This window comes from Phacochoerus africanus, chromosome 11 (assembly GCF_016906955.1).
Source record: "Phacochoerus africanus isolate WHEZ1 chromosome 11, ROS_Pafr_v1, whole genome shotgun sequence".
Classification (NCBI taxonomy): Eukaryota; Metazoa; Chordata; class Mammalia; order Artiodactyla; family Suidae; genus Phacochoerus; species Phacochoerus africanus.
In genome coordinates, this window is record NC_062554.1 from 8,893,018 (window position 1) to 9,033,559 (window position 140,542).

At 53.7% G+C, this 140,542-nt stretch overlaps 3 protein-coding genes, 1 long non-coding RNA gene and 2 other non-coding genes across 11 annotated transcripts; 5 read left to right on the forward strand and 1 right to left on the reverse strand.

The window, feature by feature from the left end:
• Positions 1-14,631: 14,631 nt before the first annotated feature.
• On the forward strand, positions 14,632-18,160 carry TPBGL (trophoblast glycoprotein like). Its single transcript, XM_047752553.1, has one exon. It carries the CDS (start codon positions 15,443-15,445, stop codon positions 16,610-16,612), a length of 1,170 nt encoding a protein of 389 aa, XP_047608509.1. The 5' UTR covers positions 14,632-15,442; the 3' UTR covers positions 16,613-18,160.
• A 14,311-nt stretch (positions 18,161-32,471) lies between these two features.
• Positions 32,472-105,762, reverse strand: ARRB1 (arrestin beta 1). 6 transcript variants are annotated; one of them, XM_047754309.1, is made up of 16 exons: positions 105,608-105,762; positions 55,259-55,289; positions 53,412-53,472; positions 50,294-50,338; positions 49,378-49,574; positions 47,788-47,847; positions 46,980-47,047; positions 44,461-44,596; positions 43,528-43,612; positions 43,016-43,088; positions 41,859-41,996; positions 40,683-40,766; positions 39,465-39,488; positions 36,448-36,518; positions 35,270-35,321; positions 32,472-33,887 (listed from the first exon to the last, which is right to left on the reverse strand). In XM_047754309.1, exons 1-16 carry the CDS (start codon positions 105,625-105,627, stop codon positions 33,776-33,778), a joined length of 1,257 nt encoding a protein of 418 aa, XP_047610265.1. In that variant the 5' UTR covers positions 105,628-105,762; the 3' UTR covers positions 32,472-33,775. The 6 variants fall into 6 exon arrangements, with proteins under 6 accessions (XP_047610265.1, XP_047610261.1, XP_047610266.1 ...); XM_047754305.1 differs by lacking the exon at positions 105,608-105,762 and adding an exon at positions 79,143-79,255; XM_047754310.1 differs by lacking the exon at positions 105,608-105,762 and adding an exon at positions 69,078-69,244.
• Positions 105,763-124,687: 18,925 nt separating this feature from the next.
• On the forward strand, positions 124,688-128,269 carry LOC125111142 (uncharacterized). The gene is made up of 3 exons (XR_007130836.1): positions 124,688-124,835; positions 126,855-127,033; positions 127,654-128,269. It is a non-coding gene; the product is annotated as an uncharacterized LOC125111142 (long non-coding RNA).
• Positions 128,270-133,409: 5,140 nt separating this feature from the next.
• On the forward strand, positions 133,410-138,911 carry RPS3 (ribosomal protein S3). The gene is made up of 7 exons (XM_047752975.1): positions 133,410-133,609; positions 134,762-134,892; positions 135,640-135,733; positions 136,162-136,256; positions 137,583-137,770; positions 138,226-138,422; positions 138,839-138,911. The coding sequence occupies exons 1-6, from the start codon at positions 133,580-133,582 to the stop codon at positions 138,417-138,419; spliced, it is 732 nt and encodes a 243-aa protein (XP_047608931.1). The 5' UTR covers positions 133,410-133,579; the 3' UTR covers positions 138,420-138,422; positions 138,839-138,911.
• On the forward strand, positions 134,456-134,605 carry LOC125112250 (small nucleolar RNA SNORD15). Its single transcript, XR_007131051.1, has one exon. It is a non-coding gene; the product is annotated as a small nucleolar RNA SNORD15 (small nucleolar RNA).
• Positions 137,971-138,115, forward strand: LOC125112248 (small nucleolar RNA SNORD15). Its single transcript, XR_007131050.1, has one exon. It is a non-coding gene; the product is annotated as a small nucleolar RNA SNORD15 (small nucleolar RNA).
• Positions 138,912-140,542: the final 1,631 nt, after the last annotated feature.

The following is a 140,542-nucleotide window of genomic DNA, read 5'->3' on the forward strand; positions in this document are numbered from 1 at the left end:
TAGCGGCCAGGCCAAAGCTACCTCAGCAACTTCTGCGAACCTCTAACAAGGCATCTACGCTTGGGCGGCAGCTCCAGAGCTGAGAGGCTTGAGGGGGAGGGCAGCATCTGCTGAGGTCAGCACAGCCTCCAGAAACCTCTCCAGTGGAGGAGGAGGCCACAGAGAGGTTTGGACTCAGGGATGAGAGGAAATAATACTTCCTCCTCCCTAGGGAATGTGACTCAGGTCCTGGAAATTCGAATCCAGGGCTCAGAGGATCCCGAGAGGACACCTGCTGGATAGAGGAATCCTCTCTACTCCCCAGTGGGCTCTAGAACCTTATGCATGTGCCTTCCAGGGTGGGAAACTCATGCCCACTCCACTGAGAGGTGGTTCATGCCTCTGTTATCAAACTGCCACCCATGCCTCCTCTGTGCCAGGCCCCTGGCTGAGCCCTGGGGATGCAGAGATGGATGTGGTCTCTGCCCTCGAGGAGCTCGCCACCTAAGAAGGGAGGCAGACATTGACCACGCACTGTGATGGGGCAGCCATGGGAGCCCAGGTGGCGGCCCGGGGCCAGCCTCGGAGCAGGACGGGGCCCTGCATCCCCAGGGAAGGCAGGGGATCCCAAGGGCCTTGAATAAGCAGGAGGCTTCAACTACCACCTGAATGCCAACAACTCCCAGCTTTGCAGCTCCAGCCCTGACACGGCTCCTAAACTCCAGACGTCAGTGTCCAGCTGCCCATTCAGCGGCTTCACTTGGTCTTCCGGGCATCTCTCTCGTTAGGACCAAGGCCGAGTTCACCCTATCTGCCCACCCTACCCTCCATCTTCCCTCTCTCAGTGAATGATCTCATCATCCACAAGCCAGGCACTCCAGAGCCATCCCACCCCTGCCCCCAGACCCAGTCTGTCACCAGGCCCCGAGGGACAAACCCACCACGTCTCCCCGCGTCCACATCGCCACGCAGTCCAGGCAGTGGCACCATCCACCTGTGCTCTTCCAAGCATCCCCTCAGTTGTCTTCTCACACGTGGCCCCTCTTCAATCCTGCAGTGACTGTGATCTCTCCAAAAAGCTCATGAAATTGTCACCTCTTCTATTTAAAAGCCTTCAGTGGCTTCTCCTTGCCTTTGGGATAAAAGTGAACATCTTGAACAGGCCGGCAAGGCCCACATGGTGTGGCCTTTGAAGACCTTGACAACTGCATCTCAGCAGCCCCCTCCTCCGTCCCCTGACCTCCCACCTCTGCCCACCTAGGCTACCCCCACCGCGTAGACCTCCGTAGCTTCTTCACAGCGTCACCCCCACGGGCACAAGGACGTGGTCTGTCCTTTCCTCTTCCAAATGATGCTTAGGACATCTGCGCTTTGCCTGTCCACTGCCCCTGAACACCCGCTTCTGGTCCTCCTCACTGTATGGAAGAGCTTTAGGACACACTGGCGGTGACAAAAGAACCCTCATGGTTGGAGCCCAAGGTCCCAGAACCTCCCAGAGTTCCCAGAGGCACGGCCCTCACGCTGGTTTCCAGAACACCCACTCCTCTTGCTCTCTTCCATTTCTGGGTTGCGGGCTGGGAGTGGAGGGTTGGCAAAATTCCCCATCCCTTTAGCCCCAACCCTTCCCGGGGCTCGTAGTGAGCCCAGAGCAGAGGGGGTGACATCAAATGCCCAGGCCAGTGTCCTCTACCTGGGCCGGCAACCCATGTGCTCCCTGACCTCCCAGATCAACCATCCTCGAATGCCCTGAGGCGGGAGGCCCCTGTTCCTAGACCCCCATAGCGCCCAGGACGCCCACAACTGTCAGTTCACCTGTGGTGGTGTTGGTTTCTCTGCCTCGACCAGATGCTCAGCTTGCCCAGGGGCTAGGTGTTCGCATCTCTGCGCCTGATGCCTGGCTCCGGGGTGGTCTCAGAACTGAGGCTCAGGAAAGCCCCCGCATTCGACGTGGGGGCTAACATCACATAAATGGGTGTTTTTGTCTTCTCGCATAATCCGCTGTTAAGCTCCACTGCATCCCAAACAATTCGTGAGCAGTTGGACTGAGGAGTCCGACCAGCTTTGGTCTGGATCTCAGCTCTGTTTCTAGCCATGACCTAGAGCCACGGCTTAGCTCCGCCCGCAGGGCCTCAGCTGCTTCCTCTATACAATGAGAGCAACGTCCTCCCTCAAGGGGCTTCATAACTAAGTGAACGATCTTATTCAAAGGGTGTGCAGATAGTGTGTGCTCCATAAATCCTTCCCCTCTCCCTCCCCCTCTTCCCCGGTAGGTACGGACTTGACATTTACCTGGGTGAACTTGAACCTGTAGGTCAAGTCGATTCAGATCATTTTGAAACCCAACCTGTCCACCTGACACAGTCACTCTCGCGCCCACAGATTAGACACACATCTTACTTGGCCTCATCCAAGTCCTTCAGAAACACATCAGACCCGCTGGTCAGATGGAGGCTGGAACCCGAGCAGTGCTACTCAGCCCTGCAGGCTGCCCTTGATCCACTCGTCAATTCTCCTGCACCCACTAGCCAGGCAGCTAGGGGTTCCCCTCAAGGATCACTATCTGATCCCGCCCCTCATCTTGCCAGAAAAATACCTTGGGAGAGGTTCTAAATGCCTTTTTGAAATCAAGATTTTCAGCACTCTGACCGACTGCAGATCTAGTACTCAGGTTCTCCCCAAGGAGGAGATGGGAGATTAGCCCAATTTCCTTTAGGTAAACCCATGCTGGGTCCTGCTGACTGCTGCATTTTCTTCTTCCTCATTTTTTAATGCTATAAAGCACTCTTTATCTGCTATCTTTGTTAATGTCGTTAAATCGAAAGAATGTTCAGTCCTCAGTGAAAAGTCTCACTTAGAAATGACCAAATTTACCCAGGCTACTTAGCTACAACTACTGGCTATTGACTGAAAACAGCTCGAAACATTTAGAGAATCTCCCTCTAACCCAGGAAATTTGCTTTTTGAATGAACGTTTTACTGTAGGAAGGTAAATCTCCATCCTGCTCTTCTGACTCATTATAAATGTGGAAGGGTGAAATTCAAACACTTGCTTACACTATTGAGTCAAACATTCACTTGTTAAAAATATAACAACACTGAAAAACAACAACAACAACAACAAAAATATATGTATATAACAACACTGTGCCTTAATAAAAGCTTAGCTGTATATTTTAAGACCTAGAAAATAAGCTTGGCAAACTATGATTTTCAACTTTTGTAAGATTATTGAGAACACAAAAGCCAGGACAAGAGGGAGCATAATGAAATCCAGCAGGAATAATTTGTAATTAGAAAACCCCATGCAATTCTTCAGCCAAGGATAATGGTGATCCATCTTAAAAACACACGTGTCCCATGCTGGGCACTGATGAGGCTAATCAGACACACTCCAGTGACATTTTTCACAATACCGAGGGGCCCCTAATTGCTGGTGGGTGCAGACAGGCAAGCCTCTTGCTGCTCCTCTCAGGAGATCGTGATTAAGGGCAGGCCTGGAGCCAAGGAGCCTGGGGTGGACTCCCAGCCCTCCTCCTACTCACTCTGTGACCTTAGGCAAGTTCCTCGCCCAAGGCACAGTTTCCTCATCTTTAAAATCAGGGTTGAGAATCACTAGCTTTTAGGGTGGTAGTTGTGAAGACTGAACCAGCTGCTATGCGACGTCAGCCTGACCCCAAATCTCTCTCTCCTACACCCCAGGAGCTACTGGGGTGCTCACAGGCAGCCAAAGGAGGGGCCCCATCCCCTTCATCATCCTGCCTCCTGTCTCCTGTGTTAGGGACACTCAGCCTGTGCCAGAAGCAGCAGCCTGTGTGGAGGGCTGCCTTGCCCACAGTGGTCCTGCCCTAAGGCCCGATGTTCCTCTCCTCCCCAGCCCCCCCGGGCCCCCACCCCCTGCCGCTCTGGACCACAGCCTGGCCCCGGCCCAGCTGGCCGGCTGGTGATCTGCCCAGGCAGGGGTGGCACGGCTCCAGCAAAAGCTAAGGGTTCCTCATTTTGTTTTCCGCTTCAGCTGAACTGTCTGGGGTGGGGCAGTGGTAGGAGGAGCAGCAAAGTGGGGAGAAGACATGCACTTGTCCCCTGCCTGTCTCCCTCATGGCTGGGCACAGGCTGTGTTCAGTCCAGCACGGTCCTCAGCCCCAGGAAAGCCCCCCACCCCACTCTGGGGGTCCCCTGCATGGGGGCCCCCAGCACCGGAGTGATCTGGCTGTCTCCAGAGGCAGTGCCGCCCCCATCCCTCCATCGGTCCCCCTCTTTTTTATGTCCTTCCCTGGTTCAGCCTGTTCTGCCTGTTGAGCTCACCGCTCTTCTCGGCACGTGCCATGTGCCTGCCCCTCCCCAGACTGGGTCCTGGGGGCACAGGGATGACGCGGGCGAGGGCTCTGCCCTCTGAGCGCTCACTTTATAGCACCAAGAGCACAGGCTGCAGAGCCCACAGCCTGAGCTGGACTCTCCACTCGGCCCCTTTTAAGCTGTGTGATCTTGGGTCAACTACTTAACCTGAGGGTCCACTTCTTTATTTAAAAATTGGGGCCAAAGTACCTCCATTTCAGAGCCACCGTGAGAACTAAACACAACCATGTGTAAAGCTCTCAACTCAGCGCACTGGGTACGAGGGATGCTCAGTCAAGTCAGCCTGGCTTCCGCCCTCCCTCCGGCTCCCTTCCTCCTGTGGCCCTCCCTCCCCCTTCCTGAGATCCAGAGCCTCTTCCAGAGGGCCTGTGGGTAGAAGTGGAGCCCCTCCCCAGCTGGGGGCCCTAGGAGTCCGGGGGGGGGGGGGTTGGGTGGGCCCGGATGCCCGAGGCCCAGCTCCCACGAACCAGCCCCACTCTGCCTGCCAGGTGCTTCCTTTCAGAAGTCGACTCAGTCCTCTGACCTCCTTTTCTCTTCCCAGTGGCTAATTAGGGCCGATTGTGGGCTCCTTTTTAGCCTTTCCTTTTCTGAGCTTGCAACTGGCTTCTTATTTCCTTCCCCAGGGCAGGGCCGGGGACCCACGGGCAGGGCCGAAATGAAGCCCCGGCACAGCGAGGAGGCACCGCGCTAAGGAGGGAGGACTGTCTATGGCGGGTGTGTCCTGGGGCTGCCAGGCGCGGAGGGAGGGCCACGCAGCAGGGAACTGCTCAGGTTCCTCCACTGTCTGTCCCAGGTTCCTGCCCGACGTCCAGGAATGCGTGGGGCAGCTAATAACCCATGTTCTGGCCAGCTTCGAGGTCCTCCTGCCCACCCGCAGCCTTTGAGAAAGCGATGTGGTCATAGAGCTAGCTCCCCAGGGGAAGGAGACCTTATGAGGGCTGGGGAAAGCTACTCACTCCAACCACACCTGAGGCTGAATGTTTTCTCTACCACTTGGGGACACAGTTGGGGAAAGTGAGGGAACTAGAATGGAACCCAATGGGAAAAACTGGCACTAAGGCATCCCTGGAAATGGCCAACAGGAGGCTGGAAAGGACCAGAAGCTCTGGGATGGCAGGAAACCTCCAGGTCTTGAGGTCTAGGCTGGGTGGCACAAGATGGTCTGTCTGCAAAGAGGGGGGCTCTCTAGGGAGCCTTGGTGAGCTGGAGCCCCAGAGCTCCCGTGGTGGGAAATGATGCAGTTATGAGTCCCAGGGCCAAGGCTTAGCAGCAGAGGACCCTAAAATCTTCAATCGCTGGAAAGAACTGAAACCGCAGTTTAAAAAAAAAAAAAAAAAAAAAAGCGCTCCAGCCAGGCAGAGAGGAGGAGGGCGGCAGCTGCTGGGCCGGGCAGGGCTGCCATTTACCGACAAGCACAGATCGATGGAAAGGGTAGGCAGGTCAGGGGCAGGGCGGTGGGAAAGGGGGCAGTGGAATCATCTGGAAGGCTCCCTAGAAGAGGAGTGTCACTACGAAGGTCAGGAAATCTGGTGTCCAAGGGATGAGGTGGGCTCACCACCCATCTTGAGCACCAGGGCCTGCACTGTGGTTACCGCCGCATCCTGGGGGGTGCGGTGCTGGGGGAGGGATGCTGGATCCACTTGGGCCAAGGTGTCCTCCCTGCTCCAGCTCCAGCGGCCAGGAGGCTGCCACATGTTCCCATCACGCCTTCTCACCTGGAGCCGGAGCCTGATGGCTCCTCTGCTAATGGCCTCCAGGTGTGTCCTTGGGCCCCCGGGGGGAGACGTCCTGGAGGACACACCCCCTCCTACTCCAGTCCCACCCCTCCGGTCACCTTCAGCCGCAGAACCTGGGCTGGCCCGGGGCAGGCCTCAGTGCATCGGTACAATCTCACCCCAGGCAAGACAGGTTTCAAAGGTCGAAAGGCCTCCTTTTCTGAGTGGCTACTGAGCTCTGAGCCCCCTCTTCATTGTCATTTTGGCTTCAGTGCATGGGACCCTGGGGTAACAGGAAAGGTCGTCCTATGGAATCAGATGGCCTAGTGCCTCCTCGTGAGTCTGTGGCTACGGGTCTCCATGACTACGGGCCTGTTTCTGCACATCTGCAGCTCTCTCTACCATTCATCTCTGTGTCTGAGACTATATGTCTATGTGATTCTCTGTATATTTCACAGCAAAGATTTCCTTGACTGAAACAACAAATTGCGTCAGCATTTGTTGTCTAATAAATGAAAGTCCAATATCACCCTTCCTGTTTCCCCTCCCTAAGGCCTTACATTTTCGTTCCAGAGTTATTTCCAGCCTAAACAGGGTGTGGGGGAAATCTGATTCATGCTCGGCTGGGGGTGACTTGGACTCAGGAAGGTGAGAGTCTCATGGCTGATGAACCGCAAAGCAGCGGAGGGGAGGGCCAGAAATCACTCCCCTGGGGCTTGGAGCAGGCCCCAAGAGCCAGACACCTTGGCATCACTAGGTCTATCTCCCCATTTTTCTCCTGGTCTGGGAGGATGCTTGAGTGAGTCTGTGCTCCTGGATCAGAGCGTATGTGGACCAGCAGCTTTATCGTGACCACCCTCACCATTGCGTCCTTCTTCATCACCGCCACCACTCTCATCACCGCTGTCACCACCACTGCCACTCCCCCTACCACCATGACCACTGCTGTCACCATCAACACAACTAGGATGCCACAGTCGCTGTCACCAACACCACTGTTCCAGTACTAATGTCAGAGCTTTCCAGTTACTTTGCAATAACTATTTCTCCTTCCTCCGCAGTAATAAAGACCACAACTTTCTGCTAGGAAAATCGACCCCTCGTTAAAAGACTGTAGTTCCCAGGCCCTTTGAACCTAGTTAGATGTGGCCATGCGGGTGAGAGTGCTGCCTGAAATGATGGGAAGTGCCCATAAAGGGAGGGGGTACCCTTATTTATCCTTTCCCTCCATCTGCTACCTGATGTGAGTGTTGGCGCCCTAGCAGCCATTTTGTACCATAAGGGACTACACCCTAGGGAAGGCAGAGTGGGAGACTGGAAGGAGGGTTAGTTTCTCATAACTATAGAGAAGCTGTTCAGACTCTGGGCTGACTTGGAACCATTCTCTCTTCTATGAAAGAAAAACATGAACTACTTCCATATCATTTAAGAGACTGCTGTTTGGGGCATTCTGATGCACACGGCTAAACCTAAGCCTAATTAGTATATATCATCTCATATTAGTTTGCATTAAATAGTTTGGGCCAATGATCTGTATATGATGGATGGGGCGGGGGGAGAGGGAGATAGGGCAGGAGGGGAGGGATGAAGAGAGAGAGAGAGAGAGGGAGGGAGGAAGGAAGAGAGAGGGGGCTGGGGAGAGACTGATTGAATTCCAGGATTCCTACCCTTGGGAAGTAGCCATTCGGAGGCAAACAGTAGCAAGGATAGGCGTTCAGAACCATGGACAGTTCATGGACTGCCGTAATGAGGGGACAGGGCTGGAAAAGAGGAAAGTTTCCTGATGGTGGTGATGGTTGGTTTCCCTCCAGCTATGTTCACTGACCCCCACTCTGTACCAGGCACTGTGCCAGGAACTGGAATAAATACCAGGACAAATGTCCACCAAATCCACATTTAGCTCCCAAGACCAGAGCAAGTAGATCAATATGGGAAGTTTCCCTAAAGAAGGATGGAACTGAGAGACTGGTTGAGAGGTGGAACAAGAAGATGGCATGACAAGAAGGGCAGACACTAAAGAATCAGGGTCCCTGGGGCAGAAGACTCCAGGTTGGAAGAGAGCAAGGGGGTCCACTGGTCCATGAATTAGAGTGCAGCACAGGTGAGAGTTAAAGAAGTGAGGTCCCAGGGCCCTTTCACTCCTCTGGTACTACACCAAAGACGCCAGTTTCTGGTCCCAGAAATCTATGATACTGTCATTGTAGCAGTATGTGGAATCGGTGACTAAGATCTACCGTTCTAATTCTAAGGCTCTGAGTCAGTCATCCACTGCTGTGTAACAAACCAGCCCCCAAAAGTTAATGACCCAAAAGAGCATCCCCTTTATTTGTTCACAATTCTGCAAGTCAGCAGTTTGGGCTTGGGCCAGCTGGGTAGGTCTCCTGGTCTTATCTGGGGTCACTCAGGCAGCTGGAAGATCATCTGGGAGTTGTTGGTTTAGCAGGCTTCAGCAGGGTGGCTCATTTCTGGTCTCTTCCTCTAAGAGGCTTGCTTAGGTTTCTACACATGGAGATCTCAGGGGAGCAAGAAGAGAGGAGACCCCAGGCACAAGCAATCTGTAATCCTCCGTTTGCATCACATTTGCTGATGTCTCAAGAGCTGAAGGAGTTCACACGGCCAAACCGAAGTCGGTGTGGGAAGGGACAGGATAAAAGCATGGCCACAGTAGGCAGGTTTCATTGGGGAACATCAATATAACAACCTACCGCAGCTTCTGTTTTACCACCATTCATACAACCAACACCATAAGAATCCTATGTTCTGATTCGAACGGATCATGGTTCTATGGCTCTCCAAGCCTTGCGGTTCTTAGAATTCAATGCTTTGAGTCTAAGATTCTATAGTGTTAGAAGTAGAAGGCTTGGTACAGCAGAGGAGGATCATAAGGACCCAAGAGGATGCCAGGGCAGTCAAACAAAATAAGATCACTCCCAGACTAAGCAGGAGGCCACCTGACTCTTCCAGTACCATCCTTCAGCCCCCAACTTCCTCCCAGAGCAGGCGGTGGCATGAGCTGGGAATTAGAAATCCTAGATATTAGGCCCTGTTCCATCACTCATCTGAGGTGGCTCTAAGCACATCTCTTAACCTCCCGGGTTCTCATATAACCAACAGAGATATCAATCCCTGTCTTCCAAATGACACGGAACAGCGGTGAAGCGAGGAGAACTGGCCGCTAACTTCAGGTCAGGAGCCTGACCTGACACAGCTTAGGAAGAGGGTTTTGCTCTTACCTCCTTAAACTGCCTTGAAACCCAAGAGACCCTGAGCTGTAAGGAAGCCAAGATTTACATACATTATTGCCCTGGGTCTGTCCTGACCTCTACGTGCAAGAGAAAGGAAACAGGGATGGGGGTGGGCAGGGCTCGAAAGAATCCAGCTCTGTTCCTCCCCCCGTTCCCCCACGCACACCTGTCTCCGACTTATGCTGAAATCCTGGGGCCAGATGCTGCCTGGCTTTGCGCCTCAGTCTGCCCTACCCTTTAGCTTCCCCAAGAAGGCAAAAAGTAGCTCCATGAGAGGAGACCTGGACCAGGGCAGTAACTCGGGAAATGGAACAGCTAGAGGGACAAGTGGAAACCCACAGGCTGATGAGGTCAAGTGTAGATGGGGAGGGGGGATCCTCCCCTAGCCTGCTTCACAGGGTGGACGGAGCCAGAGATTTCTCAATCAGTATTGCATTTAGTAAGTGTTCCCTGGGGCCCTCTGCACGCTGAGCTCTGAGCTGGGGGCCGACAACTGGGCCCGAGTTCCAACTGCCGACCCTCAGGGGGCTCAGGGGACCTCTCCCCCTCTGATCACTACATGAAGTTCAAAGGAGAGAGAAGAAGCCAGGAAGGCTCCCTGGAGGGGGAAAGAGCTCAAGCTGAGCCCTGAGGGGCAGAAGGCTGGAACGGAGAAATAACATCCAGGGGAGGGCAGAGAGCACCCACGCGGAGCAAGTAGAAACCCACAGGGTGAAGCACCTTGTGAGGAAAGAGAAGCCCAGAGAGGAACAGGGACCTGCTCGAAAGCACACAGCCAGCCGGAGACCAAGACCAAAAGACAGATGGGGTAAATGCCCTTTTCTAAACTCGTTTCCAATTCTAAACTGGGGTACCACCTAGAAACTATACAGCACAGTGCGAAGGTGGTAAGGAACTGGTTCCCCCCCACCCCCCATGGCCTGGGGGTCTGGAGGGGGGGAAGATTTGGGCAGGAGCCCTTATGACTTTCAGACTTTCAGAGGATTCATCCAACTCGTTTATTCTAGCCTTTCCCCAGAGGCCCAGGCCACAGAATGTAGGAGGAGGGTATTAAATATCGGAGAGTTATTTAAAAGCCACTGGCCCGCCCCTCAGAAGCAGAGTGTGGCCTTTGCTGACTCAATGGAGAAAATGAATCTTGGGCCTATGGATTTTCCCATTTCGCGGTGGTGGGGGCAGGGGGGAGGGAAAAATGGGAACAGCAGAGGCTGCCGTGGAGTGTGCCCCTCCCCGCCAGCGCAGAAGCTCCAGGAGAGAACCTGGGGCCTCCCCCGCCACCTAATGACTGAGCTTCATCATGTCAGGCCTGCCAGACAGCTCCTCCACTTGCCTCAGAGGAAGGGGGAGTGGAGGGAAGGGGAGGCCAGCATGAGGGCTGCCGGGATGAAGGGAGCCTGGACTGCAGGCTGCTCGAGCATCAGACTCAGGAGGACCCCCAGACCATCCTCCCACTGCCCTATAGCGGAGGGTGGGGCCAAGTTCAAGGTCACATATTGGTGGGGGCCCCCGACTCGGGCAAGTCACAGTATTACCTTCTCCTCCACAACCCCCAATTCTTAAAAGGCCAAGGGATGCAAGACTCAAAAGCCCTCCTAGCTCATCCTGTGCACATACGCACCTTTGCAGACAGAGAAGCCGAGAGTGGGAAAGGCAGACTTGCCCACAGGCTCCAGTGGCACTGGAGACTCTGTCCTGTTAGAAATGGAGCTGGAGGCAGATGGGGCAGCGCTACCTGCCGGGTGACCTCAGGGAAGTCAAAAACCTCATCAGGTTCTGTACCAAAGCCTAGAGGAGCTTCCAGAGAGCAGGGTCTCTGCCGGGAGAAAGGGGATCCAGGGTAGGAGCTTAGGGGAGGGACAGCTCCTTGGAAAGCTGAGGGGGGTCCTGAGACCTAGTGGGATAACAGATTCAAGAACTGGGGTCCAGTGGGGCTGACATGGGGCCTGTCACTCCGGCCCAGGGCAGCAGATCACTCTACCTGGGCGGGGCTGGGGTGACTCGTTTGCTGAGTCCTAAGGAAACCCTGAGGGCCTGAGCTCTTGGCCCACAGGCTCCCCTGGGATCTGACCCAGTCACACTCCCTAGAGAGAGGATCTAGGATGGGGAGGGCTGCGGCAAGGGAGACGAACAAACAGGAAACCTGAGCTGCTGGCAGGCTCAGGCCCCGGTCAGCTGTGCAACCTTGGGGAAAGCACTTAACCTTTCTGGGCAGCTGTCTCCTGAGGTCAAGTGTAGATGGGGGTGGGGGGGGGGGTCCTCACCTAGCCTGCTTCACAGGGTGGACGGAGCCAGAGATTTCTCAATCAGTATTGCATTTAGTAAGTGTTCCCTGGGGCCCTCTGCACGCTGAGCTCTGAGCTGGGGGCCGACAACTGGGCCCGAGTTCCAACTGCCGACCCTCAGGGGGCTCAGAGGACCTCTCCCCCTCTGATCACTACATGAAGTTCAAAGGAGAGAGAAGAAGCCAGGAAGGCTCCCTGGAGGGAGAAAGAGCTCAAGCAGAAGGGGCAGAAGGCCGGAGTGGAGAAATAACATCGAGGGGAGGGCAGAGAGTGCCCACGTGGGGCAAAGAGTGAGCAAAATCCACTGGATGCATCAGAGAATAGACACACAGCCTCAGAAGCTACTGGACAGAGACTTTTTTTTTTTAGCTGGAGTTGCACTGTTTATTGATCAGCTTGGGGTGGAAAAGCCTCTTTCTGATATGAACACTATCTTTCCAACTGCTTACCTGTTCTCTAATGTTCTGTAGTTTGGACATACATTTACTGAACACCTACTGCATGCCGAACACAGACAACCCCAGAAAGGGAGAGGGCTGTTCCCTCAGAGAACAGACACCCCCAAATGACTCACAAACTTGGGTCCATGGGGTCCTGGACAGAGGAGAGGAATACCTGCACAAACAGGAGATGGGGGGAAGGCAGGGTGGAGGCACAGGCAGAGACAGCACCTGCAGACTTGTCCCTGTTAGCAGCTACCATGAATTTGTGGTATCGGGGGATGAAGGAAGATGGAACAGAGCAAAACGACATGGGAGCTAATGAGTCCCCAAAAGGGCGGTGCTTCATGCAGAGTTACATGGGTGCCAGGCCCCAGGCCCTAATGACACAGTGTTTCTTGTTTCAAAATATTTTCCTTTCATAATATCCCAATAGCTCTGAAACGACCAGGAATTCAGAAGCCCACGTTCTTTGCAGAAGTAGAAGCTGACAGTCCAGGGGTGAAGAGAGGCCCAAGGTCACAGCAGACGCACCCTGGCATCTGTTCTTAGCTTCGGATTCCGGGGGTCAGGGTGAGATTTCCCTGTGGTGCTGGCCCCGCTCAGACACAGCTACCACCTTGGACAAAGCCCTGGGAAAGGACCCTGGGGCCAGATTTCCAGGCAAAGCCCTGAGAACCACAGGCTTTGGGGCAAGTCCCTGACCCTCTGGGCTCTCCTTTCCATTTATAAAATAGTCATTGCCTTGTTCTCTGGCTCCTGATGGTGCTAGGTTCTCGCTAGACCTCCCTTCCCCAAAGGAGGTGTCTAGCACCTGCACCCCACCCCCCACCCCCACCCCCCACCAAGCAAAGCTGCCTGCTCCTCTGCAGGCCTTTTCCAGGAGAGCCATCAGCCAATCAGAAACCAGCCACCATGGGGCCTGTGGAGGGAGGTGTGGCCTTGGCAGTTGGTCTGTGATTTCTTAGTGGCTGGAGGCAGAAGGGGCTCCATGCAGCAGGACAAGGAGGCAAATAACTTTTCATTCATCTGCAAACATGTACTGCCCAGTCTCATGCTAGTCCTTGTACTGAAAACACAATAGTGCAGAAGAGCCAGTGCCTCCCACTGAGGAAGATGTCCGAGCTGGGGCTTAGAGCTGCCGTGGGCCATGGCTGGGGCTGGGGCAAGAGCTGAGAGCTCAGCCTCAACAGCATCTGTTTGAGTCCTTGTGCCCACATGAGAAAGGACACCACGCCCTGTTAACTCCACAGACCAGGGGCATGGTGGCCGGGAGAAGTGGGCTCAGAGTAAGTTGGGCAACCTCTGGATGCACATGCTTCCATGCATCGGCCCATAAGCGTGTCCCTCTGAGAACACACCCAAACACCTGCATGGATTCAGAAGTATGAATGTTCAAATATTTATGTGCTTATGGGTCTACAGACACATATCAGGATGCTCTCAAATCTATGTCCATATGTGCCCGTGTGTGAATGAGCCTGCATGGACTTGTCAGAGGCACACCTGAGCCTGCCTGGAGCTGTGCACAAGCTTGTGCAAGCCTTCCTATGCATGTGTATGCACACCCAAGTGAGCATGAGGCTGTGTGTGCTCACATGTGGACACACCTAGATCTCTTTATGTGTTAAGCTCCTACTGTACATGTGCAACCTCGCATGTACATCCATCGGACACGCCGATATGCATGTGCAAGTTACTATTCTCATCTGCCAATACCTGGGAGTGATGACGGGGACAGAGAGGGGAGGGGAAGAGGAGGGCTACCCTCCACCCCCAGCATCAAAAGCCCTGCTCCTTAACACTGGCCCTTGCCTGAGACCCAGGCCACCACAGGGTCTACCTCTTCTCCTTAAGTGGTATCGATCTGTCGGTGGATCAGTTAAATATAACCTCAGGGAAGGAGTCAACTCAACAACCAACCCTAATTCAGAAGAAAGAGACTGACTGATTCTTCGGGGGCGGGGAGGTGGGGGGCGGCGCAGAGCCTTTATCCCAACTAATTCTGCTGATACCAGAAGGGCCTTCAGATCAAGTGTCAACCTCTCTAGCCTGAATAATTCATGCCAAGGCCAAGAGTGTTCCCTTCTCAGGAGCCTGTCTCTTTAAATCAGGTCCTGAGCTTCCCAGTTCTGGGGAAAAAAAAAAAAAAAAAATCCAGAACAAAACAAACCTAAAAACAGCTCAGCCCCAGCCCCCTCTGAGACCCCTACTCCATGCTGCAAAACTGCTTCTGTTTGGACAACCTCTGGAGCCCAGAACTCTCCGAGGCATTCACCATGTATAGGTGGGGTACCCTGGAGGGGAGGAGGGGCAGGCATCCAACCCTCAGGTCCTGAGACCCAGAACCATCTAGCAGGGGTCCCCAGGTCTTGGGGCAGGGAGGGGATGGCAAAGAGCTGAATCACCACACCCACTGAGTCCCAGGGCCTAGGCGAGGGCTCGGGGGAGGAGTCCAGCCTGGTGGAGGAAATCAGATGCCAGAACTCGGGCAGAGAAGCCAGTGAGTTGGGGGGAGGAGAGTTGGGGGGAGGAGGGGTGGGGAGAAGGCAGGGGATGCTGCTGACTTCCTCGGGGTGGATGGGGTGGGGCTGGAGAAGAAGGTGGTCTCGTGGGACTTGCAGGGGTGTCGACCCAGCCAGGCCTGATGTAACTGGGGTCGCAGAGGAGGGGGCTGAGGCTGGGGATTTTCCTCCCTCCTAGCGCAGCCTTCTGGTTGATCACAGGGATTAGGAAGAGGCGGAAAAATGAGGTTCTTGCCCAGCCCACCCCTCATCCCTGCCTGCGCTGGTCGGAGGAACTCGAACGTCTTCCCCCCAGTTTCTCTCTCGGTGATGCTGACCCACCTGCCAGCCCTCCCCGCCCGGGCGGGCCCCGCCCCACACGTGCCGGAGAGGGAGGAACCAGCTTAAACGCGGCGGGTAGGGGGAGATGAAGCGGAGGCAAGTCAGAACCTCGGAGCCAAACTTCTCAGCAGCCCAGAAGCCGAGGAGGTAGAGGAGAGAGAGACAGAGAGCGGCAGCCAAAAGCCCTGGTTCTCGGGAGCCTCCCACTCCGCCTCTCTGCAAGGAGGGCGCGGAGACACCACTGGGGGCGGAGGAGGAGGCCAGGAGGCGGGGAGGGGGGAGGCAAACCCTGCCCACTCGGCTCGGAGCCCGGCACCGCCGCGGAAGTCGGAGGCCGGTGCGCAGGGCGAGGAGGGCACCGGGGGCGGGGGGCTCGGCTCCCCGCCTGACCCCTCCCGCTCCAGCCAGGAAAGTGAAGCCTCCTCGGACTGCAAAGCCAGCGGACGGACGGACCGCGAGCGCCAGGAGCTCCGGGTCAAGGACTTGCCCCACCTGCCCCCCTCCCTTGCCCCTCCCCTCCCAGGCGCTCCGAACTCACTGGTGAGCGCGGCGGCCCGGGCGCTGGATGCGGGGGCAGTCGCGATGGCCCCGCGCGCGGGACGGCCGGAACACAGGGGCCCGCTGCTGCCGGGACTGCTGCTCGTGGCGGCGGCGCTGAGCCGGCCCGCCGCGCCCTGTCCCTTCCAGTGCTACTGCTTCGGCAGCCCCAGGCTGCTGTTGCGCTGCGCGTCGGGCGCCGAGCTCCGGCAGCCGCCGCGGGACGTGCCGCCCGACGCGCGCAACCTCACCATCGTGGGCGCCAACCTGACGGTGCTGCGCGCGGCCGCCTTCGCCGGCGGGGACGCGGACGGCGAGGAGGCGGAGGCGGGCGGCGTGCGCCTGCCGCTCCTGACCGCGCTGCGCCTCACGCACAACAACATCGAGGTGGTGGAGGACGGCGCCTTCGACGGGCTTCCCAGCCTGGCGGCGCTCGACCTGAGCCACAACCCGCTGCGCGTCCTCGGCGGCGGCGCCTTCCGCGGGCTGCCCGCGCTGCGCTCGCTGCTGCTCAACCACGCGCTGGCGCGGGGCGGCCCCGCGCTGCTGGCCGCGCTGGACGTCGCGCTCGCCCCGCTGGACGAGCTGCGCCTCCTGGGCCTGGCGGGCAACGCGCTGAGCCACCTGCCGCCCGCCGCGCTGCGCCGGCCGCGCCTGGAGCAGCTGGACGCGCGCCTCAACGCGCTGGCGGGCCTGGGCCCCGACGAGCTGCGCGCGCTGGAGCGCGAGGGCGACCTCCCGGCGCCGCGCCTGCTGCTCGCCGACAACCCCCTGCGCTGCGGCTGTGCCGCGCGCCCCCTGCTGGCCTGGCTGCGGAACGCCACGGAGCGCGTCCCCGACGCGCGGCGCCTACGCTGTACCGCCCCACGGGCGCTGCACGACCGGCCTTTCCTGGACCTGGACGAGGCGCGGCTGCGCTGCGCCGACGGCGACCTCGACGGTCGCGGGGAAGAAGTGGAACTCGCTGGCCCGGAGCTGGAAGCCTCCTACGTCTTCTTCGGGCTGGTTCTGGCGCTCATCGGCCTCATCTTCCTAATGGTGCTCTACCTAAACCGCCGCGGCATCCAGCGCTGGATGCGCAACTTGCGCGAGGCCTGCCGGGACCAGATGGAAGGCTACCACTACCGCTACGAGCAGGACGCCGACCCGCGCCGCGCGCCCGCCCCGGCCGCCCCCGCCGGCTCTCGCGCCACTTCCCCCGGCTCCGGCCTCTGAACTCTGCCCGCTGGGGCTTGGGGTCCGCGCCTGCCAGCTGATGATCCTACTGAGGCTGCCTGGCTCGAAGCCGTGGGTCGGAGACGCCCGCGAGCTTGGGGCTGTGAGACTTGATCCCGACCGACCCGAGACCTTGGGATTATGCCATCTCCCCTACCCGGAGGCCCCAAGCGGTACCCCTTCTCCGCCAGCTTCCGAGAATTGTCTCCATCAAAGACCCAGAGACATCCCTCTTCTGATTCCATAAGTCCCACCTGCCCATCCCAGGCTCTGGCATCCCTCTTGAACCACCCAAAGCGCGCCCCCCCGACCCCGCGCGAGACTCTGTCCGTCAGTCTAGAGGCCCTGAGACTGCTTCCGCCACCCAGACCTCTCAACAGGAAACATCCCTCTAGACTGCTCTGCACCTGGAGCCCTCAGCTCCGTTCCAGTGCTCAGGGGCCCTCGTATCCTATTCCAGTATCAGGCAGAGCCCCCCCCCCCCAAGGTTTTTGTGAATTTTGAGCCTTTTTTCCCCTCTCATTCTGGAGCTCTTAATCCTCCATCCTAGAGACCTACATCCGGGGGTTCTGAGGATCGAGCACCCTTCCCCAGTCTGTGGATGTGTTTCATACCACCCACCACCCGGCTCTGGTTCAGGCCCCTCACTTCTTTGGCCCCCTCCTTCCTTGGCCCAGCTCCTGTCTGTCTTTCCCGTCCCAGGGACAGGCAAACCCCGTTATCACCTTAGTGCGGAGGCAGTCCTCAGCCTTTCCACTTTTGGCTCTGAGCCCCCAATACTCAGTGCTTGTCCCCCGTCTCAAACTCTCGGCTCTTCACCTCAATCCGAGTTTCATCCGCCTGCCCAAGTCTTGGGCTCTCCCTCCCCCTCACAGCCATCATTTGCACTCAGTACCGCACCTGCTACTCACGAGGTCAGCAAGGAATCCATCCTTGGGCTATATGCACCTGTGCTTTCCTCTGAGGGTGAGCTCTCCAGCCCTGCAAAACAGGCGCCGGTGCCAAGCATCCCCAGCCGTCCAGCAGATCCCCGTGGGAGATCCTGGAGGGGAGAGTCTTGGGGGTGCAAAGTAGATGGGCTGGCCTCAGACCCGGTGTCACCTGACCATTGGGTCACAGAGTGGGGTGGGGGAGGGGTCTCTGAAGGGCCAGGAGCTGCTGCCCTCATGTTCTCCCCCCCACCCCCCATTGACTCCTCCCCTGGGAATTTTTGCTGCCGGCTTCCCACCCCTGTCTCCCCTCCCCCTACACCTTCTGGATGAGGAAGGGGGTTCTCTCCTCCTGTCTCAGGCACAAGCCCTCCTGTCCAGGGTCAGAGCTCAGCGCCCTGCCTTCTGCATGATCCCAAAGCACAACTGGTGAGAGGGGAGGGGGCTGCCTCTCCCTGACTCCCACCCCCAGGTCAGGCGGAATGGCTGGTCTGAGCTGCTTCTGCGCACAGGAGGTTCCCCTCCCCCACCATATTGGCTTGAGGCCTGTCTTCCCGCCCCCACCCAAGAAATCTGAGTCTCCCTTGAGCAGTTTTCTATAAAGTCTGCAATAATCTCAGATGCTCTGTTCTTTAAATGGCGCCGTGTCACTCCTGCTGACTTTGGTCGTTGAAGGGGGTGGGAGGACCCTTGGGAGAGCATTTGGGACCTTCCTGAGGTGAAGTGGTGACCCTCGGTGTCTTCTCCCAGACAAGGGGAGAGGAAACAGGCTCTGACTGCATGTCGTAAGCTTGAGGCTAGACATGTGGAGGGACTTCCCGATGGGATGCATTGCTCTCCAAACCAGTTTGATCTTTATCATGAGATAGGGTTCTCCACAGCCAGGGTGGGATCCTACACTTCCTCTTACCTTTTTTTTTTTTTTTTGTCTTTTTGCCATTTCTTGGGCCACTACCGCGGCATAGGGAGGTTCCCAGGCTAGGGGTCTAATCGGAGCTGTAGCCGCCGGCCTACACCACAGCCACAGCAACACGGGATCCGAGCCGCGTCTGCGACCTACCTACACAACAGCTCATGGCAACACTGGATCCTTAACCCGCTGAGCGAGGCCAGGGATCGAACCTGCAACCTCATGGTTCCCAGTCGGATTCCTTAACCACTGAGCCACGACGGGAACTCCCTCCTCTTACCTTTGATTCAGCATCCATCACTCTGGTGGGGTTGGGAGTCGTGGGGGAGATGGTGTTGGACTGACAATCACGAGCATCAGATGAGGCTGTCAGGGAGCAAATCCAGCATCAGCGAATCAGAGGCAGTTAACTCAGACAGGAAAGAGGAGTGGTCATTATTTGCTGCTTTGACATCGTCCCCTGTGTTGAATCAGCTGATACTCCTTTATGTGGCAGAAGTCTAGCGTTCTCACATTTTAGAATCTTAGGGCTGTGTCATTCTAGAATTCATGTCTTCTAGACATTGAAAGGGACCTCAGAGGTAACGGGGGACGCCTTGAAAGCCATGTCAGCAAGGAGCACCCTCTCTTGATGAGGCACTCACCTGCCTCCCTCCTGGGCGCGTACCTTTCGGCGCCAGAGGAATCCGCCTGGGATTTCTCAATAGTCCCAGCTTTGCCTTGGAGGTGGGGAGCACACCTCAGCCCAGGACAGCTCTTCACAGAGTGGTTGGCAGTGCACGAGTCCCCTCATCCCCTCCCAGCAAACTCCCTCCTCCCAGTCATTTCTCAGGAGAAGGGGTTAAATTCTCTTGACTCATTCCCAACCATCAGTGACTTTCAAAGCGTGCTCGACCAATCCCGCAGGACGCAATAGTGATGGTCTCGCTTACTCAGGTTAGAGAACTGTGTCTCTAACAGGTCAGCCCCGCACCCCCTTGCCCCCCCACCTTTCCAAAGACATACCCCTTGGTAATGTAGACTAAAATGGCACGCAGGGAGTCCTGGCACAGAGAAATGCTACTAGCTGTGGGTTCATTGTCAGCAAAAATTTTTGAGGGTTTTAGATGACAGCTGTCGCTAAGCTAGATATCAAATCAAGAGTTGTCAAAAATCAACTCATCGAGTACTGAGTGTTTGCCAATCGACATTTAACCTTAGTGCCATTCCCTGATTGCCATTAAATGTTGTCTCTGAGCCGCTACCCTTCCTGCAGCCTGTCAGTGGCCTTTGGCTTTATGGGACTATCAGCAGGTCCCCAGGGCCCCCAGCCTTGCCTCCTCTCCCAATCCAGCGATTCGCTTAGTCTCTACTGAATATAACCTTTCCAGTCCTAGAAAAGCTAATGACCCAGGGGAGGAATTATATTCAATCAAGTTCTAGAGAAAAGAAATCCAAGGAAATCATGAGAGCTCAGAGTAAGGGCCTGACCCAGCCTAGGGAAACTTCTGAAAGTCACATATGAACAGGGTTTTGAAGGATGAGTAGGCGTTTGAAAAACAGAGACCGATCAGGAGTCTCATCAACTTGTACAAAGGCCTGGAGGCAAGAAGATCTTGTGAGTCTGAGAATTCAAGAAGACCATTAATGGCTAGGGGCAGAGATGTGGCTGGGTAAGATGGTTCTGCATTCCCCTCATTTTCCACTGGGAGGCGCTAGAGGGACTTCCACCCTTGGCAAAGTCAGGACGTGGAGAGCTGTGATAGGTGGGCTAGGAGAGCTGCGTAGCTCTCTCACGTGTTCCTTCCTTCTGCCCAGTCTATGCTGGGCACTGGAGACAGAAGAGGTCCACCGGAGGCCAGATGGGCAGGGGGGTGAGGGAAGGGGCCACAGAGAGGCCTTGCCGAAAAAGGCGAGAGGGAGGGGTCTGGCCGGCCTTCCCGACACCCTCTCTCAGCAGAGCCAAGAACCCACCAAATGGCTGGCCTTTGTCTCTAATAGGATGCTGCGAATGCTGGGGCAAGTTTGATGTGGGCAGGGAACTGCAGGTGCCAGGGGCGGGGTGGCAGGGGGTGGGGGGACTCTCCATCCAGGACGTGCCATTAAAGAGCAGGTAGGGGGAAGAGAAGAGGTGTGTGACTGTCACAAATGTGATAGACATGAGGCAGCTCTGCGCCGGGACAGAAACACATCAGGCTTCCGGGGGTTCTGTGACCCTGTCAAAGCTGATCTTTCCTCTCAAAAACAAAAGGAAGCCACCGTCACCATCTCCTGGAGAAGCCTTTTGGTTCTGCGACCCCTTTCCTATCCAGGCCCCTCTGGTCTGGGGGGCGGGGAACCAGCTGGAGTTCAGAGGCCCGGGTTTCCATCTGAGCTCGGCATGACTTGCCGTGTCATTTGGTCCCCAGTCAGTCAGGCACATTGGTGAGGCCCTACTGGGTGCCGGCTGCTGGGAATTCAGTGGTGAACACAGCAGAACCAGCCCCTGCTTTCCTGGCCCAGACTGCCCCTGACTGTGGACTCCCCCGCCCCTCCCTGGCTCCAGGTCCCTTCTGTCCAGGCTGGGGCTGGACTTTTGACCTCCAGAGGCACTGCCTGCTCTCTCCGAAGTCCATCTCCTCCTTTCATTAAGTCTCTTCCTGGCAGACTCACAGCCCTAATTTATGGGCACGGCCTTTCCCAGACTGGGAGAAGTGACGGGGACAGTTAATATTCCTGCGGAGATGTGCCCGGCCGCCTTCGGAGTCCCCCCCGCCTGTGCCCTCACCCCTCCCTCACCACCCCCACCCCCTGCCCACAGAACTGCCTCAGGTCAATTTTCCCAGGGGTGGCCAGTCCCACGCAGACCATCTCAACTAACCCTTCAGGGTACTGGTGGGGAAGTCGAGGCCCATAGAGGGCAGGAGCCCAGCCAGGTCACACAGGGTGTCAGGAGCAGAGCAGATGCAGAGCTCGGGGTACCCCCAGCCATCCTCTCCTGCTCTGGGTCTGAGTACCTGGCAGGGCTGCCCCACCCCTTCACTGTGGATCTGAACCCCTGTGGCCATTGCCTCCTGCGGCCAGGCCTGCAGTGGCCTGGAGGTAGGAAAACAGCCGACAAAGAACAGGCGAGGAACTCTCTTCAGCCTCCATCAGCAGCTTCCAGCAAACTCGGAAATCTGCTGCAACCCCTTGCAGGGCAGAGACCCTGATGGGGGCTCCTTCTCAAGGGAAGAGACATCTCAGCCCCTCCGCAGAAGGAGAAAAGGCTCCGAGGTTCCCCGGAATGAGACTCACTCTTCCTCTTCTCCCAACCGTACCTGCTGAGATGGACCACATCCAGCTCCTGTGCTCAGGAAAGATGGACTCACCATGGTAACGGAGGCAGGTGGGTCTCGAGCTAAGGTAACCGTCCAAACTAGGCAAGTTTGGAGAGCGAGAGGGACTTCCGTGAATAATTACACTGGAACAAAAATACGCTAGGGTTATACCAGGCTGCTGGACTCCACTGACTTTTGACAAGACCTGGCAGGGAAAAGAAAAAGTGCTAGACTGCTAGACTAGCTAGTCTGCCAGCGCTCGGTAACTAACACGTTCCCTGTCCTTGGCCCTGTCTTCCAGGCAGGCTAAACAGCTTCTTGAATGCTCTTCTCCAGCCACACCAGTCACAGAGCCCAGCTATTCCAGGCCCCCCACTTTTGCTCACGAAGCACCTTGGCCCAGGGTGCCTTAGCCCCAACAGACAGCAGCCAGACAGCTCAAGAAGCCCCCCTCGATTTCCCGACCTCACCCTCTTCCTCCTGTCACTAGACACCCCCAGACCTTCATTAGTACTGATTGGTTTGCTGGCCCAGATTGGTTGTCTGGGCGAAGACCAGACGCTTCCCCAGGGCCGGGCTCAGCTCCCTTCTGCATATCCCTGACCCTGGCACACAGAGAAGATTCACAGGCACTGCCCCTGCCCCACAGAAATCCAAAGCGCAGAGGAAGAGGTGTCACGCAGGGCTCGTGGCCTCCTTTCCTGCAAGTCGGATGCCCGCTCTGTTTATCTCCCACTACTTTTCACCTCCTTGAACTCAGGCTGCGGTTATAGAAGATGCCTGCGTGGCCAGCTCCTTGTCATTATTCAATAAAGTGAGGAAACAGAAAGAAAACGCAGCTTTAGAATATGTAATCACATAAAACATAATTTGGCTTTAGCGCTTGGCTTTGACTTGTCGATATAATGATAATTTCTGGCCCTCCGTTTGGGATACCTGTCCAGTGCCCCGGGTAAGCTGCTTCGCCCTGGCTCAACCTGCTGGGGCTTTGGCTCCTCCACCCAGGGAGCTGCAGTGACATCTGTTGGCCAGCTTGTGGCAGAGCGGAAGCAGTTTAAACAGATTTTTAAAATTATTATTACTCAATGAATTTATTACATTTATAGTTGTACAGTGATTATCACAATCTAATTTTATATTATTTCCATCCCACACCCCTAACGCATCCCCCCACCCTCCAAACTGTCTCCTTTGGAAAGCATGAGGTTTTCAAAGCCTGTGAGTCAGTATCTTGAACAGATTTTTTTTTTCTGTACATGTGGTGTCTGCTCGTGAACGGGAGAATGTTCCTTCTTTCATTTAGTCAAATCCCCTCAGCAAGTATTTTCCAAAGTGCCTACTATGTGCTGAGCATAATGCTAGGAAGAAACTGGGGGCAGTTCTAGGCACTTTGCATACATTAACCCATTTTAGCCTGATGACAATTCGATGAAGTAGGTATTGTTATTCCTACTTTGCAAGTGAAGAAACTAGGGCACATATGATGAATAATTTGCTCAAGGTCACACTGTTTAGAAGGAGTCAAGTTGGGTTTAGAACGCAGAGCCACGTGGTTGAACCATAAACAAGAAAACAATCCAGCGAGATAGTTCTTATAGGGAAATAAACAGAGCGGTGTAAGAGTGATGGGAAGGCAGGCTCCTTGGAGAAAGTGGCTTCCTGAAGAATGCGAGGGAAGGAGCCCTGCAAAGAGCCTAGGAAAGACCGAGCCGGGCAGGAGAAAGAGCGAGTGCAAAGCTACTGAGACTGAATGTTCAGATGTCAAATGGGAGGTCGGTTCTGACCATTCTACCCCCAAGTGCCTCTCTGGTCTGTCCTTCTCCAGCTTCCCCACCTGGTCCCAGCCTCTCCATCTTTCAGCTGGATCCCTGTCCCAGCTTCTTTCTTGCCTGATCCCGCTGCCTCCAGCCTTTCCCTCCAGTCCCTCCTCTGCAGGGCAGCCAGAGTGATCCTAAAACGGCATGAACCTGATCCATCTCACTTCCCTGCTTAGAACCTGCCCCACCACCTTCTGGATAAAAACCAGCTCTTTGGACTGATTATCTGCAGCCTCCTTCCCCAGAGCTATGGTCTCATCCCATCTCCTGGTAGCTTTCTGGTTCTCTTCATTCTCACCTCAATCCCTGAAGGTCCCAGGTTGTCTCATCCACTAAGGCTCCCTGTGTGCCACCCTTTCTATCTAGAATTCCTATAGCCTCTTCTCACCTGCTCAACTTCTCATCCTTCAAATCTCAGTTGAAGCAGTTCCTCCTCTAAGAAGCTTGTCTTATTTCCTCTTTCACCCACTCCTCCTTAGTACTTTCAAGGCACCACATGAATACGTGTCAGCCCCCATCTCCAACCTCCCTCACCATCAATCCCACGTCTTTGTTGTCATGTCTTATAGTCCTGTAAATCTGTGACCTCCTTAAAGGAAAGGATTCTTATTTATCTTTCTATCTCCAAGGCCCAGCATAAGCCCCAGCTACTGGTACATGCCCAGTGAATATTGTTTGCAGTTTGTGAGCTGTAAATTGTCTATTTTCTTTTTTACTTTTTATTTTTTTGCTTTTTATTGAGATACATATTTGCATAACATAAAAATCCACTCTTTTTTGGCATGCAGTTGATTTTGACAATCAAGATATGGGACAGTCCCATCACCCCCAAAAAAATACATCCTGCTGCCATTCTGAGGCCAACCCTTTCTTAACTCCAACCACTGGCAACTAGTGGTCTGCTTTCCATCCCCGCAGTTTTGCCTTTCCCAGAATATCATATGGGAGGAATACATACTTGTCTAAGTCTAACTTCTTTCACTTAGCATAATGCACTTGAGAGTCATTCTTGTCGTTATTGGTATCACTAGTTTGTTCATTTTTTATTGCTGAGTAGTATTCCATTGTAGGGCTGTACAGTAGTTTATTCATTCACACTAGTTGGAGAGCATTTGGGTTGTTTCCAGTTTTTGACAGATAGGAATGCATCCATTATTAATGTTCACGTACAGGTTTTTGTGAGAACGTGACTTTTCATGTCTTTTGGGAGTAGAACTGCTAATTCTTAAATTTATAAGAAACTGCCAAGCTGTTTTCCAGAGTGTCTGTACCATACTGTATCCCCACCAGCCATGTGCGAGTGTTCCAGTTCCTCCACATTCTCACTGGCACTGTTTATTGGAAAGAAAAATTCAATAGCCTTTGCACATTTTTGGAAAATCAGTTAATATGTGCAGGTCTCTTTCTGGATTCCAAAGTGCATTCCATGGATGTGGGGTGTCTCTTCTTTCACCACTACCACACTGTCTTAATCACTGTAGCTTCATCATAAGCCTAGAGGTCAGGTAGCAGAGAACTACAAGATTGTTCTTCCTTTTAAAAATTTCCTGGAGATTCTAGTTTTTTACCTTTCCATATAACTTTTAGGATCAGCGTGTCTACATCTACCAAAAAAAATCCTGCAGAGATCTTGATTTGGATGGCACTGAATCAATAGTCAGTTTGGAGGGAACTGAGATCTTAACAATATTGACTCTTCCCATCCATGAACATAGTACACATCTCAATTTGTTTAGGTCTGCTTTGATTTCTTTCATCAGTATTTTGTTCTTTAGAGATGAACACAGAGATTATGCACATATTTTGCTTTATGTATACCATGTTGGCACTGTTGTAGGTGGTATTATCTTTTTACTTGGCATTGTCCTTTAAATGTCAGGATCCAGTTGTTTGATGTTACTATACAGAAGTACAATTGATTTTTGTATATTTATTGATCATGTATCCTCATTGATCATTGGTCCCTTTTTCTGGTTCTTTGTATGTTGGGTAATTCCACACTGTATCCTGGACATGGTGAATGTTGTATTTATAGACCCTAGATCCTATTATTATCCTTTATAGGATGTTGATTTTTGTTGTTATCATTTTAAGAGGCAGTCAAATAATTTAGTTTCAGACTCAGCTATGTCTCACCTTCCACTTGTGGTGGTTCTAATCTCAGCACAAATCTACAAGAGAAAAAAGAAATAAAAGGCAAATTTACTCTCATGCAGCTTCTCCAAATTTTCACTCACCTGCACCATTTGCCTGCTTTTGTTGAATTTTTAGAGTCATTAGGTAGTTGTGTTTTGTATTTTTGTCAGAGTTTTTACATCATCGGTAGGACCTGTAGTGGACTTAGTCTATCTTGGCCAGAATTTAAAACTCCTCCACAGTTTGTTTTGATTTGCTGGAATTTTTAAAAGCTAAGAGAAATGAAGTCTCAAAACACCATGATGACAGTGTTAGTAGGAGAAAAGCTCAAAGCCAAGAGGCAAGAGCAAATACCTTTCCCATGTTTCGAGCCCTGTTTAGACAGACGTCAGGGCACTCCTTCTGAATTGTGGTATCCAGGCCAATAGAATTATTTCTGGTTTGGGGATGAAAAGATTAAAGAAAAGCTTGTGATTTGCCTATATGGTCTGGGATGTAATCCCCTGACCTTTTCCTGCTCGATACTGTAGGTCATTGACCGCTGCAAACTACATTTCCCAAGATCCCTTGAAAATTAGCTTTTAATCGGAGTCAGCCAGTAGGAGGAAGAGAGTATTTCTCCCACTCTCTCTGCTTTGCGCAGCACCCCAGCAGCAGATGTGTCTCTTCTGATTCTTCTGATACCCTCTCCCGCAAGGTCTCTGCTGGGCTGCCCTGGTCCTTGGCTTGATAACACCACCTCCTCTCCCCGTCCTTGTCCTCTGCAGGTGGTAGTGGTCCTTCACGTCCCAGTTGCCCTTTCAACTCTTGCGACATTTGTATAACCAGTTTCTTTGATTAAATTCCAGCTACTAAAATATGGGCACAAGCCTTGTTTATCTGGACTCAGACTGATACAGTCCATGTGGGAAGGCGGAACCAAAGCTCTAGCTCATCTAGTCTCCTGATTCAAATGTCAGTGTCTTCCCATGACCCTTCTCTGGCAGAAAGGGAACATCAGGGGAAACAGACTACCTTTTGGCCAGCCAAGAGGACGAGGCACTGATCTAAGTTGCACATTATTTTACAGGAATGTAAAAAAAATTGCTTCATATATATGGCCAATTTTTTAGAAACATCATCTGATGTTCAGCAGCATCTTCCTTTTGTATTAATACAATATGTTGTCATGTAGGACTCAGAATCTTCCTTGCCTATATCCCTACTCCTCCCATGTGTTCTTTTGGGACAGGTAAAGGTAAGTCACGGAAACTGAAGTGACTTTAGGGAGACCCAACCGAGCAGCAGATGAGAACTGAAAAAGAACCAGGGCTGAGACTGGGGCAGGATTCCAGCTGAAGTGGTCGGTAGTGCCAAAGAGAAGATGGGATGGCATCTCTCCAGGAGCAAACCAGGGGTCATGGGATCCAGTGATGTCTGAGAGGGATCAGAGGTTTGGCAACTTCCCCGGGCCCTAACGTTGGTAAGTGGCAGTGAGGGGAGGAGAAGGGGGGTGATGAATCAGGCTGGAGTTGGGGCCAACACCTGACCCAGCCACGGGCCCCATCTGCCAGTCCAGGGCAGCAGGAACAGCATTTGCTGCTGTATGTCCTGCTATGGGCTTTACGAGACAGAAATAAAAGCACAGCCGGCATCTGTCACAAAAGACCTTTAATGGTCTCCTATGTATGGTTCTTTGTTCATTTGTCCTGTTAGAATTGAATAAACGGTAATAAGTTATCTGACATAACAAGGAATGCCACAGGTACAAGAGATAAACCTGGCAGGTGGCCCAGGAATAAGAGTGTCACCAAAGTATCGCTTAACAGAAGGGCCACAGACCTGGAGACCAGTTTCAGCCGCCTGTCACTCCCCGCACCCAGGATCCACACCCAGTGCCAGGCTAAGCGCCAGCTCCCACGGAAAAGGCAGAGGCAGCCACCCACCCCAGCATCGGACGTGAACACTGAGCAGAGATGCCCCAGGAAGTGCATCCTTCACTCACCCCCCGAGTGCCCTGTGGCTCTGCAGTGCAGGCCATGACCGCACCCAGACCCTGTGAGCCCCACTTCCCATCTACCTCTCCTATGACGCTTGTGGTAATTCCTGTCGGATGGGCAGAGCCTGGCACTACCCCCATCTTGCACAAGGGGAAACAGGTCCGATTCCCCGGGGCGCACTGGGACTGAACATAAGACAGCACCGGGACGCCTCCTCCCAAGCCACGTGGGCTGCTGTGCCCTGAGTCTAGCATTTTCACCTGGAATGCCCTGGGTGGGGGCTGAGCAGGATTCTGTGCCAAGGGCTGGTCCAGGTCTCCCCAAAGGGCCCACCTCTCAGTCCTGGAAAGGGACCTGGCCCGAGGGCCGGCCAGGAGGAAGAGCAGTCAGAAGACTACAGACAGACACTAGCCTCTCCTCGGGGACCTGCCTGTTGCCCACACACTCGGTTGATCAGGAATGTAGAAACGGAACCCTATTAGAATTGCTGGACGGAAAGGTGCTGCTTATGGGGTCTCTGGAGGAATCCTGCCGTCCTAAGAGGGACTTTTGTTGTAAAGTTCTCCCTCGGCATTTCTTTTATGAAACCTGGACTTTCCCCCAGCTGCATGGACCTCAAGAGGAACCTAACTCTAGTTTCTCTTCCCATCACACGGCTCCTGTCATCTCATAGGCCTGGGCCAGGGAAGTGGGGTATCCCGCCAGGGCACAGACACAGGTCCTAGGGTGGGGGTCAGGCCTCTTGGCTTCCTCCACAGTCCCCCATGCTGCCTGGGCCAATTTCAGAGCCAAGACCCCTCCTCGCAGCACCGGGGCCCCTTCCCAAATCAACCCCAGGCCAGAGTTTCAGGGAGATGGGTTACAAAACCATCAAATGCGTGTGTATGTGTTTGTGTGTGTGTGTGTGTGTGTGTGTGTGTGTGTGTAAGCAAATGCTTGTGTCTGGGTCTGAGACCCAAGTTCCAAAACAAAGATACTTTGTATTGGAATGCGACAGCCATTCCCACGTACAAAGCAAGAATAGAACCTGTGCTTGCTGGTCTGAGATCAAACCTCAGAATGGTGGTTTGACATTTGTCTTCAAAAGAAAGTTTCAAGGTGAAACCTCTACAGGCAAGACAGATAAAAGCGGAGTTGTTCCGGTGGAAATGGGGATGGGGGAGGCCTGGAGACCTAGCCTTTGCCCCCACCCCCATCTTCCCAACATAGCGGCCCCTGACAAAGCTCTGTGGAACACCAGGGGTTCTGCAGCACCTGGTTTGAAAACCAGTGTGTCGGGGTCTAGGGATCATGGGTCCCAGGGACCTGTGCTTTGACTTCCCTTTTGAAGAGTTGGGAGAAAGCGGGGGAGGATGCTCCCCCTCGAACGGGCCTCCCTTTGATGCCACTGTGCTGTGAGCCTGCAGGGGAGCAGTAGAGGTGGCACCCTGCCCCACAGCTAGGACATCTCAGTCCTGGAGGAAGGACAGAAGTGATGGAGCTGCCTGGGCCAGGACAGCAGAATACCAGGCCCACGGCAGGCTTAGGCATGAGGGTGGAGGGAGTCGGTTTTGGTCCTTGTTGACTTTAAAAACATCAGACTAGTCCTGTGTGTGTGAGACTCTGAGAGTTCATGCGTTGCGCCTGGATGGGCGGAGAACAGGCAGCCCTCAGTGGCAAGCAGGAGGGAAGCTGCCTTTGGGGACCGCTGATGCCACTGGGGACAGGTCACCTGGGGCTCAGCTCTCAGAGGAAGAGGCTGGGTTTCCCCTGGGTCCAGAGCTCTCCCAAGTGTCACCAAGAAGTGACGACTGGCAGCTCTGGTTGAGGGGGCTTAGACTTTGAAGGGAAGGGCAGGCCATTTCTGTTCCACCTCGCCCTTGGGGTTCTCTAATGGGGACCTGGGGGGTTCGGTCCCCCTGGGTGGGCACCAGAGGCTCTTTCTAACCTGGGATCAGAGCCTCCGCTTCCTGGCCTCTGATGCAAAGATATACCCCACCACTGGCACTATTCCTCCTTGTCCCTCTGTCTTGGTAGCTGGGGCCACTGCCTGGTGGCACGGGGTTCCTAATTAATATCAGAATTTCCCTTTCAGCTGGGACACCAAAGCCACACTGACTGACCTCTGCCTAAGTGAGAAGGGAGGAAGGGACAAAGCCGGATGAGAGGAGGACTCAGCCCACAGCGGACTTCCTGCGTGACCCTGGGCTACATGCCCACGGTGGCAGGGCCGTGACCTGTGCAGCCGTTTGCAGCTTCCAGGGCTGACATTCTCATCTCCACGGACTTTCACTCTCTTTGGTCCTCACAGCTTCCTTAAGTCGGGCAGGAAAGCGATTACTGTCCCATTTCACAGTTAGAGAAACTGAGCCCCCAAGGTTGAATGAGTTGCTCAAGGTCACTCAGCTGGGTGGTGGCAGCCAGGACGGAGGGGACATGGGCTTCCAGGGACGTGTGCTCCTCACTGTGCCTTGTGGGGCCAGCATGTCCACAACTCCCCCAGCTGAACCAAGACCCCAGGCGAGCTCACCCTCACCGGTTTGGTCTCTGAGGCTGAGGAGGCCCATGGAGTCCAGCCAAAGCATTCAGTCCTTATCTTCATGGAAACCGAACTCTTCTCTTGGTTGGAAGGCTGAGGAAGTCCAGCTGGCCTTCGGCCTGTAGACTTTCACCCCAGGCCACGCTCCTTATTCCCGCCCCGACTGCTATCCACATGCCACCCACGGGGCCCACTGCAAAGTCCCAGTGTGGAGCTGTGTGGTCAGCACAGGCCCCAAATGTGTGGGCAGAGAAGCCAGAACTGTGCCGGTGCCTGGGGCCCAGTGGGGGACGGGGGGGGGGGCGACCCCAGTTTCACTCCAAGGACTCACAGGGGAAGGCTGACCCCGGGAGGAGAGGGCCACTGCAGGGCAGGACTCAGACGTGCTTGGGGGCCCTAGGGAGAGCAGGGTCTGGAGCCAACCCGAAGCTTGGAAAGATGAGCTGGTCCTTTCTCGCAGGAAGACGCCTGAGTGTCCCAACAGGCTGTAGCACATGGCTGAGCCAGAGGGCACCCGGCCCAGGGGCAAGGGGGGCTGAACTCCAGCCTGTGACCACTTGAAGGGGCTGTGCATTCCAAGGTGGGTTGAATCCACCTGGAAGGGGCACCGTTTCTAATTCACACCAAGGCGCGACATGGACCAGCAAGCAACCGTGGAGCCCTGAATGCAGTGGCTCCCCCACCCCCCGCCTTCAAACCATTATTTTCTCTGTAACTTTCCCTTGTTCATGAGCTTCCTGACGACAGGGGCTGCGACTGACCCAACTCTATGTCTCCAGGGCTCAGCACCAAGCAGAGACGTTGCCAACCAAGGATGGTCAAGCCAGATTCAAATGAACTTGACCACCGCCCTTCTGCAGTCCTAGACTCAAAGAGTGAATAAAACGCTCAATGGAGTTCCCATTGTGGTGCAGCGGAAATGAATCTGACTAGGAACCATGAGGTTGCAGGTTCGATCCCTGGCCTCGCTCAGTGGGTTGAGGATCCGGTGTTGCCGTGAGCTGTGGTGTAGGTTGCAGATGTGGCTTGGATCCTGCATTGCTGTGGCTGTGGCGTAGGCCAGCAGCTATAGCTCTGATTAGACCCCTAGCCTGGGAACCTCCATATGCTGCGGGTGCAGCCCTAAAAAGAAAAAAGAAAAAAATGCTCACCGGGCCCGTGGTGCATCTCGCAGCTGGAGAAATTTCAGCTCAGCACTGGGATAAACCCAAAATGGTGAGTGTGATTTTCGAGGTGGAAGGAGGGCTAGCAACCAGCCTGACAAAGCTTTTGGGTGACTGGGTTAGGGATGGGGGAAGAGGTCCATCTGTAGTCACCCCAAATCCTAATGGGTCTTATACCAGCCCCCAAGGTTCCAGAAGATAACCTTGGAGAACATATGTTGGCCATGTGTTATTCCCACACTTCATCAACTCTGCAGCTGCCAGGGGCGGGGGGGCAAATGGCCCCACAAGCTCTGGGAGGGGCTGGATTCAGCGGGGACCCCAAAACTGGCCAGAGGATTGCGACTGCCCCGAGCTGACTTGGTTCTGACCTGGGGTAGGTGTCCCTAGGGTTGAGGGTTGATGAGATCTCTGAAGGCAAGAGCTAGGGCACTGTGCCAGGCTTGTGAACTGGGTAATTTCACCATGGAAAATGGTCGCACAGTCCACCCCAGGAGGGGCTGGACCGAGAAGGGTCGAGATTCCACTTATACAGTAAAATTTTGCTGTCTCTCTTTTCACAAGTATGGGACAGGGACAGAACAGAGCAAGAGAGCCCCTTGCCCTGCTAATCAATATATCTGCTTGGGTATAAGGTCAACTTCAGGCCATCCAAAGGGAGTGGGAAGTACTGGGGGGCCCATCACAAGCCCCCCTACCCCACCCCTGCAACGCCTCAGCAAAGGCAAGCTCTGTCCTTCTGTAACACCCGGCCCCCAGGGCCAAGCAGCTCATGCTAGCTACAGGGAAGCCCCCCACCCCTCGGCGGGGGGCGGGGCTCGAGAGGGGCCCTTCTCAGGCCTGGAGCAGGCGGAGGTGGGGGCGCTAGGCCCTCTCCACGGCCCTGCACCTCTGGGGCCAATGAATCCTCGCCAGTGGTAGACAGGACAGAGTCAAGGGCTCTGACTCCACCCACCAGACCAGAAGCTCCAAGGTTCACAAATTCTTGGAGGCAGAGCTGAGGAGGATCCTCTGTGATCACCTGGTCAAACCCCTTGGTTTTCAAGGGGAAGAACTGAGGCCCAGAGAGGGAAAGAAACTTGCCCAAGGTCACACAGTAAATGAGAATCAAAGGCCAGACAAGAGCAGATACCTTTGAACACTTTCTGCCTCATCAACTGCCTGCCCTGTTGCCCTGGAAATGCCCCATGTCCCAAGAGTACTGGGTACCCATAACACTGGGAACGACTTAGGGGTCATCAACTCCCTAGGGAAACAAAGGAGTCCTTCCTCTTAGAAAAAAATTCCTACGTGTTCTCGCATCCCAGTACGAACCAGGCCCCATCCTGCTTCGCTTCCGAGATCAGTCAGGGAGCATAACACGGCTGTTGACCCCCTACTTCCTCTTAGGTGAGGGCCTCTCGATGGCTCCTGCCACCTTCTGGGGAAGGACCCCCTTTGACTGTGGGCACAGCGGTCTCCGGCGCCCTCTCCCAGCCGGCAGGGCCAGCCCAGTCCAGCCCTTGAGAACTGCAAGGGCAGGAGCATAGCCGTGGCCCCGGCCCCTCTGGCCCTCCAGCCTTGCTTCCCCAGGGAACGTGGCCACGAAGGAAGGGAGTCAGACAGGCTGTCATCCCCCGACCTGGCCCCCCATCCCTCAGAGCCGCCCTTCGGATGCTCGATGCTTTCTGAAGACCCCCGCCTCCACCCCTTCTCTGTGCATATTTATAAATGGGGCAAACACATTAGATCCGACGCAGCGAGGGGATGGCATCCTGATGATACTGACTTGGGCTGGTTCATTCAACCTGCCTTAGACTAGGCAACTGCTGGTAAGAAAGTCAGTCCAACTGCTTTGCTCCGTTCCTGGGGTCTACAAACCTTCACCAATGTCACTGTCAGTCACAGATGGACGGGGCCAGGGACAAGAAAAGTAGGGACAGGTGTTTGCCAAAAGAACCGCAGGGAGAATCTCTCCGGAGGTCTGGCCCTCGAAGCCAGAGGAGGTGCCTTCACTGCGGTCATGTTTTAGCTGCCAGAACTGCGTGAATCACTGGGAACAGCGGACGTCCTCCCACGAGTCTTCAGCCCCCACCCCACCCCTCCGAGCCCTCGGGCCCCTCCCTCCCCTTTTGGCTCCCCAGCCCGAGTCAAATTCCAAGGCCAGAGCCCTGTTGGCCTTTCTGGGGATCAACAGGAAAAGGGGGGAGGGGTGGAGAGGTGACCGCAGCGAGAGGGGTGAGGGTGGTGCATGTGGCCCTGTTGGCAAGGTGACGTGGGCTAGTCCTGAGGCCAGAGGTTCACCACTGGGACCTGAAAGACCACTGGGGGCCCCTGGTAGTAACTGGAAGAACAAAAGGGAGGGGGGACCAGGACAGGAAGAAGACGAGCAAGCATCCTAGTGCGTGACAGTGGACCTGGAGCCGCCCGGAGGGAGGGCCGGCTGGCCCCAGTCTATCTGTCGTTGAGCCTCGGAGAGCCGGTGCCCTCCTCCTCCTCCTCCTTGTCTTCCTTCATGCCCTTCAGTCTCTGGCGGGCAAAGTCCTCAAACACAATGTCGTCATCACTGGTGGGAAAGACAAGGAAAACGGGCGTGTTTGCATGGCGGGGAGAATGGGCTTCTCCAGAGCGGTCAGAGGACCGGTGCCACCAGGTGGGCCTCGAGGCTGGCCTCAGACAGGAAGGCCGGCCAGGGCGGCATGCTGGATGCCCGTCAGTGACAGGGGAGCCAGCCAGCTGTGGAAACACCAGCAAGAGGCACGAGTTTGCCTAAGGGTTTGCTGGAAATTGACCCTGGTACACTAAAATTTTGCTGTCTCCCTTTTCACAAGTGTGGACAGGCATCCTTGAAGCACTGGGGTCAGAGGACACATCAAATGCAGGGTTGGGGGACAGTGTGGCTGGGCCAGGGCCAGAGGAGGCACTTATTCCCTCATGAGCGGCCAGATCACTAGTAGTTTCACAGCATATTCTGAATCCCCCAAAAACAGGCCCAAGAAACTGCCCCCCCCCCCAAGAACTCCCCTCAGGAAGCACTCTTGTTTTCTGCGCAGCAACAAGTGGGCTTGACTTGGAAGAGGAAACTACGAAGGCTCACTGTCTCCAGGGACGTGCCAGCTCACATTCTACCCTGAGGGATCCTGGATAAGACGGGGGTCTGGGGGAGGGGGATGGCAAGTCCAAAGAGGGAGTAACGGGAAAGGTGGGTGGGAAGGGGGTGCCTGAGTGCGGCTTCAGGGCCAAGGACTGCTTCTAAGAACCAGGAATTTCCTTCTTCCATAAAGCATGTCTGCACATGCCCAACCAAGGCCCCTGCCCACAGACTTCAGCCTGCTGCAGGGGGTCTCCTCATGGGACCTAAAACTCCCCATCCCAAATATCTCCTGGGGGACAAAGGATGCAGAGATTTGGAGCTGGAGCCAGAAAGCTGCTTGGCCCTGGCGGTGGTTCGTGATGTCCGCCCAGGTCCTCCCCATCTGGCCACTGTCCGGTGACACACGACAGCCTTTGACCACAGAGAAATCCACATTGATCCTCCGGAGTCAGAAGCAACAAGATCCCCAGAACCTTCCCCCCCCCACAGCCTCAGTCCACTGGCTGGGTGCAGGCGAGGCAGGACAGAGCCCCAGCCCAGGGCCACAAACCAGCCCTGTGACAGCCGAGCAGGCGCTGTGGACGGATGGGTGGACGGACGGACTGACGGACGTGCAAGGACGAGGGAGGAAGACAGACCCCAGCAAGGCAGGAGGAAGAGGAACAGGCACCGAGGGTCCTTCAAGTCACATGCAGGCAAGCGGGTTGCTGAAGAGGCGAGCAGAGGCAGCTCTCAGCAGATGAGGTTAGACCAGCTGCTCCTCGGGGTTAATTAGCATAAATGCAAATGACCTTGTAGCCCCACCCACCACCCAAGGCCCACCCAGCCCTTGTCTGCAGGCAAGGTTGGCTTACTTGGTGTCAAGTTCTATGAGATTGGTATCTACTGGCGCCTCGTTCTCTGGAACTAAACATAGGGCAGGCAGGCGCCCACAGGTTAGTGGGGAGTGGGCGAGGGGCAGAGAGCACAAGTCCCCACCCTGGGACAACTAACTAAGCCAAGGTGGGAAGGGAAAAGGAAGAAGGGGAGTGGAGAAGAGGGGCTGGCCCCTGGTCTCAGAACCAACGCGTGGCATCTTAAATGCAGGGAGGGGGGTCCGGGGATGGCCAGAGAGGCTCGCAGCAACCCCAGGGCGGCAGAAAAGTCTCTGCACCCTGCTCCTTTTGGCCTGTCTCCAATATGGCTTGGATTTATTTGTTGCATGAATACTGTCACTGACTCTAACACAACCATTTATTCACACCGTCACATCTCTGAACCTCGGGAGATATATATATATACACGCACACATATACATGTTTTTTTATTAATAAGAGCATAGGGCTGCACTTGTGGCCTATGGAGGGCCCCAGGCTAGGGGTCGAATCGGAGCTATAGCTGCCGGCCTACACCACAGCCACAGCAACGCCAGATCCAAGCCGCATCTACGACCTACACCACAGCTCATGGCAATGCCGGATCCTTAAGCCACTGAGCGAGGCCAGGGATCGAACCCGCATCCTCATGGATCCTAGTCTGGGTTCATTACCCACTGAGCCATGACAGCAACTCTATGGGGGTATATTTTACAATCAACGGCATTTCATGGTTTAATTGTGAGACCATTTTTCTTTCTTTATGACACATGTTATACTGTCTCCTTCAACTGAAATAGTCATAGGCTTAATGAACTATGACCAATGTGGTATCACTTGGAAAAATGACGGGCATGGTGTCCAGGGACTGTGGAGTCCATGCAGCCCCTTCCACTACGCCTGGATGTGAGACGAGGGAGGGCTCCAAGCACGGCCAGTGCCCCTCGCACCACCACCCTCGGCCCACGGCAAGAGGAGCCAGACCTCTCCGTCTCCTGAGAGTAGGAGTATGAGCCTCACAAAGCATCCTGAAGCGGGCATCCTGGAGTGGGGAAGTGGGGTGACCCTAGGCTGAAGGCTGACCCGGAGGGAGGTGGGTGATGGGGACATAGGCAGCTGGTGGAGAAGGGGGCAGCTCTCCGGAAACCTCATTCCAGTGACCCCCAGACCCGGCTCACCTTCCCGATGCAGGGGTTCCTCTTTGGGCTTGGGGTGCATTAGGGTGAAAGGCAGTTCCACGGCCACGTCACTGAAAGAGACCCAGACCCGTTGAGCCTCAAGCCCAATCCCAGGCTGTGGGACTCAGTGTCCCGTCAGGGTGAGGGTTGGGAAGGGTTTGACAGTCAGAGGAGGTAGCTCTGGGCCAGGAGGCAGGAAATCTGGCCCCGAGCCCCAGTTCCACCATGCCCTGAGCATCGGTCCCTCTGGGAGTTGCAGGGAGAGACCTTTTCCGCTGGCTCCAAGAAGAAGTGGGAACTTCCCTTTTCCTGAGAAGGATCCCTGGATTCCCACGAGCTGGGTGGAGGCCTAGGGTTGGGAAAAGGATGACCCAGCGTAGTGTGCCTCTGGGTCACTGGGTGGCTCCAGAGGTGCCGGGGGGGGGGGGGCCTGCTGGCCTCAGATGACCACAGCCAGCCCCGCATCCCTGACGCTGTGCTTCCCAACTTCCTGGCTGGACTCCTTCCCCTCTCACGCAGTTCTATCTCCCAACCTATTCAGGAGGCTCTTGCGAAAGTGCTCCGGCGGCCCCAGTCCCCTGTGGTCAAGGTGATGCACTGCTGAGGTCAGTTTAACCAAATTCAGCCTGGATGGGACCCAGGCCACAGGGCTGCCTATACTGTGCACAGAGCCTTGAAGCGACGGGGTGGGGGCAGGACAGGAGAGGTGCTGCCACCAGCTGGTGCTTCTCACCAGGCCTCGCTCCTCTTGTCCTTGACGGGCGGAGGGGTAACAAGAGCAGACATTCATGTGGTGCTGACTCTGCCAGAGCATCTTCTAGAGTCACTCGTTTAATCATCACAAGAACCCTGCTATTGTACCCAATGTACAGACCGGGAAACTGAGACCAAGGAGAACACATAGCGTGTCCAAGGCCATACAGCTACGAAAGGAAAGTGCCAGACTGAGGAGTCTGCCTTCCTATGTCACATCCTTAAGCACCGTGTGATAACAGGGGTCAGAACGGAGAAGGTGGCTCCCCCTCCCCCACCCCGCTTTCTACTCCAGACAAAAGCAGCCCTGAAAGCCCCTCCACTCCGCTCAGGGTGCTGTCACCCTATGGAGCCCTGTCAACTGTGAGCACCTCCAGGCAAAGCCTCCTCTTACAGACCCTGCGGCCAGGGTCCTGTGAAGGGGAGAACGGGGCACAGGGGAATGGAGTGGCCACGGGCACAGCTTCTGCAAACAGAAAGCCTGTTCCGCCGGCCCCGCAAGAGCTTAGACACACTTTATTTATTTATTTATTTTTGCCTTTCTAAGGCCACACCTGCGGCATATGGAGGTTCCCAGGATAGGGGTCTAATTGGAGCTGTAGCTGCTGGCCTGCACCACAGCCACAGCAACGCCAGATCCGAGCCGCATCTTCCACCTACACCACAGCTCACAGCAATGCCAGATCCTTAACCCACTGAGCGAGGCCAGGGATTGAACCCGAAACCTCATGGTTCCTAGTTGGATTCAGTAACCACTGAGCCACGACAGGAACTCCCACTTTACATCTTTGAGTCTCCCAGAACTCACCTGGAAAAATGGGGCTGTAACTACGTCTACCTTCTAGAACCACTTCCAGAGGTGATGTAGGTAAAAGACCTTCCTTTTTGCTTCCAAAGGGGACTGTGTCTTCAGATTCACTTGGAAAAGTGAGCTATCAGAATGGAAGCTGGTAGAAGCTTAAGACAGCCAACCTTCTCTAAAGCCATCCAGGATACGGATGGAAGAATCTGAACCTTAACCTTCCACCAGGTTCTGGGCAATTAAGGGCAGAGGGTATGTCTGATGCCTCTCTGAGTCCTTGGCCCCTAGCACAAGGCTAGGTCACATCGGGTTCAGGAAGTCTTTGCTGAATTATATTGAATCGAACTGAACTGAGTTAATTTCACCTCTCCAAATGGACTGAGAGTTCTTGGGATGAGTCATATTGGCATCTTGTGACAGGAAGAAGCTAAACCACTGGGTCTGGGGCCCAGGCGTTTTTGGAAGGTACGAGGATGCAGCTGGGTCCTTCCAAGGAAGTGGTGTCTACAAAGTGGCTCTCCTCGGGATCCTGCTGAGCCACAGCGCTTAGATCTCATTATGTAGGCGTTTGACAGCCAGGAGACTTGCATTTCTCTAAAATACTCCATAAAAGAGATCCGAGTTCCCGTCGTGGCGCAGTGGTTAACGAATCCGACTAGGAACCATGAGGTTTCGGGTTGATCCTTGGCCTTGCTCAGTGGGTTAAGGATCCGGCGTTGCCATGAGCTGTGGTGTAGGTCGCAGATGCGGCTTGGATCCCACATTGCTGTGGCCCTGGCACAGGCCGGCGGCGGCGGCTACAGCTCTGATTCGACCCCTAGCCTGGGAACCTCCATATGCTGCAGGAGCGGCCCTAGAAAAGGCGAAAAGATAAATAAATAAATAAATAAATAAATAATTAAAAGGGACTGATCGAGGCCCACTGCCTAGAGCAATGAAGCCAGCTCTTTTTTTTTTTTTTTTTTTTTTGCTTTTTAGGGCTGTACCTGCGGCATATGGACATTCCCAGGCTAGGGATCGAATTGGAACTGCAGCTGCTGGCCTACACCACAGCCACAGCCACGCAGGATCCAAGCTGCGTCTGTACCTACACCACCGCTCCCAGCAATGCTGGATCCTTAACCCCCGAGCCAGGCCAGGGATCAAACCCACCTCCTCAAAGATCCTAGTCGGGTTCCTTAACCTCTGAGCCATGGAAGGAACTCCCAACGAAGCTAGCTTTGCTCTCTGCAAAGATCCTTGTCACTTGGGTGGGATGGGGGAGCAGGTCGAGGTTTTAAAGGAGAAACAGCACCTCCCCTGCCCCCCACCTTGGAGAGGGTCCTAGTTGCCTGAGCCGGGCAATCGAAAGTGACCGCTAAGGGTCCTCCCAACCCAGTGCCCGAGGTTCTGGACGCTCAGGCCAGTGGTCTCTGGGCCCTGCAGGAAGGTGGGTTGATCCAGTTGAAGGGAGGGGCTTTACCTGGATGCAAGATCTCCCAACAGGCTGGGTGGGTCAGAGGAGGCGGGAGAGGTGGTCAGGAGAGAGTTCAGAGAGGAAGAAAACAGAAAGCACGTTCATTCACCACCGCAGTTCCCCTCTGGGTAGAGAAGACCTGGGCCCCACTCCACCCCCCCGCCCCACCCCGTGCAGCTGAAATTGCTCAGCCAGGAAGGCACAGAAAGAACAGGAGCCCTGCTAGGGGAACTGAGACCCAGGCCCTGCTCAGCCAAACCCCCTGCAAGGCCCAGCTGAGCCCCAGGGTCACCATCTATAAAGGAGATGTAAAAGCTGAGACTTATAAGCTAAGCCCAGAGTCACCTGCCCTGGGGAGGCTGAGGCCGTCCAAGGGCAGAAGGTGGCACTTTAGGATTCCCTGAGGATTCCTCTAGAAGCCTGAGGCAGACGCTGGGTCCTGCAAGAGTCCCAGGCCACAAGATTTGGGATTTAGGACTCTGAGCTGTCCTATAATATGTGGTTGGTGTTACACAGTGCCACCTGCACGTGACATTCTAATAACAAAGGGGATTCAATGGCTAATGCTATCGGCTTTCCAATCTTTCCACTGAAGTTCATGAATTCAAACAAAATCCCTCTGACAAATTAGGAAGCCCAATTCTAGATTTATAACAACAGGTAGGCGCCATATATGGGGAAAGTGGGAGTTCTTTCTGAGTTTTCACCAGGCTACACTCCAGGTCAGGGACTATGTTTGGTTCACAGCAGTGACCCCAGAATTTAGCCCATGACCTGAGATTAGGGGAGGAAATTTCAGAATGTGTTTGGGTTATCGTTGGGGCCTCTGTTTCCCCACCTATAAAACGGGAGTGTCAGAACATCCCCAATCCAGCTCTGGATTCTGAGCGCCTGGTGCCATTTCCCCAGCAGACGAGTGTGGGCATGAGCGGGGGTGGGCGCTGTGCCCTGAGATGTGATGACGGGCATGGCACCTGCTTGGAGGCCCCACAGCACAGACTCCGAGGAAGCGTCCCCCATCCCCCGCCTGCCCAGACCCAGATGGGGAAGAGGAAGAGAAGTAGGGGCAGGAGGGAGAAGCGGGCGGGGGAAGAGGAGCATGAAGGAGGAAGAGCAGCAACGGGGCAGCCAAAGGGTCCAGCAGACAGGCCGAGGGGGCCGGGGTGTGGCTCTCCGGGACCTCCCCAGGGCACTCCGGCCGGCCGCGAGGCTGGGCTGACTCACCCGCCCCGAGACACCACCAGCTTCACCTTCACTTTGTAGGAAACAATGATGCCGAGGACCTCCCGGTTGGCTCCTTCCCTCAACCTGCACGATGACAGACGGGAGTGGGGCTCGCTGGGCGGGCGGGACACGGCAGGGTGGGGTGTGCTGGGGGCAGGAGCCACGGGTCCCTCTCCTGGCCACTCAGTGTGTGAGAAAGGCAAGGGCTGCCCTCAGGGAGCGGGAACCAGAGCCCTGGGTTCCAAGTCTGGCTGTGTGGCCCTGGGAACCCCCCCCACCTCCCCTCCTGGGGCCTGAGTCCCAGCAGTGGGGTGAGGGGTGGCTCATCCCGCTCTGCTTTGGGGTCAGGGCCCGTGTTCAGAGAGGGGAGGGGAGGAGGTACCAGGGGAGACCCTGTGGGCAGTGGTGCCTCAACTAGGTCCTAAAGGCAGGGAGGATCTGAGCCAGGGAGGAAGAAGGAGGCCAAGGCTCGGAGGGGTATGGGGAGCCATGCAGGGGCTGGTGAGAGAGGGTTTGGGCTTCAGAGGCATGTCAACCCCCCAGGGAGAGCCAGACCCCCTCTGGCAGGCAAGATGGATCCCCGCACCCCCATGTCTCCACCAGAGTAAGGTGGCCTCAGAGAGCCAGTGGTGACCTTGGGGTAGGAGTGACCATATGGCGCTCGGACCCCTGCCTTCCAGGGATATCCCCGAGCGTGGTTTAGCCCAGCTCACCGCCCTCATCTCTCCACACTCCCCAAGCCCATTTCCTGGTTCATCCCCTCCTGTTAGGACCCTTCCAGAAGCCACTTCCTTCCTCCCTCCCTCCCTTGCCTTCTTCCTTCCAGCCTCGCTCTGCCTCAGGGACACACTCCATCCAACTGAAGACACAAGGTCAAGGCAACTGCCTCTTACAGGAAGCCTCTCCAGGTTGCCCTCCCCTAGGCAAGCCAGCAGAGCCCAGCACTAAGACCGCCTGGTCCAGGGGTCCACTTTTCTCCCTGGGGCAGCCCTGGATAGAAGTGGGGGCTGGGGGAAAGCTTTGGTGGCAGGTCAAGGGCCTGAGGACGGATCCTGGACCATGCTTGCGGAGAGGGTAGGCTGGGCCAGGGCTGGGTGTGGACCCACGAGGGGGAGGCGGGGAACCAGGGCAGGGGGGACGTCCGAGAGCCTGGGGCTAGGGAGGGCGGGTCCTCACAGGGTGCTGGAGGCCAGGTTCGTGTCCTCATGCTTGAGCTTCCCATCCAGGGCGAGGCCCCGCTTCTCTCGGTTGTTGGCCAGGAAGGGAGTCAGCGTGTAGACCTTGCAGAACGTCGAGCTGGGCGCCACTGTGTCACTGGGAAGAAGGGAGGCAGGGACAGAGATGGCTCCCCAAGGCCAACACCAGCCTCGCAGCCAGCCCAGCCAGGACATGGGGCAGCCTGGCCCTGCTCCAAGACCCCCTTCTCCATGGAGGACCCACGGGGCAAGGCCCACACCTGCTACCCAAAAGGGGCGCATCTCTGCTCCACATGCAAACAGCAGAGACTGAGATGGCCCAAAGACTTCATTCGGGGTGTGCAAACCGCTGAATGTTTTAAAAAATTCAGTGCACCACTGGCACCTTGCTGGGTTTTTTTGTTTTTGTTTTTGTTTTGTTTTGTTTTTTTGTTTTGTTTTGTTTTGTTTAGCAGCCTTGCTGTTTTTGACGAGGGTAATTTTTTAGTGGAGAGGGCACAGACTTTACTATTTTTTTCTAACATATTACTATGCAAAATTTCAAACATACAGGAACGCTGAAAGATTTGTGCGGTGAGCAGCCATGTCCCCGCCCCCGAGGTTCTGCCTTAACAAGCTTGGGACAAAGTTTCCTGCTCAACCACAGCTTCCCTCCTCGAACTAGATTTAGTTTGGTATAATTATTTTCTACTCTCCCACACAAAACCCTTTTTCGCAATGACTTGGATCATTCCTTTATCCAACAAGAAAAGCTGTGACCCTACTGCCTTACTCTCTTTGCCTTGGCTGCCAGGAAGCTCAAAGCAAAGTCCCACCTTTCAATCTAGGTTTCTGGTACAGTGTAATTATTCTCTTCTCTCCCTAACCCCATCCTCATAGATTCACTAGCTTTTATTTTGTCTCTTTTTCTTTCATGGGTCTTCTGCCTGCATGCAGCATGCATTTCTGTGTAGCTAAACCAAGTGGCTGATTGCTAAAAGCCTGTTCAGGATCGTCTGCTCTGAGTGGCAAGGACATCTGAGGCCAGGCCCTCTGTCGGGTGATGAAAAGCCATGTGGACCTGTAGTGGTTTCCGTTCCTTGTCCAAACCCCCCCCCCCCCCCGCCCCGCCCCAGAGCTGGGCTTGTTTTCACTTACTCAGCCTCTTCCATGGCCACCGGACACTTGTACTGGGCTGTGTTGAAAAGGCAGATGTCTGCATACTGGCGCACTGGGGAGGAAGAGGGAAGCAAGGTGGGGTGAGCCGGGGTGCAGCTCCCAGGCATCCCAGGCTCCCCGAGTTGGGGTGCTCAGCCTCAGCCAGAGTCCACCGGGCGCTTCCGCAGGAGGCGGACCCCTCCTCTCCCTGAAGGGCAGCCCCCACGTGCCCGTTCTCTTCCACAACCAAACATCTCCCCCTCCGGGACCGCTCTCCCCGGAACCCAGGGAACTAAGGGAAGAAGGGACTTCAGCAGTAAACTCACTACCGACCATAAGTGGCCGGTGCTACCAGCCGCAAAAGCCTTGCCCTTGGTTTAGAGCCGGCCTTGCGCTTCCCCGCGGGCCAGTAGTTATTTACAAGGCTGTTAGCAAAGGAGGAGCCTTCGGCTACCCCGACCCCTGGGAAGAGTCCCTCCTGGCCACCCCCTGGCTGGCCCTCGCCCGGGTACCCGAGATCTTGATCTTCTTCACCGTCTTGTTGGTGTTGTTGGTGACGTGGACGTTGACGCTGATGGGCTCTCCGTGGTAGTAGATCTGGGGGGCATGAGGAGGGAGGGAGCGGGGTGGTTGGGAGGATTCCAAAGCTCGAGGTGACAGAAAGGGAGAGGAGGTTCCCCCCGATCCCCGACATCTCCTGGGGTTCCCCAGGCCTTGGCCACTCTGACATGGGCCCCAACTTCATCAGCCACTTCCCACTGATGCTAAGCCACCAGGCATGTTGGACTTAAGTTCCTTTGTGGGACCGTGAAAGATGACTGAGTTAGAGGGTGACCATCCTGGGTTCCAGTCCTGGGTTGGTCCCCAGGCGTAATGACAACAGTGACAATAACAATAATGAGGATCAGAGCGGTGGGACCTTGGACAGGTTACCCAAGGAACCGCCCTGTACGAGGTGGGGTTGGAGCAGGTGACATATCACCGCCCAGCTGGTTCCGGCTGCCTGGAATTTAGACTCAGGAGGGTCTGGAAGAAGCTGGGGAAAGGTGGGGAAGGACTGACCCACTCACTCGGGGAAGCAGCTCTGAAGCCTCCTTGAAGAGCCTCGACTCGCACCTTGGCCCAAGCGCCTGCCTTCAGCTGCCCCCCCTCCAAGAGGAAGAGAGGGTGCTCACGCTTCTAGGGAGGATGGGGGTGCAGGGGGAGAGCCAGGACCCAGGACCCCGCTGGGGGTACTCTGACTTCTGAAGTCAAGTGCCACCCCTTTAGTCCCCAGGAGGCTTCTCCAAATCTCTCAGGGGAGGTCTCAGATCCCGAGCCCTGTGGTCCTCAGGCTGGGGGCGGAAGCTGCTACCGAGGAGTCCCAGAGGCCCCGAGAGCTGGGATCCGAGGCTTCAGCCCCGGGGAGAGCAGCCCCCACCCCCCGCCAAGCCCGAGCCCCCTACCTCCTTATCCAGGGAAGCCTCTAGATGCAAGGGCTTGTCCGACATGAGGAACTGCCTGGTGGTCTCGGCGGTGGGCTGGGGGCCGGGCCTCTCCGGGGCATACTGCACCTTCCGGATGACCAGACGCACGGAGTTCCTAGAGGGGACGGCGGAGCAGAAGACGACCACGGTCACCTGCCGCCACCCCTTGCCCTGCGACCCTCACATCCCTCTCTGGCCTAAGAGGCTGCCATGGCTCCCGCGGCCTTGGAACCTGGTCCAAAACACAGAGGTGGGCATGTGGCCTTGACACCATCTGGTCCCCCTTCAAGCCCCTCCATCTCGTCCCCCAGCTCCCCCTACTTTCTCACTATCGCCCCTGATGGTCTGTCTGGTCTTATTTCTTTCCTTTTCTTTTTTTTTTTTTTTTTGTTCTTTTAGGGCTGCACCTGCGACCTATGGAGGGTTCCAGGCGAGGGGTCGAATCAGAGCTGTAGCTGCCGGCCTACACCACAGCCACAGCAAATGAGATCCAAGCCATGTCTTTGACCTACACCACAGCTCATGGCAATGCCGGATCCTTAACCCACTGAGCGAGGCCAGGGATAGAACCTGCGTCCTCATGGATGCTAGTCTGGGTTCATTACTGCTGAGCCACATCGGGAACTCCCTATCTGGTCCTATTTCTGAACCTTTGCTTACGCTCGGTCCCAGCCTATAACATCCCCTTCCAGCTTCCGCCCTCATCCGCTTCCTTCCCCGAGGTCAACTGACCTTCCTTCCTCAAGGTCAACTGCTCTGAACTCCTACCACACCAGGGGCCAAGCCATCCCGTGGCAGCACGTTATGTGGCTCTGTGTCTTGGTAGCCAGCAGGATGCTAAGAAAGCGACTATGTTTCACTTCCTGCGTCCCCATGGCACCTAAGAGCGTGGGCTCTTTCAGGATAGACGTTTCTAAGTCGTTGACTGCTACGTTCTCAGTACCTACGACAACGCCGGCCGCCATGTACTGAATACCTGCTGAGTATTTATTAAATAAAAATATGCACGGGGACAAGGGCCCCAGGAAGAACCAGGGGCTTGAGGAGGTGATGAGTTCAGGGAAAGGACGCATATGCAGTCAGGCGATGAGGACCAGTAAAGGAGATAAAGACTCAGTGAGATGAGGGTGGCCCAGCGACGGGGCTCAGGGAGGACAGCAGGACAGGCAGTCTCCGTGGGGGCTGGGTATGCTGGCATCCCTGATTCTCAGAGAAGCCACCTCCGTTCCCTGGAGCCAGACAGCCAGGGTTCAAGTCCTAGCCCTCCCCTTACTAACGGCATGACCTTGAGTAAATGAACCCCTGGGCCTCAGTTTCCTCATCTGTAAAATGGCGACAATGGCAGGACCCTCTTCTTACGCTTGCTGTGTGGATTAAATTAGCTCGAACGTGTCCATCACTTTGAACTGTGTCTGGTGTATAATAAGCTCTTGATAAGTGCGAGCTGCTGTATTATTTTAAGGGGTAACTCTGGCGTGGCTTTAAAATGTCCCATGGGGGCAGGTTGAGAGTGCTGGCTCTCAGGGCTGCCTCCCCCACCTTGCTCTGGCTAGACCCCCTACCACAACCTACAACCCCCTTCCTTTTTCCTGGTCTCAGGTCTTCAGAAGAAAAAGGGTACAGAGAAGCAGAGGAGACGGGTTCCCTCTCGCCACGCACATGAGCTGCCAGGCTGGAGTGGGAGACGCCTGCAATGCCACATGTAACCACCAGGTGGCAAACTTGGCCCACTCACCAAGGGGTTGCAGCTCCGGAGACTGGGGCAGGGGCTGCAGAGTTGCTGGCTAAGCCCTTCCTGGAGGCCAAGCGCAGTCTGAGCCCAGGAGGGGGCAGGTATGGGAGCGGGGCTGGGCAGCTCACCCCAGAGGTACGGGCCAGCTACTCCCGGCTGCTGGTCTGGGCTTTCTGTCCGGCCAGGGCTGTGTCTCTCCAGTAAAACGCTTCCCTCCTCTGAGACAAGGCTGACCTCCTCCTCTCTCTGCCCTGAGCAGCTTCACCTTCTCCACTTCCCTCCTTTGCTCAGGGGCCTCCACGGACACAGCTCCCTCCCCTCCCCCGACCCCCCTTGCCGCCCCCAACCCCCTGCTGATGGCCTCCCAAGAGAACTGGGAAGTTGGGCCAGAATGGCAGGGGAAACATCTTGCTCACTGTTGAAAACAATCTGAATTTCAGGTTTTTTCCAAAACAAATTAAAGGACACGAAGTCTGGAGAGGAAGAGATTAGAGGCAGGGAGATGAAGGAAGTGGGTACAGAGTGGTGCCAAGGACAAAGCGCTGAGGCCTGAGCCAGAGCAACAGAGCCACCTCCTCCAGGAAGCCCTCCCGACCTGCCAGCCTTCCCCTGTGCCCTCTGCAGAGTTCCCAAGGCTGGAATGCAGCCCCTCCTCACACACTTCCAGGCATTGTTCCTTCTATCCTCTTCGGACTTTTCCTATCCTGTCTCCCCCGTCTGCCAGCAGGCAGCCCACACCCAGGCTGCTGCAGCTGCCCCTCCTCACCGCTTGTGGATCTTCTCCTCCAGGTTCTCCGCACAGAAGGCTTTTACTTCGTAGTCCACACCGCAGGCCTATGGGGAAGGGTTTCTGAGCACAGGGCCTTGGAGAGGGCAGGCTCCTGTGGGCACGGCTGCCCTGCCCTCATTTACCAAGGCCACGGGACAGGAAGACATGTTCCCACAGCCTGAGCCCTCGCGTGCACCATGCACCGCGCTCCAAAGGAAAAAGTGCAGGGCTGCCTCCCCCATCCGACCCTCCCACGGAGCTGCTCCCTGACCCGGCTCCTCTGAAGACTCCTGTCCACATCGAGGCAGCCGCCCAGCAAGGACAGCGGGACCTCGGCAGCCCTGCGCAGGGAGCGCCGCCCGCGCGCGGACCCCGCACTGACCGCTGCGCCCTTCAGCATTCACTCCACCCTCCGGACACGCCACAAGGCAGGTCCCATCACCTCCATGTCGCAGATCTGAGGCCTGAGAGGTTCTCCGAGCCTCAGTCTCCCCCCCTGAGAAATGGTGATGGGTGCACCTCCACACGAGGTTGTGAGGCCCGACCGTTGTCCAGAGAATATTCTGCAGCCAACACTGAAGGGCAAGTGACTCAGGAGAGGCCCTGGGCACATCACTGAGCCAGGAGGCAAGGACGATACCATACCTGTCGCCCCATCTGAAAAGACTGCTCATCTGAGGTGGGATCAGCCTGGTCTAGACACAGGAGGTGTCTACAGGGAGGGTTCCAGCACCCCCAGAGAGAAGGCGGGAACCGGGGGCACAGCGTCCTGGACCCAGAGAGATGCTCCCTTGGGGGGACCCACCTTCCCTGTGTCTTCAGGCCCCGGCTGCAACGTCACAGAGCATGGGAGGTTCGGAGGGATCTGTGAAGAGGACAGATGGACCTGTCACCTTCACCTCGGGCCTCCCTGGGTCTCCGCCCCCACCCCCACCCCCCATTCCTCAGAGCAGGGGCCCCTCAGGACAGGCTCCTTCCATCAGACTAGGGAATTCAGAGGACAGGCCACGTCTCCGCCATCAGACCACGCCGGGCCACGCCCCGTGTGAGACCAGAGGTCCCTCCAGCAAAGCCAAGAATTTCAGTGCTTTTCTTTATCTAAGGGTTTAGCCCAGCACAGGCCCCACAGAAGGAGAGCGGCACAGGTCTTTCCATGAAGTCCGCCGTGGTAGGCAGAGAAATGGCCTCCCCCAGGGGTCCACCTCCTACTCTCCAAAGCCCAGCACTGTTGCCTTAAACGGCCCAAACGACTTTACAGGTGTGATTAAGGCTCCCGCGATGGGGAGGGTGGTCCCGATTATCCAGGTGGGCCTGATGTAAGCACAGGGTCCTTAGCCGTGAAAGCAGGAAGCAGAGAAGTCAGCATCAGAGAGGTGGGATTCGAGAAAGACAGGCTGGGCCCCTGCTGGCTTTGAAGATGGACCAGCGGTGGGCTGGGGCCAAAGAGTGTGAAATTGAAGCAGGAAAAGGCAAGGAAACAGAGCCCCTCCTGGAGCCTCCAGAACCAAGGCAGCCCTGCTGATACTGGATTTTTAGCCCAGTGAGACCTGTTGTGGACTTCCGGCCTCCAGAACTGTAAGATAACACCTTTGTGGGATTTTTTGGGTTTTTTTAGGGCCACACTTGCAGCATATGGAAGATCCCAGGCTGGGGGTCAAGTCGGAGCTGCAGCTGCCGGCTTGCACCACAGCCACACAGATCCGAGCTTCGCCCACGACCTGCACCACAGCTCACAGCAATGCCAGATCCTTAACCCACAGAGCGAGGCCGGGATCGAACTCGCATCCTCATGGGTACTCGTCAGATTCGTTGCCACTGCGCCACAAGAGGAACTCCCACCACAGTTGTGTTTTAATTTGCAGGTTTAATTACAACCCGGTTTGCAGTGGTTTGTTACAGCAGCCACAGGAAACCACGAGGATGGCTCTTTCTGTCTCTGACCCCCCACAGAAAGCTGGGAGATTTCACTGATCGAAGAATCAGAGTTTGAGAAACAGGAAACTTGAAACTCCAGATTCTTGGAGTGGAAAGGGAGCCGAGCAGGGAAATCTCGCCCTCCTCATTTGTGAGCTGGGTGGGGGAGAGCTCGGCTCGTGGGCAGCAGGTCTGAGGGAGGAGACGGCCCATCCCCCCCTTCCCCCCACCAATGACCTGGACTCAGCAGGGTCTGGGGATCAGCCCAGGGGTTAAAGGTGACACCCCCTGGCAGTGCCCAGAGAAGAGACACTCACCAGGCAGTGTTAAGTGCCAGCGCCCTGGCCAGTGAACGCTGGGGGACTGGGTGGCACGGAGCAGCTGCCCCAGTTGCCCAGGGGTGGGGGGTGGGGCTGCCCAGGGGGCTTGCTAGAGGTGAGGTTTCTGGAATGGGGCCCCTGGGGGGCTGGCAGTCCCTGACCTCAAAGGTGAAAGGGTAGGCGTGCTCGCCCAGCTTCTTGATGAGGCGCTCCTGCAGCCGCGTCAGGGGCTTCTTGTCCTCAGGGGCCGGCGGGAAGGACTGCACGTTGGCCACAAACAGGTCCTTGCGAAAGGTCAGGCCCAGGACATCCAGGTCCTCCCGGCCGTAGCGGAAGGCGCAGGTCAGCGTCACGTAGACTGCGGGAGCAGGGGACACTGAGGAGGGGCGGGGGGCCGGGGAGCAGCCAACATGCGCCCCAGCCCTGGGACTGGCTCCACCAGAGGCACAGATCTGTCCCTGGGCCCCCCGGGGAAGGGCGCGCTGCCCCTGGGACGGGCGGGGGCTGACTGCTGGGTTGGTTCGGCCTTCCCCACCCCTCCCCAACCCAGCAGCCCAGGGCACGGGGGCGAAGGGGCTCTGGCGGGTTCACAGGGGCCAGGAAGGAGCACAGGGGAGTGGAGTCGGGGGAAAACAAGCCTGGGTGGTGTCCCGAAGTCATGAGGGCTTGCCCCGGCCCAACCCCTGCCTCCCGTCTTCCTGCTGACCTCGGACCATCCCTTCGCCCCCCGCCCCCAGGAATCAGTCTCCTCTTCTGGACAGTGAGTGAGGGCCTAACTCCTACCCTGTTTGCATCCCCAGCCTCCTGACAGCATGATGGATGGGTGGGTGGATGTCAAGGGCATTAAGAGGGTCTCCCAAAGGGGGCGTGGCCACGGCCGCCTGGCCAGAGGAGGCCAGAGCACCTGCTCTGACGCTGGTTAGAGCTGTCAGAGGAAGAGCCAGTGGGGAGGGACAGGGACCGGCTTGCTGCCTCTCCTCCTGCCAGTGTTCTGTCTGGGAGTCAGGGAGGCCCTGGGACTGGGGGTCCTGGGGGAGGAGAGGCCCCCTGACAGGCTGGGGTGGGGGGACAGCTCACCTCTTCTCTCCTTGAGATACTCAGGATCCACCAGGACCACGCCATCTGCAGGAAAAACAGAGAGTGAGCAGACTGGACCTCTCAAACTTCTGAGCCCCAAAGACCAAGTTAAATTCAAACCCACCCATCTGTCTGTCCAAAAGCATCATGAAAAAGATGCGGAGGCCAGCAGCTCCCGGGAGACGAGTCCACTATGCCCCCCACCCCCACCCAGGCCAGCCTCACAGACCCAACAGGTTGTTTAACTTGCCTTTTTTTTTTTTTTTTTTTGGCTTTTTAGGGCTGTACCTGCAGCATATGGAGGTTCCCAGGCCTAAGGGTCCACAGAGCCACAGCAGCCCGGGATCCGAGCTGCATCTGCGACCTACACCACAGCTCACGGCAACGCTGGATCCTTAACCCACTGAGTGAGGCCAGGGATCGAACCCGCAACCTCAGGGTTCCTAGTCAGATTCGTTTCTACCGTGCCATGACAGGAACTCCAAGGTTATATAACTTCTGTTTCTTCATCTGGGAGATACTATGCTGGCTCCCAAACCCCAATATCAAGTGGAAAGGCCACACGGCCACACCTTCCACAGATTCTCTAAGGTCCTCGGCAGGCTCTGCGCCAAACCCCTTAACACCCCTACAGCGACACGGGCATCTGTCCACGGAGAGGCAAAGGCATAAATGGCCTCCCCTCAGTTCAGGTCAGGTTTGCCACTAGTGAAATCCTGTATCAAGCCTACGAGCAAGTTGCAGCGTTCTAAGATTCTGGATGCGGGATGTAGGGATCAGGCTTCTGATTCTGGGCTACATACCTCACGGGGCTCCTGTGAGGACCACGTGAATTAATATGTGCAGAGGGTGGGAGAGTGCCTGGCACAGGTGACCCCATGGAGAATGTCCCAAGGCCTGGCCTTGGGAGGGCAGAATCCAGCTGAAGACAAAGGATGTTTTTCTCTGCCCAGAACCCCAGGAGACCAGAAAGACTGGCTCGGGGGCACTCCCTCGCCTGTCATCCCCCATCTAACCCACCGCCACCCCCCATCCCACACTGGCCCACAGTCAGCCGCTCAGAGAAGCTCAGAGGCCACATTAGGAAGGGAGGGCCCTGCGAGCTCATGGTCACCCCCCACCCCCGCCCCCAGTGCTGGGCAGGTCCAGGGCACAGCTGGTCAAGGGCACGCCCACCCCATGTCCAGAGCCTGCCGGGCCCCTTCCCTCCTTTCCTGGGGGGTTTCCTCTGTGCCTGGGCGCCAGGGACTGAGCGGAACCCCAGGAGGGGGACCCTGACAAAGGGCACTCCCCTAACAAGGGGTCTCCCGGAAGCTCCCTGGGGGAGGGAAGCTGGAGCCAGGGCGTAACGGTCATCAGTTAGATGACCAAGGGACAGCCAGCCCACGGTGGCAGCGGCAAGAGCCTTGCTCTGAGGCTTGGAGAGCTGATCCCGGAGGCTGGCGGAGGAAGGAGGGCCTGGCCCAGAGCTTAAACGTCTGGTGTGTGAGGCTGGGGGCTCGGACTTGCCCCCAAGTTTGAAGGGCAGCCAGGGGGATAGTTAAGCATCGGGAAGACCTAACCAGCTCAGTGCTGTAAGGGAGAAAGTTCTCTCTGTGGGTCATTTGATCAGCTCTGGCGTGCTCTGCGATCCACAGGGCCTGGCATGAAGCGGGTGCCCTGTGGACACTTGTCAAGCCGTTCTCAGGGTGCCTGTCTGCATTGGGGGAGCCAGAGCCCTCCTGCTCCTGCCCCTCCCCTGGTCCCTGCGCCCCCACCACGACCCTCAAAGGCCCCGGCTTCAGACCACCTGCAGGCAGCCCCGCCTTGGAGCCACCACAGGCAAACACAGAGTCCTGCCTCCTGCCTCCAAGTTCAGGGAGAAGGGGGCATCAGGCGGAGGGAACAGTGAGCTTCAGAGGACACCTGCTAGGGCTGGAGAGGAAAAGCGGGGTCCCCCTGCTCCAGGCCATGAAGAGAGGGGCCTGGAGGACTCTGGAGCCCGCAGCCTGTTCAAGGACCCCAGGGACTCCCCCGGTCTCCTGCCCCAAGGTCACAAAGGCCTTCCTCCCGGGAGCCAAGGCCTGTCACTCTGCTCTCTCTGCCCCCTCCCCCGCCCCGGGGGGCTCTGGGACCACACGTCACTCCTCTTGGCCCCAGCACGGCCCCCAGGGATGTGATGACAAGCTTGCTGGGAATTTTCCCCCGGGCAACACATCCCAATTTCTTCACCTGGAATGGGCCTCGTAAGGTTTCCAGGGCCCGTTCTCCTGCCTGTCACCCTCTTCGGTCTCACTTGGGTTTGTCCCCGTCCCTCTTTAATCTTTACCCTCTCTGGGCCTCACCGTCCACATTTGTAAGATAGGGGTCATTCTGGGCCTGTGATCCTCAAATAGCAGGAAGAGGCAGGAAGATCGGGGCTCTTCTAATGAGAGCTAAGGTTCTTAGGATCCCAACCGGGGGGTAACTCCCCCCCAACCCTGCTGCCAAGGGGATATTTAGCAGTGTCTAAAAACTTTTTTTTTTTTTAATTTTATGGCCACCCCTGCGGCATGCGGAAGTTCCCAAGCCAGGGATTGCATCTGAGCGGCAGCTGTGACCTATGCCACAGCTGCAGCGATGCCAACCAAATCCTTCAACCCACTGCAATGGGCCAGGGATCTAAGCTGCACCTCCAAAGTGACCTGAGCTGCTGCAGTCAGGTGGAGCCAGACTGTCCAGCTTTGAACCCAGGCTCCTCGTTCTACCAGCTCTGTGATCTGGGGGAAGTTCCTTAACCTCTCTGTGCCGTGTCCACCTCCGAAAAGCAGGGCTAACCATACAGCAGCTCCCCTCAGTGCTGGGCGTACAAAAGGCCTTCTGAGGAGCAGTGGCTGCGGTCATCCTCCTCGCCCTCAGGACACGGTCCCTGCTTCTGACCTCACTCCTTCCCACCACCGCCTCTCACATGCTGCTCCGCCGACGAGGGAAGCAGCTGCTTGGTGAGCGTTTGCGAAAAGCCACGCATGCCCTCTTCTTGGCCCCAGCCCCTCTGGAGACCTGAAGGCTATTTATTCCTGGGCAGCCTCGACACGCCGGGCTCCGGAAGGGGCCAGGCCAGCCCCACCTCCCCCCTCCCCTCTGGCCTCCAGGGACTCACCCACGGGGTCCACAAGGTCGATGTGGTCCACGAAGTCCCTCTTTCCCAGGTAGACGGTGAGCTGGGAGGGAAAGGCACAGGGCACGTTAGCAGCTGTGGGCCCCTGCCCTGGAGGAAACCCTGGGAGCTGCCCCCGAAATCCCTGGACCCATCCCTAACTCTCATCCAAATCCCAAGTGGACTTGGACCCGAGCCCTCGTCCTAATACTAACAAGTCCTTGTACTATTTGCAAAGCATCTGTTCTTCCCAAAACCCTGAGAAGATGTTAGGGTTCCCATGTTGCAGATGAGGACACTGAGGCCCGGGGGGGTTGTCACCAAGCACCACTGGGGGCGGAGGGGCGGCCGCAAAGGAATCTGCCGATTGGGAGTGCTTGGCGCTTCTCAAAGGACAGGAGGTGGCCGGGGGCGCACCCAGAGCAGGGCCAGGGCACCGAGAAGGGGTGCTCTGAACACTGAGCTCCAAGCCCCTCATTGCTCCTCACCCCTGTGTGGTCTGCAGGGAGCCACTTGAAGGAGGATTCATTTTCCGAGGCAGCGAGCCATGTCTCACTCGGTGGCCAGCCTTCAGAGAAGGCACTCCAGAGCTAGAGTCCAGAGTGTCACCCTGGATACTTCCCACTCCTCTGCACCCCCAAACCCCGACAAGTCTCCCCCCCATCACATTTCTCAGTCCCCACGACCAGCCTTGCCTGGGCCCCTGGCTGGGCTGCTGCCTGGGCGCCCCCCCCCCCCACTTCAGATGTGTCTCCGCTCCTGAGCCACACTGGTCGTCCTAAGATGTACATCTAACCATGGGAGTCTGGCCTGAAAACCCCCTGGTGCTTTCTCAAGGCCCAGAGGTAAAATGACACGTGAGTCTCATTCCAAATGCCAGCCAGCTCGGATGGGTTGGGAGGGGCGGCCTGGGGCCAGGGGTGGGGGGTAGGGGGGCTAAGAAGGAAGCCAAGATGGAAATCGGCTCAGCAGGGGAGGGCAAACAGTGACTGGTGGTGACGTCTGCCGTGGGCACAGAAGGGAAATGCAGGCCCACACAGGCTGCCACCCACCAGCCCAGGCCAGGAGTCCAAGCCCCAAGCCCGGCCACCTCCCCATCTCAACTCCCACACCCTCTGCCTCCCCCAGGCACCCAGACCCCCTGTGAGTTCACGAGTTCACACCTAGAAAGCCCTTTCCAGCCCGCCTTGCCTGGAAACGCATCCCTCTTCAGACAGCCATCCCCGCCCACCCAGCTGGGTCGCAGCCTCCCTCTATCTGACACCTGCCTCTTCATATGGATGCGATCAGCTTCCGTGTCTGCCTCCCCCTGGCTGTCAGGGGCCCAGGCTGTGCCTCATTTATCTCAGTATGCCCGGCCCCCATCCCCACCGGCTCAGCCTAGACCTGACACAGAATGATGCCAGTAATATCTGCTTGCTGAGCTCAGAGGGAGGCAGGATGGAGCCGGGGCTGTCGAGAAGGAGGGCAGGGCGGGCTCTGGCAGCTGCCCGGATAACAGGGCTCCCAAGAGGGGCACCAGGGGCCGCTCACGCCAGAGGAAATCAGTTCTCCTGAGGCCCTTGGCACTTGTTCCGATTACTGCACTCACGGTCCAGCCTCTGGGAGAGGCCGTGTCTCCCCACACCCAGGCAGGGGCCCCCCTAAAGTCCTGGGGGGCTGTACCACCGCCCTCGGAAGGAAGTGTGCTGGGAGGGCCCCTCCCGCTGTAGTCAAGGCTCCTGAGGACAGAGCTGTGTCTCCCCCTCGGATGCCTCCGGGTGTTGGGGGTCCTGCATGGGCAGCAGAGATGCCTGAGAGGACCAGGGTGCTGGGGCGGGGGAGCTGGGGCGCGGGTGCTGCAGACTCACCTTTCCATTGGGGCTCGCCTTCTTGAACACCCTGGGGAGAGAAAAAGCAGGAGGGCCTGGTGAGCACATCCTGCCCAGGAAAAGGCTCCTGCAGACCGTCCCTCAGCAGGACGAAGAACCAGGGACCCAGAGTGACTTGCCAGCACCATCCAAGCGCTGGGAGCCGGACCCGTGCCTGGCATGATCAGCTCTCACCATCTCTGAGGCGCCCCCCACCCAAGCAGCCATGCTCGCCTTTGGAGCTCCCCTGGGCCCCAAGACAGCCCCTCGGTCTAGTCTTCATTCAGCAGGCAGAGGGGGTCCCTCCAAGGCAGGTCAGACCGTGGGCTCGTTTGCTCCATCCTCCCCCGGGCGCAGCCAGCCGCCGCCTTCGCATCCCCGCATCGCCTCCCTCCGCTCCCCCCATCCTGCAGCCCCAAGCCTTCGTGCCCTTCCTCCGCCAGGCCGGGCAGTTCCCTCCCGGGCACGCTTGCTGTCCCCGCACCATCCCCTTGCCCAGCCCTGGGCCTTATGTGACGGGGGCTTCTCGGCACCGTCCAGGGCTCCCAATCCTCTCTGCTCTGCGTTCCCTTTTCCCGGCACTTGCCTCTTCCCAAGCTACTACCTAAATGACCCGCTAACTGCGTTTCGCCTGCCTTCTCTGCTAACGTCAGCGCATGAGGGCAGGGATGCTTGTCTCTCTTGTCCGCTGATAGGTCCCAAGCACCTAGAATGGTGCTCCTAGTAGGTGTTGAATAGATCTGTGCTAATGAAAGGCAGGTAGCCAGCACTCAATAACTGGAAGTTGAGAGGGTGAATAACAAATGAGTGAAGGGAACAGCAGAGAAATCGAGGCCAGGATGGGAGGGGACATGCCCGTGGCTGCAGAGCAGAGCACCTGCTGCGGAACCAGGCAGAGGCGTGTGTGGTCCCTGACTCCCGCGAAGTGCTCCCTCTGCCTTCTGGAGCAAGCTGCGGTCCCCAGGAGCCTGAGGCCCCTCACCTATTCCCCATCATCCAGCCCGGAACGGCTCAGAGCAGTGCTGGGAGACAGAAGAAAGGGAGAGACAGAGCCCCAGAAACAAGAGACGGTGTTGGAGGAGGGAGCTGGGAGGGAGAGGGGAGGGACACCGCCCTGGAGGGTGTCATGAAAGATGGAATGAGTGATGATTAAACAAACCAAAAAGAGGAGTTCCCATCATGGCTCAGTGGTTAACGAACCCGACCAGCATCCACATGGACACAGGTTCGAACCCTGGCCTCGCTCAGTGGGTTAAGGATCCGGCATTGCCGTGAGCTGTGGTGTAGGTCACAGACGCAGCTCAGATCCTGCGTTGCTGTGGCTGTGGCGTAGGCCGGAGGGGGCTGCAGCTCTGATTCAACCCCTAGCCTGGGAACCTCCATATGCCACGGGTGTGGCCCTAAAAGACAAAAATAAATAAATAAATAAAATAAATAAATAAATAAATAAAAATAAATAATAAGCCAAAAGAGAGGGAGGGAGAAAGCGTTACAAACAGAAAGAGATGGGCAGACACAGAGCGACAGAGCTCACGTGTGCTGAGAGGATCCAGGCAGCTCAAAACCTGGAGGAGCAGGAGGCCCAGCAGCATCCAGGACAACAAGGCGGGGTGAGGCCCACAGTGTCACATTGACAGCTGGTCTCCCCAGAGGGGACAGGGGTGCTGGCCCTGTGCTGCCTCCATAGCCCCCCCATCACCCCCACCCCTTAATTTGGGGGCCCCAGGGACCACTGATGGGTCTGAGCTTGGCTGGCAAACAGGGACATATCACCTTCCCCACCCCACCCGCAATCTCTGAGGAGTTCTGGGCTTGTCTCCTCCTCATAAATATTTATTCGTGTTTGGAGTGTAAAGATGCCACAGTCAGCTGGGGTATAATAATTGCTAAACTGAGAAAAAAATTACAGATCATATGACTCGAACCAGCAGCTCCCAAGCTAAGGCTAGACCTGCAGAGGCGGCCAGAGAAGGAACAGACCACGGGGGCCTCTGAGGCTTCCAGAAGCCTGCCTACCTCTCTGGAGCCTCGGGTCTGAGGGAAAGGAGAGGCCACAAAAGCCCAAGGCCACAAGTAACTGGGTCAGGAGAAGCTCTTCCAGGGACCTCTGAGAGGGACTAGGGGACCCTGACCACGGGAGGCGGCCAGAGGCCAGCTGAGAGGAGTGACAGTAGGGGAGGGAAAAACAGAAGAAGGAACTAACCTTTTAAAAAACAAGGAACTAGAACTAGCATTGGTTGAGCGCCCAGTGAGTTCTTTCTCATCACAGCACCGTGAAATGGGCATTATGACCCTCACTTTATAGACAGTGAACTTGACGTTCAGAGAGATGTGGTGATTTGCCCAGGAACGCATAGCAACCAAGGGGCTAATAAGTCAGGATTCAGACCCAGTTCTGTCTGTCTGCCTCCAGAGGCTGGGATTTTTACATCCAACCCTGCTGCACTTTCCCAAAGCAGGTGTTTTTATCAACATCAAGAATAACAGAAAAGAGGGCAAGCGAGGGCAGGAGGCGGGAGGAAAAGGAGGAAGAAAGGGTGATTAAGGGGTGAGAAGGAGCGTGAGGGTGACGAGAGGCAGGAGGCACAGCCGGCCCAGGGGTGGGGACGGACCGCTGCCAAGTCAATCAGCCCCCGGGGCCACCTCCGCAGGAAGCTGGTCGCTGGCTGGCGGCTTCCTCAAACAGCAGCAGCAGCAGCTGCCCGTGCCCTCCAGCCTTATACGCCCTTGTCAGGTCTCTAAGTATTTTTCCAGCACTGGGGTTGATGCTTCAACAATCCCATTTCAGAGATGAGAAAACTGAGGCTCAAAGAGGTGAACTGTGGCTGCCTTCTCCCGAGCTCACATCCTTTCCACTCTGTCCCACAGCCACACCATCCCCAAAACAACTCCGGTGGCTTCCTGACCCCAGGGCTGTCAGAAGAAGGCTCCTGTAAGGGTGCATCCAGTTCACCAGGACCCCTACCTGTGCGACACCTCATTCATAGACAGCTTCTGCCAGTCCCTGCTGAAGAGCAGGCACAATCATGCAAGACTGAGGTCAGAGCCAAATTTCTAGACCGTGGGATGGCTGGGTTCGCTTCACCCCCGAGTCCCATCTGTGCCCTCCAAGCCTGATCCTCAGAGCCAAAGCCGGGCCCCATACAAGAAATACTGGTAGAGTTCTAGCTGATTAAGACTCACTGGAGACAAGGAACAGAAACCCATCAAGAAAAGAAGGAGGGGGTATGATAAGGAGGCAAAAATCTCACGGGAAGGATATGTAGCCAGGACGCACGGGGGCTGGAGCCAGGAACAGGGAAGCCATCAGCCTCTTAGGCGGCCGCTCTCTCTCTCCACCTCTCCCCCTGGGGCTGCATGTTCTCCAGGCTGCACTGCTCTCGGTTGTGGCTGCTCCATTGCCTCTGTGGACCAACTCTCTCTGCTTACTCAGGGCTTTTCTGCTCCTCCATCATTTGGGCTTGCGTGTGGTTCTCACTCCAACCCTGTTTCTATTCTGCCTCTGCTCAGCTTCCCACTGTTAACTGGTTGAATGGCCCAATTCCAAATTCCCAGGAGAGGAACGGGATTGGTCAGCTCCAGTCAGGTGTCCCATGCCTGGGCCAATCAGCTATGCCCAGGGTGTGTCATGGGGTCCATGAGGCCTGGGCAGAGGAGGGTCTGTTCAGCAGTGTTTTTCAAACCAGGGGCCACGACCCCTTAGTTGACAATGAAATCAACCTATAGACTTGCCATCAGCTCTTTGGTTGTGGCGCTGTTTTTTAATGGAAGAGAACAGAAGACATAAGCATAAGGAGCAGCTAGCGAGGATATAGTAGATATTATATTTACCAACATTCCACTCCCCTCTAAGGCTGGGCAGATGGATGCATCAAGTTTTTCTAGTCCTATGAACTTAGACATGCCTGTGCAGCTTGCTCTGGCCAAGGAAATATGAGCAGACCCGCCATATGCAACTTCCAGGCAGAAGCAATTCAGGGCTGCGTGATATCCCATGCCATTTCTATGAGTTTTCTACAGAGGCTGTAACAAAGATCACAACTTAGTGGCTTAAACCAGCTTAAATTACTCTCTCAATACGTTCAAAATGTACCTCACTAGGTTAAAATCAAGATGTGGGCATTCCTACATTCCAGTCTGGAGGCTCCAGGGGGAAATCTGGTTCTGTGCCCTTTCCACCCACATTCCATGTCTCCAGGTCTCTTCCTCCATCTTCAAAGCCAGCAATGAGAAGTTGGGTTCTTGGTGTGTCCGTTGGGGCTCAGCGGAAACAAATCTGACTAGCGTGCATGAGGACGCAGGTTTGACCCCTGGCCTCACTCAGTGGGTTAAGGATCCGGCGTTGCCGTGAGCTGTGGTGTAGGTCACAGACGAGGCTCAGATCTGGCATTGCTGTGCCTATGGTGTAGGCTGGCAGCTGTAGCTCTGATTGGACCCCTAGCCTGGGAACCTCCATATGCCACAGGTGCAGCCCTAAAAATATTAAAAACAAACAAACAAAAGAAGTGGTTCTTATCACATGGGACTGCTCTGACCTCCTCTTGCCTCCTTCTTCCACTTTTAAAGACCCATATGAGTACCTACAGCTCTCTATTTTAAGATCAACTGACTTTAGCAACCTTAATTCTATCTTCAATGTAATTCCCCTCTGGCGTGTGATACGAGAGTTTCAAAGGTTCCAAGAATTAGGATGTAGATGTTGCTGGGAGGAGGAAGCATTCTTTCTCCTACCACGCCCCCTTTCCTCTTTCCCTGAAATCAGCAGTGATCTGGATGGGGGGGCCTCCAGAGACTTAAAGCCCAGAGATGCTCTCCTGCTGGGTGATCGGGAGATGGGGCAGCTTGAGAGAGGAAGTAAGTTCTTAAAGCACTAGGATCTGGGGTTTGTTTCTCACTGCAGGAGACCAGCCTCTGCGGGCCGATACAAAAAAGTCAGCATTATTTAGTCAAACTCTTGTTTCAGGTGAACTGAAAATTTGTCAGGCTGCAAATTTTCAAATGGTCCAAATCCACTATTTCAGAGAACGTGCCTAAAACAAACGTGCTCTATTAGGGACTGTACAGCCTGTTGAATCCTATTTTCTGATTCTGCTGCTTTTCTGTGAGCCGTCAGTCCTCCCAATGTCTGTTTGTGCCTGTGGGGAGAGGCCGGCCTCACGTGGGACCCAGGACAGAGTACCTTCCTCGGGAGATTACCAACAAACAAGAGTTTATAATTCTGTATAGTACTGAAATTAAGCTTGCCTCTCTCATGACACAGGGAAATGCCTATGAGAGAATATTAAGCAAAATAAATCAGGAATCAAAACAGTATGTTTAGCAGGAGCTCAACTCTATATGCAACAAATACTCAAAAGAAAGAACAAAAAGACAACATTAAGAAGGCAATTCTCCTCAAACTGATCTACAAATTTAATGTCATCTCTACCAAAATCACAACTGGATTTTTGCATTAATTGACAGGTCAAAAAAAAAAAAAAAAAACCTGACAGGCCAATCCTAAAATTCATATGGAACTGCAAGAGGCGAAACAATCTTGAAAAAAAAAGAACAAAGCTGGAGGACTCAGACTTCCCAAATTCAAAACTTGCCACAAAGCTACAGCAGTCAAGTGTGTGTGATACTGGCATAAGGACAGACACAGAGATCAAGGGAACAGAACTGAGAGGCCAGAAATAACCCCATATATTTATGGTCAACTGATATTTGACAAGGGAACCAAGACAAGTCAATGGGGATAAAACAATCTTTTTAACAAATGATGCTTAGACAACTGGATATCCACATGCAAAAGAACAAAGCTGGACCTCCCTCCCTCATGCCTTATACAAAAATTGACTTAAAATGCAACAAAGATCTAAATGTAAGAGGTACAACTATAAAACTCTCAGGTGAAAACTTAAATGTAAATCTACGTGACCTTGGATAAGGCGATGGTTTCTTAGATACACGACACCGAAAGCACAAGCGACTAAAGAAAAAGTAGATAAATTACACTTCATCAACTTTAAAAACTTTGGAGCCTCAAAGGTTACCATCAAAAAAGTGCAAAGACAATCACAGGATGGAGCAAATATTTTCAAATCTTATATCTAATAAGAGCCTCGTATCCAGGATGTACGAAGGAACTATTCAACAACAAATAAGCAAATAACTCAATTAAAAACAGCTGCCTTGTGGTGCAGTGGGTTACAGATCCAGTGTTGTCACTGCAGCAGCTAGGGTCACTGCTGTGGCGCAGGGTTGATCTCTGGCCCCAGAACTTCCACGTGCTGAGGATGTGGCCAAAAACAAACAAACAAACAAAAAAAAAAACACAAGACAATGGACGTAAACAGACAATGTCTCCAAAGAAGACATATGAGTGACCAATAAGCACATGAAAATATATTTGGCATCATTAGTCACGGAGGAAGGAAATGCAAATTGAAGCCACAGCGAGATACTTCACACCCACTAGCGTAGCTGGGGTTAGTAGATACGGACTATTACCCACGGAACGGATACATGACAAAGTCACTGCAGCGCACAGGGAACTACATTTCAAGACCCTGAGATAAGTCATAATGGAAAAGAATACATACACACGTACAGCTGACTCGCCTCACTGTACAGCAGAAATTTACACACTGGAGATCAACTATAATAATAATAATAAAAGAAGGACAAGAACAAGGGCCACTGAGGATGTGGAGAAACAGGAACCTGCTCATACATTGCTGGTGGCCATGTAAAGCGGTGCGACCACCTTGGAAAATGCCTGATGAGTCCTCTTAACATCAAACATAAAGTTAACATATGACCTAGCAATTCCAGCCCTAGGGAGACCCCAAGAGAACTGAAAAGGATGCCCACACAAAAACTTATACACAAATGTTCACAGTGGCATTATTCATAACAGCCGTAAAAGGTGGGAAGAAAACAAGCATCCATCAACAGATCAACATATATTTTTAGATGTGGCATAAACACACAACGGAATATTATTCAGTCATTAAGGGCGAAACAGGACTAATTCATGCTACAACATGGGCAAACCCTGAAAACACGTTAGGTAAAAGAAGCCAGACACAAAAAGCCGTATATTGTTGGGTTCCATGTATATGAAATGTCCAGAATAGGCAACTACGTGGAGACAGACAGCAGGGTAGTGGTTGCCAGGAGCTGGCGGGAGCTGGCGGGAGGCAGAAATGGGAAGTGATCGCTAAGGGGCAGGAGTTTCTTTTTTGGGTGATGAAAATGCTTTGCAACTAGGCAGTGGTGATGGTTATGCAACCTTGTGACTCTACTAAAAACCCCTCAATTTTACACGGAAATTGTGAGTACTAGGGTATGTAAAGAATACCTCAATTTTTAAAACAAAACCTAAAAACAAACCTGAAAAAATGAATGAAAGGAAAGGAAATGTAACTAAATATTAACAGAGCTTGAAGGAGACTCTGTCTACCCACCCGCTCACTCCTCCGTGTATGCCTTATTTTTCCGTGCTGTGCAGTGAGCACAACGTACTCCGTGAAGACCCCAAGGCTTCCCCGACAAGATAGGTCTCACGTCTCGGTGAAAAAATATTGTAAATGAAAGAGAGAAAACATGCATCCTATGACTCTGAATCCTTTGATGTTAGACTCTTTGATTCTGGGATTTTACAATCCAGAGTCCACAGCTCGACAATTCTTCAGATCCCTCCCCGGACCTGCGGTGTCAGCTGTTAGAATTGCTGCGCTGTGTCTTCTGCTCCCTCTCTCTTTCCCCAGGGAGCCTACCCCGATGCCCCCCCAAGTCTGGATGAGATGCCCCACAACTCCCACACTCAGCATGTCCCCGGTCACAGCACTTCCTGCACGTCGTAAAGGTCTGTCTACTCACCCTCTGCTTCCCTTACGTAACTTACACGAGGGTAGAGCTCTTATTTCTGTGATTGACACTGGATCCCCGGGGCACAGCGTGGTGCCTGGGCCACAGTGGGTGCTCAGGAAATAAATGCAGGTGGGGTGGAATGCTGCTGAACGAATGCCCTAAGAGAGAACTGGTCAAGAGTGAGGATGGATGAAGGTTCAAAAGATGATGGTGATGATTTGGTGAGTGGACTCCAGGGATTTTTTCTTCTTCTGTCTATACTTCGCTTTGGCTGTCAGGATCAATAAGCACCAGGCTTAGGAAACGCTTCATAGGGGCAAGGTCCCAGCCACTATCGGGCTGAGCCAGGCATACAGCCGATACACCCAAAGGGACCTCTGCTCAGCTTCGACCCATGACTCTCCCATTTCTCACTCACTTACCCAGTAAACATTCACACAGTTCCTATCACTGCCAGGCTCTGCGGGCACTAAGACGAACAATTCATGGCCCCTGCTGACAAAAGACCATGGCACAGCCAAGTTAGAGATACCCACCAGCCACGATGGCCACTGCGCAGTGAGCATTCCCTAAAAGCCAGGTGCTGTGCAAAGAATGTCACACACATCAAGATATTATATTATTCCCTCTAAACATTCCCAGTTTTCCAAGGAGAAACCTGGGATTCAGAGCCCCTAAATAAAGTCTCAAAGCCAGTATCAGAAAACTCATCCAGGAGAGAAATCCCATGAAAAGGCCACCTACGGGAAATCATTTAGCCAAGTGTGCCCTACACGACACCAGAAAACTCATCCTGGAGAGATGACCCATGAATGCAGATTTATACCAGTGAAGTGAGAGCGCACTGGCGACGATTCACGGCTTTGTGAGCGTGAGAGAATTCCCCTCAAAGAAGGATGCTATGAATACCGTGAATGTGGCGTGACCTCCAGATACTAATTTCAATCAACAACGGAAAGCTCATCCGGGAGAGAAACCAGGTGCCAGTTACTACTCTAAGTGCGTCATAAACATGACCGCCTTTGTTTCTCTAGCAACACTTGAGACGGTACTATTATCATCCCCATTTTGCAGATGAGGGAACTGAGGCACGGAGAGTCTAAGTCATTTGCCCAAGGTCACAACAGCTGGTAAGGGGCAGAGCTAGATACCGGAACCCAGGCAGTGTGTCTCCAGAGACCACGCTTTCAGCTACTCACAATACTGCCCTGTTGTGGGACCGTGCTATTCTGTCTGGTGGGGGAGGGAGGGGGGCCGTCAGGAAAGGCTTCCGGGGGCAGGGGGAGGTGGCATTGAGCGGATCTTGAAGAACACACAGAGGTGCAGAAGCCAAAACACTCTGCAGCTGGAAGCTTGGGGAGGGCAACCGAGTCCACTGGGGGAGTCTGGGAGATAGTGGGCAACCCCAAGTACATCCCAAGTGCCCCGAGGAGCACCGGGGGGGAGGGCGGGCCACGGATGACCTCCATGCGCCAGGCCCTGGGCGAGATGTGAGGGTCTCAGATGCCAGGCTGAGCAACTCGGACCATAGCCAGAAGGCAATGGGGAGCCATGGGCCCTCGGGCGGCAGGAGAATGGCCGGGACTGTGTCTTGGACACAGAGATGCCCATAACTCTATACCTTTCCCCACCCCTGCCCGACAGCACTCACGGCCCGGCTGGGTAGAGCAGAGACCTGAAAGGGGGCATTCACCCTCAGATACACCCGCCCTACATTCTGACCCACTTTCCTGGGTGTGAGAACAGCCATCAGGGAGCAGGGAGGCGTGAGGAGCAGGTGGCTGTGGCAGCAAAGAGGTTTCTAGGGCCCTTATCACACTCTCCCTGGTAGCAGAGTTATTTGTGTACAGGCGTCTCTGCTCTGCCAGAATGAACAGCCCTTCCTGGGTCAGAACATTGCCTGCCTGTTTACCCACCATTAGTGCACCTGCTTCTCAGGATGGCCCGGGAGAGGGGGAGGAGGCAGGAAGGCAGGAAGTGTCACCCTTGTTTCAGATTCTGGGAGCGCGAGGGATCACAGGGCGGCTGCCTGCTGCATTTCCTAGATGGGAAATCGAAGCCCGAAAGAGAGAAGAATCTTGCACTCCGACCAGGAAACTCAGGCACAGAGAGACGCACAGCTGTGCCCAGAGTCACAGACTTGGGAGGAGAGCCCCAGGCTGCTGGTGGTCACATCCCTGCTGGGACTCCCACGTGGCTCCCTTGGGCGCAGGCCTGAGGGATGAGGGCCAGGGGGTGACGGGGTCCAGCCAAGTTAAGCCCCAAGGCTCCGACTGCTCATAGGCTTCCAGGCGGACCCTAATCACTCCAGCCTCCTGCCCACATTCACGTCTGCGGCCACGGTCCACATTCGTAAAGATTTTCAGGGAGTTCAGGGCGAGGGAGGAGGGGAGCCACCAGGAGGCCACGGACCGAGGGGAGAGTTTCTTAAAGGAGCCTGGCCCAGCTTCTAGGAACCCAGGAAACTGGAGATCTGAAAATCACAGGCTAATAAAAATTTCACCAAGCGGGCTGGCAGCTGGATCCCAGATAGCCCACAGACCGCATCTGAATGCTCTCCAGCCTTCTCGAGGGTCGAGAGGCAGGAAGGGAAGGGTGGGTGCTGGCAGAGGAAACAGGGCAGACGCTGAAGCAAGCAGACCCGGCCTGAGTCCTGTGTGACCTTGAGTTTTGCTTCCTCTCTGAGGCCTACTTTCCATCTTCTGGAAAATGGGGGTGATAGCTAACCCAGGGGAAGGCAAATTTAAAGCCTGGCACCTAGCGGGGAATGAATGATAAAGGGAAGCGGACAGCGTTGGTACCGTAACCACTGTTATTACCCTCATCCCCCAACACCCCACCTTCCCGGCAGAGCCCAGGGGACAGTCCTGGCCCAGATGTCCCTCAGGTGGGCGGGGACAGTCATGGGACCTCCCAAAGAGACAGAGAAGGTTTCTGTTTTTTTTAGCCGTCCGTTCCCTCCCAATCTCAGACAGAAAACAGCAGCTTATGATATTCGCTTCCCAGTTTAGACCTTCACATTCCAGAAATCTCCAGGGACATGCCCTGTTATTCTCCTTCGGTAATAGCCTTTCCACCTGTTCTCCCACTGCAATCCCTCCCCTCCTCCCTTTCCAAGGTCACCTCATCCGAGAAGCCTTCCAGGACTGCTTCAGCTTAAAGGGGCCTTGCCTTGCCCCCTGCCCTCCTTCCCATCTGTCCCCTTTCCATCCATCTTTGTGACTTCCCTCTCTGCTCTTCTTCCTTTTGTTTTTCCAATCTCTGGGCCTGACACGGTTCTTTGGCTCTAGGAGATACAGGCCCCTGTGGCCTGTCCCCAGGACACCTACACTCTGGAGCAGTTAGACAGATACTCCACAAACAGATAAGACCCTCCCTCAAAAGCACAGCAGAAGGGTGGGATGCTACGATGTACGATGCGCCCAGTGCAAGAGAGCCGCCTCCCGCAAGGGCGCATCTCCCTCCCTCGGCTCCATCCTGCCCCCATGAGCCCTCAGCATCCACATGAGCCTGCACCCCTCGTTCCCCAGTGGACGGCGTGGAGCTGAAATCCCACGTTCCAGAAGCAGGAACCCTGTCTTCCTTCAGGCATCTTCCTTGGTATATAATTGGTGTGCTTAGTAGGTCCTCTGAATGAGTGAGTAAACAAATAAGCGAGGGCCAAACCCTGAGCTTGAAGATGGGAAAAAATAGGTCTTGGACCAAGAAGTGAATCAGAGGTGGGCGGCCTGGCCACCAGGGTGGGACTCCGATGTGTGCAGCCCCCAGAGGCGCGCCCTACATGCAGGGCGGCCCCAGATCCATAGCAGCTGTGATTTTCCCAGTGGGAAGACGTTACTTAAAGTTTTACTTCTTTGAGCATCCTTCCATAGCTCAGCTGGCAGAGTGGAGGACTGCAGAGGTGAAAAAGTTTTATTTGAGTTTTCATTCTTTTTTTTTTTCCTTTTTTCTGCCAATTTGAACATACAAACTTTTAGGGATATAGAATAATATACTACATTAAAATGAGATATGAATTCCGAAGTATTACTTTTCTCTCTGGTCTCACATTTCATAAAACCTCAGATCAGTATGACAGGGCATCGGTGACTCTGCGTCACTTGGGGGCCAGTCAGGGCTGAGAGTCCTCTGTGGTCAGGGGCTCTGTCCAGACTGAAAACTATGGCCAGTCTGCGGTGGCTCTTTCCTGAGAAAGAATTCTGGGGAGAAAAACCCATGCCTTATATTTAGCCAGACAGTACCCAGTATCTGAAGCCGGCTCACACAGGCGCCTCAGAGCCGACTGTCCCATTGCTAGGGATTCTGTGAGCTCGTTATTAAACACAGCCATTGCCAGTGGCTCCCTCCTGGGGTGAATCTGTCCCTCAGGAGACATCTGGCAATGGCTGGAGACGTTTTGGGTGGTCACAGCTTGGGGGAGGGGTGCATCTAGCACCTAGTGAGTGGAGGCTGGGGGGTGCTGCGAGCACAGTGCACTGGCCAGCGCCCCCACCCCCACCCCAACAAAGTCTCTCCTGCGCAAATGTCAACAGTGTTGATGGTAAGAAACCCTAATCTAAAATTGCAATTAAATAGGAGTTCCCTGCCAGCTTAGGGATTAAGGACTCAGCCTTGTTACTGCTGTGGCTCAGGTGTGACTCCCAGCCGGAGAACTTCCTCATACCAGGGGCAGGCCAAAAATTAATAAATAAATTAAAATAAAATCACCATTAAATAACTCATGTTAACAACAAAGGGAAGGAGTTCCCTGGTGGCCTCGGGGTTAGGACTCAGTGCTTCCACGGCTGCAGCCCAAGTTCAATCCCTGGTCCAGGAACTGAGATCCCACATCAAGTGGCCACATGCTGATAGCCAAAACACAAACAAAAACAAACAAGCAAAAAGGAACACATACTCAAAACTTACCACTTACTATTATTCTACTAAATTGCACTACAATGGTGGGGCCTGCTAGGCACTGCTTCCCCAACTTCACGGTCAACGACATCCTGTTTGGGTGAAATCCCTGGAAGGAGACTTTACACCACAGACATTGGCAAAGACTACAAACCCCATCCCCTTTCTTTCTACACACACACACCATGTACCCTTCACACCCACACCACAGGTACACCACACACACCTATACACACCATACCCAGACTCCACACACACATACTAAGCACACCCCACATACACACCTGCAACACACCCCTCACACATCTCACCTACGACTCCCCAGACACACACCCCACATAAACACACACATGCTCCCACAGCAGCCCTCCAGCCAGCAGAGGACGGACTTAAATCATGAGAATAAGGGGAGGTCAGTCTGCCTGACCACTTTCTTTGCTGTCTGACCTCTCTGCCTGTTGGCTCTCCTCATCCCAAGGCGCATCCAACCTACACCCCCCCACCTGCCGTGACACCTGCGAAGGTGAAGGTCTCAACCCCTCCAGGAGCACCGACCAGGGACCCCCACCCCCACCCCCACCCCATCCCAGGCCCATTCCTCTCGGCCACTAGAGCCCTGGCTGAGGGGTCCCCCAGCCCTGCCCCGTGCCCAGCTTCCCAAAGGCTCCGAGTGAGGTCCAGCTGGCGGTGGCTCCAGGGCCTTGCCTCCATCCCTGCCCAGGGCCAGTGACAAGCAGTTGCCTTGGTGACTCCACCCACCTGGCCCCTTATCAGATGCTGATAAGCCAAAGCTCCATCTCCAGCCAGACCCTCTCTGCCCCCCCCTCCTCACTAGCCCTGGGACAGCTATACTCGGATGTCCCCTGACTCCTCAGACAAGTCCCAAACAGACTTCCTGTCTGCTCATAACCATTCCTCGCCCACACTCTCTGCCCCTGCCCCCAGTCCCAGGGTCAGCACACAGGAAGTGCTCAATGGCACATCCATGGATAAAGGACTAAATTATGTAAATCCAATAAAGAGAGGAAAAAGCAAACTTCCGCAGGAGGCAGAGAGGAAGTCTTACCCCATCTTATGGATGAGAGCCCTGAGTCTCCGTGAAATTAAGGGACCAGCCCAGCAGCAGGGGGCTGCGTGCACGGAGGAGGGAGAGGCCGTGGGAGACCCAGCGTGGGGGGCTGCAGGCGGCAGCAGCTAGGCCAGGGCAGGCCCCGCTGGATCGGCTCTCCGCAGCCCCAAGTGAGGGGCTGGTTACAAAGAAAAGGAAAAGGCGTTCCTGATACGCGTCCTGTTTCCTCCCGTCCTCTGGGCTTCTCGAGCCTTGGAAGGAGGATGTCCCTGGGCTGGCAGTACACGGACAGGCAGAGGGTCAGGGTCTCCGGCAGCCCTTTCTACCCCAGCGGTCTGGCTGCATAAAGACAGGTGCTCCCAAGTGACCCTTAAATTCCCCTTTCCAGCCTGGAGGAGCGCTCCCCTTCTCCCCAGAGGGAACTCACACCGGCAGGCACCTCCTTCCATCAGACTGTCCGAGAAAGGCATCTCCACTGGGAAACCTCCCGTGTCACCGTCCTTTGCTACAGGAGCCCCTCTAAAGCGCCCCCTTCTGCCTTCTTCCCTGCCCCACAGCAGCTTCGCCCTGCTCGGCTCTCGCTGTGCCTATTGCCTGCAGACGCGGGCTCTCCATGAGTCAGGCCAAGAACGGGGGAGCCAAGGCAAAGGCCATCAAACGGGGCTCTGAAGGGAGAGAACACGAGGAGCCTCCTCCCTCAGACAGGGCGACAGGGAGCCTTCCTGACGACTGACCAAGGTCCGATCTCCTCTATCAGATAAGAATTCTCCCCAGGGAAGTGGCCGTGACTCCTCCCTCAGCCTCCAAGCAGACAAAGTCCATGCCTCCTTCCTCAGACAGGAGCTGCTAGAGGATCAGAGGGCTAGGCCCCCTCCATCAGAGAGGGAGTCCCAGGCAACAGGACCCTCATTTCCCCCATCAGAGCAAAGTCTCTCAGAGTTCCCATCATGGCTCAGTGGTTAACGAACCCAACTAGTATCCATGAGGATACAGGTTCAATCCCTGGCCTCGCTCAGTGGGTTAAGGATCCAGCATTGCTGTGAGCTGTGGTGTAGGTTGCAGAGTCAGCTCAGATCTGGTGTGGCTGTGGCTGTGGTGTAGGCCGGCAGCTACAGCTCCGATGCGACCCCTAGCCTGGGAATCTCCACATGCTGTGGGTGCAGCCCTAAAAAGACAAAAAAAAAAAAAAGAACAGTCTCTCTCCAGAGGACAGGACCGGGCCTCTCCATCAGACTAGGAACTCCCAGAGGGCACAGTCCCTGTCTGCTGCCTCCTCAGCAGTTCCCAAAAAAGACTTGAGCTCAGTCTAAGACGCAGAGCAGGACAGAACTGGGGCGGGGGGGGGGGGGGCTTGCCCACATCCTTCCTCACACGGGGTCCCATGCCAACTTCCCATCCATGCTCGCAACTGAACGGAAGCTGCCTTAAGACAGCCATGCGTCTGGGCAGAGGCCAGCAGCTGTCTATTTCAGCCAGCAATGCTGACTTCTCGAGAGATAGCGGTAGGAGATCCCTGACAAGAAGATACCTAGGACAGGCTGGGCACCCAGCTCTGGCCTGCAAGTGACCAGATGAGTGGGCAGGCCAGATGTGTGACCAGATGTGGGGGCTCTTGATTCTGCCACTAAAGGGGCAAACCTCCTCCCCCCGTGGCCGGGAACACCCTCTGCCCACTTCCAAACTTCCTCAGCGCCCCGCTGCTGGCTAAAGCGGCAGGAGGCTTCAGGGAGAAGCCTTCCCGGGGTCCTGCCTTGAGGACAGCACTGGCCTTCCCCGGTGCCGTCCCTGAGCCCGGGCCAAGTCGCCTCCACGATCATCTTCCCTACAGGAGCCAGCTCCAGGGAGCTGCTATTAGTTAGCATCGATCCACAAAGTGCTCTGCCGACACTTTTCATGAGCTCAGCCTCACCCAGGGCCCTAGGGGCTGCGAGCAAGAGACAGCCGCTGAGCCGGGAGCCCAGGTCCCTGGGCAGAGCCAGGGAGCAGCTGAGCCCCACAACCAAGGCCCAGACGAGCTGAAGGCCAGCACTCTGCAAATGTCAGCTGAACACGGGGTGTTCACTGAAAAGCCACCTGGCTGCATCTGAGAACTAAATTTGGGTGTATTTTCTTATTAAGAAATCACAATAGGCGTTCCCGTCTTGGCACAGTGGTTAACGAATCCGACTAGGAACCATGAGGTTGCGGGTTCGATCCCTGGCCTTGCTCAGTGGGTTAAGGATCCGGCATTGCTGTGAGCTGTGGTGTAAGTGGCAGATGCGGCTCGGATCCCGAGTTGCTGTGGCTCTGGTGTAGGCCGGCGGCTACAGCTTCGATTCGACCCCTAGCCTGGGAATCTCCATATGCTGCAGAGGCAGCCCTAGAAAAGGCAAAAAGACAAAAAAAGAAAAAAAGAAATCGCAATAATGATAATGATGATTATAACTGATGTTTGTTAAGAGTTTAATACAAGGCAGGCACTCTTCTAAACACTTGTATTCGACTCATCTACTCTGCACAAGAACCCAGAGAGAAATATCCTCATGATCCCTACTCTCGATAGGGAGAAACACAGAGAAGAAACTTGCCCACAGTCACAGAGCAAAAATAAGAAACGTCAGCAGCTCAAACCATCTGCTTGAGAAATCAGGAAGTGAAAATCGACTAACAGTGCTTCTGGATCTGAAAAGAATGAGAGACTTTTGAAAGATACGGTTTATCCTAAGCGGGTTCCGAGCCAAATACTCGCCGTATTGAACATCGTGTGCTACAGCTCAGAAGAAGAGGTTCTCTGAAAGAGCAGTATTACGAACGGAAAGCATGTGCTTATCAGCCGTCTCAAAATCATAGCTATCCTTCATCTGAAATTTCTGAGTGATTTTATTAAAGCAAGAGAAAGCAAACTCAAAAACCCACAATTACTTTAAGATTTATCTTATATGGAGTTCCCACTGTGGCACAGTGGAAACGAATCCGACTAGGAACTATAAGGTTGCAGTTTGATCCCTGGCCTTGCTCAGTGGGTTAAGGATCAGGCATTGCCGTGAGCTGAGGTGTAGGCCGGCAGCTGTAGCTCTGATTCGACCCCTAGCCTGGGAACTTCCACATGCCACAGCTGTGGCCCTAAAAAAGCAAAAAAAAAAAAAAAAATAATAATAATAATAATAATTTATTTGTCACATGTGAGGTACCTTATTCCTCCTGTTTCATCTTGAGGATAACTCAAGGGGGAAACAGGTGTTATTCCCTGGAAGAGGGACTTTACTGAGCCTCCAGGCTGAGGGCACCTCTCTCCTTGGCAGGCAGGATGCAGTGGGTGTTTACTTGCCCGGATGGGAGATGCTGTGGGGCAGGGCCTGCGCTTGGCTCAGACACGGTGTGCCATGAGGGAGCCAAGGGCTTGGGCTCAGGCAGCCCTGCTGCTTCCTGAGCCTGAGCTTCAGCTGTCCAGTGTGTAAAGCAAGGCCCCGGATCCCAGCTAGAGCTCTGTGAGTGGTGAAAACACTACCACCACTACCGCGGCCACCATCCCCACAATAAACAGACCGGCTGGGTGGCCCCGAGCTGGCCCCCAATGGACAGGGTTCAGCGGGTTCTCCGGCTCTCCGTGCGGGTCAGGTTACCTTGCACGGGCCCGGGCAGCTGAGAGGAGATAATGTGTGTGAGGCGTTCCTGGGAGGCCAGAGAGCTGGGCAGAGACGAAGGCCTGCTCTTAGGACAAGGCTGAAATATCGAGCCTTTTTAAGAAATGCGTTTCCATTACTTCCAAGAACACACAGGCTTGCGGAAGCAGTGGGCACACTGAAGCCAGCCAAGAGCCGCTGCTATCAGTGAGGTAGCAAGCAGGGCAGCGCCCTCCCCGGGCACCTACACCCCGGGGCCGCAGCAGCATAGCCTGATTGCTAGCCCATCTCCAGCCTGCTCCTCACACAGCCTTGGGGGGCAGGGGAGGCGGGGAGGGCCTGAGCCACTAGCCCTCTGGAGTTACAACTGGGAACCAGCTCCACCTGCCCCCAGCCAGAGGCTCAGGCCATCTGTCCCCCAACCCCTGGGAGGCCCCACAAATGGTGAAAGAAGTAGGGACGAGCCATGGGAACAGGGTCCAGATCTCTACCCTGGCACTTCATGGCTCCTCACCGCACCTGTCCTCACCTGGATAATGGGGTCCCATGACCACCTCCAGGGTGTGGAGGGGAACGAATGGCCTGGACCACAGTCCCAGTTCAATATATGGTAGGACCAGGGCACTGAGCGACACCTGCAGTGCCAGGATGAACAAGGCTATTCAGAACCCTGGAGAGATGGAGGTGGGGGAGGGGACAAGTAACCACAGGCAAGAACACACAGCAAGGGGGTGGACGCACCTTTGACCATCACGCCGCATCTTCCAACATTTATTTGGTCCTCTCTGTGTATCTAGTGGGCCCGAGGCACTGGGTCACAGGCCTCCTGGGGGGTCCCTGCAGTATGGTGATGAGCTTATGGGACACACTCCTTAGGACCTCGACAGCCTCTCCCTAAACTCTGCCCCCTCCCTTGGCAGGCTTCACAGGCCTCAGGAAACCTCCTGGCCAACACGGCCTCCTCCGTGTCCTGACTATGCTCGGCAGGACTGGGGAGCAGGCGCAAGCACTGACATAGACAGCAACGGGCTCCTGCCCCCGGAGGACCGGCCATCTGCTTTGAGCAGCGTCTCCAAACTGCCCTGTGGGGACCTTGCCCAGGCCAGACCCTGGGAGGCCAGCTGCCCCAGCGCCTTCACCATCCTGCCTCTGTTCTACCACAACCGTAGTGACCTTGAGAAGCAGAGGGCTCTGTGGTGACCTGCACCGCCCACGCACGGCTGGGGAGGTGGATGCACAAACCAGCAACGATCCTGCAAGAGGCACCAAGAGGGGGTTACGAAGAGGGTAACTTGGGGAGTTCCCATTGTGGTGCAGCGGAAATGAATCCGACTAGGAACCATGAGGTTGCAGGTTCGATCCCTGGCCTCACTCAGTGGGTTAAGGATCCGGCGTTGCCATGAGCTGTGGTGTAGGTCGCAGACACGGCTCGGATCCCACAGTGCCATGGCTGTGGCGTAGGCCGGCGGCTACAGCTCCAATTTGACCCCTAGCCTGGGAACCTCCATATGCCTCGGGTGCGGCCCTAAAAAGACAAAAGACAAAAACAATAACAAAAAAGCAAACTAACAAAAAAGCGGGTAACTTGGGAGGGAGCTAGGTCCACGCTTCCCAGATGGACAGGGGGCTGCTGAGGAAGTCACAGACAGCAAGCGACATCTGAGCTGGCTGAGTAAGAGTTTGCCAGGTCCTCGAGATGCAGGAGAGAGAACGTTAAAGGGACGTGCACCTGCGTGAAAGCGCACATCCTTACACAGCAGCGTGTACATTTCAACATCACTGCCTCTCAAATCCCACAATGGTGTTATTACCTACTGCCCCCACCCCCACCCCACCCCCACATGCAAATGAGGAAAATGAGGTACACGGAAGGCAGACGATGAGCCAAATGACACATGGTACCGATTTCTGGGCAGAGGGAAGGGGCGGGACATGAGCTGGCTGAGCCGGCTCTCTTCTCAGCACAGGCCCAATCCCTTGCTCCCAGCCCCCGCTGGCCCGTGACCCCCCTCTTCCACGCCCAGCACACATCCAGAGCCTCGGGACCTGGGGCCTCTCAGGAGGGGCAGCCGACAGGGGGACAGAGCAGCAAGGCCAGGGCTGGGCCCAGGAGGTCCCAGCGTGGACCCCGCCCCGCCCTCTCCCGCCACCCCAAGGTCTCCACCTCTCCCACGGCAAAGCTCCCCTCCCGGCCTCTCCTCTCCCCTAGTCTCCAAGCAGCGACCGCCAGCCTCTCCTTCTCCTCCCTCCACCCCTCGCCCTCCCCAGGGAGCAGTGAGCTCAGCCTTCCCATCAGCCATCCCTGGGAATGATGGGAAATGCTCGGCTGGCCAGGAACTGAGAGGAGGCCTGCCCCCCCCCCCCGGGGAGGGTGGCATGGAACGGGGAAAAGGGGGGCTTTTCCGAGGGCCGCGGGGGGCACTGGGGGGCAGAGCGCCCAGTGTGCTGCTTCCTATGAATTGCAGGCTGGGCTCAGGGCACAGCCTGCCCGCCCGTGTTGTAGCTGCGGGAGGTGGAACGGGCCTCTCTGTACTATAGACCAGGAGGGACAGGCCCCGAGAGAGGACGGAGAGGAAATGAATGAAGGGAGGGACCGTCTGCCATGTCCCAAGTCCTGCTTGAGCCTCTCGCATTTCGTCTCACTTAAATCCTCCCAACCGCCCTGCAAGGAATGTGTGACAGGCTGAATCCTGGCCCCCTGAGATGCTGGCATCCTAATGCATGGAGCTGGGTCTCTGTTACCTCACGGGATCCAAAGGAACGCTGCAGATGTGATCTGGTCAAGGCTCTGGAGATGGGGAGATTACCCTGACTATCGGGGTACAGCCAGTGCAGTCACAGGTGTCCTTGGAAGTGGGAGGCAAGAGGGTCAGAGAGAGGAAAGCCCACGTGAGGATGATGCTGCGCCGACGGCTCTAAGACGGAGCAGGGGCCAGGAGCCAGTGAATGCAGGCAGCTTCTAGAAGCCAGGAAAGGCAAACGAATGGTTTTCCCCTGGAGCTTCCAGAAGGAAACCAGCTCTGCCAACCTATTTTGGGACTCTGACATCCAGAACCATGAGAATAAACGTGTGTTTTTAGGCCACTGAAACTGTGGTCACTTGTGACAGGAGCCACAGGAGACTAATAACGTAGCAGGTATTCTCATTCCCATTTTGCAGATGAGGAAAGGGAGGCTCGGAGGAGGCCCGTGCCATCCGCAGGTCCCGCACGCTCCCCTCGCATCACTCTGGCGCACCAGGAATTTCCACGGGCTCTTAAGGCTGGGAGCCCCTTGGCCAGGGCTTCAAGGCCGGGCGAGCGTCCGAGGAGGAGGCAGAGGTCTGCAGCTTGCAGGGCCAAGGCTGAGGTCAGGAAAGGGATCTGGGAAGTAAGACCCTGCCTGTAAGGGCTGTACTGCGCCTGGGGCCTTGTGGAGCCAGTGGCTGAGGAATACCCAGCCCCCAACGGGGAAGCAGGGAGGCAGGTGACACAGAGGAAGGGCCCTGGCTGTATGGCTGGGCTCCTCTCACTTTGATCCTAGGAAAATCCCCGGGAGAAGGCTCCTTATCTTTCTTCCTGTATTACTGGTGCGGAAAATAAGGTCCTGAGGTTAGTGAATGGCCCAAGTACCCCCAGCTGGTAGGAGTAGGATCCGGGAATTCAGACGGATTGTCACCACGAAAAGCATCGAACCTGACAGACGGCTACTGAATGCCTGACACGGTGTTAAGGGTGAAAACGTTAGCTGGTACTTTCTCAGTCATTCTCGAGGCGGACCTGATAAGGTCCCTCCTCTGCCTCAAACCCCTTAACTGCTCCCCACAAGCCCTCTGCAGTCTGGCACCTCTGCTCCCCCACTCCAAGCTCCCCTCCACCACACACGCCCATCTTCCAGCCACACAGAGCTTGGTTGGAGCCATCAAACTCTTTCCCACTTCAGAATCTCTCCCACAGGCTTGTGCCCCGCCCCAGCCCCAGGCCACGCATGGAGAAACCACCAGTCCTGGCCACCCCTGCTCCTCCTTGTGGGTAAGGGGGAGGGAGCAGGGCCAGGGGTCGGCCCTGGGTGGCAGGCCTGGGAGGCTGGAGCCCAGAGGACCTGGGTAAGCGAGCCCGTTCCTACACAGTCGAGACAACAGCGGCCTGGGGATGAGATGGCAGAACACCCCAGGGCACAGACGCCCCTCCCCAGACACACAGGCCTGGACACGGGAGCTGAAGGGGCCCCGAGAATGTCAGTCCCAACCCCTCGGGGCATGCATGATGACAGCGGGGCCCAGAAAGGACAAGACCTGCCCCTCCCTCCACAGTGTGTCACTATGGGAGCCAAGTTGGCAGACTTTGGGGTCTGCCACTCACGAGCTGGGTGACCCTGGACAAGGAGAGGGTCACCAGATGACCCTCACCTCTAAAGAGGGAAGAACAGTGACTTTCTCCATGAATGCGGTGAAGGCCTGCTGCAGCGAAGGCTACGATAAATGAAAGCTGTTTGCACCCTTGACAGAGGGGCACCTGGACCCAGGACACCCATGGGAGAGCTCACCCCCTCTGTGACATCGCTGGTGGGTTTCATTTAGCCCGGGAAGGCACGGGGAGAAATGGGTACTCAGCTGTCTCCAAAGCCACTGCTTCTTGGGCTCCCAACGCTGGTCAGTCCTTGATCTCAGCGGATCATCTCTGGGAAACGGCTTGTCAGCCTCACCTGCCTCACAGTTAAAGAAAGGAGCAAGCCTGGGCTCCCACTTGCATCTCGACAGACACAAAGGGGAATCGACTCCATACTGAGCACTGCCTCAAGGTGGCGCTGAGCCGGGCCATCTGAGAGCTCATCTCCTGGACCAGCACCCCAGCCCCGCCACCGCCACCGCCACCGACAGGGGACAAGAGGGCCCGTGTGCATCAAGAGAAAAGCCTAGGCTTCCAGGGGGTGAAGAACTCGCCTGCGGCACCAGCTGGCGAAGCCACGTCCCCACCCTGCGGCAGGAGGCCCCCCTCCCAGCGCCAGATGCATGCGGTCTAGGGCCTTTCTGAAGGGAAAGAGCCCAATCTGGGCGACGAGGCCCCTGAGGCAGCCGCCTGACCATCTTCTCTCTCCCTTCAGCCTCCCCAGAGAGCTGTTATTAATAATTCCGAAAAGAGCTCAGCAGAAGGCAGTTGCCTCCATCCGGACACTACTGTCCAGCCCACACCCAGTCCTCATCCACTCCCGCTCAGACGGTTGCTCATTGTCCTGAGAAAGCCTCCGCTGACCCCCAGCCAGGCCAGATCCCCCCATCAGGCACCCTCAGAGCAGTTCTCACTGTGTGCATCTCTTGCATCTGTCTCCCCGCTCCAGACCAGAAGCCCCATCAAGCCAAGGCCAGTGTCTGTTTGCTGCATCTCCAGAGGTGAGCCCAGTGCTGGCACGTGGCCTCGGGGAGCCACACACTCTGGCCTGAGCGAGGCCCAGGCCCACTGCTGGACCTATGCCCACCCCCCTGGGCGTTCCACTTAAACCTCACGCCCCCTCCCCGACAGAGGGGGATGGTGAGCCTCAGAGAGGAGACCCAGCTAACCTAAGACCATCACTCAGGCCTGGTGACAGAATCCGCGGGCTCAAGGGCAAAACAAAAACGCGTAGCCCCTTGCATCTCTGTCTTCAGATGTCAAGACAGAGACAGAAGAGCATTAAACCAATCAGAGGTTCTTCTGAGCTCAAGGCTCCGAGTGACTGCACGGGCTACAAGCCCATGCAGTCAGGCCCCCTTGATGTGTTCTGACCCCAGGTCCAAAACTAGGCTCCTGCCACGGAGAGACCTTCGGACTTCCGTGCCCCCAAGGCAGTGGTTCTCATGCTTGAGCCTGTGTCAGAATCACCTGGAAGGCTTATTAAAACCCAGTTTGCTGGAGTTCCTGTCATGGCTCGGTGGTTAAGGAATCTGACTAGGAACCATAAGGTTGCGGGTTCGATCCCTGGCCTCGCTCAGTGGGCTAAGGATCTGGCATTGCCATGAGCTGTGGTGTGGGTCGCAGACGCGGCTCGGATCCCACTTTGCTGTGGCTGCGGTGTAGGCCAGTGGCTTCAGCTCCAATTAAACCCCTAGCCTGGGAACCTCCATATGCCACGAGTGTGGCCCTAGAAAAGAAAAAAACAAAAAAAAAAACCAGCTTGCTGGGTACCCCTGGAGCGCCCACTCAGGAGGTGAGTGGTGGGCCTGGGAACGTGTTTTTCTAACTGTCGCATTTCTAGAAGTGATGTTGACGCTGGCGCTGTGGCCTGAGGCCCAGAGCCACTGGCCTAAAGCATGCGTATTTAACAGGGGCATTCTCCATCCAGGAAGGAGGGATCTGAGGTGGGCTCTCAGGGCTCAGGATGCCCGCATCCTTCAAATCCTAGTGAGGCCAAAGCCCAAAGGTCTTGCTGTGCTAAGGAGATGGGGGGTGGGGGCAGGGGAGCAGAGAGAAGTGAGGAGGAAAAAGGAAAACTTTACACAAGTTACCTGGTTAATTTCTGTAATAATCTTGAGAGGTAGCTTCTATTACCTTTACTGTAGAGGACACCGAAGCATAAAGAAATCAATGCTTTGCCCAGGGTCATGGCCAGGAAAGACGGAGACCACAGCTGATCCTGCTTCTATCGTACATGTGGTCACAAAGCCTGCTCCAAACAGCTGGCCCTGAGAGGTTCTAATCCCACGACCTACTCAGCCCAGGGGAGCAGAACCGGTAGCTTTGGGTTGAGTCACACAGTCTAAAACCCTGACAAGCTCTGACAAGCCCTGGCAAACCCCCAGGGCCCTCCCCGCATGGCCTGGCTGCCCTCCATGGCCAGGCCTGCAACACGAAGACCTGGGACCCAGCCAAAGGGGCTAATTGCTGGCCTCCTTCCAGAAGGCCAGGGTGCCTGCCCCCAGGTCAAAGGGTCCTTCCACATGCAGGCCCTTTTCTCCAGCCTTGCCTCCAGCCATGTGCTCACACAGACCCTACGCCCCCAATCACACACCGTCTGTTTCAGGGTGTGGATGGGATGCTCCTTCTTCCTGGAATGACTTTCCCACCCTACCTATCTGTCCAACTCTTATCTATCCTTCAAAACCCCAGATCAGCTCTACCTCCTCCGAGGAGTCCTCTCTCAGCACCTGGTCTGTCTTGACAGCTCCAACACACCGCCCTCTGCCTCTGCCTCCAGAGCTGCTCCTCCAGCCACTCATTCTGCAAATATTGCCTGAGCATCTGCCCTGCACCAGGCACAGTGCAAGGTGCTGGGGCGGCCAGACCCCAAACTGAGCTCTGTCGGGCCAGGGTATGAGTCTGCTTCATCCTGGGAGCCTCTGCCAGGAGGGCAGAGAGAGATGGGGCTGGTGAAGGTCCCTGGGGAATGATGAGACCGCGGCTGGAGACTTGAAAAGGTGTGGGTACACGGCAAAGTAGTGCAAATTCTATGTTCCAGGCCCTGCCCCGTTGTGGGGAGCAGCTCCCCAATAGCCTTGGCAAAGCAGCGCCAAACCACTACCAACAAAACACAAGACATGCCATGTGCCTCTGTGCCAAGAGGCCTCCGTGGCTGTGGGCTCCCCAGGAAACCAAGGCCCAGAGAGGGAAAGGGACGAGCCACGAGCAGGAGGCAGTCCTGAGAGGTGGTGCGGGGGTGGGAGGGGGGGGGCCTTGGCCTCCTCTCCGGGGAGATGCGAGCTTTAGATAGCGGAGGAGGCAGTGTGCCCCACCCTGAAGTGCATACCCCGCGGATCCCTCCTGGGGCGGAAGGCATTAAGGGCGCCCCCTGGAAGCCACAGCCCGCAAAAGCCAAGGAGGGGAGCGCTGGAGGGGAGCCAGGCTGGCGGAGGAAACATCTTGAGAGGCAGGAGGGAGGAGGTATGAGAGAGGAGGAAGGAGCCAGACACACAAACACCTCCGCCTCCTTTTTCCAACCAAAACAGAATCCCCAGCAGACTGAGACCCGTGGGGAGGAGTCAGCGAACGGAGCTGGGGCCTTGGAGGGTCGGCAGCTGGGAAGGCGTCCAGGGCTGGAGGCTCTGGAAGCCAGGTGGCCCTGCCGGGGGCGGGGGGAGGCCCCATCCATCCCCAGGGCACCCAGCTCCAGCCCACAGGGGCCAGGGCTCAGGGAGGAAGGGGATGGGGCTCTACCTGGCGGCCCCACCGCTCCTTCAAGACCCCCTCAGGCAGCAACGCTTCCCGAAGAACTCTGGGCCGGGCTGGACTCTGGCTCCGGAGTGAGCACGCACTCTGAAAATACCGTGCAGCAAGACTCATCTGCTGGGGGAGTGCGGGCCTCGCCCTTAGAAACCCACAATCCGGTGGGAAACCCAAGAAATGCAAAGGAGGGTACGCGGGCAGCCAGGCGGCTCTGATTTCGAGACAACCAGGGACTCGTGGGCACTTAGGGCTGGTCCACCAAGCCTTAGGGAGGCCTTTTCCTCTGACAGGATGCACTGCGGAGATAGGAGTCAGGACTGGGGGGGGAGGCCTCATCTTTGCCCCCCACCCATTGCACACACACACAAACACACACACACACACACATGCGCCAGGACCTGGGCTCTGGGACTTGGACAAATCCTTTGAAGGCTCTGGGTCTCCCCACTCCCTCACCTGCACGACAGGGGCTCTCCCGTCCCCACTCCCTCTCAGGGGAGGCATGAGGGGAAGGACAGCCCTCCAAGTGGTGAAGGGAGGCCCCCAGCAGGACTTCAACACCTGGGAGAGAATTTCACCCCCACCCCCACCCCACCCGACCCTGCCCTACAGGCACCCTCCTCCCTCAGGCCTGCAGCATGGTCAGGAGGGGGGCAGCCAACCCTGGGGTCCTATGGGGAGAGGGGCCCCCAAGCAGGTCCACTTCCTGTCTAGGGACCTTTTCTCTCCCTACCGAAGGGACACCCCCTCCCCATACACGTCCCTGCCACCACTGTGGTGATGCACGTCCAGGGCCACACCCACAGCGTATGGAGGTTCCCAGGCTAGGGGTCTAATCAGAGTTGCAGCCGCCAGTCTACACCACAGGCACAGCACTGTGGGATCCGAGCTGTGTCTGCGACCTACACCACAGCTCACGGCAACGCCGGATCCTTAACCCACTGAGCGAGGCCAGGGATCGAACCCACAACCTCATGGTTCCTAGTTGGAGTCGTTAACCACTGAGCCACGATGGGAACTCCAGAGGTCCTTCTTTCATTCGCATTTTTTTTTTAATCACAGTGAACCAGTCCGCCTCGGTTGAACGCTCCACCTGCTAGAGGATACCAGTCAACCAACTCCCCTCCCTCAGCCGGATTCCTTTTCTAAAAAGAGGGGCTGACAATAGGGCCTATTGCATCGGTTTGTTCTGAGGAATAAATGTGCGAGTGCCCGTCACCTAGTTATATGCATTGGCTCTTATTATTAATAATAATAGTCAACAGGAGTTCCCATCATGGCTCAGTGGTAACGAACCCAGCTAGCATCCATGATCCCTGGCCTCACTCAGTGGGTTAAGGATCCGGCATTACTGTGAGCTGTGCTGTAGGTTGCAGATGTGGCTTGGATCCCACATTGCTGTGGCTGTGGTGTAGTCCAGCAGCTACAGCTCTGATTCAACCCCTAGCCTGGGAACCTCCATATGCCGCGGGTAGGGCCCTAAAAAGACCAAAAGGAAAAAACAAAAAAACAAAAAAACCCACTCACTTCAGCCACTGGGTTGAAAAATGGGGGCCGACAGAGGAAGACCAGTTAGGGGCCAGGATTAACAATGAGGCCTGGAGTTCAGATCCAGGATCTGCCATTCGCTGGCTGGAAGAGAGATCTCGACAGCTCCTGCCTCCTCGGGCTGTAGTGAGAGTTGAATGAGCAGCGTCATGTGTGTGAACAGCTGGCTGTGGTGAGTGCAATGTGCTTAGTAGCTATTGTTCATCCAGGTGAGAAATGAGGTGGCCCAGATTAGAGACGAAGCCACGGGAGAGAAGGGGAGGGACGAGGCCAGGTGCCAGGGACAGTATCACCGGGTCCTGCTGGAAGCACTCAGATGCTGCAGCCCCGTGCCAGCTGCAAGCCCAGCCCCCGGAGCCAGAAACGCCCAGCTGACCTCTTCCCACATTCCTGCACCACGGAAACCAGGAGATCCGGAGATGAATGTTGTTGTCTTGAGCTACTGTTATTGGGTGATTGGTTCCGCAGCAAAAGGTAAATGGAACAGCTCATGCTGAGAGTTCCTGGGGGTGGGGGGGACCCTCCTCTTCCCACAGCAAAGAAGGTGCCCCTTAGGGGCAAAAAGTGTCGGGGGGGGAGGGGCTGGGAGAGGGACCACCGGCGCCTGGGACCTCTGGGACCACCAGGATTCTGCCCTCAGGAAGTGATCAGAGGGCTTCGAAGCTAATCATTCCAGCATCATTTACAATAGCAAAAAACTGGAAATAATATAAATGCCAAATAAGGCGACGGTTCAATAAACCGTGGCGCGTTCCCACGGAACTCTTATGTGTCGTTAGCAAACACAGATATTAGGATAAGTTAACGACACGGGAATTGCTGAAGGGAAAAAAGGCAGTAACCCCAATGTCCCGTACAGTCTACGCACACCTGCGTCTGAATAACCAGGCACGTGCACGCACACGTGTGCACAAACACACACAGCAGGAGAACTAAGACCAAAAAAATGTTTTGAAGGTTCCTTCTGAGTGATGAGATTATCGGATGATTGGTAGCTTCTCCTTGTCCTAATGTGAAGAGTTTTGTGTTTTTAAAATAATTACTGAAGGATAAATGTCAGTCCTTTAGCTGTCCCCTCAACTCTGATCACTCTTGTCTCTAGGATGACAGCACTAGAACGTCAGCCCGGTCCGGGAAGCATCGCACCTGCTTTGGTCATAGCAGGTGCCCCAGTGCTAGAACAGTGCCCGGGACATGGCCGGCGCTCCGCCAGCATCTGCTGATGAGGGGATGAAAGAATGAAAGGCACACGCACGCACGCACGCCACACGCACGCACGCACGCATGGGATCCCTGTGCACGGCAGCCTCCCCCATCAGCCCTCGGGCAGGGACCAGGTCCCACCCCACTCTGTGTCCCCAGGGTTCAGGCCAGGGCCTGACACAGAGCAAGAACTGATGCGTGAATGAAGGGCTAAATAAATGAACATTCAGGCAAGGAAACCATCTCTCATCACAGCATTCCAAGCTCTGCAGGGCCGGGATCTGTGTGTGGGAGAGCTTGGTGCCTGCATCTGGGAGAAAGGAGGGGGACATCTCAGGGCTTTCTGAGAACCCAGGGGGCCTGTCCTGGCCTGGCTCTGCCCTCCCTGCCTCCTCGGGCCCGCCCGGTCCACTGCAGCCCTGCCCTTCTGGTCCAGCCTTTCCACCTGGGAGGAGTTCTGGAATGCCTGACGCAAGCTACTCAAGATGCAATTTTGTTTTTCAAAGGAGATGAGAGAGAGCCAGCTCCTTCCTGGAACAACTGTTCTGTCCTTTTGCCCTGGGACAAACAATCTTGGTGACAAGTGTCTGGAAAGGAAGCCAGCAGGTGGAGACAGAGCAAGGAGGGGGCGGGGGAGGAGGAGGGTAGACGGCTGGAGTGAGTTGGGGGGATGCAGGCGTCGGAGGGCAGTGCTGGCTGGGAGTGGGTACAAGAGCTGAGCAAGCCTTCACTGGGGGGAGTGGGAGTGAAAGCGGCCCAGTGATTTTGTGTGTGTGTGTGTGTGTCTTGGTTGTCACAGAGAAAGGATGGGACATACGATCATGCATTGGTGACGGACTAAGGATGGCAGCGGAAGAGGTGCCACCGTGGGGGGGTGACCGATCGGTCAAGGGGCATCGACTAAAATCAGACTGTTTTAGTCCAGGAGAGCTGCAGTCACATTCAGCCTGAATGATTCCTGGGGGCTGGGGAGACTGACGGGGCTGGCTGTGCCCAAAGGGAGACAGAAGCCCAGTCCCCGAAGGCAGGATCTTTCCACCCCTACTGTCCCCAGTGCCAGCCCCCAAAAGACCGTCTATTTTTTATAAATTAAATCTCAATGAACATCCCAAACACAGGCCAGTGAACAGTGTGGCTCAGAGGTCTGGAGGCTGGAAAGCGCTAAGAACACCGGGGCTCCGCCAGCCTGCCCCTCCCTTGACAAGTGGAGAAACTGAGGCCTGGGCAAGCCTCCCCTCCAAGCCCAAGGCTCCAGCCCCAAACCCAGGGAGTTCTCGAAAGGAGGCCTGCCCAATCCCAGGGGAGATGGTGCCTGCTCAGGCAGCTCTACAGAAGGAAGTGACGGGCAATTTTCATTAACAGCTGAAGCTGCCAGCACCGAGAGGGAGAAGGGTACCGGGACGTGGGGGAGCTCCTGAGAGCTGGCCCTGAGTCACGCTCACAGCTGCGGCCTGGCTCAGCGGGGGTGCTCGGTGAGTGAACAAATACATAAAAACGTGAATGAGTGATAACAGTAGCCAGCACTTACGCAGTACTTACTTGAGGCCAAGCTCTATTCTAAGCACTTTGCAAATATTAACTCGTTTAATCGTCAAGAAAACGTTTGTTGTTTTGTTTTGTCTGTTTGTTTTTTGCTATTTAGGGCCCCACTCGCAGCATATGGAGGTTCCCAGGCTAGGGGTCGAATCGGAGCTGTAGCTTCCAGCCTACACCACAGCCACAGCAATGCCAGATCCGAGCCGAGTCTGCGACCTACACCACAGCTCACGGCAATACTGGATCCTTAACCCACTGAGCAAGACCAGGGATCAAACCTGCATCCTCATGGATACTCGTTGGGTTCCTTAACTGCTGGGCCACAACAGGAACTCCAAGAAAACTTTTAAGATTCCCATAATAAAAGATTTAGATTCCCATAATTAACACTTCATTATTCCCATTTAACAGATGGGGATGCTGAAACAGGAGGGGTTGAATGACCTGCCCAAGGACCCATCACTTTTCACCCAGAGAAATCTTGTTCTAGAATCCCTGGTCTTAACCAGGCTGCCAAAGTGCCACTCACGGGACACCTTTCCCCTGTCACAGCTGTTTGCTCTGCCCATCTTCTCTCCAACAGCCCAACATCTCATCTCCAGTTACCCCTCCTCATCATGCTTTTTTTTTTTTTTTTTTTTAATGGCTGCACCCACGACCTATGGAAGTTCCCAGGCCAGGGACGGAATCCGAGCCACAGCTGTGGCCACACCAGATCCTTTTAACCCACTGAGCCGGGCCAGAGATCAACCCTGCATCTCTGCAGCAACCAGAGCCGCTGCAGTCAGATTCCCAACCCCACGGCACCAGGGCGGGAACTCCTTCCTTTTTTTTTTTTTTTAGCAATTTAAAGACATAATTTATGGAGGTGAAATTCCCATAACATGAAATTTACCATTTTAAAGTGAACAATTAGTGGCATGTATTAGATTCACTATGTTGCATAAAAGCCCCACTTCTACCTAGATCCAAAACAGGTCCATCACGCCACAGTAACATCCATCACTCCTAAGCGGTTTCTTCTCCCAGCCTCCCCTCCGCCCAGCCCCCAGCCAGCACCACCATCAGCTTTCTGCAGCTGTGAACATACCTATTCCAGATATTTCATATAAAGGGAGTCGCACAATGTAACCTCTGTGTCTGGTTTCTTACACATAACACAGCGTATCCAAAGTTCACTCATGTTACAACACACCAATACTTCATTCTTTTTTATGGCTGAATAATACTCCACGGAATAGAGAGACCACAACTTGTTTACCCATGCAGCCACCGATGGACATTTGGGCCATCTGTTTGTACTTTTTGTCCACTGTGAACAATCTCCTGCTGCCTTTGATCCTCTCACCACGACCTTGGGGGTGAAGACTATTGTTCGCTTGGTTCCCAGACGGGGACACTAAGATTAGTTCATGGCAGAGACAGGGACTTGGACTGACAGCCCCTGCCTCCCAGACAAGAGTGTCCTTCCCTACGTCTGCATGTCCCACCAGCCATTCGCTCTCCCCCCGTCACACCTCTCTTGGGCATCAGTTACCACACACCAGGCTCTGGGCTGTGAGCTGGTGACATAGAATAGATGGCTTCGGCGGAAGTCCCAGTCTCCAGCCTGGCCTGAAGCCTCAGGCCTGAGCACCTGCCCAGCCCAGGGGGTCCAGCATCCAGGCCCGCCGCATCAAAACAGGTACCTTGTCCTCCCTGGTCTCAGCTTTCCTCCCGGCATAGAGAGAAGATGACCCCCAGCAGACGGCTCCAGAAATCTATCCGCACAGCGGGACTGCAGCGTGGACGAGGGACTGCTGGGCCAAAAGGGCCTTCAGAACCCACAGAACTCGGAGCGCCCCTCGTGGCGCAGTAGCAACGAATCTGACCAGCATCCATGAGGACACAGGTTCGATCCCTGGCCTTGCTCAGTGGGTTAAGGATCCGGCGCTGCCGTGAGCTATGGTGTAGGTCGCAGATGCGGCTCGGATGCCAAGCCTGGGAACCTCCATATACCGCAGGTGTGGTCCTAAGAAGACAAAAAAAAAAAAAGAAGAAGAAGAAGAAAACAAGCAAACAGAGAACTCACAGCCAGAGGTGGAGCCAGAATCAGGCCAGCAGTGAGGGCTCCCCTGCCAGTCATTAACCCCTCAGACATAAATGCACTAGAAGCAGCGCTTTGCCAGGGGCCCCACTATGCCCGCCTGAATCCCTGCGTTGGGATGCGTGAGCCAGCCCTTTCTGCTGGAGACTACCTCCAATCGCGCCGTCTCTTTGCTTACGATGGGGTGGCTATGACCACGAGAGACCCAGAGGGGCCGCCCCCTTCCCAGCCTTTCGAGAAGCCTCCTCCAGCCAATGGTAGCCTGTTAATGGGGCCATGCCGAGGGCATTTCCAGCATCCAGTGTGGGGGCCGCGTCTCAGGCTAGTCACTAATAATCACGCTGCCTCCCCAGGCCCCCTTCATCCCTGACAGGGGCCCAACCCTTAGGTGAGGAATGAGTGAATGAACAGTCAAAGGAGCATCTCCTTGGTGATCACCCAACAGTCACCCCCTCTTTAGTCTATGGTTCTCCACTGAGCTGCCTTGGACATCCTCAGATCCTGCCGTTCCTACAAGCGGTGTGTCCTCGGGCGCATTCCTTAATGCAGCTGAGCCTCCACTTCCTCGTCTGCAAAGAGGGGCTCTCCTTGTGGGGTACGGAGGAAGATGAGAAGAAAAAGCACATGTCCAGCACCTCCAGGACTGCAGAGGTGTCCAGGAAAAACGGATGAAGAAAAGCTGTTTCTCTTTGGCACCCCAGCCCACCCCAGCCCATCCCCCCCATCCCCCCAGCCCTAGTCCTCTAATCCTTCTTTGTTCCAAAGTCTGGAGGAAGGAGCCTGGCCCCTGGGCTGGCCCCCGGGCTGGCCCCCGGCTGGATGTAAATGTTTACGCCAAGCCCAGCCTCCCAGGGACAAGCTATTTGCTCTGCTTGTAATTAATTGCAGAAGGCCCGGTTGGGCAATAAACTCTGCTGGGGAAACATAAACAGTTTGCACAGAGCTCCAAACCCATTGTGAGACCGGCAGAGAGGGTCTGCAAGGAAGGGAATGTTCTCCCCAGGCTCCCCTCAGCCGGACGCGGCGAGGTCCCTGAGGTCAGAAGGGGAACGACTCTTGGAGATCATTTGAAAAATAGGAGCCGACGTGACGGTGGGGGGGAGCCTCCCTTGTTCCTGGCACGGCTGAGCCCTGGATTGTCTGGGACCCCCCAGGATGCCCACTTATTTGATGTGATTTGATTTCTTTTTAGGGCCGCACCTGCGGCATATGGAAGTTCCCAGGCTAGGGGACGAAGGAGCTAAAGCTGCCGGCCTACACCACAGCCACAGCAACGTGGGATCCAAGCCACATCCGGGACCTACACCACAGCTCACAGCAATGCCGGATCCTTAACCCACTGAGCGAGGCCAGGGATCAAACCCACATCCTCGCTGTTCCTGGTTGGGTTCTTTAAACCATCGAGCCACAAAGGCAACTCCCCATTATACCCATTTTAAAGATGAGGAAGCTGAAGCTGAAAGAGGCAGGGTGACTCACTCACCCCAGCGACAAAGAGGCTGGGCTGCGAGGGATGACCTGGCCTGAATTCAGAGAAGGGAAAGAAAAGGACAGCCACCAAAAATATGTGTGTGTCCCTGTGCCAAGCGCTGGGACCTGGAGACGCAGTTCCGGTGGTCCCTGCATTCCAGTGGGGAGAGGCCGAGCTTGGAGGCTTAACCAAACAGTGGTTTGACTACAGGAGCGCTAAGTGCGCAGAAGAAAACAAAGCCACTGGTACAGAGGGTCCCAGCAAGTTACGAGCAGCCACTCAAGCTCCACGGGGCAGAGAGCACACAGTAGGCCTCGGGCAGGACCATAGTAGGTGCGCAGTGAGTTTCTGGCTAAAACTTATTGCTCTCTCCTTTGGGCTGATGCCGTTTCTCGCCAACCAATTCAAGATATACGAAGGGTACCCTGGAGGGCTGGAGCGTGATGATGGAGGAAAAACCACAGCCCCTGCCCGCAGGGAGCTTGCAGTCCAGCCGTGGGCACACACAAATGGCTAAACGGGTGGAGTACCAGGCAGACTGATGAAGGTCATGGGGCAGAAGAGAAGGACAATCAGCATTTATTGAGCACCCACCGTGTGCCAGGCACTGTTCTAAGCTCTACATGATCTCACACGGGCCTGATCACAAGCCTGGTGTGTTGGCAGAGGATACTATCACTCCCATTTTGAAGGTGAGAAAACTGAGAAAAACTCAGAAAGATGATACATAACTGCCTCAAGGTCACAGACATAACAAAGCAACAGAGGTGGGATTTGAAACGTGGCCTGACACCAAAGCTCATGTCCCTCCTAGCCCCTGCCCCAGGCCCCTCCTCCCTCCCCTCCCTGAGGGGGCACTGGGGTTTGAGGCTGGGAGGGGCAGGAGGTGACCACGAAGCTGCCCTTCCCAGAACCTGCAGCGGGAAGAGCATACCCTGCGGGCCTGGCTTCCTTTCTGAGCAGGAAAGGTCCACTCAGCCCGTCCAGGCACAAACCTGGCCAGGCTCCTCACCCTCCCACACCCCTACCACCTCTCCTCCAGGAGCAGGAAGGGACAGTGAGACTGCCACTTGACCCTCCTCCCCAAAAGGGCCTCTTCCCGGAGAGCCATACTTCACAGCCTATAACCACTCTCACCCTCTTGGCTCATCAGCCCACCCACCCTGGCCCAGCAACCACATCCCCACACCCAGAGCCCAGCACCAGGCACAGCAGAGCACAGGTGAATCTGACAGTCAGCAGAACTGGCTCCATCACAAGGCAGGGATGGGCTTCCCGAGCCAACTCCATCCAGCTCCCACCAACACTTACTGAGCTCCCACCTAAGCCTGGCGCTGTACCAGGCAGGTTCATCCCTGGTAGATTATTTAAGCCTTTCTACAGCCTTTTCAGGTAGGGAGAGTGTCCATTTCACAGATGAGTAAGGTTGAGGCAGAGAGGCCTTTCCAGTCTTACTGACACAACTAGCAGGAGCTGAGGGCCTGGCCTGGCCCAGAACTGGTTCCCCTGAGGCCTGTTGGGTCCCACCTCGGCAGGGAGGGCTCTAACCTACGACCAGGCTCACAATGGGATGAAACCTCCCTGAGGACACACAGCAAGGTGGCACCAACCTCCTGGCACAAAGCACCCCTGGTCTGAGCAGGGGCAGATCCACACTTGAATGGGCCTGAAACCCTCTTTTTAAAAAAAAAAGAGATTAAAAACTCTTATCAAAGTGGGTATAGAGGGAACATACCTTAACATAATAAAAGCCATTTGTGACCAAAAAAAAAAGAATGCAAAAATATCTTCTTTCTTTTGCACATTTCACAACCTCCCTGAGCCGTGGACACACTGCGAGGCCTCCGAAAGGTCCCTGAAGCGTGAAGGCCCGAAGCTGAAGCGGCACCAGCCTCACGGTGAATCCGCCTCTGGGCTGGAGGAAGGGCCCAGAGGCGATCTGAGCACAACCCGCCTGCACAAAGGCCCTGCCTCCAGCCCAACAGACAGACGAGGCTCCGGAACATTCCTTCTTCTTGTCAGGTGTCCTGCTGCTACTAAACCCTCCCGAGTCTGTCTGTCCACCTCTCTCTTGCCAAGGTTTCAGAAGCAGCCGAGCCCGCCGGCCTGCAGGGTCTGGGCACTCACACGGATGCCGGAGCACAGCCCCGAGGTCCTCCCACCCTGGGGGGGGCAGGGTCCACCCCCACTTGCGCCTGGAACCCTGGGCCGGCAGGTGACGCTCTTCTGAGAACTCGGTCCGCACACATCTGAAGGCTATGACGTGGCTGCTCATGGTCCCACATCCCACGGGGCCCCCACAACAGCCCTGGAAGGCATGCAGAACAAGTCTGACAGTCCCCTTGCAGAAGCGACAACAAATGACACTAGTTGTGCACCTACTACATGCTAGACACGCCAAGGGGACTTTCACGAGCAACATCTCACAAACACCCTGGCAGGAGGGGAAACGGAGGCCCAGCGCGGTCTCCGGGCCTGGGCTGAAGAATGGGCGGCAGCCCTGCTCTCACCTCCCTGCACGGTCTCATCTCAGTGTGGAGTGGACAGCTCGGAAGGCAGTGGGACACCGCCAATGAAGGGCCCAGAGGCCTCCAGCTTATTACAGGCCCTCCTGGAGAAGGTGGACATTAGCGAGGGCCTTAGTGGAGCCTGAGGAAGCAAGCATGGGCCTCAGGAGCCTGAAACCTGCTTGAAAGCAACAGCCTTACAGACACGGGGCCTCATGTCCTCCCCGCCAAGCAGCAGAGGGCCCCGTGCCCGCCTCTCACTTTCTATCTGCTGGGCCTTCCGGACCCTTCATAAGACCTCCTTTCAGGAGTTCCCACTGTGGCTCAGCGGGTTAAGAACAGGACTAGTATCCATGAGGATGCGGGTTCTATCCCTGGCCTCGCTCAATGGGTTAAGGATCCAGTGTTGCCTTGAGCTGTGGTGTAGGTTGCAGACGTGGCTCAGATCCCGAGTTGCCGTGGCTGTGGTGTAGGCTGGCAGCTATAGCTCCGATTCAACCCCTTGTCTGGGAACTTCCATATGCCGTGGGTGTGGCCCTAAAAAGACCAAGACCTCCTCTCAATCTGCGGGGCGCGTGCTCCTGCTGGTCCATGTCCCACCTCACCCCCATATCCATTATCCATCCTACAAACCCTTATGGAGAACCCAGTGCAGGGAGACTGCCTAACTGTCCCCACTCACCCCACACTGAGTGGCTTCCCAAGCTCTAGGACTGAGTTTGGTCGCCACCCACCCTCAAGAAGCCCGCAGTCGGAGCAGCTCCCACGCCAGGAGGAACCACTGTCAAAGGCACCTGCTCAGCACCCCACACACATCATCGAGCTCAACCTGACGGGGAGCATAGCATCCCCTCCATGGAATGCTCGAGGAAACCAGGGCTCAGAAAAGGGACGTGACTCGCCCCACGACCCAGAGCTGTACAGGACATGCCAAGACTCGGACTCCAATGAGACAAAGGGCAGGTTCCATCATGAACAGTAAGACCAAAAAATAGAAAGACGTGTTTGATTTCATCAATCTCGCAGCTCCCGTGTTCGGCATGTCCTAGAGGTTCGGAAAATGCGTGTGGATGGAAAGGAGGGAAGGAGGGAGGGTGAGAAGGAGGGAGAAGGCACGTGCCTTACTTAATTGTCGCCAGGCTAGGTGATCCCAACCCCCAGGTCAAAATGTATATGGATTTCCCTTTTCCCAGGTGGGTTCAGCTGTTTTCTTTCAGCTACGGCGGAAGGGAGAAGAAGGAAAAAAGCTGCTCCTATGGGTCAGCAGCTCAGGGCTCACTTCCTCCAGAGAAAATCTACACCGCCCCCAATCCCATACCTAATCTGGCCCCCATTTATTTGCTTGTAACAGCCTGGGGGGGGGGGGGGCTGGGTAGGCTGTCCTAGAGGTACCGGGCACACGCCTGCCCTCTAGCACAAGAAACTGACATGACAGCGGCCCATTAAGCTGCAAAGCACCATCCTGGAAGCCTGCAAGGTGCCAGGGAGTGAGGAGGAGGGCATCGACTCTGCCTGGGCAGGGAGCACGGAGTCTAAAGAAGGTGTGATACCCAAGCACAGAGTAAGTGCCAGTGCGGTTCCACTGAACTGTCTTGAGCTTAGGTTCAACCTTAAGAATCAAGGGAGGTTTGGAGTTCCGGTTGAGGCTCAGCAGAAACGAACCTGACTAGCATCCATGAGGGTTTGATCCCTGGCCTCGCTCAGTGGGTTAAGGCTCCAGCGTTGCCGTGAGCTGTGGTGTAGGTCACAGAGGTGGCTCGGATTCCAAGTTGCTGCGGCTGTGGCATAGGCTGGCGGCTATAGCTCCGATTCAACCCCTAGCCTGGGAACCTCCACATGCTGCGAGTGCGGCCCTAAAAAGGCAAAAGAAGAAAGAAACAAGGGAGGTTTCACCAGGCAGAGGAGGAAGGCATTCTGGACCAAGAGATGGGCTTGAACAAAGCCAGAGACGGGTGGAAAATACAAAGATTGCGAAGGAACATCCAAAAGAGTCAGCGTAGCCAGAGTGTGGGCTGCGTGGTGGGGGAGCTGGGAAAGGAGCGTGGGGGAGGGGCTCCAGCGCCACCAGAAGAACGTGGGTTGTCCCCTAAGAAAGGGGGGCAGGGGAAAACCGATTGGTTTTTAAACCGGAGGAGGACAGGGTCAGAGGAGCATTTCACAATAAGAAGAGGGTCTGGGGGGATTAGACTGAGCAGCCAGAAGCCCACTGCAATAGTCCAGGCCAGAAGTGGGGCTGGGACTGAGCTGGTGGCTGTGAAATGAGGAGAAAAGCCCTGTGCTGCTGGGGACATGTATCCATCACCATCGGGTTAGCTGAGGGGTTCTCTTCCCCCTGGAGTTTGGGACCGTCCCACCCCAGCTCTACACTCCTATGGAGGGAAGCTGGCCTGGGTCTGGCCTCAGTCTCAGCCTGGGTCATGGGTTTGTTTGTTTGTTTGTTTGTTTTTCCTTTTTTAGGGCCGCGCCCGCGGCATATGGAGGTTTCCAGGCTAGGGGTCTAATCAGAGCTACAGCTGCCAGCCTACACCACAGCCACAGCAATGCCAGATCTGAGCTGCATGTGTGACCTACACCACAGCTCATGGCAACGCCAGATCCTTAGCCCACTGAGCGAGGCCAAGGATTGAACCTGCGTCCTCACAGATGCTAGTCAGATTCATTTCCGCTGAGCCACGATGGGAACTCCAGTCATGGCTCTTTGAAAGAATTTTTTCTACTAAAGATTTCAAAGAATTTTTTTTCTTTCTTTTCTTTTTTTTTTTTTTTTGTGACGTTGACTCAAAAGGTTGTGACCATCAGAGACGGCTGGATTGTTTCAAGTATGTACAGGGCGACGTTACTGCTGAAGTCAGCACTCTAAATCAGATGAAAAATGAATATGTGCATATTAACCACTCCATTAGGCCCTGTGATCATCTCTGTCATTTTTTTTAGGAAATTAAAATCTGTTGCCAAAAAAAAAAAGAGAAAGTTCTCCTCCCGGAGATGAAAAATGCTTCTGGGTTTCTTCCACTGCCCTGGAGCTATAGAGACCCACAAAAAAATCAACCTGCTAATGTGCTGGGCGCTTTCATGAGCACAGATACAACACAGCAGGGATGGAAACCCCATGCCCAGAGGCTGAAAAACTCAGCCCACAGACACAAACCTACTGAGAGAGGGGAGGTGAGAAGCCCAGACGAGCACCCTCTGTCTACCATGCCACCCCCACCACCACCGCCTGGCCTGGGTCTTCCCAGAGGTGGCCCTCAGAGCTGCAGGTGGTACCTGTGCCCTGTCCCCATCCCAGCCCCAAGCCTAGAGCTTTTTCTCATAAGACACGGTTTCCCAGCTCTTGCACGTCCATCACTCCTTCCCAGAACAGCTGAATGACCTCTGGTGGGTCTTCCTGGCTGGAGGAAAGGCTTTACTCCCCCTGCCCTCTGCCAGCAGAGACCAGGGCAGCCCCTGGTTTCCATGGAGGAGTTGCTTAGCCCGGTGTCTCCTCTTACACCTGCCACGTCTCTTCTGTTCAGGCTCAACCATTCACTGGGATGCCACCTGGGAGAACTTTCACTTTGCACCCCTAAATGTTTGCAGTCCCAGGACAACCTTTACGGAGAGCCGCTGAATTGAGCATCCGACTCTGCGCCTGGCACAGAGTGGCGTCCTGAGAATCTGGTGAAGGAAGTCAGTTCCCGCTGGGGACATCGCTCACAGGCACCACCAAGACAAGTGTCACCTCTGGTTCATGTCAAACTTGCCTCCAAGACCTTGTTACAGCGACCCCCGCCCTCCCTTTCTGGGCAGCTGCCTCCAACCCCCACTACTGGGCTTGCTCTGCCCACGGTGTAAACCAATCCCCCCTTCTCATAGCATGTTGGAATGATCTATTTCCTCTCCCCCCAAAAGCTTTAAGCAGCACAAGGGCTGAGACTTGTCTGTTTCCTCTTCATACCTCGGGGGCCCGGCCCCAGGCCTGTGATGTGGCAGATACTCACAGAGGTGTTTGTTCACGGCAACCTCCTTGGGAGGACAGCGCAGCTGACAACACCCAGCCCAGGGGCACCCCCGTGTGTCCTCATCACGAGGGCCCTGCCACCCCCGAACCCAGGACGGCCAGGCCCCAGCCTGCGAGAAAGGGCAGGCTCAGGTGGGAGACAGAAGCAGAGCTGCTCCTTAAGCCAACTTCCTCCCTCCCGGGCGAGACACTCGCCACCGCGGGGGGCCATCCGGCTTCGGGAACGTGCCTCGCGTGGACGTCCGGGCCTGGCACCCAGCGATGTTTGTAGAACCGAGGGGAACAAGCTGAGAAGTGCTGCCTCTCTGTTCCTCTGATGGCAGAGAGGTCAGCTCCCCTCTGAGCCCTTGGCAGGCAAATGAGCTCAGGACACGGCCTGCTTCCTCTAATGAGGCTTCTCCCCTTGGCAGCTCCGCTCCAGGAGCGTGGGAAGCAGGCAGGGCGCAGAGGCAGCCTGGGGCCTGCACGAAGGCCGGCACACGGCTCTCCTGCCGAGATGGTGTGGGCAGCACACACCGCCGCCGCCTGAGGCAGGGGGATGGTCAGCAGGACCTCTCGGACCAGGGAATCAAAGCAAAGCGGTGCCTCCAGCGTGGCCCCTCCAGGGAGCAATGCAAGAGGAAGCCGGGAGTCCGGCTGAGTTATGTAAGCAGCTTCCTCGGAGTCCCAGGCGCTGGCCTGTCACAGCCCGGCGCTGCAGGGGGACCTGGGAGAGGGGGAGGCAGCCTTCCTCCTCCTTCACTGCCTCGCCTCCAGACCTCGGCAGACCTCCCCGCCTCCTTCCAAGCGCCCGGCTTCAAGCAAGCACCTCCCGCTAGGGGTTGAGAACCAGGAAGGGCGGCTGCTGTCGGAGTGTGTGAAACAGCCGCCTGCTGGCTTCCCTGGCAGAAAACCAGGCTCTGGGCTCTGCCCCCGCCACCTGGGGAGGGGGGGCCGAGGGAAAGAGGCCCGGAGCCCTCCACACGCCCATCCCCGCCCCCGGCTTCCTGCTCCCCTGAGTTCTCCCCACTTCCTCCTAGAGCACCCCTGTAAGTGAGGGGCCCGAAGGGAGAGGGCCCGGGCTGCACCAGCACCCACTGCTCCACCCCGCCCGGGCCCTGGGCAATCTCACTTCCCTTTCCAGACACCCTCTGACCTTCTCCTCTGGCCCCAGGACAGCCCCCAACCCTGCAAACCCTGCAGGGCACACAGCCTGGGCCAGGACAACGGGCGTGGGGGCAGGGAGAGAGGCGACAGAGAGCAAATGGCTTTCGGCAAATCCCTACCCTCCCTGCCCCTTATTTCACAAATGAGGAAACGGATGCGCAGAGAGTTTAAGACCCCCCCCCACCCAGGGTCGTGGAGCTGGTGCACAATAACTGTGGGGCAGCAAAACCAAGTTGGTGTGATTCCGAAATCCACACAGAGAAACTGGTGGTTTGACCTTCGGGAAGCCCCATCCCCACACATCTGGGTGTGCTACTTGGGAAATTTCCAGACTGTTGGAAAAGACACGGCACAGCCTCAAACCGTCACTGGCTGAGGACACTCATTTGGGGACCACAGGCCAGTCACGAGGACAGGGCAGGGAAAAGGGCATGACAGAGGCCGAGGGCTCGCCTGCTGCCCCCTGCAGTCTTCCCCTCTGATTAACCTCCAGTTACTCTGTCTCAGCCTGGGTCAGCCTGGAGCCCCGCCTGTCCCTTCCAGAAGACGGGCTTGCTCGAGGCCAAGCTGTTGGGCAGAAACACAGCCTGCTGTTTAGGCCACCTCCTTGCCAGCCACAGAACTGAGAAGCAGAGGGTCCTGGGGACCTTCCAGGCCAAGCCCTCTCCCCCTGCTGCCTGACACACAGAGACATTGAGGCCCAAAGCGGAAAAGCGGCTCATCCACAACATCGCAGGGACCGTGAACAGTGGGGTCCACCTCCCAACCCAGATCCCTGCCCCGATTCCTCTCACTTGAGTGCTGTGCCCAAGGAGCCCCCTCTCTCATCGGCTGTGGGTCTCCCTGCTGCCCTGCCCACCTCTGCTCAGCCGACCCAGGGTCTGAACTCCCGCGGCACAGCACCGTGTCTTCACATCTCTTCTGAGCCTCAAGGCCCCCTTCCCTCTACTCCTCTGGCCAAGGAGCAATGCCTGGGGTGGGGGGGGTTAATTAGCTGATTATGACCACAGCCTGCTGGATCCAGTGCCCAGAACTCTGTCCCCAGTAATTAGGTGGGTTCTGAGTCCTTGCCCAGTGGGAAGCTGTTGGGGAGTTCAGCGCTCTGCCAGTGGGCCAAGGGAGGGCTCTCCAGCCACATAAAGAGCTCCTTGATCACCAGTGGGTCATCGGAAGCCATGGTCCCCTCCTCAAGTCAGGTCAAACCACCCTGGATACCCTGGAGCCAGATCCAGATGTCTATTCCAAAGGGAGACATGGTGCCCTTGGCCTCACACAGAGGACATCACGAGTGTGCAAATAACCCCCCCTACTCTACCACGTCACTGCCCCGACCCAGGAGCTGTCTGAGGATGGGCGTGATGAAATGAGAGCCCACCTCTGGGGGCCGGGAAAGGATGGCGCCATGGCTGGGCACGTATTTAGGAAGTAGAATTTGAACAGAGAGAAGCAACGATGGCCTTCTCTCATTCTTTTTCTTTTTTCTTTTTTTTTTTGGCTGCACCCTTGGCTTGCAGAAGTTCCCAGGCCAGGGATCAAACACATGCCACTCAGCGACCCAAGCCATAGCAATGACAACGGGAAGTCCTTAACCCCTCAGCCACAAGGGAACTCCAAGGATGCCATTCGCAATGGCAGATGCAACAGGAACAAAGGCACGAAGGCTGGAAGGAGCCACCAATCCCGTCGCCAGGTAGCTCTGCTTGTCTGAAAACACATTCTCCTAGCAAAGTAAAGCCAGTCATGCGGTAACCTCCGCCCTTCAAAGCACAGAAAATAATCTAATGCCTGTGGCTCTGGGCCACTTTTAGATATTTCAGAATCAGCAATGCTGTCCCACCCACCACACTGCCCATCCCCAAGTATACCTACATCACCCTCCTTCGCCGAACGTATGGAGCTCGGGCCACGCCAGGCCTGCACAGGTGCAAAGGGACAAGAGGCCCCCGCCAGGTGCCCTTGGCCTCACACAGAGGACATCACGAGTGTGCAAATAACCCACAAAGAGAGGGAAGGATGAGTGCTGACAGAAAGCGAGAGAATGAACATACAGCTGAAAAGAAGTCACGAGGCACTTGGAGATCTGGGGCAGGGGGCTTCCCAGAGGAGGGCACATGTGATTCGGGCCTTGAAGGACAGGAAGGGCACTGGGAGGTCACCTCGTATGACACTGCACTTGGGCTGGGGACTTGTCTCCAAGGCGTACCTATCTTAACCCATTTAATCTTCGAGACAACCCACGACGCAGGCACTGCTGCTACTCCATTTTACAGAGGAGGGCGCTACAGCAGAGAAGGGGTTAAATAATTAGCAGAGGTCACCAGGCCGGTAAGTGGCAGAGCTGGTATTTGAAACCAGGAAATCTGGTTCTTCCTATAGCCTAACCACTAGGCTAATCAGCCCCTAATATTTGCTAATCAGATCCTGGAGGGGGCTGTGGGCACTCAGAGGAGGGCACAGCGTGGGCAGAGAGAATGAAATCTTCCAGGACCTGCCTGGCGGTTCCTGCAGGTGCTTTGGGAGGTGGGAGGCTGCTGCGGCGAGGGCCTGATCCCACGGAGAGAACATGACCCACAGCCCCCCAGGCCCAGCTCCGCCGGGGGTCTCAGTCCCACTGGAGTATGGCAGAGGCCTGAGTTGCCCAGTCTCCCTTTTCTGCCCCCTCAGAAGGAAGGTCACCCCCAAGGCCCCTAGCAGAACACAGAAAAACAGGTGACTCTGGGAGAAGGGCTTCATACACTCCAGCTGATTTGACTTCAGTAGGGACACCAAGTCCAGAGAGGGTGAATATCATGCCCAAGGTCACACAGCAATGAGCAAGCCTTAGAGCATACCTCTGGGACCCTTCTGAGATGGCACATCCTGGTAGTCCACTCCCCACCCCCTTCCTTGTCCTTTGCCAAAACGCATCCATGCCCACTGATTGCACAGGCTGGGGGGCGGCGGGAGGCTGCAAAAGGACAAGAGGACCAAGTGTGGGGCCAGAGGCCCAGGGCCAGGATGGGAGGGAGCGCCTGCCTCATGCAGATCCATACCCGTTCAGCTTCTGGGCCTCTGGGTGCCCCCTGCACAGCCACTGAACAGCTCAGAGCCAGAGAGGTGAGTCCTGCCTCTGGTGGCCCAGCATGGGCCACAGCATCGCACCTGCTCTGGATCCCTCTTGAGGTACCAGAGGGCCCACGACACTGGCTGTGCTCTCAGCCCAGTCGGGCCCAGCTCTAGGCAGAGGGAAAGCTGCTCAGTGGCCATGCTGACTTCAACCACACAGAACTCCAGGGACCTGTCCGGTCCAGTCCCTGGGGCCTGGCCTCCCAGGGGCCTCGTCTGGCACCAGGTCTCTTGGGAAGGAACAAGCAGTTCCTCTCAAGTGGGACTAAAGATGGGGCCAGGCCCAGGAAGGAGGAGGTGCGTCTCCAGAGAGATGACCCTGCCCGGGGCCCCTTGGGAGGGAGGGAGGGGGCTGGGACAACAGTGTCCTTTGTTCTTCTCTCAAAAGCAGCCACCCTGTCCTCCCCACCCGCTCTGTCTATACTTGTCCTACTAGGACTCAAGCCACCCTCAGGCAGGACCCATCCTGCACACAGGAGGGAGGGAGGATGCTCGGGAACCATCAGGGTTAATACCCGTCCTAATCCCAGGGCTCGGACTGGAGACGCGTCCCACCGCTGGGAGCCCCGGGTCCGATGCCAGAGACATGGCTCCCACCTGCAGAAGGCCGTCCGATGAGCGGGAAACAGGCTTCACTTGCAGGAAGCCTATGCTGATGGGGGGCACATCCCCTCCCTTAGGACCTCCCAATCTGATGGAGGAGGCCCCCCAACACCCAGTCTAATGTGGGAAGCAGGGCTTCCTTCCTTGGGTCCCCAACGGGAAAGCTGTAATTGCAGCAGGGCCAGAGCCCCCGGGCTGACAGCTCAGGCACGTCAATAAAGCCCTGCCAGGCATCTCCTAGGAGCCAGACCCACAGCTGATCAATGGACCAGCAAACAGGAAACAGAAATAGCCCCGAGTTCCCGTTGTGGCTTGGCAGGTTAAGAATCTGACTAGTATCCATAAGGGTGTGGGTTCCATCCCTGGCCTCGCACAGTGGGTTAAGGATCTGGAGATGCCACAGGCTGCAGTGGAGGTCACAGACGCGGCTCAGATCTGGTGTTGCTGTGGCTGTGGCGTACGCTGGCTCCTGCAGCTCTGATTCGACCCTTAGTCTGGGAACTTCCATATGTGGCAGGTGCAGCAAAGAAAAGAAAAAAGAAAAGAAAAGGAGCTCACCAAAGACACCTGAGGTGTGACTACATGAGTAGAAGGGGCCTTCAGACCCACCCACCCCAGCACCCAAAGCCTGCTCCCCAGGGCTGCCACCTCCCTCGGCACCCTCACACTCCCACGCCTGCACCTGGGCCTAGGTTCCTCCTTCTGTCCAGGACACCTAAGCCTTCCTCATGCCCCAGACCCAAGCAGGGGGCACCTTCTCCAGGAAGCCTTCCTCAAGACCCCCAGCCTGAGGCAGCTCTGACATGCCCCCCTGTGACCAGAGCCACACAATTGTCCCTCCTCGCCCTCCGATGAGCCTCGCCCTGCAGATCCCACACTCAGAGCCCCTACCGCCTGCCAGCCCAGGGCGCCTGCCGCCTTCCTCCCAGAAGCTCAGGCACAGAAAGCAAGGTCCTCCCCCCTCCCCCACGGCCCCTGCAGCCCAGCGTTGCCCCCACGGCTCCATCCACGCTCCTCTCACCAAGTCACCAGCCACCACCTTCTGCCTAAATCCCAGGGTCTTTCCTAGGCTCATCCTCTGTTCGTCCCTGGCTGCTTCTTTGGCTCCCAGGACACAGCCTCCTCAGTGCCCCCCCTCCTTCCTCTCTGCACCCCCCCCCAGGTATGGGTGCTCTCCAAAGCCTCAAATGCCCCAGGCATCCTCTCTTCAAACGCTATCCCTTCTCCCTGTGCCAGCATCCACGCTCCCTGAGTCAACTGCCACCTCTAACCCAAAGACATCCAAATCCCTGCCTCCCACGCCCATCCCTACCACCATTTAGGCAGAAGCTTCTGGACCTCTTCCTCAGCTTCCAGTCTGACTCCCTATCAAGCTGCTACCCCCTGCAGGTCTCATTAGATGGTCAGCACGATCACTGTGGCACAGGGGAGGTGGCCCGGAGGCCACTCGGGGCGTGCAGACTCCCGGCCTGTTGTGGCAGACCCCTGACTCGGGACCCCTGGACCCATGTCAATGGGAGGCTTCAACCCTTGGCAAGGAGGCCCCAACCTGGAAGGAAGAGTGCTGTGGCAAAGTCTGAAGCCCAGAGGCCGGCCTGGAATCCAGGATCAGAGACGACGGGTCAGCCTCAACCCTTCCACTCCCAGCAGCCCCATGAGCCACCCTGGCCAAAGCCACAGGACTTCCCCCATGTTCCAGCCAACATGGGTCACAGAGAGCTTAACCACCAAGAGAGACGACAGCCAAGGTTCACAGAGAGCTGGTGATTACGTGTCCCCGTCACACCCACCCCCCTTCCCTGCCAAAAATGAAGGGTTCATAAACATCTGTAGGAAAGGAAATGTCATTCCATCGCACAGCCTCTCGGGAAGTCCCTCCTGCTGTCTAACTCTGATCCTGCATGCTGCCAACTGAGTTAGTAGCAACGGCAAGGACCAGAAGGGATGCATGACCTGAGGATGAGGCCATCAGGGAGATGGGAGAGGCCACCTGGGAGCCAGACAACCCCCTCCCTCTGGGGGAAAGCACGGACCAGCAGGGCAGACGGGCCTGGGTTCAGAAGTTCACTGGCTGAATGGCAGTGGACAAATTCCTTAATCTCTCCTAGTCTGTGTTCTGGTCTGTAAAGTGAGAACAACACTCCTTATATTAATAGGGTCCTAGGGAACCAAGCGAGATCCTGCATGTAAATTTCCTGCCACGCAGCAGGCAGCCCACCCGTAAGGCTGATGGACTCCACCTCCCCGTTCATATTTCCCGGTTCCATTCTCGCTCCAGCCATAGTTCCAATCTTGTCTTCTCTCAGGCTCCTCCCCGGCCTCCTCATGGGTCTCCCAGCTCCCAGGCCCCCCCTCTCATCCACACTTCTGGCCACAGCCAAAGGCGTCCCTCTGAATCGAAAATCTGTACCCGTCTCTCCCGCCCCCGCTGCCCCATCACCATCACCTTGGGGAGAAAACCCCTCTCCTCAGCTTGACATCCAGGCTGCTGAGGACCAGCCTGTGTTCCACCTCTCACCCCTCGCCCCAGCCCAGCCCGCAGGCTGCACATGTTGCTCCATGCCTCCAAGCCTTGTCACACTCTGCACCCTCGGCCAGGAATGACATCCCCAATCCTGTCCCCTTGCCCCAATGCCACTTCCTTCCCAGGAAAGCTTCCCTCACCATGCCCCCTGCCAGGACGGGGTGGGGGCCCCTCCTTTGGCCTCCCAGAGCACGTGTCACGCTGCATGATAATCACCTGCTCCACTTTCAAGCCTCTGGAAACAGAGTAGGGCCATTCATCTCTGAACCCCCAGCCCCAACACTGGGGGCCAATGTTTGTGGAATGGCTGTATGATTGCTCCCAGAGCACCTTGTCAGAGCAGTCATCAAACTACCTGTAATTAGTCCTATTCACGTATCTGTCTCATCCTCCTTTTCTCCTTTGACTCTGGAACTTTCTAGAAGCAGTGACAGTTTCCCATTAATTCTCACTGTCACTTTCAGATGGGGGTTGCAAATCCAGGTGCAGGATGAATGCGACGACTCCTGATCCTTAGAGTATCAGGTATGTCCAGTTTCCACTTCTAAGTCAGAGATGAAGTAGCATCCCATGGTTTACAGAACAAGGCAAGGTATAGCCCAGTATTGATTTTGTCTTTCTCTTCCAAATTACTCAGGAAACCTTTCTGGAAGAAACAGGGAGGTCTCCTGGGGTTACGGGGAGACCAAGAGAGAGAGAGAACAGGGCCACCATCTCATGGACGAGAGCCAGGCCTGGGCGCCAGGCTTCCGGCAGCACCACCTCCCCCTGCCCAGTGTACTCAGAAAACACAGGGAGAGCCCTGAAAATGCTGTGTTATTTTTTGGCTGCACCCGTGGCATGCAGAAGCTCCCAGGCCAGGGATCAATCTCACGCCACGGCAGCAACCCGAACCACAGTAATGATATTGTTGGATCCTTAACCCACCAGGCCACACGGGAACTCCAATGTTAAGTACTGACAGCTCCAATTTGTGGATGGGAAAATAAGGTCCAGAAAGGTGAAGACAGTTGCCCAAGGTCCTTGTGCTCCCTGCTCCCCGCCACCCCCGAGTTAGAGGCAGAGAAGGGAAAGTCCTGGAAAAGGCCTGACCCCAAAGACAGGGTCCCCAACAGGTGCCTGGCTGCTCATGATATCCTCATTCTGCCGACGACCTATGCTAGCAGGGGAGCGATGACACTCTCCTCCAAGTCACAGGGAGGCGAACCAAGGCCCAAGAGGGACTGAGTCACCCTGATGGCGAAGCAGGAGTCAAGGAGAGGGGCAGGGGTTCCTGACTCCCCGGTCTCGGAGAAAATTCTCACCTCAACCATCAGGAGGCTCTTGGCTTTGGGGGACCCGGATGTGGGGAAGGAGAGTCACTCGTCCTCACGTGCTACGGCTGAGGACAGAGACCTGGGTCACAGTGCCGGCCAGCCGGCTGCCACGAGGACCTGCCACCAAGGTGAATGCAGATGCCTCACGGTCTTCAGCAGCGCCCCCAGCAGCTGGGCCTCCACACACAAAACAGGCCATCCCACCCAGGCCTCAAACCCAGGGCCGGCGGGAGGCTTGCCAGTGCCCCAGGGTGGACCACACAGAAATGCAGCAAGTGGCCTCCAGCCTCTGCCCTGCCTCTGACCCCTCTTGACCTTAAGCAAGTCCAGTCACTTCTCTGAGCTCTGGCTCCTCTTCCGGAAAAGAGGAAAAGGAAAATGAACTGCCCTGAAGAGCTGTCGGGAGGAGGGTGGGGAAGCGGTTTCTAAACCTTGGGAGCAAAAGTTATCTCTGAGCCTCAGTTTCGTCTTCTGGTAAATGGAAGTAATCTCTGGAAGACTTTTCTCAGGCCGTTGAGCGAGAGAGTCAGAGGGCAGCAGGTGTTACGTTGCTTGGTCAGTGGTCCTGAGACCTGCCGGCCACGAGGGCCGTTTCTCCCTAGTCTATTAGCTCCTTTGAGAATGGAAGGACTGGGTCTTGCGCATCTTTCATTTCCACGCTACGCCTCGTACTCAGTAGGTGCTCAATAAATACACATTGGAAGCAAGGAGAGAATAAGGGAGGGTGGAGAGAGGGAAGAGAGGAGGGCGGCAAAGTGGGGCCCAAGGATGGAAGAGGGTGAAGAAAGACAAGGGCAGGCTCCTAGGGAGACGCGAGCCCCCTCCCCACCCCGGCTCAAGCCACCCGGCCACCCCGGCGTCTTGGGGAGGCCAGAAGAAGGGGATCTGTGGAAAGAAGCATTTTTCCCAGGCTCCCGGGGGGTCTCCCACCCTGTGCGGTGTGTGTGTTTCCACTTCTCACCTTGTGGGGCCTGGAGCGAGTGTGGCAGCCACCCCAGGGGCTGTTGGCATGTGACCCGGGGTGTCTGCCTGGGCATTAGTCTGATGTCTGTCTGTGGGGGTCAGCAGTGGTGTGGTCCCGTGAACACTGTGTTGGTGAGATATGTGCCAACACAAGTGTTTCTGTCGGTAAGGGTGACAACGCATGAGAGTGTCTGTTAGGGTGGGTACAAGTGACAGTGGATGTGCGTGATCAGGGTAGGCCCACGTGCGCGCACCAGCATAAAGGGATGTCAGCGGTGATATATGGTGGAGTGTGCCCTGCGTGTGCCAACAGGACTGTCAGCGAGAGCATGTTGACGAGTGTGTACCAATGAGTGTGTGACAGTGTGTCTCTGGATGTGCTCAGATGTGGCGGCGAATGTCAGCGTGTGTGCCGGCATGAGCACGCCCATGGATGAGTGTGCCCGTGTGTCCACATCCGCGTGTGTGCCATTGTGTGTCAACCTGCCCTCTGCGTCCCTGCGCCGGCTGCCCAGTGCCTGGTGTCAGCGAGTGAGTGCGTGTGAGCGAGTCTCCGCGGCCAAAAGCCGCGAGCCCCGCAGGGGCGGCCGGGTCCTGGTCTCTCCGACCCCGCGCCCCTGGCCCAGCGGGCGACCGCAGAGAGACCTCGGCTGGAGGAGAGTCGGGAGCCGCCGAGCAGGCGCCGGCGCTGCCCGGCTGGCGGCGAAGGCACACCCGGGACGCGGACTAGGACCCCCGCCCGCGGCCGCGCCCTCGCCCCGGCCGCCCCCACGCGCCCCGGGCCGGCCGCCGGCCGCACTCACCGCGTCCCTTTGTCGCCCATGGTCCGCGGCGGCCGCAGGGAGGTCCGCGGCGTCAGCGCCCAGGCTGGAAAATCCCCGGCCGGCAGGAGGGGCGCGGGCCAGCCGGCTCTGGGCTCCTGCTCCGCCTGCTCCGCCTCCTCCGCGCTCCCGGCCGCCGCCCCCGCCCGGTCCCGCCGCGCCGCACAGCGCCCGCCGCACAGCGCCCGCCGCGGCCGGGGCGGGGAGCGGGGGAGCCGGGGGGCCGGGGAGCCGAGCCGCCGAGCGGGGAGGGCGCGCGGGGGCCCGTGTGCGCGTGTGTGTGCGCCGCACAGCCAGCCGCCGGCCTGGGCCAGGACGCATCAGGGCCCGGAGGTCGGCATTCGGGGTCCACACGGATGCTGCCCGGCGCCCGTGTGTGTGTGTGTGTGTGTGTGTACGTGAGGACGTGCGCTGGGGTGGGTATACGTGCGCGTGTGTGCACGCGACGGTGCGGGTGCGTGTGCACCACTGTGAGCGCCAGCGATTGGGGAGTGCGTTTGCTGGGCTGTAGCAGGGTGCACGTCTTTGTACGGTGTGCGTGTGTGCAGGCACGCTCCCCTGCGCACGCCGGGGCAGCCTTTGCGTGTGCCGGAGCGTGGACGTCGAAGTTGTATCCCCGACCCCAGGGCCGAGCTCCAGGCGGCGCCCCCGGGGCGGTGGCCGGAGTGGGGGTGGGAGGGTGGGAAACTCCGGTGACTGCGGTGACCTTCTCCTTACGACGCCCCACCCAACCCCCACCCTCATCTTCTGGAGAGATAACACCCAACAACCCCACAGGGACAGGAAGAAGGGGCGGAGGGGCTGGAGAAGGCAGGGGTGGCTGTGGTGACTGCCCCGGAAGAGGAAGCATTGAAAAGAGGAGATAAGGAAGGGGGCTTAGAGCTGGTGGGCTGTGGCCTGGGAGTGGGTCCCGGCCAGCTGCTCGGCGCAACAGACCCTACCTAGCCTCACGGTCTGTTGAGGGTGACTGTGGACAGTCTACAAACACGCGCTTCAGAACCGTTCCTAGGTATTTGCTGACCCTCAGTGGGTGCCCCTGGATGTTAGTCCAGCCCTCTGCCGGCTTCCTGGTGTGCTATGAAATCCTGACTGGGACCCTGCTTTGTCTGAGATCCCTTGCTGCTTTGCAGGGGACTCCGGGGGGGGGGGGGGGGGGGGGAGTGTGAGGTCTTTCCCAACCCCTCACTGCTGGGATTTGGCTAATTGGCTCTAATAGGGCCCTAATATTGGTGTATTAATGGAAAGAAAGGAAGTTATCATTTACTCTGATGTGATTGTGGGTCTGTAAACATCTCCTGTAATTATACTCAGAAGCAGTTACCTATGCTGGTTATGTGTAATTGGGAAAGGATATCCCAGTGTAATTACTATAATTATGACCAGATGGGCAGGTGATTGAGAAGGGGGTGTGTTGAGGGGCGGGCAGGGTGGTCCAGGGTCTGGGCAATATTAGGAATTAGGAGCGTTGGATTAGGGCCCAGAACCTTCCCCCTGGCCTTAGCCTCTGGGCTTCACCCTCACTCCCACCGGGGAAGGACAGGAAGCCACCTACTGTTTCTGCAGAGGTCAGGGACTAGAGAGGCTCACGCCAGAGTCCTGCATGATGACAGCGGCTCACGGAGTGAGCCAGAGAGGACCCTGATCAGGACAGAAAGGCCAGGTCCAGCCGCTCTGCGCATCCGCTTCCCCACCTAGAAAACTCTGTTCAAGTCAAGCAAATGATGGCCAATGCCTCTCTTCAGGATGGTGCCCAGAGCACCTGGATTTAAAATTGAAGGCAAATGCTGCATTTGATTCAATAAGTACTTGTTTACTATAAAAATAATGTTGCAAATTACTTCTAAGTAAAACAAACAGTCCAGGAAGATGCACCAGATGGTTTCAGGTAACCCCTGCTCCCACATAGCTCTTCCCAGCCCAGTTTGGAAAGCATGGCTCTTCCATTCTGGGGCCATTGAACAGACAGGTGGCCTATGGCCTCAACCTGCAGGGTTTCAAGTGCATCCCCCACCCCCACCCCCGCCACTAGCCTAGAAACACCTCGAGGCGGTGTGTGCTGCACCGGGCACCACTCACTGCGCACCTTTCTATGAGCTAGATGCTCTTTTCTCTTTCTTATAAACGAGCAAACTGGTATTTGGAGAACCTAAGTAGTTTGCACAAATCCATCGCCTCCTATGGACCTTGACCTCCTCCTCCAGCCCTCCCCAAAGGGAAGCTAATCTGTGGTAGAGCCAGAACTTGGCCCTTGATTGACTCTTCATTCCATAACTGTTGAAGGTGCCACACGTGGTTCTAGGGACTTGCTAATCACGGTCAGTAGGACAAATGGAGCTGTCATTCTAGCGAGGGATCTGAATGGGTGAGGAAGAGCAAAGGGGGTATTTTTGCTTTACTTGTCAGGCTCTTTGGACAACATAGAGAGCAATTCCTAGTAGAATTAAAATTAATAAAAATGTAAGAGTGGCACTGGCAAGGAGACCTGTAAATATACACAGTCTAATTTCAGGCAGTGATGAGTATTATAAAGGATATAAAACAGTGATGGAACAAAGCATGATGGAGTTCCCGTTGTGGCTCAGCGGTAACAAACCCAACTAGCATCCATGAGGACACAGGTTCCATCCCTGGCCTTGCTCCATGGGTTACAGATACAGTGTTGCCTTGAGCTGTGGTGTAGGTCGCAGTCACATCTCGGATCTGGCGTTGCTGCAGCTACAGCTCCAATTGGACTCCTAGCCGGGGAGCTTCTGCATGCTGCAGGTGCAGCCCTAACAAAACAACACAAAACAAAACAAAAAAAAAGTGTGATGGGGGAACACGTACTTAGAAAAAGTCTCTTCAAGGAATCAACCTCTGGGCAGACGACCTGCAGAGGAGGATGCAGGCATGTGCTGCTTGTGGGGAGAGCCTGGAGAAGAGGGAGCGGCAGGTACAGAAGCTGGGCCTTCCTGAAGCACAGGATCAAGGACAGGGCACGGTGATTGGGGTTGTACCCGGAAGGGGTGGTGTGGCTCATGCAGGGTTTGTGGCTCAGCCTGAGGAGTGTGGGGAGCCCACGGAAGACTTAGAAGATAAGCAGGGAGTTCCCGGCATGGCGCAGTGGTTAACGAATCCGACTAGGAACCACGAGGTTGCGGGTTCGGTCCCTGCCCTTGCTCAGTGGGTTAATGATCCGGCGTTGCTGTGAGCTGTGGTGTAGGTTGCAGACGCGGCTCGGATCCCGCGTTGCTGTGGCTCTGGTGTAGGCTGGTGGCTACAGCTCCGATTGGACCCCTAGCCTGGGAACCTCCATATGCCGCAGGGGCGGTCCAAGAAATAGCAAAAAGACAAAAAAAAAAAAAAGAAGAAGAAGATAAGCAGGAGTGCCTGCTTTGCATTGTAAAAGGTGACTGGCTGTTGGAAGGAGACGTTCTGGAGCGAGACAAGAGCAGAGGCGGGGCATCCCATTGTTGGAGGAGGTCAGAGAGAACGGATGGTGGTGGGACCAGGGTGACGGCAGCAGAAGTGAAGAGAACAAGGCTCTCTGTCTTTGGAGGCAGAGCCAGCAGCACCTGCTGAGGCCCGGACTGTGGCCAAGGGGGGATTCAGGATTACTCTGAGGTCTGGGATAGGTCTGTTTGTGCCCCCTTCCAGGCAGGCCACCTCCCCACACATTTCCCCAGGGGCACTGATGCTTCGGAGGACTGGAGGCTCCTTCCTTCCTGTTGCAACTTATCTGTAAAACATCCTCCACCTGAAAACCAGAGCGATTTCTCAAAAAGGCAAATAGAGGCTCTTCCTGAAGTTCATAGGGGATGGTCCCCACCAGCTCTGTTGCAGTTTGGGCCAGCCACATGCCTGAAACAGACGCCTCACAATAATTTTTTTTTATCAGGGAGGGAGAGGGAGGGAGGAGCGGAGTGGGAGGGGAGGAGAGGAGGGGAAAGCATTATTCCTGCTTTATAGATGAGAAAATGAGGGCTTGGGGAGGGAAAGTGCCTAAGCCAAGAACATAAAGCAAAGGTAGAGCTGCAGCTCCCACCTAAATCCTGTGCTGAGCTGGTCAGGTAGTTGAAGTTCAGACGAAAGTGTGAGTGAGTGGTGGGTGGGTGGATGAATTTTCAGCTCCCTGTTCAACAAAGGATGGAAGGCTGACCGGTACGCCTTTGAGATCTTTTTTCTTTTTTGCTTTTTAGGGCCGAGCCTGTGGCACATGGAAGTTCCTGGGCTAGGGGTTGAATCGTAACGGCAGCAGCTGGCCTACACCACAGCCACAGCCACGGATCTGAGCCGCATCTGCCACCTCTGCTGCAGCTTGCAACAAAACCGGATCTTTAACTCACTGAGCGAGGCTAGGGGTCGAACCTGCATCCTCACAGAGACAATGTCAGGTCCTTAACCCACAGAGCCACAACGGGAACTTCCGCCTTTGAGATCTTAAAAGTGGATAACCCAAGGAGCTTCCCTACTTCCATCCCCGCCAGAAGTCTGGGTGTCATCCTTGGCTCTTCCTTGTCCCTTCTCAATCCATAGCAAGCCAAGCCCCTACTTCTATCTCCTGAGTGTCTCCCAGGAGAACTGGAGAGGTGGGCAGGAGCCAGACCGTGCTGAGCCTGGGGGGTCGTGTTAAGGAATTTGGTCTTTATCCAAAGATCAATAAAGAAGCTTTGAAAGATTTTAAACAGAACCTTGACATGCTCAGACACGTGTTTGGAGAAGATGGCTCTGGCTGCTGTATGAAATACGGCTTGGGCATGGGGCCAGAGGGGATGCGGAGGGGGGAGACCAATTAGGAGGCAGTGTCAGCAGTTTCGGGAGGGATGATAAGTGCATTCCAGGGAGAGGACGCACAACAGCTGCAAAGCCAGGGAGGAAGGAAAGAGCAGGAGACTCTGGAAGGATTTAGATGATCTGTGGCCAAAGCACAGAGAGGGGAGGGGAGGAGCTGGAAGGGAGAATGAGGGCCAGAACCTGAGCAAGCAGACTCCCAGGTGGGTCAGCTGCCCAGTAAGGCAGGGGCCGTTCTCCCTTTGTCTAACAGGATCTCCTGTTTGTGTAACAAGATTTCTTTAGAGTGGGGTTACTGCTATTTAACTAGGTGGGTAATTCAAGGTTCTTATTTGTCATCAACAGAAACCAGTTCCAGCTGCCTTACTCAAACAAAGAACTTACTGGCAAGTCAGTAATGCAGTTACTACTGCCAAACGACCGACACCCCACTATTGCTAGAACCAAACCTAGCCCTATTGCTACACCAGAAACAAGATATAGCCACTGTCACCTCTGTGACCTGAGTGGATTCTTTACTGGCCCCACATCTTTGAGTGAGAGTCCCCCATGCATCTGATTGGCTGAGCCTCGTCATGTGCACTTATCCTTGGTCATGTGATCATACCCTTGCTGCAAGGACTCGGAGAAACTGTGTGGTTGGCATTTGTGATTCTATATTGCAAGGCAGACTCTAACTTACTCCGAGACTCGAAGCGTGGAAGCATCCCCCAAATGTGAGTTAGGACTTTAGAGGCTGAGTAGCCAAAAAACGCAAATATCCACTTTACTGTGAAACGCAGTAGAAGGGAACTTCTTCAACGTAATGAAGGAAAACCGGGAAAGCTTATGACTAACATGACACTTAAAATTGAATAACTGAATGTTTTCCCCGTGAGATCAGGAGTGAGATAAGGCTTTCGGTCCTTACCAACTCTATTTAACTTGATACAGGAGATCCTGGCCACGGCAATAAGGAATAAAAAGAAATGAAAGGCACAGAGATTGGAAAGAAAGGAGAGTTGTCTATATTTGCAGATGACATAATTAATAACATAGAAAATACTAAGGATGTACAAACAGCTATTACAAGTAATCAATGAAGTCAAGGAATTCCCCGGTGGCACAGTGGGTTAAAAATCTGACATGGTCACTGCTGTGGCATGGGTTCGATCCCTGGCCCAGGAACTTCCGCATGCCACGGGTAGCCAAAAAGAAGTTCTGTTTACAAGAGCTTCGAAAACCATAAAATACTTAGGAATAAATTTAATACAAAAACATGTAAGACCTTTACCTTACACTGAAAATTATAAAACATTGTTAAGAGAAGTTAAAGGAGATCTAAATAAATGAAGAAATATACCAAGTTCATGGTTTAGAAGACTCAATATTGGGCTGTTACTGTCTCCAAAATCAATCTATAAATTCTGTGCAATCCCAATAAGCTTTTGTTTGTTTGTTTGTTTGTTTGTTTGTTTTTAGTATTCTTTTTTTTCTTCTTCTTCTTTTTTTATTTTTAGGGCAGCACCCAGAGTATATGGAGGTTCCCAGGCTAGGGGTCGACAGAGCTACAGCTGCTGGCCTACATCACAGCCACAGCAACACGGAATCCGAGACACATCGGCAAGCTACACCACAGCTCACGGCAGTGCCGGATCCTTAACCCACTGAGCGAGGCCAGGGATCGAACCTGCATCTTCATGGATACTAGTTGGATTTGTAACCTGCTGAGCCATGAAAGGAACTCCTAAATTATTTTTTATAAAATATTATTTTTATAAAAGTTATATATGTTTTTAATGCTTTGATACAGAAAGTTACTAAGGAAAAACTCAGTCTTTTTTTTTTTTTTTTTGGCCGCACCTGCAGCATGTGGTATGTGGAAATTCCTAGGCCAGGGATCGAATTCAAGCCATGTATATATACACAATGGAATACTACTCAGCCATAGAAAAAAAACAAAACAATGCTATTTGCAGCAACATGGACAGAACTAGAAACTCTCATACCAAGTGAAGTAAGTCAGAAAGAGAAAGACAAATACCATATGATTTCACTTATATCTGGAATCTAAAATACAGCACAAATGAACCTATTTACAGAAAAGAAACAAACTCATTGACTTGGAGAACAGACTGTGGTTGCCGAGGGGGATGGGAGGGAGAGGGATGGACTGGGAGGTTGGGGTTAGTAGATAGAAACGATTGCATTTGGAGTGGATAAGCAATGAGATCCTGCTGTATAGCACAGGGAACTATATTTTGCCACTTGTGATAGAACATGATGGAGGATAATGTGAGAAAAAGAGTATACATATATATATATGACTGAGTCATTTGCTATAGAGCACAAATAGACTGAACAATGTAAATCAACTATAACAGAAAAAATAAAAACCTAACATTTAAAAAAAAAGAATCCAGGCCGCAGCTGTGACCTGTGCCACAGCTATGGCAATGCCTGATTCTTAACCCACTGCACTGGGGTTGAGTCTTGGCAGTGATCCAAGCCGCCACAGAAACAACACCAGGTCCTTAAACCCCTGCACCACAACGGAAACTCCAAAAAACTCAGTCTTATTCCACTGCATTCCACTCTGTTCTAGGCCCCCTTTTTAAAGGAAACCAGTCAGCTTTTCTGATTTGAGATGTGGTGGCTTTTAAAATCAGATTTATCAAGTCTGATTAACATGCCTGTACCTCCATTTCTTGATTTATCAACTGGATTGATATTTATTGAGTCCCCTCATGAAAAAAACGAAGACATCTTCTCGCTTCCACTACTGCTTTTCTTCCAATTTCTTCCACATTGTGTTATAGTGTTAGTTTAGTCTATTCATTACTACTTCAAACTCAATGAACTTTTATGTCCACTTCCATCCACTTTAGGTATATCTTCTGATTTCTACAATGTAAAATAAAGAAATTAGCACCCGTATTGTGTTCCATCTCTCTCTTCTGATTTCTACAATGTAAAATAAAGAAATTAGCACCCGTATTGTGTTCCATCTCTCTCTTCCACCCCAACCTTCTGACTCTGACAGTTTTGCTATTACTTTTGCATTGCCAAGAGTTAGAATATTTATATATATTATTTATATATATATATATATATACTGTAACCATAATTAAGCCCTTGTACTTTATCTAGAGAGTAATTCTGATCATTTAAACCCAATAAACATCATTTACAATCTTATGATTAGAAATAAAATCTAATTTGACATTTTATTGGATCCATAAAGCAAGAAAGGGCTCCTAGCAAAAAGAATCAATTAGAAAACAGGAAAGCATTCTGGAAAATGAAAAATATGATTACCAAAGTAAAAGATATAATTGGAAAGTCCAGAAGCCAGTGCCAGAAAGTAAGGAAGCTCTTAAATAAATAGGATACAGGAGCGGGGATTGTCACAGGGACATGGGCACCAACCCGAAAGAGCTCTGAAGAGCCAAAGCTGGGACAGTTTGAACAAGAAAATAGTAGCGTCTTAGAGTGTAACCCAAAGTATAAAATAAATATCCATGAGTCCATATTGATCTCAGTCAGTGATTGAATAAATAAATACATGGGGAGAAGGGACCAATCTTCCTTACAGAAGAACTTCCAATAACGTACGTAGTAGATGCTCTCCCCTCCAGATGGAGCCCAGTTGGCTCTGGGCCGTGAGTGAGTGCTGCACTTAGTGACTCACTGCCAAAGAGGAAAGTAGGGAAGGGAAAAAAATAGCTTCCCACTGGACAACTCTGACCAACAGCTTTAATCTGGTGATCAAGGGTATGGTCCCCAGCTGATGTCATGTGATGAGACGGGCACTTCCCCTTTGGGATAGGCTCCCCGAAACACCTCATCCCAGTCTAATTATGAGAAAAAAAAAAAATCCCCGAGGGACATTCTACAAAATATCTGACAGATACTTTTCAATACTTTCAAATTAAAAACAAAACCAAAGACAAAAAGCAAGGAACTACTGAGAAACTATCCCAGAGGAGACTCAGGAGACAGGATGACTAAATATAACATAGATGCTAGATTGGGTCCTAGAACAGAAAAAGGACATTAGTGGGAGTACTGTTGAATGTCTAATAAAATCTAGTAAAAATTTGGGGAAACAAGAGCAAAAATCAACAAATGGGACTACATCAAACTGAAAAGCTTTTGCATCCAGAGTTCCCGTCCTGGCCCAGGGGTTAGTGAACCCAGCTAATACCCGTGAGGATGTGGGTTTGATCCCTGGCCTTGTTCAGTGGGTTAAGGATCCAGCATTGCCATGAGCTGTGGTGTAGGTTGCAGACACAGTTTGGATCTGGCGTTGCTGTGGTTGTGGAGTAGGCTGGCAGCTACAGTTCCCATTAGACCCCTAGCCTGGGAACCTCCATATGCCGTGGGTGCAGCCCTCAAAAAATAAATAAATAAATAAATAAATAAAAAGACCAAAAAAAAAAAAATAAAGACAAAAAATATATATAAATAAATAAAAAGCTTTTGCACAATGAAGGAAACTGTCAAAGAATGAAAAGGCAGCCTCCGGATGGGAGGAGCTATTTGCAAATGATGTAGTTGATGAGGGGTTAATATCCAAAGTACTCAAAGAATGCATAGACTCAGCCTCCAAAAAACAAACCACCTGACTGAAAAATGGACAGAGGCTCTGAGAAGACATTTTCCAGAGAAGATATACAGACGGCCAACAGGCACACGAGAAGCTGTTCAGCATCCCTAATCATCAGGGAAACGTAAGTGAAAATCGCAACGAGATAGCGCCTCACCTCTATCAGGACAGCTGTTATCAAAGAGACAGCAGACAACAAGTGTTAGTGAGGTGAGGATGCGGAGAAGAGGGATCCTCTGGGCGCTGTGGGTGGGCAGGTAAATTGGTGCAGGTGCCATGGAAAACAGTATGGAGATTCCCCTCCCAATTAAAAAAGAACTACCATATGATCCAGCAATTCCACTCCTGGGTACTTATGCAAAGAAAATGAACATCCTAATTAGAAAAGATACATGCAGGAATTCCCGTTGTAGCTCAGCAGGTTAAGAACCCGAAGTCACCTCCATGAGAATGCAGGTTCAATCTCTGGCCTCTCTCCATGGATTAAAGATCCAGCGTTCCCATAAGCTATGGCATGGATCACAGATGGGGCTCAGATTGGGTGTTGCTGTAGCTGTGGCGTTGGCCTGCAGCTGCAGTTCAGATTTGACTCTTAGCTTGGAGATTTGCATATGCCACAGGTGCAGCCATAAAAAGAAAAAGAAAAGATATATACATCCCTAAGTTCATTGCAGCTTTCTTTACAATAGCCAAGCTATGAAAGCAACCTAAATGCCCATCAATAGATGAATGAATAAAGAAGATGACACGTGCATGTGTGCACGCGTGCGCGCGCGCGCACACACACACACACACACACACACACACAAACAATGGAATATTACTCAGCCATAAAAGTGAAAGAAACTTGCCATTTGGGACAACATGTATGGACCTAGAGGGTATAAAGCTAAGTGAAATAAGTCAGACAAACAAAGACAAATACTCTATGATTTCACTTATTCGTGGAATCGAAAAATCAAAACAAATGAACAAACATAACCACAAAAAGAGTCATAGATACAAAGAACGAACAGGAGGTGACTAGGGAAGAGAGGGCTGGGAGAAGAGAATCAGAGGAGGGAGATTAAGAGGTACAAACTTCCAGTTGAAAAATAAATGAGGGAGTTCCCATCATGACACAGTGGTTAACGAATCCGACTAGGAACCATGAGGTTGTGGGTTCGATCCCTGACCTCGCTCATTGGGTTGGGGATCCAGTATTGCCGTGAGCTGTGGTGTAAGTCACAGATATGGCTCAGATCTGGCGTTGCTGTAGGCTATAGGCCAGCAACTACAGCTCCAATTAGACCCCTAGGAACTAACACAGTGTCGCAGGACAATTACACTTCAAAAACAAACAAACTCAAAGAGGAGTTCCCCTGTGGCATAGCAGGTTAAGGATCTAGTGTCGTCATTGCAGTAGCTCAGGTCACTGCTGTGGTGTGGGTTCAATCCCTGGCCCAGGAAATTTTACATGTCACAGGCACAGCCAAAAACAAACAAACGAACAACAACAAATTCATAGAAAGAGATCAGATTTATGGCTATCAGATGCAGAGGGTTGGGGGAGAGGGAATTAGATGAAAGTAGTCAGAAGGTACAAACTTTCAGTTATAAGATAAATAAGGAGTTCCCGTTGTGGCGCAGCAGAAGCAAATCCAACTAGGAACCATGAGGTTTCCGGTTCAATCCCTGGCCTTGCTCCGTGCGTTAAGGATCTGGCGTTGCCGTGAGCTGTGGTGTAGGTCGCAGACATGGCTCGGATCCTGCATTGCTGTGGCTGTGGTGTAGGCCTGCTGCTGTAGCTCTGATTCAACACCTAGCCTGGGAACCTCCACGTGCCGTGGACACGGCCCTGAAAAGCAAAAAAAAAAAAAGATAAATAAGCACTAGAGATGTAACATACAACATGCTAGATATAATTAACAATGCTGTATGGTTTCCATAAAAGTCACTAAAGAGTAAATCCTGAGTTCTCATCACAAGGGAAAATTTTTTTTGGTTTCTTTAATTTTGTATCTATCTGCTGGATATTCACTAAACCTATTGCAGTAATCTCTTGATGATGTGTGTAAGTCAAATTATTCTGCTGAACATTTTAAACTTGTGCAGTGCTGCATGTCAATCATACTTCAATAAAACAGGAAGGAAAAAATTTTTAGAGCAAAGTCTAACACCATGGCCATAGATTTTATTTCTCTATTTTTACTAGGAATTATTTTGTCTTGTGTCAGAGTTCTTCCAACTGTTAAACACATTGTACCTTAGACTATTCAAGGGCAAAAAAAATGCTGCTTTCCCATCGCCCCCTGGAAATTTTGAAATCTTCTTATTTTTAATCATTACTTGAGATTTCATTGTGAGTAAATGAATCAAATGATAAATCTGTGATGTCAGAAACTTGATTTGCAACTGGAATTTTTTTTTCTTTCTCTTTTTAGGGCTGCACCCAGGGCATATGGAGATTCCCAGGCTATGGGTTGAATCGGAGCTGCACCACTGGCCTACAGCGCAGCCACAGCAACACCAGATCCTTAACCTACTGAGTGAGTCCTACCTGTGCCCTCATAGATGCTACTCAGATTCGTTTCTGCTGAGCCACAGCAGGAACTCCTGGAATTGTATTTTATTTCAGTTAACAAAAATAAATTTTAAAAAAATTTTGGTCTTACCTGTATCATACAGAAGTTTGCAGACCAGGGGTCAAACCTGCACCACAGCAGTGACCTGAGCCACGCAGTGACAATACCGGATCCTTCAACTGCTAGGCCACCAGGGAACTCCTGAAAATAAATTAATTTTGATAAAATTCTTTTAAAAACTAAAGTTTTGGGAGTTCCCACCATGGCACAGTGGGTTAAGAATCAGACTGCAGCAGCTCAGGTCACTGCAGAGGTGTGGGTTCCATCCCTGGCCTGGCACAGTGGGTTAAAGGATCTGGCATTGCCACTGCTACTGCTAGGTTGCAGCTATGGCTTAGATTCAATCCCTGGCCTGGAAACTTCCATATGCCGTGGGTGCAGCCATAAAATTAAAAACAGAAACAAAAACCCAAACTAAAGTTTCACTAATAGTAATGAATGAATGTTCACTTGTTAGTTTCGCTGTACTATGGTGATATAAGATGCTAATTTTAGAGGAAGTTGGATGAAGGGTAATGGGAACTCTGTATTATCTTTGCAACTTCTATATATATCTAAGACGATTCCAAAGTAAAAAATTTACTTTAAAAATGTCTGGAAGCAAGTCTTGGAATTCTCTAAGAATATAGAGATAGAAGATAATTTTTTTTTTTTTTAATGAGAAGGGGGAAACCATAAAAGATCATTTCAAGAGGCCTGCTGTTTTTCTAATGAGAATTCCAGAGAGAAAAGGGAAAACAGAAACAAGAAAATAATAAGAGAAATAATAAAAGGGAAATCCTCAGAGCTACCAATACAAACAGAAAACCCCAAACGAAAAAAAAAAAAAAAGATTAAAAGTGCCCATTTAGTGCTGAGCAGAATCAACAAGTGGAAAAAAATGCATAACTAGGGTCTCATCGGGTTTCAGAAAACCTAATAACTTCTGGAAATTAAAAACAAGCATGTTAAGGGAGTAAAGATCAAATTCGCATCGGGCTTCTCTGAAGCTAGAAACTGTGGAATGGCCTGCAAGGTTCTGAGGGAAATGAAGCAACCTAACTGAAAAGCAAGTGCAGGGGCAAAACAGACTTGTGAGAACGAACAGGTGACCTGCCACGCCCTCCTGCTGAAAAGAATTACTTGAACTTGTACTCCTGGAAGACAGAAATGGAAGATGTGAGGTACCGCTTTGATTCTCAACACATAGTTCCAGAAGCAGCACCTGGCAACCTACTAGATGTGCAAATTCTCAACACCCACCCCTGACCCATTGAATCAGAAAGTCTGGGGGTGGAGCCCAGAGATCTGTGTTCCAACAAGTCTCCTCGGGGACTCTGATACACACTCAAGTTTGAGAACCACTGGAGTGGCACTCAAATCCCGTTCACTGGCCTGGTGCACCCAGCACCTTTGCTGTGAATTGCTGCACAAAACACCTCCTTGTCTAAGCATCCCCGCTGCAAGAAGACTTCCTCGATTGGCTTTCTTGCCCTGGTCTAGCCTGGGGATGGTGGTTAACTGAGAGAACGAGACAGTGGATAACTGAGAGAGTGGTCTCACTTTCACCAGAATAACCCGTCTCTGGCTCTGCTTCTGGGGAGCTGCACCTAACACACCTAAGAGCCAAGAAACAATAGAACTAATCCAGACACACCCTGAAAAGAAATCCCCCGGGGTGATACCTGTTTGCCTAGATGTATTTCATTTAAATTCGAACAGGAAAACGGAAGTCTCTGACAACCACATCTTAAAAAGATCTTCAAGAATAAAATGAATGCCAGTCAAAAGATAGTACAATTAAGAAACTAGAAGCTCTTAATCAGATGGTAAAAAGGCATGTGTTTCTTGGGAGTTCCCGTCGTGACTTAGTGGTTAATGAATCCGACTAGGAACCATGAGGTTGCGGGTTTGATCCCTGGCCTTGTTCATTGGGTTAAGGATCCGCCGTTGCCGTGAGCTGTGGTGTAGGTTGCAGATGCGGCTCAGATCCCGTGTTGCTGTGGCTCTGGAGTAGGCCGGTGGCTACAGCACTGATTAGACCCCTAGCCTGGGAACCTCCATATGCCGTGGGTGCAGCCCTAGAAAAGGCAAAAAGACAAAAAAAAAAAAAAAGCATATGTTTCCTCTCTCCCAAAGGAATAGGGAAGGGCCAAGAAACTCCAGGAAAAACACAAAACTGTACCAGAAGGAGTTCCCATTGTGGCTCAGTGGTTTAAGAGCCTGACATGGAGTCTGTGAGGATGTGGGTTCATCCCTGGCCTCTCTCTCAGTGTGTTAAGGATCTGGCGTAGCTGCAAGCTGCAGCACAGGTCACTGATGTGGCTTGGATCCAGGGTCGCCATCTGCAGCTCTGATTCGACCCCTGGGCCGGGAAGGTCCACATGCCACAGGTGCAGCTGTAAAAAGAAAAGACAAGAAAAGGAGAAAAACCGGTACCAGAAAAATGAGGATTCAAATGTGAAGGGAACAAAAAAATGTGACATGATATGAATTGAAAGAGAAATATCCTTCACATGTGAAAGGTTCTATTTGGGGGTCTTATTTTACTTTTATTGTGGAAAAGTTCTAACATACACAGAAGAGGAAGAAAGAGCCAAACGAACCCCATGTGTGCATCACTCATCTCCATGAGGATTGAGATCTGCTTCATCTCAAGGATGTAGTCAGTTTTCAAATTTCTGTAAACGTCTTACAGTTTCTTTCCTTTTTGACGGCTGGCTTGTTTGAACCCGGAGCCAAACCAGGTCTCCTGATTGCCTGGGGTTGCTTCATCCCCTCGATCTCTCCCAAGCTGCGGTGCAGCTATCACCATCTCCAACCTGCGGGGATTGTTTTGCTCTTGCTTTAAGGCCAAAACCCTTGTTTTAATCACTGTTTTCTCCTGAAATAACCACTGGGCAGTCTTCAAGGTCAGGCTGCTTCAAGCTCTCTCAAATCTTCAGTTTCTTTTTTTCCTTTTTGTTTATTTTTTATTTTTTTTAAGGCGCAGCCTATGGAGGTTCCCAGGCTAGGGGTCAAATCAGAGCTATAGCGGCTGGTCTACACTGCAGCTCACAGCAACACAGTATCCTCAATCCACGGAGCGAGGCCAGGGATCAAACCCGCCTCCCCATGGATACAAATCAGATTTCTTTTCTGCTGACCACGACGGGAACTCCAAATCTTCTGTTTCTTTGGAGTTGAAAGAATCTCCATTCTCTTTCGAGCTTAAAGGACATTTTCTTGGTGGTCCAGTCCATATCTCAAATTTGGGATCCTCCATTCCAGCATAATCACCGAGGCAGGTGTTCAACCTAGAAATCTGCCAGAGTTTTCTGTTTACCAAAGTTTATGGGAACCACCCCCGGTTACACATGCTGTGCATACTTGAGTGCCAGATGTGATTAAAGATATCCAAACGATGTTCCAGTTTACATGACGGCTTCTCAGAAAATCCAGAAAGTTCAGGTTAGGAGCCAAAAGGTGTTTGGAGCTGCAGCCATGGATCCCAGGTTGGGCTGTAAATAGCCCACTTGAGACCCTGGGGATGGAGGAGGGGCCTGGCCTGGGGCACAGAGATTGCCACTCTGGAATCTTCTGCATCCAGCCCAGCCCTGGGTCAGAGATTCTGGACTTTACCCTTCCCTCCTTTTTATCAGGTGGTTGGTTAGAGGAGGGGCTAGAAGAACAGGCGGGGTTAGAATGCAGGAGGAAGGAGCTTTGGCCTCAGCTGCCCAGGACCTCACAGTCCTAAGCTGTCCAGCCAGGGTGTGAACCCAGGTCAGTCAGGTCAGTCTGGCTCCATATTTTAACCCCGTCTTCCTCCCCACTCCCATAGAAACTGGAAAAGTCCTCAGGGCACCTGGGTGCTCCCCGAGGGGCCCAAAGGGGATGGAAGGGCCAGGTCTCCTGCAGTTAAGCAGTTGACTTAGACAAATAACCACAGCCACTCCTAGAAACGGGAAAACAAAAGTCAACCAGCCAACTGACAAAAGCGTCCTTTTGACAAGGGAGGGAGATCAAGGCAGTCTCTTCGCCTTTGCCCCAGAGGCCTTGGGAATCTCAAACGCGAACCTGCTAATTGTAGAGGGCGGGAGTATTGGAGGTCTTGAACCTGCCAGACCCTGAGTCCCTGCCCCCAAGGAGACTGTTGATGGGGGCAGTTTGAGTCAGAGGAGGAGGGAGAAGCCCAACCAGCAGTGGAAGGGCCCAGCCAGCACCCAAGGAGCCTTAGTGGCACCTGTCAGCACCGCACCCTGCTGTGCTCTTTCCCACGAGGAGAGGCGAGATGAGGTCTTAAGCCCCGTGGGGCAGGGGTCTCGGCTGCCTGCCCCTTTGTGTCTGGCAGCCTATGACAGGGGCTCAGCAGAGGGCATTCAGCCCCTTCCCTCTACCCCTACGCTGTCAGATAAAATACAGGCCACCCTGGTAAATCTGGGCTTCAAAGAGACAGTAATTTTTCAGTATGTGTGTCCCTATTCATGATGTCCTAAAGGACACACTTACGCTAAAAAAATTTTTTAAATAAAATTCGTTGTATCATCCAACCAATTCGTTTGAAACCCAAATTCAAATTTACCTGGCCATCCTCTATCTTTATGAACTGACCCTGGCAACCCTCCTCTCAGGGGACATTTGGCAGTGTCAGGAGACGTGGTGGGTTGTCACACGGCAGAGGGAAGGGTGCTACCAGCATTTAGCGGGCAGAGGCCTGGGCGGCGGCGCAGCATCCAAACCGCACAGGACAGCCCCCTGCAGCCAAGAATCATCCGCCAGAATGTCAACAGTCCCAAGGCTGAGATACGGGCCCGAGGGGTCCCAGAGCACACAGAATGCCCTGGCCCACCTCCACCCACGCCCCCCGCCCACCTGCCTTCCATCGATAGGCCACTGAGGGATGGGAAGAGGGAGCGGAGGACCTGCCACAGATATTAACCAACGTCAAGTTACAGGAGAATCAGCTCACAAAACTGTGTATCTTCTCAGCATCACTCGAGGTGAAAGATGCAGAAAAAAATACAATGGAGGGGAGTTCCCGTCTTGGCGCAGTGGTTAAGGAATCCGACTAGGTACCATGAGGTTGCGGGTTCGGTCCCTGCCCTTGCTCAGTGGGTTAATGATCCGGCGTTGCTGTGAGCTATGGTGTAGGTTGCAGACGCGGCTCAGATCCTGAGTTGCTGTGGCTCTGGCCTAGGCCATTGGCTACAGCTCCGATTAGACCCCTAGCCTGGAAACCTCCATATGCTGCGGCAGCAGCCCAAGAAATAGCAAAAAAGACAAAAAAGACCAAAAAGAAAAAAATACAATGGAGGAAAATGGCTAAAATGCCACGGTGGTTCTCTTAGGCCACAGACATGCTTCTTCCTCTCTGTTTCTTTTTTCTCCCCCGCCCCAACCCGCCCACGTTTCCTGAGAACCATGTTTATAAACTATTAACGCTTAAAACGTATTTAATTATATAAGTAACAAATGAATACATTCTCTTTGGATTAAAAATAAATTGGGAGTTCCCGCTGTGGCTCAGCGGGTTAAGAACCCGACTAGTATCCATGAGGAGGATGTGGATTCAATCCCTGGCCTCGCTCAGTGGGTTGACCATCCAGCTCTGCCACGAACTGTGGTGTAGGTGGCAGATGTGGCTGGGATCTGGCGTTGCTGCGGCTGTGGTCTAGGCTAGGTCAGCAGCTGCAGCTCCAATCTGATGCCTGGGAACTTCCATACGGCGCACATGTGGCCTTAAAAAAAAAATTGGAACCCGTACATACAGGGAGGGCAGTCTCCTCCGACAGCCCTTCTAGTCTGGCCCCAGGGCCCCACAGAGCTGCTGTGAGGGCGGATGTTGAGCTCGGGTAGGGACACCGCTCTAGGTTTGGCTTTGATCTGACCCTGAAAATTGCGATTGTGCCAACATAAGGCAATACTTGATATGACCAAGCTAGTTTAAAGTTAGCTGTATCATTTTACTCTGCCACCAACAAGGTGGGACAGGACCAGCGGGAGCCAGCCCTGGACCCCAGACTTCAACATCCTGGCCAATCTGATGGGTCAGAGTATAATCATCTTGTTTTAATTTGCATTTGCCTTATCGTGACTGAGGCGTTGTTGTTTTTTCTTTTTCTGGGTTTACTGAGATACAATTGAAATATGACACTGGGTAAGTAAAAGATATGCAGATGATGATGTGGCAAATACATATATCGCAAGGCGATTACTGCAATAAGATTAGTGAACACACTGTCCCCTCACAGAGTTACCTGCTGTGTGTGTTGAGAACTTTTAATTAAGATTTACTCTCTTAGCAACGCTCAAGTATGCAGAACTGTTAACTATTGTCACCAGACTGTATGTGACACCCCCAACACTTCTTTATTCATAGCTGGAAGTTTGGACCCTCTGACCGACTTCTCCCCATTTCCCCCCAGCTTCTGGCAACCACCTTTCTAATGAGTTTGGGGAGGTTTTTTGGGTTTTTTTGATTTTTTGCTTTTTGTGGCTGCACCTGCAGCATACGGAAGTTCCCAGGCTAGGGGTCAAATCGGAGTTGCAGCTTCCTGCTGACACCACAGCCGCAGCAATGTGGAATCTGAGCCACAACTTCGACCTACACTACAGCTCACGGCCATCCTGGATCCTTAACCCCCTGAGGGAGGCCAAGGATCGAACCCATATCCTCGTGGATACTAGTCAGATTCTTAATGCGCTGACCCGCCACAGAAACTCCTGTTTTTGGTTTTTAGATTCCACATATACATAAGATCACACACTATTGGTCTTTACCTGTCTGGCTTATTGCGTTCAGCACAATGCCCTCAAGGTTCGTTTATGTTGTCACACACAGCCAAAATTCTCTTTATGACTGAATAATTTATAGGACAATATAAATCGATATATATCTCACTTCTTCTTTATCCATTCATCCATCCAGAGACATATAGCTTGCTTCCTTGTCACAGCTGTTGTGACAATGTTGCAGTGAAAATGCGCACACAGATCGCTCTTTGAGAGAGGGTTTCAGTTCCTTCCAATATATACCCAGAAGTGGAATTGCTGAATCATATGGCAGTTCTAGTTTCAATTATTTGAGGAACTCCGTGCTGTTTTCCAGAGCGGCTTCGCCACTTTACCTTCCCACCAGCTTTGCACCAGAGTTCCCTTTTCCTCTGCAGCCTTCCTAACACTCGCTCTCTGCTGTCTTTTTGGTAAGAGCCACGTTGACAGGTGTGAGGTGCTATCTCCCTGAGGTTTTGATGTGCTTCCCTGCTGACTGGTAAGGTCGAGCATCTTTTCATCTGTCGGTTGGCCATTCGTATATCATTTGGGGGGGAAATGTGATGACTGAGTTTAGATATTTTCAGGTGTTCGCATTTATTTTTGGTTAAACTTTTAATTGAGATACATGCGTATCACGCAACATTCCAAAGGGGTCACTGGTGAAGAGTCAGCCTCCTTCCCTAATCTGAAGCTCAGCTCTGCAGCCGCTGTTTCTGGCACTTCCTTGCAGAGATCCTCAATGCTCCTATAAGCATTTACATTTAGTATTTATACAAATCGTAACATTTTCCACACACACTCATCTGCACTTCGCTCTTTTTTTTTTTGCAAAGTGGTTCCTCCCCCTGTGCAAAGAGCCATGTCCTTCTTGTTCATGATTTCATTACACCCCATCGGGTGGATATATTAGCGTTTGTTATAACAGTTCCCTAGTGTTTTGACTGTTTGGTAGCTCCCAACCTTTTTGCTACAATGACCATATTGTGCATATATAATTGCTCACATATGGGAATATATTTGTAGATCATTCCTTCCCTAGAAGAGGAATTGCCGGGTCAAAGGGCAAGTGTCTTGAATGAATTTGCATTTGTGACCACATTGCCTTCCATGTCAATTTATTGACTGTGTCACTTTATGGTCATCAAGAAGGTAATTTATGTTTTAACTCAGAAAAAAAGATATAACACAATCATTGTCTTTGATGACAAGAAGCCAGGATTTAGGAAACACCCCCTGTGTATCAGGAACTTTACACACATTGCCAAAAGCCCTCATGACGATTTTGAAGCACAGCAAATTAAGCTTTTGTTTTAAGACACCCTGGACATAGGTGGCAGAGCCAGCAATCCCGCGGTCTACCTCCCTACCCGGGGCGGGGCCTGGGCCTTGTCTCCAGGCAGAGGCTGACAGGCTGGTATGAGGAACTAGATTCCAGCATAACTTGAGGTGACGTCACGTGACAGGAGACCAGAGGCCTGACACCAGCGCCTCTGGTGACACAGGCCCAGGGGTGAGGCTGGGCTGGCGGGGAAGGGCTTCACCGAGGGGAGGGCTTTTAAGGTAAGGCCTGAGGGTTGAAGGACTAGATTTTGCTGGTGAAAAGCAGAAGAGGCTACATAGCCCATGCTGACTCTGGAGCCAGACTGTCTGAATTTGAACCTAGCTTCTGCCATTTCTTTGCTGTGTGATCTGTCTCCTCATCTGTAAGATACAGACTCTAATTCATTCAAATGTCGTGGAAATTAAATGTTAAAGCATGTTAAAAAAAAAAAACCCACCTGACATTTTGTGTTTAATATGCATTAGCCATTTATTACCAAATAACTAAATTGCTTTTAAAGACATTTTAATTGATAAACTATTTCAAAGTATTGTTTAAAATTTTTAGTTGGCATACTGATAATGATGGAACCCATTTGGCTGGTGACAGGAGGTACCATCATAACAGCCCAATCTAGTCACTACAGACAAAAATTTAATCAGGGAGTTCCCACTGTGGCTCAGCAGTAATGAACCCAACTGGTATCCAAGAGGATGTGGGTTCCACCCCTGGCCTCGCTCAGTGGGTTAAGGATCCCACGTTGCTGTGAGCGGCTCAGATCTGGCGTTGCTGTGGCTGTGGGTAGGCCAGCAGCTATGGCTCTGATTTGCCCCCTAGTCTGGGAACCTGCATATGCCTCAGGTGTGGCCCTAAAAAGACCCCTCCAAAAAAGTTTAATCAGAACAGCACAGCAGCTAGTAGTTTTCAACAATTTATATACTTTGCCAAATAACAATTGTTTAAAAGTGTTAAAATTCAAAGGTTGATTTTTATTTATTTATTTTCAAAGCAAAGGAGATTTATTAAGGCACCAGAGGGGGATGGGCTGAGCTCAGGATGGCGCCAGCCAAAGGCTGATTTTTAAGTGTTAACATTTATCTAGCTCTTACGATGTGCCCAGCATGGCTATAAGTATCTCATTTAATCCTCATAAGCCTATTGGATAAGTACTGTATTATTATTCCCATTTTACAGATGAGGAAACAGAGACACTGAGAAGCTTTAAGCTGTTTGCCCAAGGGCACCGCAGCCGGGATCCATGCCAGGCTTAATGACGGCAGAGCCTGCTCTCACCTCTCTGAGGCTCAATCTCTCCATGGGAAACTGGATGGAGAATCAAATTGTGGCCATTGCCATCGTCCTGATCACTAAAGGTAAGCCATCTAAACTCTCAAACCTCCTCAAGGCCTGACCAGCTCCGATCTGAGGCTGCTCTCAGAGAAAGAAGGGACATGGGAGCCATGAAAGTGTCCTGTTCAGGAGCTTCACCAGCTCCACGGAGCGAGGAGGGGTCCGAGAGGTGAGCGGAGACATAGAGACCAGTAAGTGGGGGGGGGGGGGGACAGGGGCTGCAGATCAAGGCTGTAGGCAGGGCCAGGAGGGGTCCTTGGCCTGACCTTTCCTTGGGATGTTACTGGAATCCTTACAAGGCCCTCGTCCTGCAGGAGGTCCTTACCTGGAAGAAATTAAATGTCTATAGTCATGAGTGGCTATTGAACCTTGAAATGTGTCTCATCCAAATTGAGATGTGTTCTAAGAAACAGATAATACACATGGGATTTCAAAGACTTAGTATGAAAAAATTTTAAAGTAAGATATCTTAATACTTTTTTAATATTTTTTATTCAAGTACAGTTAACTTACACAGCTGTGTCATCAAAAGGTTTTATATTAATTACATGTTGAAATGAGAACATTCTGGATATAATGGGGTAAATTTAAAAATACCAAAATTAATGTCACTTGTTCCTTTTTTTTTTTTTCTTTTATAAAGTGGCTACTAGAAAACTTGAAATGATGTCAGTGGCTCAGACTGGATTTCGACCGAACTGCGCTGGTCCCTTACCTTCCTGCACGCACGTGCCTCCCCGCCCTCTAGGAGGAGCTGCGGTGAGGGTTGGCCTGTCCCTGGGCCCCGCCCGTCAGGCTTTGTCTTTCGGGTTCTCTTGACCTCAGGACAGCGGCTGGGTGTCCCTCGACCGGTCTGGGCCCGCTGTGCTCGGGCGCCCTCTAGCGGCTCCTCTCTCAGGCGGTTCTACTCTTCCGCGACATCCCATCCTCGTGAGGAGGACTGTATTTGAAACAATTTGTGGTCCCAAGCCAGTCGTTCCACTCATCACCTGTTCCTGTTTTGATTTCTAGTTAATTCAAAGTCAATTTACGGAGAAAAAATTTTTTTATTACTCAACGAATTTATTACATTTATAGTTGTACAATGATCATCACAATCCAATTTTATAGGATCTCCATCCCACACCCCCAGCGTGTCTCCCCGCCCCTTTGCAGAGAAAATTTGAGACATATTCTGGTACCTATTTATTATCTTCTTAGGTCTCAATACAATTAAAATGAATTTATCTTGGAGTTCCCTAGTGGCTCAGCGAGTTAAGGATCCCAGGTTGTCACAGCTGTGGCTCTGGTCACTGCTGTGGCCCGGGTTCCATCCCTGGCCCTGGAATTTCCGCATACCTTGGGTGCTGCCAAAAAAAAAATCACATAAATAAATAAATAAATATAAAAGGAAGACATCTTCTACTTTGCTTAACTTCAACTGTGGCTTCTTGTTGGTAAATTGTCAGGAACATCTGGATAAGGATGTTGCCTAATCCTTTAAGTTCCTGAATATTAATATGTAATTTTATTTAAGGGGATAGGTTTTGGGTCTTAGAAGACACACTTTCCTTTTGTTGGTAAAGTAGGTTAATAGGATGTATGGTAAACAGGCTACACTGCATGGTGAGGAGTAGGGGGCAAGAGTGTTGATAATGCACTTAGCACAGTGCCTGTACATTATATGCTCTTGATATATATAATTATTAGTGTACAAAATTGAAGTTCCCATCGTGGCTCAGCAGAAACGAATCTGGCTAGTATCCATGAGGATGAAGTTTCGATCCCTGGCCTCGCTCAGTGGGTTAAGGATCCAGCGTTGCTGTGGCTGTGGTGCAGGCTGGCAGCTACAGCCCTGATTCCATCCCTAGCCTGGGAACTTCCCTATGCCGCGAGTGTGGCCCTTAAAAAGACAAACAAAACAAAACAAACAAACCCCCCCCACAAAATTCCTTGTGGTTTACAAAAGCAGCAATCTTTTAAGAGTGTTGTGGTTAGAAGCACTTGTGCCCTTGCGTGTTAGGACCCTGGTTCACACCCTTCTTTTTTTTTTAAGTTTCTTTTTTATTGAAGTATAGTTGATCTACAATGTTAATTTCAGGTATACAGCCACACCCTTCTTTTTTTTTAAGTTTCTTTTTTATTGAAGTATAGTTGATCTACAATGTTAATTTCAGGTATACAGCAAAATGATTCAGTTTTATACATGTGTGTGTGTATGTGTGTACATACATATGTATTCTTTTCCAGATTCTTTTCCCTTATAGCATTGAGTAGAGTTCCCTGTGCTCTACAGAAGGCCGACTCTTCCTGATGAGCAAACAAGCCGTAACGGAAAGGAACTAAGTATCAATGGGTCACTGAGCTAGGAAAACATGGGCTGGTTCAGGATCATCCTGGAAAATCACCCCGCTGAGCCAGACCCAACTCAACTCAGCCAACCAGGGCAAGGAGAGTGGATGGGGAAGAGGTCATGGGTCCACCCCACAGGGAACTCTGGATTTTCCAGGGTACATGGAGACATTCCCAGGGGCTGTGTGGAATGGAAATAGAAGTTCAAGGAGAAAATGAAACAATGCATGATGTGCAACTGTTCAGGAAAAACTTGTTTATTTTTTTAAAGATAATTGTGGAGATCAAATCACGGTGGCATTCATATTCCCATGGATGCATTTAAAAGAGTGACTGCTTTATTTTAAATAGTTGGCATTATAATGATACTGGAAATTATCATCTGTTAAGTTTGTTTAAACTTACAGAGAAAATTCCTACCTATGCTAAAGTTCTACATAACTTAGAATGTACACAGGAAAACTGCACCCTTCAAATTCTTGTAGGGAGAATGTGAGCACAAAAACTTTGAAGACCAGGGCTCTGGGCTATATCCCCAGGAGTGGGATTGCTAGGGTTTAGGGACATGCAACCGACATTCCTCAAGGATACCAAATTTCCAAAGCAGCTGTGCTAGTTTACATTTCCACCGGGTGGTGGAGGCTAGTTCCACTGCTCGGGATCCTCCCCAGAGCTTGCTGACTGTGTGGAGGCCTGTAACATTCACGAGGCTGACACAGCCATCGCCTCTCACAAGTCTAAGCAAAGGAGCCAGAATGCCTTCCGTGCCTTCTGAGCCTGTGGAATTAGGGTCTGGAGAACTAGATTAGGTGGCTCTTTTTTTTTTTTTTTTTGTCTCTTTTAGGACCACACCTGCGGCATCTGGAGGTTCCCAGGCTGGCCTACACCACAGTCACAGCCACGTTCAGATCCAAGCCACATCTACACCACAGCTCAAGGCAACGCCGGATCCTTAACCCACTGAGCAGGGAGGCCAGGGAGCGAACCTGCAACCTCAGGGTTCCTCGTTGGATTCATTGCCACTGCGCCACGACAGGAACTCCGTAGATCAGATGGTTCTAATGGTTTTTCCCTGCAAAAGCCCAAAGCACTCCTTGCGAAGTAAGAGGCCAGCCCCGATCCTATTCTAGTGTTGGCTGCATGCCAGCCATGGGCTCCTGGCCTCTCCCTTCGTCTCCTCGCTAACCAGCGCCCTAGCCTGGCTCTGGAAACCAGGCAGTTGGTAGCCCTGGCTTGTTACCATCTTGTTCTTGTTCTTTGGTCACCTCAGTGGAGTCAGTCCTGAGGTCGTGGAGTCCACTAGTCAAATCCTGGGAAGCCAGCCTCCTGCCTCTTGTTTCTGCGGAGGGCGTTCACCTCCCCAGCTCTGTGTTGGTCCACATTTTCAGCCCCTTGAATGAGGTTAGCCAAAGATGCCCTCCTTGGCTAGCGGACCAGTCGAAGGGGTGGGCAGCGTGTCTACTGGGGAGAACTGCAGCCCCGCCCCTTTCTGGGAAGGAGGGGGACCAACGCGCTGTAGTTGCAAGTTGTGGCCGCCAGAGGGCGAGGTAGCAGAGCATTTGGAAAGCTGGTTTAGGAAAGGCGGAATTTCCAAGTTCAAAAATTAACTGCAGAGTTCCCGTCGTGGCTCAGCAGTAAGAAACCTTACTAGTATCCTTGAGTATATGGGCTCGATCCGTGGCCTCGCTCAGTGGGTTAAGAATCTGGCGTTGCGGTGAGCTGTGGTATAGGTCGCAGACACTGCGCAGATCTGGCGGTTGCCCTGGCTGTAGCCTAGACAGTTAGGCTTCAGCTCAGATTGGACCCCTGGCAGGGAACTTCCATATGCCCCGGTGCGGCCCTAGAAAGACCAAACCAAACCAAACAAAAAAATCAACTGGCCACCCACCTGTGGTGCAGGAGGTTAAGGATCTGGTATTGTCACTACAGTGGCTCCAGTCATTGCTGTGGCATGGGTTCGATCACTGGCCCGGAAACCAATACATACCATGGGCACAACCAAAAAACAAAAAAACCCAACCAACCAACCAAACAAAAGCCCAGATAAAATCAATTGGACAAACTTACTGTCTCTGGGTATTCCAGCTGTGTCCCTGTCCTTGAGCTGGGCTTGGTAACCCGCCTCCTCCACCCACGCCCAGGAAAGGTTCAGCTGGTCATTTTGACCTTCCTACCCAGCCCCTGCCCTCTCCCTCCTAGCCCATAATGGCCTAGGGCAGGTCCCTGATACAGCTGTCCTTGGCCCCCACCTCTCCAAACCAGATGCTGATCTTACACCCTTGGAAAAAGCTTGATGAGTGGAGACCTCCCTGGCCTTTTTCTCTCCCTTGGCCAAGTCTTTCTTCTTCCAGTGTCTGGTCTCTGACTCAGTTTTCCCCACCTCTTTCTTTTGATTTCTCTGCCTTAAGCATTATTGCAGTATCATCCTTCTACCCACAGCAGATAGTGCCCAGCGTGTGTGAGAATGGAAGGTGCTGGTGTGTAGTGGCTTCTGCAAAAAGCAGAGGTGTGGGCCCACGTGTTAGTGATGGCAAGATGACTCACCCTAACCAAAAACATTGAAACCAAAATGCCAAGGTGTTTATTTGCACTAAAAGCAGTGATGATCTGTCGCATATAACGGACGCTTTCCACGTGCTGGGCACTATGCTGAGTGCTTTAAAGCCACCATCTAATTCAATCACAGAAATCTGCAGAGGTTAATGAGCACTTTCCAGATGAAGAATCTGAGACAAAAAGGGTTAGTGACTTGCCTGAAGCTTGTAAATAGTAGCACTGAGACATGAAACTGATTGAGCTGGCTTCATCATTTTCCCCACTGCCCTGCCTCTGACCAAGCTGTCTGCTCCCTTGGCACCCTCCCAGCAGAACAGAGCATCCTCCATGGCACCTGTGCACGGCAGTGACCCCATCTGTGTGACGCTGAAAGTGCACACCATTCGCCACAGGACATCTCACTGCCTGGAGGGAAATCTGAAAACATGTGTCCTGAAATGTTTGCTTAACCAGAAGAGTGTTGTTTTAATTTGCTTCTCTTTTTAAATGTTTTTATGCATGTATTTTAATTCTAATTTTTTATTTTTTTGCTTTTTAGGGCCGCACCCATGGCACCTGGAGTTTCCTAGGTGAGGGATCGAATCAGAGCTGCGGCTGTGACCTACACCACAGCTCAGAGCAACGCCAGATCCTTAATCCACTGAGTGAGGCCAGGGATCAAAACTGTGTCCCCACGGATGCTAGTCAGATTTGTTTTCCCTGAGCCACAACGGGAATGTCCGATGCTATTATTTTTACAGTGTTATTCTGAGTAATATTATTATATTTAAGATGTATTTGAGATACTTAAGATATTTCTCTTAAAATAGATAAAATGAAAGGCATTATGATGATAAAGATAAAAGCTTCCTTCATGGGCTTTTTCCTGGGACCAGAGGACCATACCCAGGCAGGCATCCTCTGTGTCACTGGGGAGAGACAGCAGATGAACCACCATGAAAACTCCAGACGTGACGTTGGTGCAAAGAACTTGCCAAGGTCTGATCCTCAGCTTTGAGTCTCTACAACTCGGTTTTGTGGGCCTCCCAGGTAAGATATGGCACTTGTGAGCAAATTCATCTGAACCACAGTACCAAGAACAATTCGAAAACCAGAATCCATGCATTGATTTGTTTGCTATTCAAACTTTTATTGACACTGGGCCTGAACCAGGCCATATCCTAAGCTTACAGTAGTGGAAGAAATATATAAACAGATCATTCCAACCCAGTGAGATGACTGTTATGGTGATGGGAGCAACTAGGAGAGACCCAATCCTGGAGGAAGTGCCAGAAGGAGATGACACACGGAGAAAAAAGCCTGTTCCTGATTTCCTCACCTCAGTGAGGGTTGTCACTAACATCCAGCCCTGGAGTCAGAAACTGGCAACATCATTCTCAACTCCCCTCAGCCTCAATCCATCACCAAGACACATCAGGTCCACAGTATGTCCCTTTAATTCATCCACTTCTTTCAGACAGCTTTGACGTTTTGCTTGATCTCCTCCCTTTCGCGTTTCTGCCTACAGGTGTTTCCATCACGCTACTCTTCTCTTTTACCGCCTCCCGGAAGTAAAAACTACATTTCCCTTGAGCGCCCACAGACGTCGACGTCGCGCAGTTCTTTGTCGTCGCGCAGCGCTCTTTATACGCACTTCCGGCCACTCGCCCCTTCCTTTTCTTTCGGCTGCGCGCGGCGGCAAGATGGCGGTGCAGATTTCCAAGAAGAGGAAGGTGAGATCTCGGGGCCCGGATGCCAGGTGCTGTGGCGCCGCGCGGGTCAGGAGCTTTTCTGGGGGTCGTCGCGAGGCCCGCGGATCCTTCCTCTTCCCCTGGCGGCGGCTGGGCCGCGTGGGGTTCCCGTGGGCCGAGGATGGCGGTGGATGGAGCGCAGGCCCGAGCCGGGCCGGCGCAGTATGGCGGGGATGGTTCGGACGGAGAGCTGAGATGAGCACCGGGGGCCCCTCCTCCCCCGGAGAAGGCGCTTGTGAGCATTTCTTGGTCAGTCCGTACCGTTAGGGAACGTGTGGTGTTTGAGGCCGTGAGCCGTTCCCCGCATCTTACCGGGGCTTCGGGAGAGGGAGGTAGCAGTATATTTGCCTTCTCATTAATCGTTTCTACGTGCAGCCTTCTGCCTCACAGACCTCAGTTTTGAGAAGGCTTCTGGCATTTTTCCTACTTGGGGCCAAGGAAGAGTTCTGGGGAAAGGGAGGGCGGGGACCTGAGAAGAACGCTTCCTCGAGTTTAACTGAACTGATCTTTTTATGGGAGAGAACTGTGTGAAGTCCGTTCGGTTTGGGGCACTTTGTCATTTTCTGAGTACATAACGTTGGTGTTACAGTGCAATCCACACGCTTTTATGAGTGAGGATTTGCCAGCTTTCCGAAACACACGTGAGTACAGTTAAGGCAAGATTAAAGTGGCTGAGCGTCTTCTGCTGAGCCGAACTGTGTTTACAGGTGAGGCTGCTTAACTCCCTGGGTGCAAACTGTCTCACTTGTGCTGAGTTAGTTCTAAATGGGTCGTTTTAGAGTTGATTTTGTTTAGCGTGGGTACATGCTAATTAACAGTTTTTAAACCCTTCAATGACGAGAAGATGACGAGTCTGACTGGAGGTGTTCTCTTTGACCAGGTAGCCCCTGCTCTGTGTTGCGTTCTGTGGCACAGTTCAAAGGGCCCTGGGTCAAAGTGACTTCCAAAAGATGGCCTAGAGGCATTTGTCTGAGAAGGGTTATTTTGTTCCTCCTTGAACACAGATAATATGATTGATGATGGTTCCTCTGTTGGAGGTGTTGAGTTTTAATGAAGGTCGCATTGGCTGAAAGACTGGACTAGGAAAGTGAGCCTGCACCCAAGTCCTCACTTTGAATTTTCTTCTTTGGTTAGTTTGTCGCTGATGGCATCTTCAAAGCTGAACTGAATGAATTTCTTACTCGGGAGCTGGCTGAAGATGGGTACTCCGGAGTTGAAGTTCGAGTTACACCAACTAGGACAGAAATCATTATCTTGGCCACCAGGTAAAAACTTGTGTTCCTGGCCGTCACCCATAATTGTTGTTGGCATTAAGATGGTTTATTCTGGGAGTTCCCGTCGTGGCGCAGTGGTTAACGAATCCGACTAGGAACCATGAGGTTGCGGGTTCGGTCCCTGCCCTTGCTCAGTGGGTTAATGATCCGGTGTTGCCGTGAGCTGTGGTATAGGTTGCAGACGCGGCTCGGATCCCACGTTGCTGTGGCTCTGGTGTAGGCCGGTGGCTACAGCTCCGATTCAACCCCTAGCCTGGGAACCTCCATATGCCGCGGGAGCGGCCCAAGAAATAGCAACAACAAAGACAAAAAAAAGAAAAAGATGGTTTATTCTGCAAACTTGGGACAACCAGTGAACCTTAGAATATGTGATTTTTTAAAACTGCATTTTAAAAAAATCCTAATTCTAGCTCTCTCATACAACATTTATACTTGCTTGTGTCCAGTGAATGAGACTTTACTACTGTATATATGCAAGATTTAAAATTACATTTGGGGAGTTCCCACTGTGGTCCAGTGGGTTAATGATCTGGCTTGTCTCTGCAGACACTGGTTCAGTCCCTGGCCTGGCTCAGTGGGTCAGGGATCCAGTGTTGCTGCAGCTGTGGCTTAGGTCTACAGCTTTGGCTGGGATTCAGTCCCTGGCCCAGGAACTTTCATATGCCTAGGGTGTGGCCAAAAGATAAAATTAACATCTGGAATTTTGTGAGAGCTGTGAATTGTCACTCTTTTCCCCAGGACACAGAATGTTCTTGGTGAGAAGGGCCGGCGGATCCGGGAATTGACTGCTGTGGTTCAGAAGAGATTTGGCTTCCCTGAGGGCAGTGTAGAGGTGAGTGATCCTGGTTTATGCCAGAGGTTACTGTGGGCCTGGAAATGGCTCATTAGGATGGTACATTATCACTTTTAACACTTAGTTATTCGTGGTTGCTGAGTGTTATAGATGAACATTTTTTTGAAGTTCTCTTAATAAACAGGATAGTGGAATTTTACATTCGTCATAGGTGTAGTTATGATACAAATGAGGGGTTGGCAGCCTCATGGTTTCCTTGTGACTAGAAAGACCTAGTGGTGGCAGGGCATGAGGACTGCTTCAGCCTCTGTCACTGAGTACATGCGGGCCTTAGAAATGCTTCAGTATCTGGGTGCTCTGGTGACACATACAGTGGTGTATGCTTGTGTGGAGAATGTGCTGATTTTTAGTTGAAAAGAGTGATGAATGTATCAAGTTTAAGAACATGCCTATTTTCCTTCCTAAAGCTTTATGCAGAAAAAGTGGCCACAAGAGGTCTGTGTGCCATTGCCCAGGCAGAGTCTCTGCGATACAAACTCCTCGGGGGCCTTGCTGTGCGGAGGTAAGTGTCCTGAGACTTCTAATGGTTGCGTCTTGTGGATCAGAGTATCAGCCATTTTGTCCCTCAGTAAGTGGACTTACATGGCAGACCCTGCTAACATCCTGAGAGTTTTTAGCAGTAAGCTATTGCTAGTCATGGGGCTGGCCTAGCAGTCTAGCAAGAAAGACAGGTGAAGAGGCAAATTTTTAGAGTGGTCATTGCTGTGATGGAGAACTATTTGAGGTATGCTTTGGGAGTAGAATAAATACCGAACTCAGAGAAGAGGGATTAGGGTTCTCGTGGAAGCATTCACATCTTTTCTGCTGGCTATAGATAAGACTCATCTCTGATGAGCTTAAAATCTAGCCAGGTCTTGGTAGGTACATATAGATAGTAATGTGAGGATTGATGGATTTTGAAGGACATGAGGTGGTTGGCCATGGAGCTGGATTACTTGATGAGATTTCAGCTGGCAGTTCTTTGAGCAGTTGCACTGTTTGTGGGGTAATGAGAATGCCTAACCCGGGTGTTGGTATTTGTCAATACAGTGCTTTGGGAAGTTTTTCAGTGGAGGAAGGACCTGAGAGCTGTACTGATGGTGGACAGGTTGGCGTGGGCACGCTTAGGCAGGATAGGTGGAAGACGGCTCATCTGGCTCGAATGCCAGTTTTGCCACTTAGAAAAGTGGTTCTCAAAAGTTTGGTCCCTGGGCTAGCATTACTGCCATAACATGACTTTTTAGAAATAATTGTCAGTCTTCAACCCAGGCTCACCGATTGGGAAGTGGGGTGCAGCCCAGCAGTCTGCTTCATAACTGAATTAAGGGTGGTTCATGGGAGTTCGCTTGTGGCGCAGCGGAATCTGACTAGGATGCTTGAGGACACAGGTTCGATCCCTGGCCTCGCTCAGTGGGTTAAGGATCCACGTTGCCATGAGCTGTGGTGTAGGTCACAGACATGGATCTGATGTTGCTGTGGTGCAGGCTGGCGGCTGCAGCTCTAATTAGACCCCTAGCCTGGGAACCTCCATGTGTCATGGGTGCGGCCCTAAAAAGACCAAAGGGGAAAAAAAAAGGTGGTTTCATTTTAACCTTGAGTGATTCTAAATGTGCAGCCAAGGCAGGAAAAGAACTTAAGAAGGAGCTTGGTGTGTATTCCCTAAGGAGTTAGGTCTAAGTGTGATGAGAGCGGGAGAAAATTTCTGTCTCCCAGGTCAAGCTCTGGGCACATTTATTCTCCATTAAAGGAACATTGGAAATCGTGCAGATGAGTCTGGGTTTTGGGTGGGGTGGGGTTGAACAGTCCTGTCTGGTGATAACACAAATGGCTGTCTCTTGCCTTCCCAAAGGGCCTGCTATGGTGTGCTGCGGTTCATCATGGAGAGTGGGGCCAAAGGCTGCGAGGTCGTGGTGTCTGGGAAACTTCGAGGACAGAGAGCTAAATCCATGAAGTTTGTGGATGGCTTGATGATCCACAGTGGGGACCCTGTTAACTACTACGTTGACACCGCCGTGCGCCATGTGCTGCTCAGACAGGGTGAGCAGCCAGGAGTGTTTGGATAGAGGTGCTTTTCCACACACACCTCAGCGCTGGGAGGTTTCGTCTTGGAGTAATGGAGCATTTTTATACTTCTTGGGTTTATCCTTTAGCTTCATAGAACCCTAAGAAGTGAATTGCTGAGACTAGTCGGGTTGGAGAGTTGGTTTGTCCTTGTTTCAGCCACTGGTGTGCGTACCCTTCAGTGATGACACGATGACGAGTCAGAAAGGGCACGCCCTGCTCTTGGTCCTTGCCAGTGCCATGTTCTGTGGTGCTGTGCGTGGGTTCCTTTTGCATAAGTGTCCCATTCTTTGGTTGATTAGAGGCATTTGTCTGAGAAGGGGCCAGACCCAGAGGATGCTTGAGTCACCTGTCTTCTTCCTTCTGCCCTACGCTGTTCTGTAGTAGGGGCCTGTGGAACATAGCTAGGTCTTAACTGTGGCATCTTCTAGGTGTGCTGGGGATCAAGGTAAAGATCATGCTGCCTTGGGACCCAACTGGTAAAATTGGCCCTAAGAAGCCGCTGCCTGACCACGTGAGCATTGTGGAACCCAAAGATGAAATACTGCCCACCACCCCCATCTCCGAACAGAAGGGTGGGAAGCCAGAGCCACCCGCCATGCCCCAGCCAGTACCCACAGCATAATAGGTATGTCTGTAAGGGACTCCTGGAGCAGAGCAAGACCCTGTTTTATTTATTGTTTTTGTTAATGCTTGCGTCTTACACGTCATCAAATTCTTGGTGACTAATTCTGTGTGAAGGAACACAGTTGGAGCCTGGGACTCATTTAACCCAGTATTGTGTTGGGAGGGGCGTTTGCCTTTGGTCTGAGAAGTTCCTGCACTTGCCACTGTGTGTGATATACGCCTGTTCCTTTCTTGTCCTCCCTCCCTTGCTTACTGAAAAACTTCAAGGCACTATTGCTAGTAATTAGCTGTTCTTCAGCAGCCCCCTTTGCTTCTCCTTTGCCCAGCGCCTGTTGTTTCGTTTGTTTCTAGGCATTTGGTGTGTATTTATAAATTTTCATGCAAACTCGGTACTTAATGTATTTTATTTGGTTTCAGGGTCTCCTTGGCAGCTGGATCTGGAGTCTGGATGTTGTTCTGTAAAGACATTTAATAAAATCTTTTCAAAAGACATGTGGCCTGACTAGACTCTACATCCAGTATTGAGACTGAGGGTCCTGTAGCCCTGTGGGATCATTGCCTGATAGATTTTTATGGCTGTGTGGTTCAGTGTTTTTGTGCTTCTCCTGAAATCCTCTTTGTTGCAACTGTACTTGTGAGTCAAGGGCCGGAACAGAAGAAAGACTTGTTGATTTTGTCTTACACATAGAAAATGAATTCAGTGGCCGTAACGGGTTTTGGGTTATATTATGCTCTAGGTGGTATTCTTTTATTTTTTTATTATTTATTTATTTTGTCTTTTCTAGGGCTGCACCCGGGACATATGGAGGTTCCCAGGCAAGGGGTCTAATCGGAGCTGTAGCCTCCGGCCTATGCCAGAACCACAGCAGTGTGGGATCGAGCTGCGTCTGCGACCCACAGCACAGCTCACGGCAATGCCAGATCTTTAACCCACTGAGCGAGGCCAGGGACTGAACCTGCAACCTCGTGGTTCCTAATCAGATTCATTAACCATTGAGCCATGATTGGAACTCATGATTTCGCTGCTCATGAAGAGCCTGGTGCTCAGATGTAAATTTGCCTGAGCATTATAGAGCTGTGATAAGAACCTGCATTTTTTTTTCTTTTGCTTTTTAGGGCGGCCTCATTTGTGGCATATGGAAGTTTCCAGGCCAGGGTTCCCGGCAGTGCCGGATGCTTAACCCACTGAGCAAGGCCAGGGGTCAAACCCACATCCTTGTGGATTCATTTCCGCTGCGCCACAGTGGGAACTCCAAAACCCTACATTTGTATGTCTTGTTCTCCCAACAATTACGCTCTAGAAAAAGTATAAAGAATATTTAAATTATCTATAGTGTTCTCTTTCATATTTTGAAGTGTTTTCTATTGATGATACAGCTACAAGAAATTGGGTGCTCTTCATTTATTCAGGTGAAACTAGTGAAGGACAAGGTGACTCGAAGATCCTAAAAGACTAATTAGAGGTAATGAATTATGTTGAAAGCACACTCACAAATGTATCTGTGTGTCTCCTTTTAATTGAGCCTTGGGTGTTGTTTATTGTCTAGACAGTAACATTGTTTTTGTCAGTGTTAATGGAATCGAGATCGTGTCCTGTGTCCTATTAGTAGAAATATTCCCCTCTTGTAGAATTCTTAAGGCACTGGAAGAGCTAATGTGTTACTGGCTGTTTACTGTGTTCCAGGTAGTGGGTCCATGTGTGTGGATTCTCTCTTGGCTAAGAATTAAAGCCAGAATACAAAAGCACTCTTCCTTTCCCTGTGTTTACCCTGAGGGACACATTTCCAGGCTTGAGCCCTTTCTCAAGCCAGTGAAAGATTTTTTAAGGGGAAAGGCTGAGAGAGGTGGTTACTGAAAATGTTAGTGTTTGTATTAAGCTAAAGCCGTATTTCTGGACGTACGATGTAGTTCTTTATGAGATGATTGGTAGTGAAACCAGTCCAGCTAATTTGAGCCTTTGGAGTAGGAGGTGCTGGAAACAGATTAAGATAGTCCTGGTCATCTAGGATCTGTGTCTAGTACAGTCAGTTCTTTGCACATTTGACTGAGTGGTACTTTAAATTCCTTTGCCTAGTAAGTTTTCTGCAAACCTCGGTCCACCTAAAACTGGGATTTAGGGGT

Bases quoted from the DNA above. Each gene is read 5' to 3' on its own strand.
- RPS3 (XM_047752975.1), top strand. From the start codon at position 133,580: ATGGCGGTGCAGATTTCCAAGAAGAGGAAG. The intron at 134,893-135,639 runs GTAAAAACTTGT...TCTTTTCCCCAG, and splicing joins ATCATTATCTTGGCCACCAG to GACACAGAATGTTCTTGGTG. The intron at 135,734-136,161 runs GTGAGTGATCCT...TCCTTCCTAAAG, and splicing joins TCCCTGAGGGCAGTGTAGAG to CTTTATGCAGAAAAAGTGGC.
- ARRB1 (XM_047754305.1), bottom strand. From the start codon at position 79,240: ATGACCCTGGGCAAAGCATTGATTTCTTTATGCTTCGGTGTCCTCTAC. The intron at 53,473-55,258 runs GTGAGTCTGCAG...TTTCCCTCCCAG, and splicing joins AGGCGAGCCCCAATGGAAAG to CTCACCGTCTACCTGGGAAA. The intron at 50,339-53,411 runs GTGAGTCCCTGG...TTTTTCCTGCAG, and splicing joins CGACCTTGTGGACCCCGTGG to ATGGCGTGGTCCTGGTGGAT.
- TPBGL (XM_047752553.1), top strand. From the start codon at position 15,443: ATGGCCCCGCGCGCGGGACGGCCGGAACACAGGGGCCCGCTGCTGCCG.